At 33.3% G+C, this 131554-nt stretch overlaps 1 protein-coding gene and 1 pseudogene across 17 annotated transcripts; one reads left to right on the plus strand and one right to left on the minus strand.

The window, feature by feature from the left end:
* Positions 1-25363: 25363 nt before the first annotated feature.
* On the plus strand, positions 25364-114435 carry Pka-C3 (Protein kinase, cAMP-dependent, catalytic subunit 3). 17 transcript variants are annotated; one of them, XM_073979794.1, is made up of 9 exons: positions 25364-25836; positions 29100-29331; positions 39734-40242; positions 81856-82024; positions 85442-85551; positions 85676-85921; positions 86000-86181; positions 100303-100380; positions 114111-114435. In XM_073979794.1, exons 3-9 carry the CDS (start codon positions 39795-39797, stop codon positions 114234-114236), a joined length of 1359 nt encoding a protein of 452 aa, XP_073835895.1. In that variant the 5' UTR covers positions 25364-25836; positions 29100-29331; positions 39734-39794; the 3' UTR covers positions 114237-114435. The 17 variants fall into 17 exon arrangements, with proteins under 17 accessions (XP_073835895.1, XP_073835896.1, XP_073835886.1 ...); XM_073979795.1 differs by having other exon boundaries at positions 25602-25930; positions 29192-29331; XM_073979785.1 differs by having other exon boundaries at positions 25605-25941; positions 29109-29331.
* Positions 114436-117970: 3535 nt separating this feature from the next.
* LOC141403165 (larval serum protein 1 beta chain-like) lies at positions 117971-120329 on the minus strand (annotated as a pseudogene).
* Between the last annotated feature and the right edge of the window lie 11225 nt (positions 120330-131554).

Consider the following 131554-nt stretch of genomic DNA (forward strand, 5'->3'; position numbering starts at 1 on the left):
TACTTGTATATATACTAAATTTATTGCAAATTTGTAGTTGTGAAGTATTTTTGAAGCTTTTTTACGATTCTTCAATACACACATATATACAATCGAAGGCAGGGATGTGAAGTTGGTGGTTTTCCCGCTACTTGTGGTGATTTATGAAATACAAAAACCACTGTTTAAGCAGGAATGTCAACTGTTTCAAGGTAAAAATCGCTACAAACCTATGGTGCGTATGTGGCTGTAGCGATTTTTACCTCAGAATAGTTGGCATCCCTGATCGAAGGTGGTTTTCCTTCATGAATTGTAATGCCTTCCAGTTCGGAAGTGTTGATAGATTGGCAGGGGCTTAAAACGCTAAGACGTCTAGCTGTTTGCTTTGTAATAGATTCCTCTCTCATCCTGGTATTTAAATCGATGTTTAAAATAGTTTTTGCCCAAAATATGAAATATGATTATTCGTACACATTTGTTGATGAAGGTGTGAAGTTTTTAGGCTAAAGATTTTGAGATGAGCCATGTTTCAATACCATGAATGTCTTCACGCATGAGTTTAACATTTTTATTTTGGAATTCTGCGATATTTGTGTTGCTCTCCAGATTTTGTTTAAGCGGCCAAAACTGACCTGACCTTCACCGTTGTCAATCGATATCATGCTGTCCAAAAGCTTTTGACAAATTCGATAGGATGATTTGAAATCGCAATTGAACGAACTGTTTATTCGTATTGCAAAAGTTTTGTCAATATTAACATCTAGCCCTGCATGTTTTGACATTACAGCTAAGTCGTTCAATGATTCTTGCATGTCAGAGAATTTAATCCTCTTTTCCTATGGGATAGCTTCAACATAATTTTTTCTAGAAACACTGCGAACGGTAGTGGCGAAAATTGGCAACCCTGCTTTACCCCAGCATTGGTGTAAAATGGTTCACTTATAGTCCCGTTACGAAGTATATGAACGACGGCGTTGCCGTATATTGCTTTGATTATGCGAATTATTTTCATCGGGGTTCCTTTGTTTTTCAAAACTCCCATATAGCGCCTCTTTTTATGTAATCATATTTTTATGTAAAAAAAAACGCCAACAGTAATCAAAAAATGTTTTAAATTCAATTTAATTCAAAATTTCACCTATACAGAATTCGCGAACTGTTAACATATTCAATAAAGTATGACTGAAGTGTTTTAGAAGGGATCCCATAATGCCAAACCTTATAATTAATATTCGTGGACGCTGTGTTAGCATCAATGTAGAAAAATGGGTTGAAGCCAACACGTTTTTTTATGTTCCCTTCCGATTTCTGGCATAACCTTACATTTCATATACCTATGCCCAAAGAAAGAATCACGGAATACTCCATAGGCAACATGATACTTGTGTATGATTTTTAGATTTTTCGATATATCCATATTTGAAATAGGTGTATTTTGACGTATTTTTGACAGGTGCTATTGAAACCGGATGCGCATCAAAATCGTATGAACATTGCGCGACTTTTAATTATTTTATGGGTTTTTAGCGAAATATTTGGAGAACTCCCAAATATTTTTTTCTAATTTTTCTTATCGAACCAAAAAATATATTTTGAATAATATTTTAACAATATGTTTTTTCTCTTTTGCTGTTGCTATAAGATGTGATTTATAAAACCAATGTTTAATTTTAATATGGTTTATACGGGCTCTGAGGTAGTATAAATCAGATTTGCTCTCTTTTTTTTTAATTTTCCGCGAAAATAAAAACATTTTTTAGTAATTAGGGTGCATCTACGGATGGATATCAAATGCTGTTACTGATATATGTATGCATACATTTTCTCAGTACAACAAATAATAAATTTTAAAATATTTTTTCTTTATAAGAGAATAAAAACCTCTATAACTTTTGAGCGCATCAGCCAATTTTGTGAACGCCACAAACCAGAATTTTTTCCTTAATCTCTATACCAAAAATCGAAGATGTGATCGCAAAAAAATTTTATTTTTTACAGTGTTTTATTTAACTTGCTTTGGTGTGTGTTTAGTTCAAATCTGGTAACTAATTTTTAACACAGTTGCGGTTTACCAATCGAACTAAAACTTTGCACACTATTCAGATTTGAATGACAATACATGAATATGAAATCAAAACCAATATTGGTCTATTTTTACACTGTTTTACAGTTTTTTATCTAATTTGCTTTTCAAATCTGGTAACTCATTGTTCACATAGTTGCGGTTGACCAATCGAACTTAAAATTTGCACACTTTTTAGATTTGGATGACAATACATGAATATGAAACCAAAACCAATATGGGTCCATTGTTTCCTATAGCCCCCATAAACGGTACCACCCGATTTCCGGTATTTTGCTTTTCAAATCTGGTAACTCATTTTTCACGCAGTTGCAGTTGACCAATCGTACATAAACTTTGCACACTTTTCAGATTTGGATGACAATACATGAATATGAAATCAAAACTAATATTGGTCCATTCTTACAGTGTTTCTATGGTGTCTAACTTGACCCCCTTTTAAAATTTGGTAACTGATTTTTAGCACGGTTGCAGTTGACCAATCGAACTAAAACTTTGCACATTTTTCAGATTTAGATGACAATACATGAATAAGGAACCAAAAATAATATGGATCCATTTTTTCCTAAAGCCCCCATATAACGGTACCACCCGACTTCTGGTATTTTGAGAATTTTGTCTTCATTTTCAGCCCGAATTTGCTGCAACTTGGCATTTGGAGTTCTCAATAGTCCAGGAACTTCCCCACTAAAAATTGTGGACGTAGGTCAAGGTTTAATATAGCCTCCATATAACGATACCACCCAATTTCAAGCATTTTAATCTGAACTTTCTGCTCAAATGGACTGTAGTTCGGCATTTGGGGTACTCAGAGGTCAAAAAAATGTATTTACTAAAAAGTTAAAAATAAAAAATAATTTAAAAAAATTAAGTTTCAGTGTTTTATTTGAAATGCACTTAAAACTAAAAAATAATTTGTCGCTTAGCCTCAATAAATATATTCTTTCTCATGATAGAATCTCTCAAATAAAACGCTTGCCGTTTAATTTTGCCACCATTCATAATTTAAATGCAAGCGTTTTATTTGAGAGATTCTATCATGAGAAAGAATATATTTATTGAGGCTAAGCGACAAATTATTTTTTAGTTTTAAGTGCATTTCAAATAAAACACTGAAACTTAATTTTTTTAAATTATTTTTTATTTTCAAATGGAATTGTAAAGGAAATTTGGTTTTTACCATATATATTCAATGGTTTGTTTGTTGTCTGGTCCAAACAGCTTCTATGTGGCCTGAAGCTTACTAGTTCTTTTTGTACTGACTGTTCGATACAATGCAACGTACACGCAGAGAAAATATATTTTTCGCGTTTGGAACAATAATATGAATTTTTCTACAATTTGTTTGTTTATTGTAATTGCAAATCCAAAAATACCATCTATGCTCCAAATTTAAAATACAAAACAACTTGCCAAATTCCGAAATATTGTAAAAATCGTTAAAAATACTGATGGCGCTTTTATTTCGCTTTTTAAGAAAGAAAATATTATAAAAACGCTAATTACTTTAATGATCACAATTGTTACAAAAAAGTTCTCTCGAAGTGACTTCAGCGAGTAGATTGCATAATACCTGCAAAATGTTACACAGAATTCGCGGAATGTACATAAAATTGATAAATTATTGAATATAAGTCTATTTTTTTTCAAAATTAAGACCCATTTAGTGGTCATATAATTACATAAAAAATTGTTGTGGATCCAAACTTCACGGCGAATCAAATGAGACTGCAATCATACAGATTGGTGTTATAGTTTGGATGTTACAGCCAAAATAAGCACATATTTTGGTCAAAAAAGAATTTTTTGTTTGAAAAAATATTTTTTTCGCATGCGTTATGTAGTAGAAAATATTGTAAAAAATTATAGGAATACTTCCTTCATTTTGCTTAAATCTTCCAACAAAATAGACGGATTTTACTTTATTGACATTCATATTAAAGCTTTCCCATTAGGGAAGCTAATTGGGTTGATGAGGAAATATGTCAAAGCTTCTGAAATGGAAATAAAAGTCATATAACCCATTTTTATTTATATGCATTTTAAAATACGTGTAAATCGCGAAATTATCAAAATCATTTTGTCCGCATGTGATTTTCATGTACAGCAAGACCATATCTGTTAACTTGTATATATTTTTCGAAATTTAATTTGGTGGCTAAGATGTAGCATCACCTGCATCTTAGCATTAAAATACCTATAAAATATCGCTAATTTGCGAAAAGTGCATACAATTTTTGTCCGCATCCGATTTCAGTGTCCACCATGAAAATCCACATCGATATATATCTATTTCAAGGCGATCAATTAGGAACCGTGGATGTAGCATCACACTCTATTTTGTGGGATAAAATGAATGTAGCTCCCTTATCAGTGAAGTTCAAATCTCTGTTTCCGCTAAAACGAAGATGCTGTATTAGTTGTTTCATTGCAGTGGAAACGAACTGCAGAAAACGCGATGAAATACGCGATATTTCCAAAAACAATTTTAGGTGATTTTTCTACTTTGGACTTTCTTGTAACTCGCGTTTTAGTGGATGGATTTTCACGGGGAATGATTTATTAGATCCGGAACGTAAAAAACTAAAATGTGCAATCAAGTACGAGGAAATCGAATGACAATTGTAAAAATTAGGCCCGAAAAATATGTTTTTTACAAAAATGTTAGCACAAAATTTCCGCATTTGGATGTAGATTTCTATGAAGCTGTGCAGACTACATTCAGGACACATATATCAAATAACTCAGAATCGCGAGTTCTACAATCCTATATATGATTTTTTGAAAAACCTGTTTGCGGAATGAAATTAGAAGAAAATTGCAAAAAAACATTGTAAATCTGGCTTCAAAATGTCAGCATCATTTTGAAAAGTAATACATTAGTGAGATGATCCTTATTTAGTTTACTTCTACTTTTACTTTGACAGGAAACTCGAGAGAAGTGTGGTTTACTCACAAATCGAGAGAAAACAAAAATAGACATGGTGGCTTCAACCCATTTTTACCCATTTTTTAACATAAATATAGCCACAGCTTCCACACAAATTATCTTTTAAGGCCAATATTTTTTGCCACGTCCAACAACATTTCATTTTATCCAAAAATATTTAATTGGTATAATATAGAACCACAAGTCGCGTATTCTAAAAGGGTAAACCTTGGCTTCAGCTATGTTAAATTTTCAAAAATATTGGTGATATATATATATTTTTTTTGAAAAATATTTGAATCATATTTGTTTTCAATCAAACAAACATTTTCTACAATAACAGGATTTTAGTAATAATTCGAACTAATTTGAATTCGAATCGTCTTAGAGAAACAGTAGTGGGATTCTCTAACTCATTTTTTGAGTTACCAACAAAAATCGGTAAAATTAAAACACAAAATTATGGAAAAGTTAAAATAAAAGTTGGCACCACTCATGCTATCGGTAGAACTTTACGACAACATTTTATTCGTCGCTAACTTTCCTAAAAACATCGTTAATTACCGAAATAATAAACATTTTAATTCTACCCATATTTGTCGGTAACTCGAAAAATCAGTTACAGAAGTCCACTACAGGCCATAAATATTGTCAGCTCAGAAAACATGTTACTAAAAATGTTGGTTTGATTGTATATAAAGCACAAATGGTCTGTCGGAAATTATGACGTATCTGACATACATTTCTGACGTATATTACATACGTCAGAAACGTCATAAACCTAGCCAAGGTTTTGACAGAAGAAACAATCTAATTTTATAACCTAGAAATCGATGTTTTTCATAATAATAAAAGTCATTTTATTATTTCTTTTGAGATCCTATTAAAAAAAAACAAGTATAAAAGATTTCACTCTAAAATATACATTTTATATATATTTTTTATATTATATGGGTACATATGTTTGTTTACTCTTTCACGCTCAAATTCTTTGAATCATACTTAAAGTAGTGCTAGTATTCGGAATATATTGTAGATGTCGTGCTAAGTGCGTAATCCAATTTATTCCTCAATTATTTCAGCTTTTAAAAATTAAAATATTAATAAAAATATGCTTTTAGGCTTTTCAACAACAAAGGCAGGCTAGCAGAATTAATATTAAGTGAAAAAATATGATGGTAACATACATTTTTTGAGGTTTATGACGTTTACTACTCTTTTTTACGTTTTCTACGTGTATATGACGTTTTCGAAGTTTACACCTTTCTGACTGTCGAAAACCTAAAAAATCATCATACAGACCATCTCTGATATAAAGGCGCCGCCTTTATATGGGGGCTACATCAAAGTGAGGACCTATCAAATTGCAGACAGTTTGGTCAACACATGTAGCTAAATTCGGGACAATTGACAATTTTGGTGTAGAAGTTTTACAGGTATTTCGGTCAAAAAGTAGTTAAAATGGACCTATATTGACAAATTTCGGCAATTTTGCTTAAAAATTGTAGCTAAAATCCTCAAAATAACGAAAATCAGGAGGTACCCTTATATCATAACATGGAGCTATGTTGACAATTTGTAGTGGATAAGTTTTGTGACCATTAGGAACCTAAAATGGCAAATTACAGCTAGTTTGGTTAAAAATTCTTGCTAGGAAATAACGAAAATCCGGAGAAACCGTCATATGGGGGCTTTACCAAAACATGGCATGAACGCGGTGCCCACTGTAGCTCGAAAACGAATGATCCGATATTCAACGATCACATTTTTCCATAAAGGATAAATTATTGTACATTTTTCGTCAAAGGAAATGACTTTATCATTTTTTTGTCAAGGAATAGGACAAATCGTTATTCTAGTTGCCAGTTAAGATTGACTAACTTGGTTTCTGCACAAAAAATAAAACGGGTTTGTTTTCATTTCATTAGTTTTGTCTTTATTTTCGAATTTTCTATACGAAATTAGAGTATTTTCTAATTCTTATTCTCCTTAATAATACACTAGATATATTTTTAATGAAATATAAAGTACGTGCACTGAAAGAGTTCAATGCCCTTTCCTTGAAAAATAAATGCATTTTATGAAAAGAAAATAACAGAGAATTTCATTTTTTATTGTTGCTATTGCAATATTGTATACCGGAAACTTGTGTGTTACCACGAGTTTTGCTAAAAACGCAGAATGGTCATTTAGTAAGAAGTGCAGAATGCCAATACATTAAACGATAATTTTGGGGTATCGTAACTCTTAAAATCGCTTTCAATTGTTTTTTTTTTATAATAGTATTGAAGGTACATACATTTCCGCAAAGCCGACTGATATACACACACACAAGGATGTATTTTATGGCAAATGTATTTTATTTTTTTAATATTCCAAAGTTGTGTGTTCTATTCAAATTATTTTTTTTTTCTATAAAGAGCCCTTCAGATTATGACACGAAATATACACCACATAAATGTACATCGATTACTTCAAATGTATGTCCTAGAGAAGACTCGACGATTAATGTTATTAATCTAAAGATGAAAGTCCTCTGAAAACTATGACTAAAAAATGACGATTACAATGAAAGTCCAAAAATAAAATACTGGTATAACTTGACGCCTTTTGCAATATGTTTTACATTTTACCACTGTCGACATTGGTACCGATTCTAAGCTTTGCTGATCTTTTTGATTAGCATATTACATGTTTCGCATACACCAAATAGAAACAGACATATTTGTCATTAAAATAATTTTTTTTTTAATTGTGATAATTTACCGCTTTTTGCAATAACACTGATCCAGGCGGCTCTTCTAAACAACTCACAAATGAGTAATATGCTGATTAATTTGTGACTCCTTTTTGAGTCATGTTTATAATAGTTTATGGGCCATTATTACATGTGTTCTTTTACTATCTGATGGATTTGAAAACGCAAAATAAACCAATATGGAGGTAATAAAAATATAATGTTTACATTGAAAGATAATGCCAAGAAACTCCTCCGTGAAATGCAATCATCACTTTTAACTTTATGTTAACCAGAACGCCATAAATCTGTTCGGTAAATCCAAAATATAACAAAATAACACTTATAATAATGGGGGTTTGAGTCTTTGGTGAGTCATTTATGAGTCTTTTTCTCAGACGAAAAAATTAAAAGAATTTTCTTTTTTATTCTCCTTTGTGTTTTGTCTTTCCTTTCCTTCGTTTCTTTCTGGTTTGTTGTGACTTTTAATTGTCCCTTTAGTATACTATTTCTTCATTCACTTTCTTCATTTCATGTAGTTTATTTAAATCAAATTTACAACAGCAATTACTGTATAGAATTCCAATCACAACTTGTCTATGTTTGTTTTGCTATTGTTCTTGTTGTACGCTTTCAGTTCTCTATTTCTCCCTTTCAGGTTTGCAACAGCAACTGTATGGAGTTTACTACAATTTTGAATTTATATGTAGCTTATTCTTAATTTGTTTACATAGCTATTGTTGTTGTACTCTTTCTTTCTATTTAGTTTGGCTATTCGATTATGCTTCTGCATTATGACATTGTAACCCATTCTCCTCTACCTTATTTACTACTACAGTCCCATTAGTTGTTAAAACGCCTGTTAGACTATGAACTTATACTATGATTTAAACTGTCAATCCCATACAATATACGTCAAATAAAATCCAGTGGATTTAGAACTACGATTTATTTGACGTGTATACTATGGAATTGACATTTGAAATCGAGTGGATTTATAAGTCTAAACGTACTATAACACGCACCGGTTTGTTTGTATGTACGTACATGTGTGTATTTGTCATTCGGTTAGTATTTGGCCTGAACATTGTAGAACCGGATAAAGGGGACTAGAACAGTCTTAATACGGGAAAGGAGCGGCTGGGAGTTAGTTGTGAATTATAACGCAATCTTAAACCGTAAGTGTAAGTAAAGAAGTAAACTAACTGAAATCTGAAATCTTGTGTGAATAACTGAAGTAAATTCAATAAAGCGTTGTAGAATCATAATCTAAAACGAATCCTTGTTTTATTTGGTACAAATCGTATCGGGGAATAAAACAACGTCTACACGAGATTAAGTTCAACCCTAATTCCGTAACAGTAGCATAACTCCTTGTTGGGCTCCTTTTTTATGTACTTATAGCGTTTTGAAAGAAGAAAAAATTAAATGTAAATTGAATTAAATTAAATGTGTGTAATTCATTTTACTCTACATAGTGAAAAATAAAACAAAAGAGACAGGTTGTGCACTGTATACTAGACTGGTTTTAACTCAAAGGGAAAGAAAACGATGTCGGATATTTTATGCGACACCCTCCTAAAATGTTTAGTTTTGTTAAAAATTGAGATTGCCAAAGTTTGAGCTTAATCGGAATATGTTATGGGGCCTCAATGTTTCCATGGGCCCTTTATATAGCTAATATTAAAATCTGACCCGATTTTCAAAATTTTTTGTAGGATTACTTGTTTAGCCACTACAAAGAACTGGTAAACTGTTTTCATCAATTGGACAATAAATGTGGTCTGTAGATTGAGTGTTTGGCGGGGTGCATCGGTTGACGTAGACGAAGACAATGAAGTTAGTAGTAGTTGTGTATTTACTCCTGCAATGAGAGCAGGCCAAGGAAAACGTCGTATTTTAAGAGGCAAACTTTGTGGATTTGTTTATCCATTAATATACGAGGCGGGTTTTAGTTATGGAAGCGATTGTGTTTCTTCGAACGGTTAGGGGAGGAAGACGTTGTAGGTTCCTATTGGTGAAGCATTGACTGGTGTTTTCTACCACAGTGACGACTGTAGCAGGTTTCGGTAGTGTCGGTATGCGCGAGGCAATTTAGGCATAACTTATGCTTCTCTACGGTTCGACCTACGAAATTGGACCCAAGCATTACAAAAAACGTACAATATTTCAGCTGGTGGCTGCAATGATATAGATGACATTGGACCCTGGTGATCTGTAAATAAAGAAGAAAATAGATATGTACGAATGTTTAGGTGGTATTTTTGAATTGAGTGGTTCAGTGCGTTGTGGAATTGTTGATTTGAATTGTTTTGCATTGGTAGAAGGCATTGTTTGACGATTGGTCGGGTGATTGTACCGTTTTGAGTTAGTAGTTCGACTACGCAGACAATGTCATTGCCATGGTAGACTTCGTAGACGTCGTCTTTTGCGATGACATAGTCATTTAATTTGATATTGTTTTACATTTTATTCGACGTTGTAATTCCGTGACTTACTCGTTTTCCATCGTTGGGTGAAGAGGTGAAGGAGAGCTTTCAACCGCTCCCATCGGTTAAGAAGGGAAATCCGGTCATCTGGAACATTTGGTGAAATGTATGCAATAATGAGGGCTCCTCGCAGGCTCCTTGGGAGATCGCAGAAAGCGCCTTGAATTGCATCGATTCTTCTAATCGGAGTCGTTTTGTTTAGACCCATTATTCTCCCTCGCAGTGGGTTTCCTAAAACCCAAAAATGTCTTAAATTTTTCTATAACTTTTGACAAAAACAGTGAATAATTTTTCCACGTAGACAAATCTATGCGGTTGCTTAGTCTTCCCATGCTCGCAGAATATCATCGAAAATTTGAGGAAACCAAGTGGATTATAATTGGATTCCAATGTTCCACCGGATTTGGCTGTCGCTCACCAAACATTAAACTTGTCTAATTGATTTGGGGACTCGTTCTGCACGGACCTAGTGCTAAAAACTGTTTTTAATTTTTTGGTTTACTAGTATCCTTCGGTTTTCGAACCGGTTCTTAAATGCTCCCTAAGCTAAATGAAAGTTTGAGTGTGCTAACTCAAATTTGTTTACGATGCAAGACGCCTATAGTTTCCATTGCTACACGTAGACAACTTTTTTGATTATAGGAGTTGCTATGTTGCAATAATAATTGATTTAATTATACCCGCTTCACTAATTTCCTGATTTAGTTACTGTCTTTTTTATTGTTTAACTCTGGCCATTTTTCACTTTTCCTCGTTCGATCAACAATTTCCTGCTCTTTGGCAACAGAAGAAAAATAATAGACCACTGCAGTGTGTTTATATCAGCAATCTGAGGCCTTTTACTCGCTAGCAAGCAAAGGGAGTTTCTCTATACACTCACACAATTTAACTCATTTAAAAACCATGCACTCCCACTATGACAACAGTGTTTGCTCGAACGCCGAACCCTGGTTTATATGTACATACCCTGCAAACATGTACTGTCCGTTTTGTACCCAATTGATAGCTTGGATACGATTGCACCAACGAATACGATAGTCGCATTCCTATCCAAAAAGTTGTGTAGTTCCGGAACGAACTAGTTCCAAGGAACTATTGGAACTATATCCGGCTCTTGCATTTATATAGTTCTTTAGTTCATATAGTTCCAGTCGTGCATATGTATAATTCCTTTCATTTGTGTAGTTCATTTTCTTCCTTTAATTCCACACTCACTTCGATCTTTCTCGATCGGTTCGTTCATCACTCAGATACGGTCACACTGTAAAATAAGCGTAAATCACATCCTCGTTACATCGCTGCAATTTATTTGTTTGTATGTCAATTCATTCACCATAAGATGAAAAAGAAAGTGAAAAATGTGTTAAACTACTTCACTCTCTAAACTATTTGGAACGAAGGAAGTAAAAAGAACGACGGAAGAGAAAGATTCACTGAACTATATCGCTCTCGGAACTATTTGGAACTAAATTAGGAAAAGGAACTAGAAAGATCGATCCGCTCCAGGAACTAGATTGCATAACTCTACAAAACGTTCAAGCTCTCGGGAAGAACTGTTCCACTCATAAGATACTTATTGTGAGTGTCTCATTGGACACTGCAGAAAGTTATTAAAACTATAATGTGGGTAAGCATGTTCGTTTCGCAATTTGAATGCCCGGGTTCGATTCCCAGGCCAGTCGACATCTTTTTTCAAATGACAAAATTGATGTAGGCTAAAAGACATATGTACATTGATAAAATAATAATTATAATAATAAAAAATGGTAAATAAGAATAAACAAATAAATAAAGAATAAATTAAAAGAATAAATAAAATTATTACACGGTGATACAAAAGTGGACAAAATTTCTTTGCAGGGGTTCTGATGCATAAATTCGGTATTGTCGGAGTCCATGGAAGACAAAAGTACCTTTGGTTTCTTTGGGTCACTTCGTTTTTTGATTTTATAACGGAAAATGTAGTGAAAAACGGGGTTTCTTGGATTTTCAATTTAAAACGGACATAACTTCTTTTTTCCACAACGGACATTTACAGCTTATTTTTTTATAAAACGCATTAAAAACAGGAAAATGCTTTTCCTCGTGCTCTAGGCTGCGTAGAAGACACCAAACTGCGTAATTATTTACTTTTATCAAGTTAGCTTTACAAAATGGGGAAAAATGCGTGAGTTATGCCATCTTTAGTGTTTTAACTTTTTGGTTTTTCCTTTATAAAAGATTGGTACCTTGTGCGTAATTGTTAACTAGACAAATTCAAACTACAATCATACGCACCAAGGTACCAACTTTTATAAGGAAAACCCAAAAAGTTGAAACACAAAAAATGCCATAACTCACGCATTTTTCAACCGATTTTATTGGTATTTCTTGATAAAAGTAAATAATTACGCAGTTTGGTGTCTTCTACGCAGCCTAGAGCACCAGGAAAAGCATTTTCCTGTTTTTTAATGCGTTTTTGTCACACTTAAATCACTATAACTCAACCATTTGTTACCCGATTTTTAAAAATTATGGCTTTTTCGAAAGCCATGATTTTCACCTTTTAAATAAAAGATAAGCTTTAAATGTCCATTGTGAAAAAAGAAGTTATGTCCGTATAAGGTTGAAAATCCAAGAAACCCCGTTTTTCACTACATTTACCGTTATAAAATCAAAAAACGAAGTGACCCAAAGAAACCAATGGTATTTTCGTCTTCCATGGACTCCCACAATACCGAATTTATGCATCAGAACCCCTGCAAATTTTCACTGTAGCACAGTGTTATTATTATTTTCGAAAAGAGCATTGTTGACGTTTTTATTGGGATAGCTGTTGCAATTTTGTTTGTTCAAAATAGTCTGGCTTAATCCCATTGTTGCTGTTTTAATAAAAAAAACTAATTTATTAGTGGTAATAGTTTGGCATTGTTCGCCAAGGGGTAAGGCTGGGAAGACTAGCTTCGATCCTCGCCACAGGAACTCATCAGTTCTATTGTTTCTTGTTTGTGTATATTCTCCACCGAAGTTATTTTTCAATAACGTCTTCAACAAAAAACTTTTTATACCCAAACATCAATCGTCAGATCGAAGTATAACTTCAATGAGAAGTTTTTCTTTGGCAATCTCACACAAACTCGACGAAAGTGTTTGCAAAACAAGACAAACCTTCTCCACTGTTATGGGTCGTTGAATTACAACGAAGGCAACATAGCAACATGTTTGTTGGTGTGTTTATTACAGCCACAACAAACATACAAACCGTGCCAGTGTTTCTCAAATGGCGTTTTTTATTGGGATAGCTGTTGCAATTTTGATTATTCAAAGTAGTATTCACAATAGAATCGATTTTGGCTGTTTAAGGTAGCGATTGTAGCAATTTTTACGCAACATTGCTTGCTGTCATCACTTTTAAAGCAAACGAAAAATAGTATATTGTGTAGCGAGTGAAATAATCATACATTTAGAGGCCAGATAGTGTTCAAAAATACAGAAAAGTATGGGAATTGAGATATTTTATTGCAGAAATGGATAACAAGTGTATGTGCGATTTTTATAACCTACACCACACTGTGGTAAGGGGTATTATATGTTATTTTTATGTAACATGCATAAGGAAAAGAGGTAGACCCATAGTTCCTTCTAGGGATATGCATAGAATCGTCCGTTCGCAACGTAGAGGTCGCATTTGTTGTCCGATTTGGCTGAAAATTGGGCAAGATCATTTTTTTAGCCGTCGCAAGAACGCTATTGCTTTTGGTGAAAAACGGTTCAGATTTGGATATAGTCCCCATATATATTTTCGTCCGATTTGAGGTATTTGATGCACCAAACACGCTATATCTGTCCAATTTTGATGAAATTTGGAATTTATGACGGAATTAGGTCTATAAATAAATGTACCAAATTATATCGAAATCGGTTCAGATTTGGATATAGCTCCCATATATATTTTTGGCCGATTTGGCGAATTTGCTGCACCAAACACTCTATATACGTCAGATTTTGATGAAATTTTGAATGTGTAAATGAATTCGGTCTTCAAATAAATGTGCCAAACTACATCGAAATCGGTTCAGATTTGGAGATAGCTCCCATATATATTTTCGGCCGATTTGACGTATTGGCTGCAAACACGCTATTTACGTCCAATTTTGATGAAATTTGGAATGTGTGACTGAATTTGGTCTAGAAATAAGTGTACCAACTTATATCGAAATCGGTTCAGATTTGGATATAGCTCCTATGTATATTTTCGCCCGATCTGTCCAATTTTGATGAAATTTGGAATTCAATTCAATTTTCTTTATTTTCAAATATCGTTATAAAGATTACAATTTGTTTATTTTTGTATACTACTAAACATAATAAAGAATTATACAGCTTGGTTTGTAATTAAAACCGTCAGCTGGAAAATTGAGTGGTTATAGTATTAATACTTAGGATCAAAGTTTATTAGTAATTAAATTCTTCAATTAAAAATTTTCGGTATCTGAGCCAGCAAAAAACTTCACCACCATTAAGAGTGTCAATGACTTCGTATCGCGATAATACAGTTGTATTGAAATATTTGACCCGCATATTTTTTAATATTGGACACCTACCGATAAAATGAGTTAACGTTTCTTGTTCTTCAAGATTACACAGTGAACACCTTTGGTCCTCTGGCGTTCTATACTTTTTTCCATTTAGCCAAAGTAAATCACCTCTCGCTTTCATTATTAGTGTTATTTGCTGCTGACTGAAGTTATCGTTGCAATAGAGTGGTCCTCTGTAATAATCCAGATGTTTATACAGTCTTTGGTCGCTTTGTTGAGCTTTTTGTGTATGCGCATTAAAGGCCTTTATTTTAATTGCTGTTATTAAATTATTTGATGCTTCCATCCACCTTCTCTTATTTGTCATAATGTTGCCGATGTCAATGTTATTTTCAGTAAGCTGATCTACAACATCCTTGAAGCAATACAGATGCTTGCTTGCCAGTTTTAAAGCTAATATGTGCGGCAAACGATGGCTTTCAAGATCAAATACAATTTTTGATATATACGACAAATGCAGGGAATATGTGTAGATATATCCCGGTTCATAGCCTGTTTCTATCGCAAGAATATAGTTTGGTGTAGATTCTGGGAGCTTTAATATTTTCTTTATGAAGTATCGATATAGTTTTTCTACCTCAGTAAAATATTCATTTCCCCATAATTGGGCGCCATAACTATGAATGGAACGACAAACGGCTGTAAACATTTTCCATTTCGATTTTAACTTCACTGATGGGTTTGAAAAGAAATTCTTCCATGTAGCAAAAATTGACATTTTTGTAGCTTCTTCCTTTTTTTGTAAATGTTTAGTAAATGATAACTTCGGAGTTAACAGTATCCCCAGGTACTTATATTCATTCACTATTCCAATTTCTTCACCATTGAAGGTCCATTTTTCATCAGCTGAAAGTTTTCCTCCTTTTCTGATCTGTTGATGATCTGTTTTCAAAACCTGATCTGTTGATATTATATATTTTTTAAAAATGGAAAATACTGGTAATGGTATGTAAATTAAGATTATTATTAAAAGTGTAAATGTAATATTAGATGTGGTCAATAATTTGTTGTGTCAGTAAGTAATGGTTTTTGATGTAGTCTGTGGTATCGTCCATGTGTTATTTGGAGTAGAACTTTCGGCTTCAGGGAGCTTTCTCGGAAAAATATGTATCTGGTGAAAGGTGACAATGTCGGCTACCAGATTTTGCAAAGAATTTTTGCGTATACTTGCGAATAAAAAAATTATCAACTTCCAAATTTCGTGAAACTTAAAAATTTGGATATTTTTAATTTTTGGTTGGAAAATCAGCGAAAACCTAAACACCTTATAGAATGGATTTCTGCAAAATTTAATCGAGGTGTCAAAGACAACTTCATGACGGAAATTAAAAAGCAAATTTATAATATTTATGCACGCCTTAACCAAAAATGGATAAAAAATTGGAGGTCAAAAAGTCGTGTATTACAATTTGAAAGCTTATGGTTAGCTAGCGACACAGTATTTACGCTAGAACAAGGTAATGATCAAAAGAAGAGAGGGCGCCCTAATGTGGATTATAGTGAAGGAAGAAAACTTGCTTCGGAAGTCTGCTTTGAACACGGCAACAATACCAAACCCTTGATTCATGCCGCCTCTGTTTCGGCCAATTTGTCAAAAGAAAAATATTTAAACTATGTTCTCAAGGAAGGTCGGTATCAACCAACTATATTGAGAAAACAATTAACTTCGACAGAAAAAATTTATGAACGATATATCCAAATCTGAACCGATTTCAATATGATGTCTCAATAATGTTTTCTAGACAAAATTCCGCCACACACTTTAAATTTCATCACAATTGGACATATATAGCGTGATTGCTGCACGAAATACCTAAAATCGGGTGAAAACATATATGGAAGCTATATCCAAATCTGAACCGATTTCGATATAATTTGGCATACTTTTTTTCTAGACGTAATTTCGTCACACATTTTAAATTTCATCGAAATTGGACAGAATTTGCGTGTTTGTTGCACCAAATACCTAAAATCGGGTGAAAATATAAATGGTAGCTATATCCAAATCTGAACCGATTTCAATATAATTTAGCAAACATATTTCTAGACCAAATCCTGTCACACGTTTCAAATTTCTTCGAAATTGGACAGAAATTGCGTGTTTGTTGCACGAAATACCTCAAATCGGGAGAAAATATATAAGGGAGCTATATCCAAATCTGAACCGATTTCAAAATAACTTGGCAAACTTATTTCCAGTCCGAATTCCGCCACATATTCCAAATATCATCATAATTGGACAGAATTTTCGTGTTTGGTCCATCAATTACTCGAAATCGGGCGAACATATATATGAGAGCTATATCTATATATGAACCGATATCAACCAATTTTGGCAGATTAACTTCTAGGCCGATTATAAACATCTGCACGAAATTTTGAAGGTTTAGCTTACCCCTGTGATTTTTTGCCTCAAAAACATATCATCGGCCCCATCGTGCATTGCACACACCAAAATTTGGTTGGTCTGCTTTACAGCAAACACAACACACGTCGTGCCAGTGTCTTCTATTAGAAACATTGTGGCGTTTTTTATTGTGGCGTTTTTTATTGGCACGACGTGTGTTGTTTTTGCTGTAAAGTAGACCAACCAAATTTTGGTGTGTGCATTCGTTGAAATTCGACGACACATACTAGTGGAAGAGGTTTGAATTGTTTCGCAGACACTTTCGTCGGAGTTGTGTGAGGTTGCCAAGGAAAAACTTCTCATTGAACTTTTTTCTTTGCTTACCTTTATACTTCGAGCTGACGATTGATGTTTGGGTATAAAAAGTTTCTTGTTGAAGAAGTTATGGAAAAATAATTTCGGTGGAGAGTATCCACAAACAAGAAACAAGGGAACTGATGAGATCCAGTGGCGTGGATCGAAACTATAGTATTCCCTGCCTTACCCCTTGGCGAACAATGCCAAATCTTTTCCACTAATAAACTAGTTGTTTTAAAATATTAAAACAACAACAATGGGATTAAGCCAGACTATTTTGAAAAAACAATATATTATATTTATATATTACATTAAATTAATCTAATGGAAAATAATATATAGGAAAATATATAAGAAGTTAAGGTGTAGACTTTTTAAGCGGGGAAAAATGATTATTGTATTTTCTGAAATTTTAGTAAGAATATAACTGCAAAGAAAAAAACTAAACAATGTTTGATTTTGTTCAGTGTCGACACATTTACTTGTCGGCTACTCAACGACGATTTTAATTCCCTTTGTGAGTACGCGTAGCAGGGATGGAAAATTCTGTACAATAGTACTTTTTTCAGTACCATTTCACTATAAAAATTACCGAAGTAACGCGACAAAATCGATTAGTTGTCAATGAGAGTCGTACCTAAAATTTTCTGAGCGACAATTTTGCAGAACATTTCGAAGCTGAAAAACGTCATCTTGTGGTACTTTTATAGCGGCTCTTAAAATAAAGGACGAAAAGGACATTGAAGGAAGCGAGTTAGAGGGTCGAAGTGCTTTACGAAAATAATCCTCATTCGATTTGACTGAAGACATGTCATCTCATAAATAAGTTAAAATAACAGTTAACAATGATATAACGCTAATTTTAGATGCCTTACCGGGCCTTCAAAATAATTTGTTGAGAATTCAATATAAACAAAGCTTTACGATCAAAACGATAGTCGGACTGTCGCGACAGTGGATCCACCCATTGGCCAAAAATAAAAAAATGAATGTCAAAATTTTGGTACAACATCTGGCAACTCTGACAGCTATGACATGGACCTATTTAAAAATATATTAGTTTTTGTCTCATTCGACCGCGATCTTCTTAAGAATAGCTTCAAAAGTCGGAACATTTGACTAATATTTTTTGTTGTGAGTACAACCTATATTTTAAGTGCAAGTAAATATATTCAAAATATCGCGAAACTAATACATATAGCAAAATATTATAGTGGATTTTGAAGGAGGAGGTAATAGTTTAATTTTGATTAAAAAATTGTGTTTTAGCGTGTTGTGGAATACTAGTTAGCTGATTATTTTCTTACTGTATTTTGTAATGCCAATTCGATCATATACTTAAATTTGACCTAAGGTTTTAGTCATGATGCCCACTAGTGCCCACCTCGGGAATAATTATCCAAAGTAGTTCATGGGTTTAAGATTATTCAGTATTAAAATCAGCTGCCATCTAGTGCCAGACTATAAATGGTGGGCTGCTGACTAAAGCTGCCCTAGAATAGGGTTTCTATGGATATATTAGCGTATAACTCCGTTATCTGACCACGTACATTAACATAATTGGTATCAGTGGCAAGATGAAGAAATCTTCTTCCAATGTCTTACGTTGGCGGTACGTGCTTTCCAGGAAGAACTCTATAAGATATATATTAAAAATTTTACCAATTTTCAGACAAAAATTTTGATTTTTTTTAAATCCGCTAAATTGGTTGGATTTTATGTTGTTTTGGAGATTGGTTTGTTTCCCCAAACCTATTTTTGCATCATATGATAATCGGGACCGTTGTTCATGTTATTTTGTATTAACAGCATAAAACAATTTTTACCGTATACCCCCTCCAGAGGGGAAAGGGGGGAGAATGTTACGCTCGTGGTTTCTTAAAACACTCTTCGCAGCAGCACAAACCGATAACCGGCGCATTGGCTTGATTTATACACTCTAAATATTTTTAGCCACTTTCTCCATACAAGTGGATCCACTGTGTGTCGATAGTTTGTCAGTTTTATGCTATGGGAATATTTTATACCATATCGAATACAAAATACCTAATTTCAGTAATTTCGATAGGATAATCATGCCAAAACCTCAGGAATTAGCGTTATATCTTTGTTCACTATTGCTTTAGCTTACTTTGAGATGACATGTCTTCAGTCAAATCGAATGAGGATTATTTTCATAGAACACTTCGGCCTTCTAACTCGCTTCCTTCAATGTCCTTTTCGTGCTTAAATTTAAGAGCCGCTATAAAAGTATATAGATGTTCTGCAAAAATGTCGCTCAGAAAATTTTAGGTAGTGCTCTCATTGACAACTAAACGATTTTGTCACGTTTTCGTGGTCGTTTTGTGCATTTACCCTGTTTTTGTTCAGAAAAAGACTACACCTTTTTCAGATGTAATTCGAAACATTTTAGTTGTAATTCGTAACATTTCATTTGTAATTCGAATTGTTCCATTTGTAATTCGAATTATTCTATTTGTAATTCGAATTATTCTATTTCTAATTCGAATTATTCTATTTGAAATTCGAATCATTCCATTTGTAATTCGTATTATTCCATTTGAAATTCGAATTATTCCATTTGTAATTCGAATTATTCCATTTGTAATTCGAATCATTTCATTTGTAATTCGAATTATTCCATTTGTAATTCGAATTATTTTATTTGAAATTACAAAGGAAATCATTCGAATTACAAATGGAATAATTCGAATTACAAATGGAATAATTCGAATTTCAAATGGAATAATTCGAATTACAAATGGAATAATTCGAATTACAAATGGAATAATTCGAATTACATATGGAATAACTCAAATTTCAAATGGAATAATTCGAATTAGAAATGGAATATTTCGAATTACAAATGGAATAATTCGAATTACAAATAGAATAATTCGAATTACAAATGGAATTCTCGAATTACAACTGAAATGTTACGAATTACAAATAGAATCCTCGAATTACAATTAAAATAATTCGAAATACATCTGAAAAGGGTGTATATTTTGTTTTTTGTATATTCGTTACAGAACATACAAAAACACAAAACATAGTTTTTTCTGAGGAAACAGGGGTAAATGTAAAAAATGACTATGAAAACGCGACAAAATCGATTAGTTGTCAATGAAATTGTACCTAAAATTTTCTGAGCGACATTTTTGCAGAACATTTCGAAGCTGAAAAACGTCATCTTGTGGTACTTTTATGGCGGCTCTTAAAATAAACGACGAAAAGGACATTGAAGGAAGCGAGTTAGAAGGTCGAAGTGCTTTACGAAAATAATTGTCATTCGATTTGACTGAAGACATGTCATCTCATAAATAAGCTAAACCAACAGGTAACTATGATATAACGCTAATTATAGATGCTTTACCGGGCCTTCAGCAGAAACTTCATCACGCCATAACTCGGAAGTTCGACTCACGGCGGATCTGTCCTTCGGATTCTTAATATACTCACAAAGGGCTTTTATCCCCAAAAGGAATTATCTCTGCCCCAACATTTGTGTTCACAGTGTTATCTGTCGCGAATAATTAAAAAAATAATTTGTTGAGAATTCAATATAAACAAAGCTTTACGACAACGATCAAAACGATAGTCGGACTGTCAATAGTTTGTCAGTTTTAGGCTATAGGAATGTTTTATATCATATCGAATACAAAATAACTAATTTCAGTAATTTCGATAGGATAATCAGGCCAAAACCTCAGGAATTAGCGTTATATCTTTGTTCACTGTTGCTTTAGCTTTGAGATGAGATGTCTTCAGTAAAATCGAATGAGGATTATTTTCATAGAGCACTTCGACCTTCTAACTCGCTTCCTTCAATGTCCTTTTCGTGCTTTATTTTAAGAGCCGCTATACAAATATATACGATTTTGCAACATTCGTCAGATTACAAAGATATAAGGCTTTATTGTTGTTTTTTTACTGAATATAAAATTTTTTCTTAAAAAATAATAAAAAAGTTCCTTTTCAATAAATAAATCTACCATTTTAGTACTTTTTGAAATTTTTAATTTTCCATCCCTGACGCGTATTAGAGAGAGAGCCTGTATTAGAGAGATTCAGAGACAGAGGAATTAAATATAACAGTAAGTTTCTCAGAGAGTAATAATTAATGAGATTTGATAATTGAGATATTAAATAAGTTATTTAGTTTAAGAGTCTTGAGTTAAGTAGAGTGGGGCAGGGATGGAAAATTCAGTACAATAGTACTGTTTTCAGTACCATTTCAATATAAAAAGTACCGAAGTACCCCGCGGCCGATTCAGTACCATTTCACATACATTTTGATTCAAGATTAAAATTTTATTTATTTATTATTATATTAACTTATAGTAAATACATTGTTAATAAGACATAGCATTGGCTACAATGGCCATCAGCTAATTAAAATTTTTATATATGCAAATGCTTAAATTTTTTTAGAATCTGGATGTATGTACCTTCATGTTGGGTATATACAAAAATATTAACCTATATTGATCATTTTCATCGTGGAGCTCTTCCACCCATAGGGAATCCGAAATACAGTCACTACAGGAGATTAATCATTTGAAAGACTTCACATCGATCACACTATCTTAAATATTGCAACATTCTTCAGCTTCCATAAATATAATCCTTTGTTGTTGTTTTTTACTGAATAAAAAATATTTTTTTCTTAGAAAAATAATAAAAAAGTACCTTTTCAATGAGAAAATTACCATTTTAGTACTGTTTGAAATGTTGAATTTTCCATCCCTGGGGTGGGGTATAAGACGGTGGTGCTCAAAATATTTTGTGCATTAGTCTCTCTGAGCGAGTCTTACCTTTGCTAGAACACGACAGATGAGAATAAACAGAACATATTTTGTTGTTGCAGTCATATTAACGTATATGGGTGATCTTGGCTGGTATCGGCACACAACAACATTTTGAGCAAACACTGTTGTCGGTGCATAGTTTTTCAATTAGTGAGTGGAGAGAGAAGCTGTCTTTGCTAGCTCGCGAGTAAAGGGCTGCGGAATGCTGCTCTATGTTGACAATTTTTTGTGAAGAAGTAGCTAAAACCCTCAAGCAGGGTTGCTAAAACGTTCAATATACCGAAAATCGGAAGGTACCGTTATATGGGCCTACACCCATTACCCTCTGTGCTTATAATATGGGTAACACGTCATGCGGGGACTGGAGGTAACTGCAAAAATGGCAGGGAATAAGCAACAGTAAAATAAGATAAAGCAAGGCCACTAAATGTGTAACATCAAGAGTTAAGAATTTGGGCAAAAACTCCCCACACATCCCAATGAAACACAGAGGAGATAAGGAAAACCACTAAAATCCTCTGGGGAGACCCGGACAAGGATAAGACTAAGATCCTATTATTACGAGCTAAGGCATAGTTGAATAAACTAAAAGGTATTCTTATAGATCATATGGGTTCAGCTGCACAAAATTAAATGAGCAGATAATAGCATATGCAGGGCATGCGGAGTTTAGACCGCGTAACGGGCCAACTCAGACGTCAAAAATCATTACCCTAGTGTATCCACTCGGGCATGTGGCGATTCTCGTCCTTCTTTTCAACCTAACCCACGTATATAAGAGTTATGGGCCATTTAGTATGATAAATATAAAACGATCATTGTACCATTCTTTCCTGCCCTAATCAAAAGTCTTCTCAGGCGCCTTTTCTGTCCGGACGCCGAACTCTGTGCAATCACGAGCCATTAAATTTACCATCACAGCAAAAAAAAAAAAAAAAAAATCCTCCCAAAGTAATGGGTTTTGTAAGGGATTTTTTTCCCTGACGGATATCTCTGCTTCTGGTGGAAATATTCCTAGGGGAGAATAAAAGTAGTTCATCTGTTCTTTAAACTAATACTAAATGTGTTTTTAATGAAGGCCAAATATCAGAGTTATGGCTATAGGCGGTAAACTTTTCCAATTTTTATACCCTCCACCATAGTATGGAGGGTATATTACATTTGTTTTTCCGTTTATAACACATTGAAATAATCATTTGTTCTTAATCAGGGCAAAATTCGGAGTCGGTCAATTCACGTCCGTCCGTCTGTAGTAATCACTCTAGCATCCACCAAATTTTGAGAATATGCGTCTTTTGTTTGCATGCAGGTCAAGCTCGATGATGGGCTATATCGGTCCATGTTTTGGTATAGCCCCCATATAACTGTACCCCCCGATTTCCGGTATTTTGATGTTCTTAGCTACAGGCCGAATAAGCTATAATTAGACATTTAGGGCTTCGAAAGGTCAAAAAACTTATATACATACAAAAGTTGTGAAGATAGGCCCATGATCTGGAATAGCCCCCATATAACGGTACCGCCTGATTTCAGGTACATATTTTGACGGTTTTAATCACATTTTTAGACCGAATTGACAATAACTTGACATTTAGGGTTCCTAGTGACCACAAAACTTATATTCCAAAAATTATGGACGTTAATCCATGTTTTGGTATAGCCCCATATAACAGTACATACTGATTTTCGATATTTTGAGGATTATACGTACAATTTTTAACCGAACTAGCTGTAATTTGACGTTTTAAATTTTCAGTGGTTACGAAAATTCTCCACCAAAAATTGTCAACATAAGTCCATGTTTTGGTATAGACCCCATATAACGGTACCTCCCGATTTTCGGAATTTTAAGGATTTTAGTTATAATTTGCGGAGCCAACGATAGTTCGAAAAAGAATGGGACCATTTTCATTTATTTTGTGGGCATTTAAGAACCTAATAATCTTGTCTTTAGCCGAAACACAATTTTGAAAAATCTATTTAAAACAAATTGTGAACTGCCAAAATAAAAAAATTTCCATTTCCATTCCATTTTTAATATAAAAATCTGGCAAATCTTTTTAAAATCGGTCTCGCTTAAAGACACGCTTTATGTACTTAATAAGCTCACCAATATATATGAAGATCGGTCCAATCGATTTCTAAATATATTTGGCACCGACTTTAAAAATGGCACTCCGAGAAAAACGCGTTTTAAATGAGCCTCTACACAAAAAAACGGGCTCTTTGATTGAAAAGGTCATATCTCTTTTAATTTGTCTGTACATACTTCGAAATAAGCTAAAAATGTTTTTTTTTTTCGATTTTTTGAATGTGATATGTAGGGGTTACTCCTTAATGGAGGTTCCAATATACCCAGTGTTTGTGTGAATATTTGAAAATTGTGAAATTTTTTGAATTGTATTTTTATTGAGATACCACCAAGTATCAACAATATTAGGTATAATATCCTCTCCAAAAGAACTACCATGTCGACCAATCGAGTTCCCGCCGTATTAGATGTAAACAATCCGATATAGGTCTCAAACCGGCAATATCTGGAAACTATGACATTTTATGAGTTCTTTAGTTAACACAAATGGACTGCCATTAATTACAATAATTACCAGGTCATATTAACAATAAACAAGGCCACCAAAGGCACACACATTTTATATACATTATGTTAAGTATGTCTTAGTCGGAAAATTCGGCATATGGAACATTTGGTATCGATTCAAATAAATTAGGAAAATATTACAGTCAATATTCCTATAATAAGCCGTTTTTGGAAGATAAATGTATTAAAATCTAATTTTATATGTTTTTTCAAAATATATGTATATTTTTTTAAACCGAAGCTATTGAATCGAAGTACTGTGTAAAAATTTCTTTGCAGTTAATGCTGAATGTTGCTGTTATATTTTGTCTTCTTTTTCAAATGTATCATCGAACGACGGACACATCTTTTCCTCATAGTCTATGGCAGTTTGACGTTTCTCACACGACTCTCAACTTGATTTTTCATATTTGTTATAGACAAAGTGGGAGACTGACGAACAACAAGAGCCACCAACCACAGCAACAAGAAACACGAAAGACAACGGCTGCACGGCTGCCACTTAGCCAAGAGCTATAATCAACAACGGCCAATGTAGCAGCAGCTATAGCAACAACAATAATTCAGACAGCGCTATAATAGCGGGCGACGACATTAGCTGCAGGCGGGCAACATATTCGATTGTGTGGATACAACAAACTAACTGACAGACGGACACTTCAGCATCCAAACACATTTGGCCAACAACTAATCGGCAGTTGCGGCGACGGCAGCATTCGTTGTGGTCGCACTTTTTCATATTTTTGCGTTTCAGTTTCATTTAGAACGTGGAATCGCACGGTTCGCACAGAACGGAAAAATCATCATTCAGACAAATCAGACACAAATAAAAATTAAGAAAAATATAATTTGAAAAATTTTCCAATTTTTCACATCTTCCCGTTAATCAGAAATCAAAAAACCGAAGAAAAAAACAAAAAGTTAAAAAGTGAGTGGGCTAAAAAGAAAATCTGTGCATTTCGACACAAAAGCAAAAAATATTCAAATAAAATATACGATACAATCTCGTGAACTTTGTACAAGTGAGTTGAAGGTGAAGAAAGTGCTAAAGTGCGACTGTAAAGCAGTGAACTTTGTTTGCTTTGGAGCATGACAGAATTGCATAAAACCATTAAAATGTTGCAACCGACAATAAATGTTTAAGATACGTACCGAGCAAGAGGCAAAATACTGCACGAGAACAATACTAGCCAACTGGAATAGCTAACGGACAAAAAACAGACAGACTGAAAGCCGCATATAAACACACGTAATAATAGAACAATCCTACATTGAAACCAAGCTTTTTTCATTTATGTATGTCTGGTTTGTTCTCCTCTTCTTTTTGTTTTGAGTCTTATTCTTTTTTAAGTTCTTGTAAAGTAGTTGGTTTTGCAACAAACCGGAAATTCGAGATCAGTTGTTCGATACCGTTGTTAACAGACCACAAGTACCACTAACCAAGTACAGAGTAAACTCCTAAAATACGTAATTCAAATATTTATTGGTAATAAAATGGGAATAAGAATAAAGTAAATACATTAGGTTTTTGTCATAAAAATTTGGATATTTAAACTATATGACACTAACTTTATGTACGTAAATTGTCGACTGATATATAGAATAAGAACAACAAGTAAGACTGTTTATTCCCTCCGCCACGAGTTGTATTGAAGTAAAATGGAACTATTAGTTTTCATTCGGTTATGAAAGTACCAAGGTCTTCCCTCTCGCTAACGGAAGAATATCGCTTTCTTTTAAAAAAGGTTTAATACCAAAGATACTTTGAAATTTTCTACACATTCAGAATGCGAAATACCGTGTAACAGTCATTCCATTTGAGAGAATCCGAACTACCAAGTTACAGTAACTACAGTAGAGTAATCCTAAAAAAGAGGTCTTTATTAAAACGTGCATCTCTACCCACAATTATCTGTAGGCATGTCTTATACCCATATCAAATACTAAATTCCAAATTTCAGTCATTTCTGTAAGATAATGTGGCTAAAACCTTCAAAATACCGAAAATCTTGAGGTACCTTTCTATATTGGCTATATCAAAACGTGGAACTATACCGACAATTCTTTACAGAAATGTTGTACATTCCCAACGAAGAATTTATACCGAATTTTACCCATTTCTGTAGGAAAATGTGGGTATAACTTAGAAAATACTGAACATCAGGAGGTACCGTTCTATGGGGCAATATCAAAATTACAGTTATCTCAATCCACCTTTCTAGGAAGGGATTCTACTTCCGAAAAGCCATTACTGATCCCTGTTTATGTTTCCTTCTCTTGTGGGGATTTTATTTGACGTCGACGCAAAACGAGCTTTGTTGATCAATCAAGGATTGGGTTCGTTCATCCTTTTACTTAAGTTCTGGAAAGATCATGCATGCGTTTGTCGCATATAAATCAGATTACCCTCAAACTTTTTTATCCTGTAGCAAACTGCCTTCAATCTAGTTTTCCAACACTTTTGCGGATAGCAAACTATTTTAAACTTATTTGTCTTATATAAAGCTAACTTCAAACTAGTTTTCCTAATTTGGAAGGTACCAAACTCTTCTTTAGCATCACTCCAAATTTTTTATCGTTTAACACACTACCTTCAAACTAGTTTTCCTAGTATCAAACATCTTTTCAACAACATTTTAGTATCAATAAACTGCCTTCAAACATCTACTCCTAGTATCTAGTATGCTTCCAACAACTTTGCCGGGCATCAAACTTCCTTATCGTGCAACAGACTGCCTTCAAACTAGTTTTCTTGGTATCAAACATTCTCCCAACTTAATTGGCAGACACCAAACTATTTATTAGTATTTTAATTCCCTCAAACTTCTTTATTTTGCATTAAACTGCCTTCAAACTAGTTTTCCTGACATCAAACTACCTTCAAACTAGTTTTTTAGAATATCCTCATTTGTTTCTATCTTGTATCAAACTGCTTTCAAACTTTCCTAGGATCAAACGTTCTTCCAATTACTTTGGCGGGTATCGAACAATTTTTTTAGTATCAGATCAATCAATCTTCTTTATCGTAGTTTTCCTGGCATTAAACATTCTTCCAATTGCATTGGAGGACATCAAATTATTTTATAGTATTATAATACCCTCCAACTTCTTTATCTTTCTTTCTTTATGAATTTCAAACTAGTTTTCCTAGTATTAAAAATGTTTCCAACAACTGTTTCGGATATCAAACACTTCGTTAGTATCAGACTGTCATTATACTTCTGTATCATGTATCAAGATGCTTTGAAACTAGTTGTCCTAGCATTAGAAAATCGGTTTAAAATCTTTGGTGGATATCAAACTCTTGTATAGTATCAGAATACACTTAAACATCCCTATTTTGTATTGAACTGCCTTCAAGCAAGTTTTCCTGGCACCAAACATCCCTCCAACGACTTTGGCGGATATCAAACTTTCTTTATCTTTTGTCAAACTGTTCCTGGCATTAAACAACCTTCCAACTACTTTGGCATGTATCAAACTATTATTTACTACCCTCAAAATTCTATATCGCGTTTCAAACTGTCTTTAATCTAGATTTCGTAATATCGAAGATCATTCCAAATACTTTGATGGTTACCAAACAATTCTAGACTACCCTCAAACTACTTTATCTTGCATCAAACTGTTTTCAAACTAGACTCTGCACAGAATTTCATGAAGAAACGCTTTTTACATCCATTTCAATGTTTGCCACTATGTTCTTACCACATATTAGTAGACGTTTAACTGTATAAACACCTTAACATGCATGACCATTGTCTCAAGCAAACGTTAATACGGATTGTTGTTTTTCTTTTTTAGTTAAATCTACTGCACTCACTTAATATTTCCCATTCATTTGCCATATTCCATTGTTCTTGAATACATATACTACCAAAATTTTGTTTAGTGGTAGTTGGCCGGTTTTCGTCTAGATTTTTGTTTGTTTTCAATTACAGCCAACATCATAGCAAATTTATTTATTGTTATTTTGGCCAAATATTATTGAATTAGTTCGGATGCTTATTCAAATAAAAGTTTATATAGCGCTTTACGTCGATCACCAAACAACTTAGATTCGATATCAGTTTACTCTTCGAGTGTTTGTATGCAGTCTAATTGTATTACAACAATTTGTACCAGTATTAATTGGTTTCTCGTCTGTTATTGATCTCTTTTTCGGTATATGACTAAACATTTATTTATTAGTTGCCTCAGATCTGAATAGAAAAAAGTGCAGAATAAATGTACATACATATTTAAACGTTTTTTAACAAACAACAAAAATTTTAAAATATTAGCAAATCCTCAAAAATAAATCATTTGTAATCGTGTGTATACACCAAACATTCTATGTACATATAAAACTTTCAAGTGGTGATTCCCCGAGGTTTATAGACACTAAACATAAATCAAAGCTACTTCTTCAACATCATTTTGGGTAAGTTTGTTTTGATTGAAAGTAAAAAATGAATTGTTGAGAAATGTTTGAAATTAAAAATATAAATAAATAAAACCAATGAGAAGAATAATCTAATTAACAGTAATAAATTAAATGTTTTTTAAGTGTGGCAACCTGTCTTTAATAAAAATCAGTTGGGAATATTACTTTCATATCACTTTCATCTATAATTCCAATAATGCATGTCACATTTCGAAAAATTTTAATTATATTAGACTAGAATTTATTAGATCACTTTTCTTGCGGCAATCCTCAGTTTATTGGAGAGAGGGGTAAAGGGTTCGTTCGCTCCTTCTCCAACAAATTGAGAATTTCCGCAAATTAAATTGACTGAAGTGAACTAGGACGTAATTTTGAATATGAATGTTTGCCATTGTACTTTGAATTATTTAATTTTATACATATTGTGTACCATAGAATGATTGTATTTGCTTAAAAGCTTTCCGCATAAAATTTCAATTATTACAACTGATATTCGAATCATTTCGTTTTTAACTGGTACAGAATTTTTGTTTTCCAATCCCTGATATGCGTTTATTTAGCCGGATGGAACAATTGCAAAAGAGACCATTAAAAATATTCAATTTAAAAATTTACCTGTTGAAACAAAAAATTGTTAATGAGAAAAAGCACATACATATATTTAATTTTTGATCAAACAACCGAAACGTTATAAACGTCAGACAATAAATTATAACACAATTTATGTTAATCACCTTTTTTTACAATTTAATTGAAAAAACTCACTGCGCTTTCATTCTGCATAAATGGACAATTAAATGGGTGGACAATGCAGCGAACGATGTCATTAAACTCGTGCGACACACACAAATCATGGATATTTTGGACATTTCAATGACGAGTGTCGTTCTTTAAGAAAAATGTGGTCAGTTAATCCAAAAACAAATTATTATTTGAAAATATAATTTATTTGCGGCATTTTGGGTATAGAATGCTTTTATTTTGCATTCAAACACCCAACGTTTCATAAATTTCAGCATATTGTTGTAAAATACATAAATTTATTCTATTTACGCACAAATCGTAATTATTCAGACTCAGGACAACAAAGAATCTATTGTCCAAGATCAAACGATAAATTTTTGGTGGAATGAAAATAGAGATTTCAAAACACTTGAAGAATGGCATAGACGTAATGCAAATCAATACCGGTGAAAACAGAGCAAAATTCGCGGGCCTCTAGAATTCTATCTATACATTCAGAATTGTTAACATATTTTTGATTGTCCTTTTATGTTATGAAGAGGGTGTTTTCCACCTCCCGCGTTGTAGTTCACATGCAACGAAAAAATTAAACAATATTTTAATTTACGAGTTTATACATTTTGGCTTTTATTTGTTATTTTATGAGCCGTTTAAAACGATTTCAGTTTTGTTAAAGTTTTAATGATACTGTCCAGTTTATATTGTTACAAAAACACGACAAATAACAGTGGGTAAAGCATGACAATATTTGCATGTTCAGATATAAAAAGGTCGTAGACCTAGACGTATGTCAGTAAAGACTTCAATCCTAAGGAATGGTTTTCGCCTACTATCGATAATAGAGGAATTTAAATGAAAAATGTATAGGCTATATTATAGAGTTGTGTAGTTCCGGAACGAACTAGTTTCAAGGAACTATTCCGCGTAAGAAACTATATCTATCTCTTGCTTTCACATAGTTCCAGTCGTGCATATATTTCCTTTCATTCGTATAGTTCATGTCCTTGGTTTAATTCCACACACACACTTCTATCTTTCATAAATAAAAATATCTTTATAAATTAAAATCAAATGTCATTCGTTGGTAATTGCATCAATTGACAACGGCTGGACCTATTTGGATGATTTTTTAAATTTTTGTCATGACCCAACATAGCTTTTTATGGAAAGAAAAATTTACCACGCCCACTTTTACGACGACCTTTTTAATATTTTATATCTACAAAACTACTGGACATCTTTTCCATGAAATTTTCAGGGAATGTATAGCGATGGCCTCCAGTGAAAATAGCCTACATATTTTGTTGAAATTCGGAATGAGCTAATGCTATATTTTTTTAAATAAAATGCTATATATTTGTAAATAAAAGTCAAATATCGTTGGTTGTTAATTGCACCAGTTCGTCATGGCCAAAATTAGGTTTTTATGGAAAGAAAAATTGACAACGCCCACTTTTTTAAATATGTTATACCTGCAAACCTAATGAACCGATCTTCTTGAAATTTTCAGAGAATTTACGGGGATGTCTCCCGATGAAAATAGGCTTTGAAGAGGCGCGGTACCTCCCTCCCCTTTAGAATCTATGTACATACTTCTTTGGGGCCTAAAGACTAGACCACACCTTTTTTAAATATGTTATATCTCCAAAACTACTTAACCTATTTCCCTCTGGCTACGCCGGTGACACGGCATAAACAAAATGACATAACCTTTTGTGTGCCACTGATTTTATGATCTCCTTTTTTAATACTTGAATAGAATAAAAGTTATTACAGTCAACAATATGCAACAGGTCATCCATTCGTATAACAGTTAATTTTGTAATTTTTTTATTTCATAGTATTTAAGAAATAAAGTGGTTTGTGCGTGACCTTTTTAATACTTGAAAAGAGTAAATGTTGTTTTAATCATTAATAGGTAAAAGTTCATTCATTCTTGCTACAGGAAATCATTTTTGAGAAAAAAGTTCAAAAAGTCATAACCTTAATGTAAGAACTTATATACCCCAAAATTAATGCCTCGGCGAATCGATCTGGCTATGTGTGTCCGTCCGGTAGTTCGTTCATCTGTCTGTCCGTCTAAACCTTGTAATCACGCTACAGACAATTTTGATTAGATAGTCACCAAATTTGGGGGTTGATGGAGATCATAGAGAGGAAGAAGTATTAGATTTTAGTGATGGTCGTATACTATTGAGGTGTCGGAATAGGCAAAACTTTATGTGGAGAAAAAGTCAACTTTATAATCTTATGTGAATATCTCAGCATCTATTACGGTATGTTAATGATGGTCAAATATCACAGTTTTTGCTACAGGTAGTAAACTATCAAAATTTTAATGTTTGCAACTTTTATTTAAAAGATATACGGGTATGTCTCTGACTCTAATTGATGTATTATACATATATGTATGTACATAAACATGCATTCTAATCAAGAGCTTTAAATCAGTACCAAGTAGATTGTTGCCAGTTGTCAAACATGTAGCAAAGGGCGACAAACTATCCCAATATTTATTGTTTGCATTTTTATTTTAATCGACTTGTTATTGAAAATTGTAAATATTAGACGTTGCACATAGTCGGTCCCTTTTCTCACTTGTTTATATAATCCCGCTATTTTTTCTTTTCGGAGATTTTGGCATTCTCCATATAGTGGTCTAGGGTATATAAAGGGTATGTATGAACTCTTGAATCTCATAAATAAATCATTTAAATGTTATACAATTAAATGTTCTGTTGGACTTCGTATATTAAAGTTCTGTTCAGAATGTGATGAATCAATTTCACGGAAAAAAAACTGTTTACAAAGTACACAACAGTTCAAGTTTTATTTTTTTGTTTCAAAACAAAAAGCGTTTCTTGTTGGTATGTTTACTAACTGTTAACTATAATTAAAAATACAGCTTTTATAAAATACTCTGTAAGTTGTTTCTATATAATTTTGCAGGGAAAATTTTCCTAAATCATAACAAGTTTATTTTTGTATTTATTGTTGATTTTTATTTTCATGTTTTATTTGCTCCTAATTATTGCCATATTTTTTCTTCTTTCATCTTGGTCTGGCCATTCGTTATATTGTGATTTTATATTCCTGAATCATCGTACAGAAAATAAACGCAACATTTTTCGAAATTTATTGAAACTGACTATTCGTATTTTGTAATTTTGTTGTTATAAATGTCCGGGCTGCTGCCGTATGGAGAACAAAATACTACGACTGACACCTTCATCCCACATTCACACATATGTAGGTATCCATCCACAGATATTCTGACGTTATAATCTATTAATATATCAAATCTTACATTTGTTAGATAGACAACTGAATGGCCATCATTTTCCATTTTTATTGTGTTTTGTCTGTATTTCGTTTTTTTTTGTTCATCTAAGATTTGTTTTTAACAGGATCGGGTGTTTTATACTGAATGACAAATTAGCAAGTAAGCAAAGGTTGGATAGGACCGACTATGTAATACCCTACACCAAAGATAAAGGAATGTTTACATGTTTGCAATAATTCTGATATTTGACTATCAACACCAATACATTTCATATTGATTTATAGCTCAGGCAGTCTACTGTCATTATCATTTTTTCTTTTTAATACATCAAAGAGAAGCATAGATATTTGCTATTAAAATAACAAATTCCACAATTTGGTATAGCTGAGTGTCTTTTTATCTCTAGTATTTTAGCACTTTTTGAAACACAATTAGGACCAATTTAAATCTCAGGCCTTTTATGTGTCTTTTTCTGATGAATGATGATTTAATTTAAGTCGATCTATAGCTAAAGAATTAACAAATTTAGATCGCAGTATCCTTCAATTAGATATGTTGATGCAAAATCTCTTATTTCTTAATATCAACATATCGACATACGCATTCAATCAAAATAATTTATTTTCTAATAAGACGCTGTTCTGCTTTATTTACAAATTCTTCCACTGTGATTGTGACTTTTAATTGAATTAAATTTTGTGTTAGCAGTGCAGACACGCTAATGTATGGCCCACTCACTATGGTGTTTAAATGTGCATGCATGTGCATAGTCTTACGCAATTTAATTGTTTGGAATAATTTAACAAAAGTCTTTGGTTTAACCTTTACCTAGAGCGGAAAATGAATGCACTCAGGTGTAGTTAAACACGATCAAGTTCACACAATTTATTTCATGGCCTTTGTTTCGTAGTGTACAATGCAGTGTATGAATGTAGGAACAAACTCTTATGTACAAACATACATATGCATTTATTATTGTTTTTTTTTTAATAACAAATACATACATATATGTTTAAAAATTATTCTATAAAATACATTGATACTTAAGTTAATATTGTTTGTACAAACATTCCACTGTTGAGTGCTTAATTAGCTCCTATTGGATTTACTTAGCTGTTCATTCATTAAATCTCATTGATCTGGGCTATACTGAATGCTCATTAAAGTTCTATGCTTGTGTGAGCTCTATTTGAGTGGGAATTTCAATTAACGATATGACGAATGTCTAAATGAAAAGAAATGATAAACTTTCAACACTCATACACACAAATGAAACACTTAACCTATAGCATTCAAAGACATCTGGATGCTCATAAACATATGCCCGCCCTAGTGGTCTATCACATGTAAAACACTACCCATAAGTACCATTATCATGCTATGGAATTAAATGAGTATTATGAACAAATAATTCCACTTTGCATTGCAGCTGAGTGTTCATTTTGTATTGAATATTCCAGAATGCACAGTAGTTGCATAAATACAAAATACTATGAATAAATACCATAAATACATTTCAGGGCGAAAGGTGTATGGAAAAAAAGAAAACAAAATTATAATGTTGTCATGATTACAGCGAATATTCGCTGTTAAAAATTACGGCGAGGTCCATTTTGGAACTGAATTTTAAGAGTAATTTCTTTCAATATATGTAGTGTCAGCCTGACAACTTAGTGAAAAGCCGCACAATGGTTCTGAAATCGGTATTCCTGACCAATCCAAAATTTTTGTCATTTCTATATAGGATTCGATAGTACACATATTGAAACTTACGAAACCGTGGCGTTCTCCTATAAACGACAATTTCCCCCGTTTATGAATTTTTGCGAATTTCTGGAGAAAGTAATAAGTCTTTCTCGGAAACTTGTTTTTTTTTGTTTTTTGTTAATTAGGGAGGATTGTGGCCATTAAAAAATATTTTAATAAAGTACCATAGCGTTTACACAAAATGAGCTATTTTATTTTTTCTCATGTACTAAATTTCCGCGCATTTCCAACATTAATGGAATAAAACTTTTAAGGAGCAATTGGTAACAATGTTCGTATTCGCAGTGAGATGCCTGAAAGCGTTCTCTTTCAGTCCATATATACTTTTGCATCTGTCCAGTTCCGCCTGTTTAATACTTTTTTAAATTTATTGAAAATACCCGGGTAAAAATGTATATTTTTTCTTATCGTTTCCGACATTAATTGTTGCTCTTTTACAGAAATGATTTTTCTTTTTAATATATGAGATTTTACATAAAAGTGATCTATACATGAAAAACCAAGGAGTATTTTAAAATTTTATTGATCACTAATTCTTTTTAAAATTTTTTATTTTTGTAGTTTATTTATTGGGTTTTGACCTTTTTTAATAAATATATAAAAAACACATAACAACCATAATTTGAAAATATTATCAAGTAAAAAAGAAATAAATTCTTAGCTAATTTGTAATAATTACTTAGTTTTCTTGGTCGGTATAATATCCATACAGATAGATCGACTCAGAATTTTACCCTGATCAAGAATATATATATATATATATATATATATATATATATATATATATATATATATATATATATATATATATATATATACTTTATAGTGTCGGAAATGATAATTTCAATGCGTTACAAGCGGAAAAAACAAACATAATATAACCTCCATATTATGGTGAAGTGTTAGAGAGAAATATTACGATGTGCAAATGTTGGACAAATGACAGTCACTCCTTATCGCACCACCAGTCATGTTTTTTTTTTTTTGGTCACGGTATGATTTTTATAAGCTTTTGGATCATTAGGTCAAGATGTTAAGACTTGCCTACGAAAGAGAGTATATCATTGTTAACGACGCCTACAAGGAGTACCTTCGGTAAACATTTCAGAACTATCTTCAAACAGCCCTTAAAATATATTTAAGCGAGAATTTTTGAACTGTTGTTGTCCGATATAGTCCTTGTTAGAACTTGATGTACATACGTTTGGGTGACATTTTCCCGTTTTCACCATAATTTCTAAAATTTGTTTTTATTTGAGAGTTCTCCAACTATTTTTGGATACAGCAAAACAATATCTTTCAATATTTATGCATATATCGATGTTTCACTCAGCAGCCAAAGTGCGCCGCCAGTTGCATCACACAATGCAAAAAACCTTAATGTGGGTAAAATTCGCGTAATGTGCATACGATTTTGATTCAGAAGCTAGCACCCATCAAAAATACGTAAAAATACACCTATTTCAAATAGATTCTTCAACAACCGCGGATATGCCTCCACATTCTATTTTGTGTAAGATACCCATATTACTCGCGTATCTCTGTAATTTATGACACGCGTTTTCGCAAACATTATAACCGTATATGTATGGAGCACACTCATGAGATATACATTAAGCGATGTAAAATCACGAGTTCTATAATCGTATATTGAGTTTTGAATATTATATTGTTGCGCGTCCGGATTATTAAAAAAAAATCAAAAAACCCCGAAATTCTGGCTCAAAATGTCAGCATCAAATTTAGGTGGATGAAGTGGTTATATCGAAAAATCATACACTAGTATTATGTTCTCCGTGGAGTTTTCTGTGATTCTCTCTTTGGGCATAGATCTATAAAATGTAAGGTTAAGCCAGAAATCGGAATTGAACATAAAAAAACTTGCTGGCTTCAACCCATTTTTCTACATTGATGCGAACACAGCTTCCACGTAAATTATTTTTAATGGTCGACATTATGGGATCCCTCCTAAAACACTTCATTTTAAAGAATTTCACTTATACTATGTAGAATATGTTAACAGTTCGCGAATTCTGAATGGGTGAAACTCGGATTCATCGATTGTAAAATATTTTTGCTTTTTACCATATATATATAATAATTCGACGATAAAATTGGTGAGAAACAAAAGCTTATGTTATTTTGGTTATGTCGTGTGGCTTTAAAGATTGTTTTGAGTTATATGTGTGCTTAAAGAGACTCCAAAAATGTTCATAAAAACTTTAAAAGCTTTTTGTCATAACCCGATTCAACAACTGACGGAACGTAGACGCGTATAATATTGCTAAAGTGTATTCTCAGTCATCGGAATTTTTGATACCAAAAGGATAGAAAACTTCATTGCAAAAAAATATTGATATGGGTCCACATAGCGGCGGCGTTTGATTCATGGCGGTTTGATGTGAGATACATTTTCCACCCGAATTGTTTTTAAATTTACAATCTGTCTTGACATAACTAATATCATTGGAGATAATTTTTTGGCGTATGGGAGCCACCTTCATATAATAGTACCTCCGATTTAAGATATTCTTGTATATATGAGGGAGGGTATTTGAAGTTTGTCTCTAATAAGACTCTCGTACATCAAGGCTATGCAACTTTTTGTGTGTTTTAACTTGTTGTTTATTTTTGTATTTCTAAACATTGGAACCTCAGTGCGTATGATTGTTATGGCAACCTTTCTAATTAATAAGAGTCATACGTACTAAGATTCCAATGTTAAAAATTAAAATATTACAAACATCTAAAAAAAGTAAAAACATATAAAAATTGCATATATTTTGTAAATGTTTTATAGTTTTTCCCATTTTCGAAACCTTACTTAATTTTTTTCGTAATAGTAATGTGTGTATTTTTTCAAACTGACCATCATCTCATTATAATTAGGCATTCTAACCATTAGGTAGGCTTACACTTAAAAATGCCCCATGCTTAACTCACGCAAGAGTGGTCCCAACTCTAGCTCGAAAAGTAATGAACCAATGGTTATATATTTTTGTGGGTTTATTTAGAATATAAAGATCTAGTCCTTCATCGATCAATTTTTTTAAATAGTAAGTTTTACGGTGGACAGACAAAGTTAACATTTAAAATTTTGGAGTCGGTAGACTCCTAATTTTTCAATGTATCTGTTAGGTCTAAACAGCTCAACTCGAAAGAGAATTAATTAAATAAATATCACTATAAATGACCTTCGCATAAAAAGGCAAAAATAAAAAAAAAATTCAGCATGAGCCAGGCTGGTATTCGAACATTAGTAGACAATAATTGATGATCAAACAAAATCTTCTGGTATAGAAGAGCAAGTACTAATGACGTAGGAATAAAACTTACCATTGTATTTGTGAACATTGAAAAATGGGATTACCAAGCAGGACTATAGGAAAAGTTTGGAGTTTCAATTAACTGACATAATTTCGCATATACATTTATCTAGTGAATTGCGTATATATACTAGTTACCAAGCTTGTCCTTCGTCTGCCACAAAAACAACATCATAATATGCTCGAAGATCGGCATAACTCCCGTGAAACGTAGGATGCATGGGACCTCGGTACACTCATAATTTTTCAATGTATCTCTTAGGTCTAAACAGCTCAACTTGAAAGAGAATTTATTAAATAAATATCACTATAAATGACCTTCGGCTTAACAAGGCAAAAATTAAAAAAAACTGACGTCTTTAGGTCATAAAACGGAAAAAAATTAAATAAAATCGATCGATGAAGTACTAGATTTTGATGTTCATGATAACCTCACAAAAATATATGATAATCGGTTCATCAGTTTTCGAGCTAGAGTTGGCACCGATTTAAAAAAAAAAGAAAAGCGCGTTTTTAATTTCCATGCTGCATACAAAATACAATTATTTGTTGCCGTCCAACGCTCATATCATTGTTCCGATCGACTTGAAAATTTTATTACATATTCTAGATACTTATACCTTAAAATAAGCCGATAAAAAATGTTTCCAATTCCTGAAAGTGGGGGTCATGCCTGAAGCACATTTTTCAAATTAATTGGCAACAAATTGGCATTTCCTTTGTAGGTACCACTGTATCCCATTAAGGATATTTGTGGGAAACATTTACTTCATGGTAAATACATATGTATATTTCAACATATCTTTTCACTATCTCTTCTTATTCAAAAAGATATTGTATCACTGTGCAAATTTAGCGTTATCAGTAGTTCCTATGGCGAACAAGCTAACCCACAAAATTAATACTTGAGTGCATAATATGCATCATCCAAGCTATTCGAGTACAACAAGAAAAGAGACTAAGTTAACGAAACAAACCCAATCACTCTACCACCACTACAAGTCAAGTCTCTTGATTGAATGGACACTTCAAATGTCCAATGGAATAATTAAATGTTAATGCCCAAGCGCTTGGGTGTGTAAATGCATAAAATGCTTATGTATGAATGAAAAGGATGTGTGAGACGTGTCCTCAGCGATAAAACTAGAAACTAGAACAAGTACATGAATACTTACTTGACTAATGGCCAAGTAAATAATGAAAATAATTGTAGGGAATAAAAAGACTTATTTACGTTTTTTTAAATCAATTTTACGATTTCCATCCATTTCTTGTCTAGTTGCAGAAAAAACCTAGAGACGACTCTGATTGCCTAGCAATAAAGAACGTCAAACAAATAAATGTCAGCAGCCACTTGTTCCCGCGTATCGACTAAAATGGGTCCCAGCAAAACTAAAACCAACACAGGCACCGAGTCTTCAGCGACAATAAAACTGGGTCGGTTTTGTGGTGGTGTTACCAATGGTTATACAAATGGTCGCAACACAAATGCTGGCAGTGAATCCTCAGATCCCTTGGAATCAGATTATAGTGAGGAGGCCGATGAAGAAGAAGATACTAAACATAGTCATGGTCGTGGTGAAAACAATTATGAAGACATTGACAATAACGATGACGAAGACGATGAAGAAGATGAAGACGACGAGGAAGAAGAAGAAGATGAGGATGATGATGGTAATGAAACGGATGACGAAGAAGATGATAGTACAGAGGATAATAGCAGTGTTGAAACAGCCAAAGGTGTTAGAAAATATAGTCTGGATGACTATCAAATAATAAAAACTGTTGGTAAGTTAATGTTTATTTATATATGTAATCGTATACTTAAGACAGTAATACATCATATAAACATTCAACGTCTTAAAGGAAGTACTGGTTACAATCAGTTTTAAATGACTGTCACCGCAACAATAGAAGGAGATATGGCGGGATGTATCAGTTACAATATCCGTTTCTTAGTGGTCAATTTTCGTATCTGGTTAAATATATTTTAATTTATATATCAACACTATGCGTTTCAAAAATTCCCACAATAACGTCATTATGTAATATTTATTTCTTGGGAATTATAAACACAGTCGGTGGTCTCAGTTTATGATATTTTAATTGAGCTATCAACAATCATAAAATCGTTATTCTCTAAATATTTATCTCCCCACAAACAGTTTATTGACCATATTTTGGTATTTCCATTCGGGGAGTTTTCTTCTACATAAACAGCATTTTATTTAAACTTTTATGCATAAACGCAATTCTACAATTGCAAAATGATTGAATGATCTTCAAAATTTGTGTATATAGACCTTGAAATTTTGTTATTATTTTAGTTATTCTTATTTTGAACTAAGAAGAAATATCTTTGTCCAATATTCCATGAAATCGTGTGGAAAATCTTAAAAACAAACAGGAAAAAACATAAACATGTTTTGATATTTTAACGATTGTTTTTGTAAATTTTCATTGTGAGATCCCCAAGTTAGCGATGAGTCAGTCAGTCGACCAGTGTCCATGTGTGTGTGTTTTCCAATGAATTGCATGATCATCTCCAGACTTTTGGTCGTGTGGTGTGTGAAGAGATATGCCGTGTGCCAAAGATGTAAACATTTCCATGTAAAAACAAACGACCGAACAACACCTCTTCTAGAGGGGATTTTTAATTGTTGCACATCATTGTTTGCGCAATAACGTATTTGGGACAAGGTAATAGAGAATTTTATATAGTGAAGAAGTATTGCATGAAGATAAATTTAGTTAAATAATAATTGATATGGCGAGAATCAGAAACAAATAGGCGTATGGACATGCCAATGTTGTCTGTTTATAGATTTTGACAGTCATCCATGGAATTAGGAAAAAACCTACATACATACGTCATAATTTATACTCCTACTCTTGATTTTAATGAGCTAGGACTTTTGTTGAATATGAGTGAATAATCGCATGCAAAATTTTTTGTTTGACATTTTGCTAAATGATGTTTATTTTAGATGTCATAATATATTTTCTACTGATGATTAAACATTTCTTCCACATTTGTTTGTTGGAGAGGAAAAATCATTTTCTTAGCAAAAATATTCTGTGGCTACATATATATATCGTGTTTTTGTTATTTTTACATGTAAGTTTCGTTTGCTTCAAACAATTTTTGGCCAATTTGCGCATGCAAACTTTTCATATTCAGTCTAAAATAAATTAAAAAAAAAATACCAGCAAAAGTTATTATTTACCACAAATCTATTGCAATTTTTCCAACAGAGTTATTAACTGTGCGAATTTTTCTTGTTTGTGTTGTGATTTTGTTTATGTGTCAGACAAAATGTATTTCTTGTTTGGTTTCTGTATGGACACCCCATGTTTATTGTGTCAGTGATGATAGTTTTATATTCAATTAAGGAAAATACAATTTGTGGCTTTTGTTTCTTTGGTTACCATTGGATGCAGCAGACGTGCAGATGCTTCTATATTCAAGCAAACATACATATGCGTAAACCACAAAATTTTATGTTAGAGTGGGTCGTTGCAGATATTGTTCCAATTATTCGGATTTCAGTCGATGTACAGTGTAAACTAATGGGAATTCTTACAAGTTCATACAATATTAATAATTTTTTCTACTTTAGCACACTGAGAAAAATGCCCCTAAAAGTTATAGTTTTTCATATATTTTTTCGTACGAAGAACTTGTAGTGTTGCCTACAGTTAGCCAATATATAAAGATATTGTTTTTTAGTATTAGAAAAGTATTAACGATATTTTCCATTAAAATGTATAATCTGAAATATTTTTGGATTCAGTGAATAACAATGAAAATAAAACCTTAGGCTATGAAGGTAAAAAAGCAAGAAAACCTTTATGTTTGCAATGGCCGAAATTTGTATACTCTCCCCTATGAAATTTTCTGAACTAAAATGGAATAATTAGTTTTCTATCTGTTACGAAGCCTAATTACCAACTACAATAAGGTAAACCCAATTACACTGTGCAACACTGAAAAATGCAAACAATTTCTCATAATACATATTGATTTTCTGAAAGTACATATTGGGACAACGAGTTGGGATTTTATGGCCTAATCTAAACCAGGCTAAAATAATCCATTTCTGGACTGACATTTTGTAGCAGTCTTCAGTAATATTGTTTGAGATTTCTCTATATTGTTGATATATTTATCATATTGTCGTAGAAAATATTCTAGAATCAACGTTATAGTGACATTATACAATGTTCTGATGAATCGTGTATTGCATTTCGGGTACGAAATATATACAAATTATGGAATCTTAGATATATTCTACATTTTGATGCAAATAATTTCTTCAGGCTTTCATCTACAAGTTTGCTGCAAAAGTTAAACAAGAAGTTTTTTGACCACTTTGTACCGTCAATACCAAATTGTATGCAATTTGAGACGTATTTTCGTTAAATTTTTCAATTTTTGGTGGAGAAATTTTTTTATATATATAAAATTCAAAAATAACTGAAATCGAGTGGTGCCATACCACTTAAATTTTATTACATTTTATGGTGATAGGTTAACGTGGGATTTTTCTCAGGCATCTATTGTAAATTCCTTAAATCGTCCTAAGAGAATTCTGTGTTGTACTCCAGGTACAAACAACCATACAAAAGGACGGATTTTATACAGCTATTGAAAATGTTGAGCTTTGTTTTGTTGATATGTTGTTTGTTTTGCTCTCCAAATTTTGTCCAGACAATTTTTATTTTTGTAAAGGCTTTTACTATTCTTAGAGCTCAATTTCTGTCTTAATTGAATGTCAAAAAACAAACATATTATGAGATAATTATACAATAACGAAGTTGTTATACTTAATTTACCCCTCTCCCCACATTTGTAATCAAATACTTATTAATTTCGTTTAACTGAAAACAGTTTTATGGACACCGTAGTTCCAAACAAACAACTTGTTTTTTTTTTTTGTTGGTCCTTCTATTGGACATTCACAGTGTTTGGTGCTTCAAACGGAAATCGACCGATAATATATATAAATGCGACCTGTACTTTGATTACAAGAATACACGGACAGACTGATAGTACCCACCAAAATGTTCGATGCCAAAGATCCTATTCAGTTGCTGGTGGAAGAGATCTGGCACGACATATTTTTAGATGAATAATCTATGAATTTTATATGAGGGTGACCCAACAGATGCTGTTCATTTTCGGATCCTAAGCATTTCATTTTTACCAACCATTTGTCTTAACATTTTTACCCATCCTTTAACAAAGTTTTCGTAAACGTTTAACTGTATTAAAGGATTGGAAAAAGCAACCCTCCGACAACTTAATAACAATTATAAATAACAAAGCATATATTGCTTTATGTATATTTATGGATATAAATACAAATAGATCTATGTATGTAAATAAAAACACAAAATATCGGATTTTTCACGACTTCCTTTTGAACTAATGCAAAAGATCCTGAATCGGATGGGATCGCATGGAACCACTTGAACTGAAAGCTAAAAACAAAGTTCATCTTTTTTTATAGAAATTGGTGTTCTTCACAAACAGGTCCTACATTTTTTACAAAAGTATTGTCACATGGAAAAATTATTTGTTGAATTTTTTCTCATTTTATTTTCTCAAATAATTTAAGAAGTATTTACAAACAGAACATAATGGTCATTTTCCCAACTACATCAGGTTTATGCGCTGCTATAACTACAAAGAAAACAAAGTAAAGAAAAAACAGATACACAGTACTCTTAAATGAGCAAGAGAAATTGCAACGTACGTTTAACACCTTTTTAAATTTTTTGAAATTACATGCGTAAAAATTTGTGTTTTTCCATACCGTTTCCCATATAAAATATCCCTTTTCACACAAATGGCCTTTTTTAATATATGAGTTTTTATAAGTGTTATAGGAGTTTTATGAAAACCCAAGGAGTATTTTTTTCAATTTTGGAAAAAAAATTATTTACAATTTTCTGAAAAAAAAAATTGAAAAATGTTTTTCCAATTTTTTTTTAATTTTTTGTATTCTTAAGGTTTGTTTATTGGGGTTTGACGTTTTTTAATTGTTCAGAACATATGAGAAATTCAAAAACACTCATATTTTGATACAAAATATGAAAAAAAAAAACACACATTTCTAAATTTGACCTTGAATTCCTCTGCAACCGCTAACCCGCATTTAGAGGCATTTAATGTGTCGGAACTCGGACAGAGTTATCTGTCGAACACAAAAAGAATTATGAAAATGTCTCTATCCGTTCAAAAGATACAGATTTTTGACCAGGCAAAACGATTCTGAACCACTGTGCGGCGTTTAAAATTAAATTTAAATTTTTTATTGTCAAAATGATCAAACATATTTTTAAAAGCACAAATTAAATGTTTGGCTCAAAACTTTAAATTGCCAGGCTGACCACAAAAAATATGTTTTTTCTTACCCTAAATTTTTTCCATTTGAGCCAAAAACCTTTTATATGGATTTGTATGGCGATCGGTAAATGTTAACCTGTGCCAAGCTAGCGATCTGTGTTTTCACAGTAATTTGAATGGGGCCAATAACGCATTTTTACCTAACTTCTCTAAATGACAAAATTATGGTCAGATCGATTAAAAAACTTTTCTAGTCCATTATTGTGGCGAAAAACGATTTTTTAAAAAAACATTTTGAAAATCGGATTGGATTTTGATATAGCTATATAGGGCCAAAATACCCAAAATCAAACAAATATGTATGCATATTGGAGAAATATCAAAATCCGACCAGAAGTTTTTTTTCAAAAAAATTGTTTTTTGGGTCACTCTAATACACTTTCATATTAAGGACGTATAATATTGTCCAATATGACAGAACTATTGCTATATTTAATGCTGAATATCTTTACAATACATACAAATCTTGCTTTCCAAATTTTGTCAGATCAAGCATTTTTTCTCGATAAAAAAATAAGAAGAAGTCAATAAGAGTTCAATTAATAAAATTAATTGAAAATATGACAAGTAATGACCTAGACCGTTCTAATATCGCAATAAATATAAATTAGTATTACTTGCTTCACGTTTAATTTTATATAACATATAAAGTTTATTTTCAACTTATTTTGTTTTTCCGTTTAGTTTTCCTTTGTCGCTCTGTTTTTTTTATTTCATTGCAATTATGGCATCATAAACACTGAAGTTAATCTCTCGCTCCGATTTCTATTAAAAAGGAAAACAAGTTAAGTGCAAAAGATATGCTTTTCTTTCGCTGTAATTAATTGTGTGTCACATCAATTGGTCACCACAATTAAACGTCATTTTTCTGTTGATGTCTCTCTGTCTGGCGGTATAGCAATCGTTTAGTCTTCGAAAATATGTTTCTGGTCGTATTTAATTGTATTTGCTGATGCTTCAATTTCCTTTGCAGGGAATTGTATGTCGACTGTGATATTAAATATTTGATGTTGGAAGAGAAAGCATTAAAAGTGCTACATAAGTTGGTTAATGATGAGCAAGTCGATATGAATGTCTTTTAAATGATTTGCAAGAAAATAATCTATCTGTAAATCGACAGAGACAAATGGTATTAGCGTTTATGGACATGATTTAATCTTGAAAAAGTGCCAATCTAATTACAAAAGATGTAAATAAAATCGAACACATAATGATAACTGTACATATCGCTCACTTACCCAAAGGTGTCTTAACTAGAGATTGCCACCGCTTTATGTAAAGTGATTCACTAAGTCTAGAAAGGTAATTTGTGAACTTGACGATAATTCCAGAAAATGTTCTAGAAATCGACTTTTTAAGATGAAACATAACATTTTGACACAATATGAAGTGGGTGTGGAGAAAAAAATAGAGTCTGCAAACATAAAAATGTATATTTAATGTTGTCTTATTAGAACGAAGGTCATTATTTATGAACGTTTTTAATTAATTGAATTAATCCAGCTAACGTGACCTAAGGAGTTTGTATTGAAAAAGTGAATTCTTCCGAAGTCCCACACACCCAACCAATATGCTACGATCGTTTCGCTGGTGGTTTAAATCAGCGCATCAGGCATATCGGATGTGAACGGCTAAAAAAAAGGCTGAGTTTGATAACTTCTATTTGTACAACCATTTGCAGATATGAAGTATTTTTGAAGTCTTTTTCTTATCAAGTCAACCTAGTGTATAGTCTAGAATTCTTTCTCAATACATACACACGTGCAATCGAAGGGGGTTTTCCTTCATGAATTGTAATGCCTTCCATTACGGAAGATTAATAGATTGCAGTGGCTTAGAACGCTAACACCTCGACAACATTGTCTGTTTGTTGGAAAGGACCCAGGTTCGAACCTCAGCCGGAGCAGCCGGGCTCTGTTGCGAATTTTTATTTAATGTTGTCTTATTAGGATGTAGGTCATTATTTCTGTAAGTTTTTAATTAATTGAATTAATCGAGCTAACATGACCTAAAGAGTTTGCATTGAAAAAGTGAATTCTAGCGAAGTCCCACTACGATCGTTTCGCTGGCGGTTTAATTCAGCTCATCGGGCATATCGGATATGAATGGCTAGAAGACAAAGACTGACTTTGATTACCGGCCATGTTAGCTCGATTAATTCAATTAATTAAAATTTATATTTTTGCAGTTGGGACATACTTATATATACCAGCAATAGCTATGGGAACTTAAAAATTCACATTGGAAAATTAGAGTTAGAGTTGTGCCAAGTGAACTATTTTGAACGACCTAGTTCACTATATAGTTCAATGGACACCGGTCGTTTGTATGAACTAACTTCGTACACGCATTATCACACGTTCGTGTGTATGGCGTTACTCACACGATTTTGAACTAGGTCTTTCAATTGCACAACTCTACAAAATGTAAATGATTTTTTGATAATATTGTACAGGGAGGTTGCCCTTCCACAGACGAACCCAAATGTTATATTAGTATATCGAATCTGAAGGTACGGTTACTAAAACGTGAATCAATACTGTCAATTTCAGTACTTTGTGGGACTTAATCAGTTAACGGGAATTTTCAATTTTTCAAAAACAGTTACTCATATTAGGTTAAAAATGGGATTCAGACGTAAAACGAATAGATCTTACTCGATTTTTTACGGTTTTTTTGTTTGATTACTTGTTTCGATTGGACAATAAATGTGGCTATTTCGAGAAATTCTCCTTTAGCCCCATACAAATTACTATGGAACTTTGAGGCCCCAGTGGCACGTGTTAACATATTCCGATTGTGCCCAAACTTTGGCAATCCTAAAATCTAACAAAACTAAACGCTTTAAATAAAAAACTACGACATCGATTTTATAAAGCCACGCTAATGTTTACATATATGTAGATTATATATGAATTTGTACTTTGCAAAACAATGTATACATGCGTATACATGCGTCAATGAAAATGAAAATAATAATAAAAAAATCATTAGATCAATGCACAACCATAAGTGAATTTAATTCCCTAATTATGAATATTAAACGCTAATATAATCAAACCTCAAAAACATGTACATACGATAAACTAACAGATTCCATTATAGCACTGAAATATAATTGAGAAACAAAACCTTAGGCAAAAATATTGAAGGTCGATGTTCAATGTTTAAATGTTTTTCAATTGAATCCACACCAGAAACAGCCAAGACTTAATGTATTATCATCTATAGAATCATCTTATGTTGATATGTACATATGCATGTATATCCAGGTCAAGTACTCCTCACAAAAATATCCATTGAGACATCCATCGTTCCTACGTTTGTGTTGGCCACAAAACGTGAATACAAATACGAAATGTAATTTTTACTGTGAAAAGAGTTCATACCATATAATAGATTATGGCAGATGGCATAAACGCTGGAAGGAGCCGTTTATTGTAAAATGTCTTTACAATGTTTTTGTTTTTTTTTGTTTAAAGAAACATTTGTAATTTTCCACAGTTTGCTTACTTAGTGAGTATATGTGTGTGTATTTTTCAACCAATGTTGAGTGAAATGCATGGAAAATATCAAAACATACACACTTACAAATACATAGAAAAATATAAAAGGTAGTAACGTGTTTGTATGGAATCTAAAGTGAAAATAGAAGTGTAAACACAGTTTATATAAATGATGATATCATTTTGATGACTTTTATGCTCTTTAAATGGTTTGTGGAGAAACTTGGAAAACTTTTTGACATTTAGTCATCCCTGAATGTATACTTCCAGCAAACAGGGCGATTTATGAGAACTGTTGTTCAAACAAAAGTTAAACCAGTAAGAAAAAGATACAAGTCGGACAGGGCCGACTATATGATACCCTGCACCACCATGATTGCAATATAATTTGGCGAAATTCTTGCTTGACCCAACTCTGTCTCATTTTTTTTTCTAAATTTTCCAAATTTGAACCGTTTTTAAAAAAAGTTGACAAACTAATTTCTAGGCAAAATTCCGTCACATGTCCTAAATTTCATTAAAAGCAGGCAGACAGAAGTAGTGTGTTCAGTGCGTCAAATGCCTCAAATATCTGATAGAAGACTACAAGGTCTATCAAAGAAATACAGTGGGTTCACAGTGGTTACATAGTAAAGTAATCCTCTAACATATTTTTTTTAAATGTTTTCGACTCAGATTCCGACTCTAACAAAATTGCTCGACTCCGACTCCGAAGCCCTGGTGTCGATGCTGAACATTTCAGTATATATATTTCAGTGGCCGTGGATGCAATATTCGATATTTAATATTTAAAATCAATTTTTATCAACGATTGTAGTCTTCGATTTGCTTAAAATTTGTTTGTATTAAACTACGATTAATTACAAAATATAAAATTTGCCAATGAAGTTTTTCTTCTATACCAGTGTGATACATTTGTTATTTTACCAAAAAATACAAATCTACATTTTTTAACATTTGCTTTGTTATTTTATTTAGGAATTTATCTTAAACATCTATCATCATAGCATTAGTGTACCAGCCCGACAATAAGTAACTGAATTAAAAACACTGTGCAGCAGCATTTTTGGGGGGTGGAAAATTTCTTTTGGAGATGAAAGCCCTTGATGAGTATACTAAGAAGCCAAAAGGAAATTTTCGCCATAGGTCAAGTTTCTGAGATATCGCGCGATGAAATTTTTGATTTTTTCCCTATAATACTTGGAAAAATAGCTCCATATCTCTGTTTGGCGTTGTTGTAGCTTCGTTTTGAGGTGACATGTCTTCAGTGAAATCGATTGGCGAATCTGTTTGTAGCACATTACATTCTTCTAACTGAATGCCATTCATGTCCTTTTCGTCCTTTATTTCTTGAACCGTAGTGAAAGTACCACAAGATGAGATTTTTCAGCATCCCAATATTCTACAAAAATGTTGCTCAGAAGATTTTAGGTACGGTTCCCTTTGACAACTAATCGATTTTGTCCCGTTTTCATTGTCCTTTTTGACATTTAATCGGGTTTGGTTCAGAAATAAACTATGTTTTGTTTTTCTGTATATTCGTCATTGGGTATTTATTGGTATGTACACATAACTATTGGTTATTGCTTATGTAGACATCTGGGGGGCTTCTGAAATTTTTACCACAAATAGCTCTTGAAATGACGAACACGTTAATAACAAATTTTTTTGGAGGATAGAGCCGGTTATCTCAATTTTGGAACCGGATATTCCGACATTAAAACCGATTTTTGAACCGGTTTTAAGTAACCGATTAAACTAATATGTATACCGTTAAAAAGGTTATAGAGTTGTCAATCAAATTAAATTAATTCGCTTCTGAAAACTTTGTTAGTTGCAATTCTAGAACAAAAAAACCGTTTTCTTAAACCGCTTTTAAGGAAAAATATCAATACGCGCAAATATGGAGATCAAAGGCTGGGGGGCGAACAATTCTTTTTGGCGATGAAAGTCGATGAAGGAAATATTACGAACCCGGAAGGGCAGTTATGCCGTAGGTCAAACTTCTGAGTTATGAAAATAAAGCGTGTTTGGTGCACCAAATAAATAAATTAATATAAATGACAGTTATATTCAAACATCCGAATCGATTTCTATATAATTTGGCAAATTATTATACCCTCAGCGTTTATGCTAACGAGGGCATATACACTTTCATATGGACAAAATGTGCCTCATCGAAATAATGGTTTTAGACGCTAGTATGTTTGGATGAAATCCGTTTCAGACAGTTTGGAGTCGATTTAGCCATATCCGTCCGTCTGTCTGGATGGTGCGCACGATAACTCTCGAACGAAGCAATTGATCGGGTCCATTTGTAATGTTTTACCCAAACTTAGTTTAAGTTCGAAGATGGGCCATATCGCTCCACTCCCTCGGGTATCTCCCCCCACAAAAGTTCAAAATTTTCCGCAAAAATAATGACCACGATATCTCTCGAAGAGACTAACTGATTTGGTCCATATTGATACTTTTTTATTTGTTATTTCGTCTGTCGCATATTTCAAATTTCATCAAAATTGGACGTACTGAAAATATATGGGAGCGCATCCAAATCTGAAGCGTTTTCCACAAAAAAATTATTTTCCTTAATTTTTAGCCGAATTAAATAAGTGCGACCTGTACGCTGCTGAAATACACTGATATAAAATTGCAGTTGTAGCATTTTTTCCTCAAGCATGTAATTAAGACCCAATCTTCATGAAGACCCCGTCATCTTAGACAGCATATTCATAGTGTGATTCTTTGTCTAAATATAAATCGGATTAACTTCTATATGTATGACATATGTGCTGTAATCTGACAGCTAAACCTCTGTTCACATTATTTCTCATTCACTGATTATACATTTATCTTCTTTGAAAATTCTTAGTAACTAAAAGGTTAATATGTTTTTCTACGCAATGTTATTTCTGTGTCTATCCACGTTTTTATTTATTAGGTCTAAGGTGGCAAATTTATAACATACAAAAATCAACAGTTTCACATTGTTATTTTTAACAAAATATTGCCTTGTTGTTCTTTTTGTTTTGGCCATAAATAAAAATGACAAGTGTTGCCGTTGATCAATCCACCACGCAAGATGCATTTGAAATGGGGTCAACATCTTTCTTAATAAACATTTCAAAATTCTGCATAAATATTCTTCAGTGGTATATACAAATAAAGCAACAACAAAAATAACAACAAGCCATTCGCAATGTGTGGTGGACATATAACGTTTTGTACGTGGAAAATGTATTTTTCTTGAATGTTTTCCCATACAACAATGTGCTGCAACACAGTTCCTCCGGTATTACTATTCGAATATGTGATATTTTTTGTTTGTTCTACAACATGCCACTAAACTATTGTTTATTCTTCAAGATGGTGAATGGTTGTTACCTTTACTTGTGTTATGTTTGACATTCCTTTTGTTGATTCATTCATACAGGCGCTTTCATTGAGAAGTCAATCAACCTAATAAACAGTTTTCAAACTTGTAGGATTCCCCCATATGTGCAACCGCCAATGTTTATTCATTCATTTCCAATTTCAATTGTTGCCTAACCAATGTGTTAATATATTTGGTATAGTTTAGAAGGCCATATAAATGGGACATCAAGTAAAGCACATATACGCATTCAACATAGTATGTCGATTCAAAACAATGAAAAGCTTTTGTTGTACTATTTTCACTAGAGACCTTTCTTTACAAATAAATGCCTTTACTTAGGCATTGGACAGGAGTGTCAGCATTGGCCTTGTGTTGTTGCCAATAACCATTTCAATTGTGATTTAAACTGAAAGATGCCTGTCAATCAATAGGAAAATATGAAACAAAAGTCATCCGCCGGAAGGGAGCTTGTTAACCACAGGGAAATATTTTGTTTGACTTACGCTTTTCGGGAAACAAAGGAAGGGGAATTGCATGTTCAGAGTATATTGTTTTGTGAACATTGTTATTCTGTTATTTTTTTCTCCCAAAACGCAATATACTAAGTGACTGAACCTGTTATTCCCTACACATTGTGAGAAACATAATATTTTGAAAGTGTGTCAATTTGTGTGGTATTGTTGTATAGGGGCCAGAGATTTTAATGCCAAAATATATTTAATTTGATTAGAAAATGTTGTCTGGACATGTAATTTAAAGAGATGCATATTTGAATTTGTTTAACTATTCGTGCCACTTCTTTTGATATTTCTCAAAGGACCGAAATTCAATGAATTTTAATTAAAAACGTGTTGATGAATTTAACTAAAGTTGGATTACCATTTTGCCCCCTATGACACTTCCCCTTAATATAATTTGTATACTTTCCAGCATGATATGGAGGGTATTGTTAGGAATGTAACTGGTGGATTTAAGTTAATTTAGATGAACTTTCGTTAATTTAAAGATTTTAATTAAGCTGTTACTTAATTGAATCAGTTTTACAACAACAACTACAGTGTGAAATTTTCTGTAATCATAAAATTATCACTTAGTCAAAATGTTCCCGGTTTATTTTGCTATTGTTTTTGTAGTACTCTCTCCATATTTGTTTTGATCATTAAGTTTAAGTTTCATTACTCTTCTACATTGTGACGTCATTCATTATTACCCCTTCTACTCATTTTTGGGCGGTTGGGTATCTTTGGAGCAGAGTCGGAGAAAAAAGTATACAAACTGATTATTTTCTAAAGATTTTTGCTATTTTTACCATTAAGAACCGTTCATAGACATTTCACATGTTCCAGAAAGTTGTTTATTGATACCTTTGCTACATTATTGTAGTTGGTTGTTTTCTTGAATATTGAACGGTTTAGTATCTGTGGACCAGAACCAGAGAAAACAGTATACATTTGCTTTGCTACTTTGACTTTTAAGAACCGTCTATACAGAGTTCGTATATTTTAGAAAGACGTGTATTGAGATCTGAGGTACATTTTTGTAGTTCCTTGTTTGCTTCAAATTGAGGTACATTTTTGTAGTTGCTTGTTTGCTTCAAATTTGATCGGTTTGATAGCTGTAGACCAAAACCAAAGAAAAAATTTTAAAAGAAATTTGACCTTGGCCATTTTGACCTTGCAGATGAAGTTTGATGGATTATATGTGTTCACAATTTTTGTTCTTTAAGACAAGAGCTACAACTTTGCCTCTGAGATAAATTCAAATTTCCTAACGGTTTGGAACGGTTACGACTATATGTAACTATATGACCCCTTTTTACATCAAAGCCTCAAACTTTTGGAGGCCTATAACCGCGAAAGTTGATGAGATAGGGGAAAACGGCGAAACATGTGTCTTCTCGTTTTTGGTGTTCTATCACACTGTGGAGTCAGAATATGGTTAATAAAACATGACTCACCAAATTACACACAGTGTAACTCATCGAAATATTCGTCGGAGACCCTATAAAGTATATATGTATATTCCTTATCAGCATAAAATTCTAAATAGATATACCACAGTACCTCCCGATTTCAGTAATTTGGAGGCTTTATCCACATTATCTGAATTTGAAATTTGAGGTTCAAAGTAGTCAACAAATTTCTACACCAACAATTTTAGATGCACGTTTTATTATACCCTACCACCCGATTTCAGGTATTTGGAATCTTGGTCTGAATCGGCTGTACTTAGTCCTTTAGAGTTCCCAATGGCCAACAACGATTTCAAGTTTTATATTTCTCATATGGTCAGTGGCTAAAAACTTCTCCATCAAAAATACACATATTGTGTATTTCTGAATTTATATGCAACATGCAAAAGGAAATGAGACAGACGCCTCATCGAAACAATGCATTTAGGCCCCAAGTATGTTTGGCCGAAATCTGTTTCAGACAATTTGTAGTTGTAGTTGGGCAATACCGGTCCACAACTTATGGTACTTCCCCCCAATATTTAAAATTTTACTAAAATTGTATGTATGATATCTCTTGAACGGGGCAACCAATTTGGTCAAATCTTTGCATCTCCTAATATTTAGTCAAAAATAAGTTTAACTTCTAAAATAACCCGTACCGGTCCTTTCCTTGGAGTAGCTCCCCCACAAAAGTTCAACATTTGTGTCTAAGTTCAGTTTGGGGTAAGTTCGAAGATCCTTTGGAAATGTATACCGATGCTGTTCGTTGTGGTCTGGTCCAAATTTATAGGATGACCCACTGACATAACTAGTGGGCGCGGTATCTATCGACAAGATATGACTGCCAAAATAAGATCCACTTCCATAATGGACTATGACTGTCCATTTCTTCAAGTATCTTCTCCGCAACACTTTTGAACTTTAATCATAATATATATTTTTGTCGGCAAGTTCAAATTTCGAATAAGGGCCACAAAATTCTTAAAAGACCTTAAATACATTTGTAGATAAAAGTTTCAATTCACATAGGCTGAGGGTATATTTCTGTTCGCATTTTTTATCCGATTCGGCTAAAAATTGGGGAAGTTAATTTTTAGCCAAAGGAAGAAAGCTATAGCTTTTAGCGAAAATAGGTTAAGATTTGGATATAGATCTCATATATACATATTTTCGACTGATTTGAGTTATTTGATGCAAAGATCTCAATGAAATTTGGAATGTGTGAAATATATATCGTCAAATTTTATGCACCAAACACGTTATATATGTCCGATTTCAATGAAATTTGGCATGTGTGTTGGAATTTGGTCTAGAAATATATGTGCAAAGTTATATCGAAATCGTTTCAGATTTGGATATAACTTAACTTTTTTTTAATTATTATTATTTAAAGTTTTTTCCAAATCCATTTACTGGGACATTTTGGTATAACCCCTTTTATAATCATCACCCTTCCAAATTAAATAATATAATGTATTTACATTTTTCAATTTATTTTCATAACAATTACAGGGACATTTTCGAGCTTTGACCCATGTCATCACAATCAACCAAATTGACAAGTTTTGTAAATATTTGCATAAATTATAGTTGTTTTCAATAGTTTATTTTTTTGTTTATTTAATAATCACAATGAAAACACGCATTAATAGTTTGTTTACATCAGAGATTTCGTCTTTGTAATATTTTCATAAAAGCCACAAAGCATGTTTGTTTATACATTTTAGTAAATTTCTTATACCGATACTGAAAATATATTTCACTTAAATGTACATATTGTGAAAATAAACTTCTGAAAGTATATATTACACATTTGTATATATGTATGTATATGTATGTAGATGTGTACCTTGTAAAATTATTACATTTACAGCAATTGAATCAACCGTTATATGGTCAATCAAAGTGATGTTTTGTTTCGCCGAAAATGTCAAAATTCAGTTGTCAAATTTTTGTTTAGTTTTCTTTATTTATGTAAATAAGATTTATTATTAATTTTGATGTTTCTAAATGCGTTTTTAGGTCATTTTTATTTTAATAAATAAATTTCCATGTACATATGTATAAGTACCACGTTCTGTGAGTTTACATCCGTTAGACGGTATATTTTTGAGACCAAACAAGATTTCACAGCCAGCCAACACAATGGGCAATATGCCAATGCTTCAGACGTTAGTTAATATTTCGGCTGGCTTGTTGCTTTTGTATGTTTTTCGTTTTTTTCGTTTTGTCTCTGATGGTGATTTTAATTTAATATTTTTTAATATTTGGCATATGAGTTCTGAGAAAAATTAACATCCAGCGTATTTGTGTGTGTGTGTCTGTTCACGAGTATATTTTATGTGGCTTTGTTCCTACATTTATAGAATATATCTTGTATCTGTTGCAAATATTGATCAGTGAAAATCGTCGTCATACGCAAACAGAAAAGAGACAAATGGCACAGAAAAAAAATAATAAAAATAAAATTTAATTGTGAAACTGACAAAAATAAACCATCATCCACCAAATCAGCTAGGCCATATGGCCTCTGTTCATAACGCGACACAAAGCGGGAGAATGCACGACACACTACACAAGCGCCAAAATATTCTGATACAACGAACAACTAGCTACTATCAACCATCTGGGAGACATATCAATCTAGACAATCTGACGACATATAAAATGTTTGATACGACAATCAACAAAGAGAATAAACGAAATATTTATTATTACTCCAAAAGAATTTAAACGGATTTCACATTGTTAATTGCCAAATAATCGCTGTGTGAAAAATATAATTCATATTGAGTTGAGTATAAATACATTCATGTGAACGATGACAGATAGGTATTGCAAAAATTTGTGTTGTTGCGGTTCATCTTTATTTGGGTTAAGTTTTATGGAAATTAGGTCAAACGACTTGCTCTTGACATGATATTTTCACGTGTAAATGAATCGAAATTAAATGTAAATGTATGTTGGTTATAATTTTTATTATAGCAATATTATAAATATATAAAATGAGAGTACATTCAGATGTGCTCAAAACAGAACAACAAATTATTGATAGGTCTTTGTTCATGGATAAATCAGGGTGTCTGAATATTTTCAATTACATTAAGTTTGTCAGTCCGTTTGTAATTCCTCGAAGTAATCATTTGAAGACCAAATTCGAGGCCTATGTATTTGTATGAAAAACACCCTAACTTAAGAACGGATTTAAGCAGGTATATAATGTCGTTGAAATGTATTAATGTCTGCATGTATAAATGGACAATACCGGTCTCTGTTTTGCTATGACCCCATATAACAAATCGTTGTAATTAATAACAAGTAAAAGAACCGTTAAGTTCGAGCGAGTAAACTTTTATGCAAAAAGAAACAAAACATTGCCGTATATTAACAATTTACCGAATAATATTTTGTATAAATATTTCTGTCCGAAAATGTGACAAATAAGCCACGAAACACAAAAAAACCTACAATTCTCTGTATGGATGTTTTATACCCCTAGCGACGAATAGATACCGGTGTGATAATGTGGCCAAAACCTTGAAAATCGGGAGGTGCCATTCTATGGGGGCTTTATCAACATGTGAACCTATAGCAGCCAAGATCACCCATATACGTTAACGTGACTACAACAACAACATATGTTCTCTTTATTATCATCTGTCGTGGTTCAGGAAAGACTCGCTCAGAGAGACTAATGCACAAAATATTTTGAGCACCACCGCTATAGCTACAAATTTCTAGGGGAAAGTTTTATGCTCCCAACGAAGGCCGAATAAGAAATTTCAACAATTGTGGTGTGATAAAGAGGCTATACCTTTGAAATACTGAAAATCGAGAAGTACCGTTCTATGGGCGCTGTATCACAAAATTTAATGTTTTGTGAGTAAAATATACAATACATGTTTAAAAAATGTCCACTTCAGTGGCCCGCGGACCACCACCAGGCTACGTCGGTGGTCCTAACTATTGTTCTTTTCGGGGCAATAATAACCATATGCTCGTACTTTTGGGAGTCATTCCTTTCGTTTGGGAGTAATTCCAGTTTAGTTGGACACTGTAGGATTTTTGAGTTATGACCGCATTTGATGTAGGTCTTGGGACTTATGTCCGATGTTATGTGGCGGGAGTTATGTACTTTTTGTCAATTTAAAAAATTGTGTGTTTCAATTAAAAGTTGAGGAAGTCAGCGGGTCTTCTGCCGGTATTTAAGACTTCATAACTTGGACAGATACAAAACAAGGCTACGCGAACAAAATCTTCTTGTAGTCTATATGAACATTATATGATGAAGTGGACGTGGTAGGAAATGTATAACGGTAGGACCAATGTCAGTCAAATCTTTCGATTATGGCGACCACCAGCCATAGGTCACCGTAGGAGTTGTTAGAGCTTTACTATTGGTAAAAATTTCCAAGCTATCTTCAAACAACCCTTAACCTGCACTTCAGCTAATATTTTGAACTTTTGTGATTGAGTTACCCAAAGGCGTTGTCCGGTATGGACTTTCTTTGATCTTGATATACGTTTGGAAGAAATGTTACGATGTGCAAAGTTTCGACCAAATGGGATACTCAATTCGTAAGTAATCGTGCTCATTAGTCATTTTAGTTGATGCCTGCCAGAATTTTTAGAGCTTTTGCGCCATTATCTCAGGGAGTATTGACTTGCCCCCGAAAAAATTACACCGTCGTAATAGAAGCCGCAAACACAACCTGATGCAAAAAATCAAAAAGATCCGAGATGTTGTTCTTACGCTGCACTCTTCCGAAAAATTTTCTAATTTGGTGTCAGAGGTACCCGTAGGAGTAAACTGATATAGTCCATATTCTAACCTGATATACATACATATGTCTGGAAGATATACTACGAAGAACAACGTTTGTACCAAATCTACTACTCGCTTCGATATTTAAGTTTTGACCTGATCTATGTTATTACAAAATATTATAAAGATCAAAATTTGGACCAAATCGGTTGATCCCTTCGAGAGCTATCGTGCTCTCCAGCCAGCCTGACAGACGGACGGACAGAGCTAAATCGACTCCAAATTGTCTGAAACGGATTTCATACAAACACGTTTGGGGTCCAAAAATTATATTTCCATGAGGTGTATTGTTATCATATCAAAAGGGTGGGCCAAAAAATGACTAAATTGTTTTTTTGAAAGTTTTCTCATCTTGAAATCTGACCTTTGCTCCCGTTCCTATGGAAACAAAAATCCCTCTGATAGCACGGGTTAACGTTAAAATTTCATATATAAAGTTTTTGGATCAAATGGAAAAAATTAGGGGTAGGGAAATAAAAAAAACAATTTTGTAATTTTTTGGACGCTCTAATATGCATACCCTCGTTAGCCTAAAGGCTGAGGGTATAACAAGATGTGACACTAAAGACTGCTACGTTTTTTGTTGAGTAATGGCTTGAACTATTTTTTATACTAACTGATTATTTTCTACCAGTAAATATTATTATTTTCGTAGACCAAACATCACAAAAGGAAAATTATTTTTTTTATGCTTTTTTTTTACGCATGAAGCAGTGTCAACAAACAAAATAAATTAAACTAAACATCTCTCTAAACAAAATAAAAACTAATATAAACGTGTTTCTAATAGAAACAGTAGGGGATTTTCGCGGTGAATTATGTAGGTATGTATGTATATGTGAAATGGAAAATAAATGCTTTCGTCAACACTTGTCTGTTTCACAAAAAAAAAGAAAACAAAACAGATTAACAACGTATTTTTTATTAGCCACCCTCTCCCAAACAGACCTCGTGCAAACAATAATCACACAATACCACAAATACACAACAACAAAGTTGTGGGTTTTCTTGTTTGAAATATTGTCAAACAAATTGTATTGTCAAAATGATACGAAAACCCATACAGTATATACGACAATGGACAACAAATAATACCAAAAATAATAATCTGAAAATCCAAATAATATGAATTTATACATATGTATATTAGGGTTACAATTTTTTTTTAAATTTTGCAAATATCAAAAATAAAACTACACATTTGTGTAGGCCATGGTAAAATTTTTGAGAAATGTGTGCTTACTTTTTTAATTTTGTTCCCGCACCGAATGCATTCAAGATTTAAGTATTTACATATTTTTTCTTTATTTTTTTTCTCATTAAAATCTTCAATATTAAACCTTCTTCAATATTAAAAGCCCTATATTTATTTCGGCGCGGAAATTTTTTCGCCTAATCGTCCAGAGAAAGGAGTTTTTATGTATGCCATATAAGCAGTACTGGTATTTTTCGGTTATAACCCTAATGTACATACATACGCATTTCTGTATATTTAAAAAAAGCTTTTAAATAAAAATAAAATTTTTTCGAAATTTAAGGTGTTAACTGTCATTTATTGCAAATCCGATTTGAGGTACATCAAATACCGCTGCGTTCTAAAATGATTAGAAATCATAAAACCTCTTTAAAATAAATAAACTGAATCGATAAACAAATTCTAATTTAAACTGATTGATTTGTTTATCTTAAATATAACATACGTAACATATCGAAAATGTTATATACAAAAAAAGATCATAAAATATATGATTTATATGGAAAAATATTTTTGGGGATTTTTAATATTTCGATGGCGTGATATTTATCTAAAGTTGTATATATGTGTATAACTCATTCACTTTTTTATAGTTTAACAATTTATGGAATCAATTAGAAATGTTGACTTATAACATCTTCAGTTATTATGTGAAAAAATAAGATTTTATAGCAACCGAGGCAGTAAATCGTCACACACAAACTTTTGAAGCAAACAATAAAAAAACGAACAGTAATGTTCATAAGTGCGATCAAAAAATGCATCATTCTGACAAACATACATATCTTACATATAAGGATTGTTTTTTTGGTGAATTCGAAATATCATAATGATGTTTGGGGCGATGATATTTTGATAATAAAGTCCCAGATCATTATCTGATGTACATTACGTCTTTTGAGCGTGTCATGATCAGGGTTTATTGAACAACCTTTTCGTTCTTCACAATATCTAAAAATTAGTACTTTAACCAAAGACATATCTTTTGACGTCGTAACTTTTAACATTAAATACACATTTTTTAATAAACAAGTGACTATAATTACTAAATATTAATTCATTCCTCGAAACTGCCAATAATTATTGATTGCAAAAGCGTTTAACAGCTTAACATCACAGACTATAGTAATCTCGAACACTCTTTAAACAAATAATTACACTAGCATTACTTTAAACATTACTTTTGAGAAAGTTATGCAAAAATATACAAAGATGAAGAAAAAACAAACGAAACACAGCAATTATTTACTCCCGTAATGTCGATTGTCGTCGCTGAAGCATTAAACCATTGAACCGGCCAACAAGTTTTCCAGTCACTTGTTGCGCATGCGTGAAAGAAAAAAAACGTTGGTTGACAGTGACAGGCCTGTTGTTGGATAAACGTCTTGTTACTGGTTTCCACACGTCATGTTTGTTCCTTTTTGTTTTGCTTTGCAACAGACAAGCCATGCAGAAACCAGTTAAATGGAAAACTTAATAAAAGAAAATTCATGACCGGCGAGACAAATCACCATGACACAAACTTAAATTGCCTTTTTACAAAGTATTGCTAAATAGCAGCAATGAATATTATTAATAAAATGAAAAGGAAAGAAAAAACTGGCCTATGTGAATAAACTCTTTTTGTCGGGATGCATTGGCTGTGGGAAACATTTTTCGTCACTTTCTTTATTTCGGAGAAAGGAACTCAATATTTATGTGATAAATGGCTTAACAAATGCTGATTTTATTGTTCTTGAAGAAAAAGAAAATACATATTGATGTATCTCTCAACAGGGTTTCAAATAAATAAATGAGAAATTTGTATTAGCTTGTTCAAATTGTTGATGCGATGACACCGCATCCAATATACTAAATAATTTAGGTTGGAAATTCATTCACCCATAAATGTGGATTAAATGTGTTTGCAATAGAAATATGTATTCTTTAGTATTATCGTAGTTTTCTTCAAAATTAAGATTTTTTTTTTATTTTTTGGGAATTTTTAAATATTTATAAAAGGTATTTGAAATATTCATTAGAAAATCAGTGTAATTACATAAATAGAAAATATAATGGCAGTATGTAGCCAGAGATGGCTCGACTCCGACTACGGAATCGATTTTTTACAACTCCGGAGGATTCGGTAAACATTTCGAAACGATCATACAACGGCCATTAAAGTGCAAATGTGCGAAAAAATAAGTTTCTGAGGGAGTTAACCGAAGGATTGTACCGATATTGTCCACTTTCAATCCGGATTTTACTATAGCATTTCCAAATTAAATGAAACCTTTTCCAAATTGAATGAAACTTTTTCCAAATTGAATGAAACCTTTTCCAAATTAAATGAAACCTTTTCCAAATTAAATGAACCCTTTTCCAAATCAAATGAAACCTTTTCCACATCAAATGAAACCTTTTCCAAATCAAATGAAACCTTTTCCAAATTGAATGAAACCTTTATTTTTATTAAAAGAAAAAAGCCAGAATATGTTGAAAAGAGAAAGAAATAAAAAATGATATGGGTTTTCAACGATTTTTTACTTAAATTCTAATCTTAAGTAATGACATAAAAGTGTACCTTACTGCATGCTTTGCTTCCTTGAACTTAAACATTTCATAAGTGTTGGGCATCACTTAAGGTTATAGCGAAATAATGCTAAAGAGAGAATTAAGGGTTAAAAAGTTGCTAATAATAACAGGGGCTAATTGTATTACATTATGAAGTGGTTCACGATTTTCTGCTTGTGAAATTTTCAATGGACATACATACTCATTACATAATTGGAGCAGTCCTGTTTATTGACCTGTTGGTTACTATGCTCAATCACGTCAACGATATTACGATCTATTGTCTGATCGCGTATTTTTGAAAATACATTTACTTTTGGGTTCAACATTGCTGAATATGGCACTCAAAATTTCAAATTACACCGGTTTAATTCTATCATTATGTGTATTCGTTTACTTATTAAGCTATTGCATACAAATTATCCTAAAAAAACTTTCAAGAATAAAATTGTGTGCCAAAGTGGTACTACGCGATCGGACAATAGATCGTAATACCGTTGACGTGATTGGGCACAGTATCGAACAGCTCAATCAACACGACTGCTCCAATTATGTAAGGACCATGTCCATTGAGAATTCCCCAAGCAGCAAATCGTGAACCACTTCATTAGGTACTACAATTAGCCCCTGTTATTACAATGTGAACCGAAATCTTGGGGCAGAGATAATTCTTATTGGGGATGAAAGCCCTTGGTGAGTATATTAAGAATCCTAAAGGACAGATCCGCCGTGAGTCAAACTTCCGAGTTATGGCGTGATTAATTTTTTGGTGAAAACCCTAAAACAACAATTAACAAAGATATAACGTTAATTTCAGATGCCTTCTTCAGCAGAAACTTAATCAGGCCATAACTCGGAACTTCGACTCACGGCTGATCTGTCCTTCGGGATTCTTAATATACTCAAAAAGGCCATTCATTCCCAAAAGGAATTATCTCTGCCCCAGATTTTCGCCTTTATTTTGTTCACAGTGTTATTAGGAATTTTTTAAAACTAAATTTTCTCTTTAGGATTATTTCGCTATAACTTTAAAAATTATGAAATGTTTAAGTTCAAGGAAGCAAAACATGCAGGGAGGTACACTTTTATGTCATTACTTAAGATTAGAATTTAAGTAAAAAATCGGTGAAAACCCATATAATTTTTTATTTCTTTCTCTTTTCAAAATATTCTGGCTTTTTTTCTTTTAATAAAAATAAAGGTTTCATTCAATTTGGAAAAGGTTTCATTTGATTTGGAAAAGGTTTCATTTGATTTGGAAAAGGTTTCATTTGATTTGGAAAAGGTTTCATTTAATTTGGAAAAGGTTTCATTTAATTTGGAAAAGGTTTCATTCAATTTGGAAAAAGTTTCATTCAATTTGGAAAAGGTTTCATTTAATTTGGAAATGCTATATATTCAAAATTTGGAACAAGTCGGTTTTTTCCTTTGAGAGTAATCGTGTTCTATTGTGATTCATATGTGGTTCCTTAAACACGTAAAATACATCCGCAAAACATTCGTAGTTTATGATGTTTTTATGAAAAAAAAAAAAACATATTCATAATACGTTTTCTAACTTCCCTAAAACTAAATTCTTTTTCTGGTATTTTTAATATCATTACCCTTAATTCATATTGAGTTTAACTAATGTTGTGAGTATTTGTGAGTCTCGATATCGTCACCATAAATGCTTAAAGTCGTAACTAACAAAATAATAATTTTACTGCAGAAGCAAAAAACGCTATAAAATGAAAAACTGTTTTATGGAATATTAATCTTATGAAGGCGCGTATATGGTAGGGTGTCCAAAAAACCGGGTTTTCCAAACAAAACGGTTTTCGGTTTACCGAAATTTTCAATTTTTTTCAAAACCCGGTTTTCAGTTTTCAAAAATTTTCAATACCGGTTAACCGGTCTAAACCGGTAATGCAAAATAGGTTCAAAATTGCTCATAATTGATAAATATTTTATTAAAAATGTATGGCAAGGCGTAAATTAAGAATAATGACTTCCTTATTGAAAAACGTATGAGTAACGTCATGCAAATTACCGTTAGATATTACGTATACGCAGTTTTTCATACATCAATTGAACTAGATTGGGAGAACTATACATTTTACACAAAATATTTTTCAAATTGAAAGGAATCTGACACATACAACTTTACCCGAACCTTGTGTTAGTTAAGTTTACTTTACTTTCAAGAATAAAATTTTAATTAAATTTAAAAAATATTACTATATTTTCAAAACCGCTTAACCGATACCAATAACCGGTTTTTTCGGTTAACCGAAAATTACGTTTTTGGCGAAAGCCGGTTTCGGTTTCGTAACTCAAAACCGGTTAATCGGTTTTTGACACCCTGGTATATGGGACATTATCAATCATATACGAAGTCATTACAACAAAATCTGAAATATTATCCCATTTTCTGAAATGCGACTTCGGGCATTTATAGTGACGATATACATATTTTTTAAATACAGTTTATGAAGAAAAAAAATCCAACTGCACCCATCCGCTACCCGGTAAGTTATTCCCCTTATACCACGCCTGTAAAATCGACAAAATTCCGAAAATCGGGATATGGGGGCCATACCAAAACTTGGGCCTATGTTGAACATTTGTTACGAGGAGGTAATTTGTTCTGTCTGAACTCAAAATGCACTCTTATTACAACTAAATCGGTTGGGAAATTTGACTAAAATCGTCAAAATACCAAGAATCGGGCGGTACCTTTATATGGGGGCTATGCCTAAATGTGGACCTACATCCACTTAATTTCTTTGATCTATCTTTATACATCAATATAAACCTGTATTAAAATTTTCGAGGCGATAGTGCAATTTTGGTCCTCCTTTCCATACAAGTGGGACCACTGTGCATTGCCTGAAACGATATACACAGGTGAGAATCGGTTCAGATTTGGAAATTTCTGCCATATACATCTTTGTGTTTATTTCAGCTTTAGTCCATATTTTGTTGTATTCAAGTATTTGAATAACAACAAAATGTTTTACAGTGGATATGAAATTGATTAGTTGTTTTACCCCCGCTTATTGAAGCAACACACTATGTTCGTATTCTTTGCAATGCAAAGACGACATAAAAACAGTGGTGGATATAAAATTCTTTAGTTCGACTCAAATTGTAGGGTAATCAGTTTTAGGGCCATATAGCAAATTTCTCATTTTGTTTAATTTGCTGGATGGGCTTATTGACCTGTTTATCGATACAGAGTCGGCGGAAAAGGGAACTGATGAAGTTGTTTGGTGACAACTGAAACTATAGTATTCCCGACCCTCCGCCCGCAACTAATCAATTTCATATCCACTGTAAAACATTTTGTTGTTATTCAAATACTTGAATACAACAAAATATGGACTAAAGCTGAAATAAACACAAAGATGTAAAATTCTGCAGTCCAACAATAAAAAACGCCAACAACAATTTCTGCCATATATATATTTTCGCCCGATTTCATGTATTTGGTGCACCAATTGCAATGCAATTTGGAATGTGTAACGGAATTTGGTATAGAAATAAATTTGGTAAATTATATTGAAACCGAATATGATTTCCATATAGCTCTCAAATATATTTTCGCCCGATTTGAGGTATGTGGTGCACTAAACCACCTAATTTGTCAAATTTTTATGAAATTGGGAATGTGTGACGGAATTCGGACTAGAAATAAGTTTGATAAATTATATTAAAATCGGTTCAGTTATGGATGTACCTCCCATATACATTTCCGACGATTTAAGGTATTTCGTGCACCAACCACGCTATGTATGTCAAATTTAGATGAAATCTGAAATGTGTAACGGAATTTGGTCTAGAAAAATTTTTGTTAAATTATATTTAAATCGGGTCAGATTGGATACAGCTCCGATATAGATTTATGCCCGATTTTAGGTATGTGTGTTCGATATGTATGTCCAATTTCGATGAAATTTAAAATGTGTGACGGAATTTGGTCGGGAAATAAGTTTGCAAATTATGTATGTATATTGAATTCAGATTTTGTATTTAGGGTGCTACCGGAAACTTTAGTGGCGTTCGAAACTTATTGTAACATATAAGTACGGCTGCTCATACAACTACAAACATATTTTGTTATTGTGTTGGTTTTGAAACACAAACATTTTGATAGTTTTCCAACATACCGTTCAGTCTGATTTTATAAAATTTACGAAAAATAATTAGTATAAATACATTCTTTAATTACACGGATAAGCTAATAATTACCATAAACATTCATTATTTTCAAGAGAATCAAGTTTCGTTTATTCTCCAGTGGCTACACATGAATTTATAATTCAAATATGATGTTTTTTTCGAGTAATGTTGGTTTGTTGGGTTGTCTTGTGTAATGGAAAAAAAAATTGTGTATTGAAAATTTTCATTTCAAAAACAAAAGCTCTCTTTTTTAATTGTGTGAGTGAGTAAATTGACACACACCGACAGCAGAAGGGCGCCCTTTGAGCAGCTTTGATATAAGTGACCCTAATCGATGTTTTCTACCATCATTCATTAATTTTGTTTATTGTTATTGAAGGGCATGCATAGTGGATCCACTTGAGTGGAGAAAGTTGCCAAAATTATTTCCAGTGTCATATTTGTAAAAAGAATTCTTGGCCTTTCCACAGATGCCAATTATGATAACATACATGGTAGAATAACAAATTGTACCCTAACATATCTATAGAAACCATATTCTACGGCAGCTTTAGACTGTAACATTAGATGGCAGCTCATATTAATACTGGATAATATGAAACCCAAGACATACATTGGAAAATCAATCCCGAGGTGGGCATCATGACTAAAACCTTAAATCAAATTTAAGTATATGATCTAATTGTCACTAAAAACACACTAAGAAAACATACTGCTAACTGGAATTCCACAAACCATTAAAACACTATTAAAAAAAAAAAAAAAACAAGTAAGAAAAGTCTATAGTCGGACGGAGCCGACCATGGGATACCCTATACCACTTTCCCTGGACAATCGTTCTCCACGGAACTTCTTTTCAATGATTGTGGAAATTTAATTATCAAATATCAGAGATGTAATGTATAATACCTATGACCAAAACCAAAAAGTTATCTAGGATGACAAAGACATTTTTGTAGCAGGAAAGGAAAATTTGGTTCACACAAACTAAAATGTAATGAAACCCACTTATGTAGTACTACTACTTCCGATGTTTAACCGCTACGTTATTGAAATTTTTACCAATTTCACACAAAAGTTTCAGTCCATTAAACCCGCTAAGTATTATCTGATCTTCACGTTGGTTTGTACGCTTCATCTTCATTATAAACTCAAACTTTGTTTAAAATTTTGGGGGTTATTATTTTGACCTACAGAGCCGCTACAAAATTGGTTAACATTTTGTTTTTGGTCCATTTCATCTCCTGAACATTTCACGATCATCACCAAAAACTAATCATTTCTATTCTGGCCCGAACCCATCCTCCTTAAAAAATTCGTTACAATCGGTCCATAATTGCGGCCTTAAGCTTGTTTACAATTTTTAATGGACGGACACACATCGCTAAATCGCTTTATCTCGTCGAGATATGAATTTTGGCATACCAAATAAGGGGTCTAGGACGAATATTTCGTGGTGTTACATAAACTTTTGGAGAGACAATATGTAGCATGGGATAAAAATGTGGTTCTCTACACAGAACCCAATATATATTAGGCAGTAGGCCCGTTATCTAGCAACCCTTTGTTGCAATTTACATCAGAGGAAAGGTCAGTAGTTTTTTTCCATATGTAGGCTACTTTGCGAAATATATATGTCCTCAAGGAATTCAAATATCGACCAAAAATAAAATTTTTATATTTTTCATACAAAAGTAATGGTCCATTTCACCCGCTAAAGAATATCAGATCATCATTCAAAATTGTAGGCATCTTTTTGGACTATACTCTTACCCGGTGCAAAATTTCGTGACTATTGATGTATAATTGCGACTTCTAGCGAGTTTATTATTACACTACAAACAAATAACGGAATATATTGGTCTGTAACTCTGTTATCTGATCATGCACACCAACATAATTGGCATCAATTGAAAGGTCAAGCGTTCCACTTTCAAGTATATCTCACTTGTCCGGAATGCCACTTCCAGGAATGAAGATATAAGCTGTATATTAAACATTTTCACACAAAAGTTTTGGTCCACTTAACCCTCTAAATATTATGCGATCGCCATCTCAAATTGCAAGCTTCTCCTTTGTGATATACTCTTACCTTATTTAAAATTACGCGTTGATCGGACTATTATTGAGACCTACAGAGCCGCTAGAAAATTGCATAAATATTATGTTTTTGGTCCATTTCACCCGCTAAATATTTCACGATCAATATTCTATTCTGATCTGAACCCGACCTCCATACAACATTTCGTGACGATCGGTCCATAATTGCGGCCTGGAGCGTGTTTACAATTTATAATGGACAGACGGACGGACGGACGGACACACATCTCAAAATCGCTTCATCTCGTCGAGATATGAAGATTGGTATGCCACATTGGGGGTCTCCGACGAATATTTCGCGGTGTTACATGAATTTTTACCAAAACAAACTTATAATACCCTTTTCCACATTGTGGTATAGGGTATAATAAGCTATTACCTCATCATTCAAATTCCCTTGTAATATTTTGCAATACGTATTAGTTTCGCGATATTTTGAATATATTTATTTGCACGTAAATTGTAAGTGTAAAATTAGTCAAATGTTCCAACTTTTGGAGCTATTCTTAAGAAGAACGCATTCGAATGACACAAAATATATTTTTAAAAATTCTGTCATAGCTGTCAGAGTTGCCAAATGTTATACCAACAATTTGACATTCAGTTTTTTAGTTTTGGCCAATGGCTCAAAACCACTGTGCCATGTGGTCATACCTTGTCGCGCTATATGGCGGTAATATTACGTTATAATTTTCAAGCACATCCTCCAGTGCTTACAAATCACCTTATCTTAAAAATCTCGTTAATCCAAGATTGAAAGCTCTACTTAGGGTGCTATCACAGGTTATCATGTGTCTACTTGCTATTAAGAGGAACTTAAACAAATCCTGAACTTTGGCATTTATCAACCCCAACTTCCAACCCTGAAGAACTATGGGTTCACATGAACCTCGTCAAGCCATGATTCATTTTATTCGAATTTTTTTTTCGTAAATATGAATTACATTTTTCAAAGCTGATTGCTTTCTGACCACCATGGTAATTGGTTAGGAAAATTTCTCTTTCATTTCATGCAAATTTTCTTTTCAATTTCCCTTGAAATTATGTACAAAACAAAGAAAACACTGTATGTATTCAATCACGTTTAATCATTATTATCTTCGTATAACAAAAGTAATGTTTTTTCAATAAAATGTTCAATAATTCCTCTTTGTCATGACTGAAGTGGAAATTAAATGATTTTTTAACAACAAATACAAAAACAACATTGAGCTGAATTGTATTGTATTTCGTTTAACCAAATTTTCTCAGCCTTGAATTGCCATCAATTGAGTGAGCTAATGCCTTTTCGATGATGTTGTTCATGTGTGAAGTTTATGGTCTCCGATGGATGAACATGAATTCGAAACTGTATTCGAAATATTATTAGAAGCACTTCATTATGAACAAAATAGTAAAGATGCAATTAGGCAATTATTTTCCACAATAAATTTACCAAAAGTTTGGTTCGATTTGTAGGAAATCTGTTTAATGTGTGCAGTTCAAACATATTTACGATTTGTATTTTGACATTAATTGCAATTATTATTTAATAGAAATAGAAACATGTTTTTTGCAGTTTTGTTCTCTCGCGTAATTGGCTTGCCATAAAATATTAAATAACATTTTTCTACAATGTTGTAATAAATTATCGATTATTCGTTCGTTCACTTGCTATTTCTCACGGAACACAGACCCAAAGTCGTCTGGAGCAATGTACTTTCATAACAATTGGATCATTTGCGTAAATAAGTAATAATTCGGAATTATCGGAAATATTTTATAAGCGATATAATTTTCATTTTTCATTTGTGGCTGTTGAATGTTTTACAGGCAGAGAAATAAAGAATATTAAGAACCAATAAATATACATGCATGTATAGAGTAGAATAGCGATAGTTCGTACCCCGATAAATTGTTGCTTAGTATTTTACCCCCATAAATTACCGACCCCTTGTATTACGAATCATCAGAATTCTATATATAGAAATATATACAATGTTTTTAAGCAAATTCCTTTAAAATAGCAAAACAAATATTCTACATATGCCCGTCAACTATGATGGCCTTTTTAAATGTGATAAATTAACAAAGAAAATATGATTAATTGGCTTCAGTTTTGTAAAGTTCTTTAGCTACAAAAAAGAAAAAAAAAACGCAAAAAGATCACTGAACCATTTCCTTAATTACAATTTTTCTACTACATTGTACATTCATAGCTATTTATAATACTTCTATAAGCCACATGGTTCCAAGTCCAAAAACAAATGTTTATTATTTGTGCTCATTTCTGTTGGGTTTCATTAAGCACCAAAGCAACTGGTCAAACATCAAACAAACTATACGACCCAAATTATGTAGCCGGTCTATCAATAAACGAATGAAGTCAGTTACTTATAGGAACACGTACGTGTTCATTAGGGTTATGACTTTTTTACAACCACGTATCCCTTTATTACTTTATGGAGGAGTATTCAAGCATTTGAGAGCTTTTGGGCTGTCATTCACAACTATAGATAATTCATCAATCCCGCAGCAGCGTGTTCTTTCGTACCGAATTGACCCGAAACCATAGTGTTTCGGCCAGCAGCTGCCAACCCAGCATCAAACCTTTACTTATACGTAGGTTCCTATGCTGCTACAACAACAACATATAGTTCTTCTAAATCTTTGGCGAGGAATTGGTAGTCAATTGTCGATGATCAGCCCATGAGTAAGAAATGAATGAACAGATTTAAACGGGGTACACACGATCAGTTTTGACTGTCGATTTTTCGGAATTATCGATAACTGTCCAACCGTCCAGCCACCACAAAATATATTGCGGTTGCCTGATGACTGACAAAAATGAACGACCACACTGGCAAGCAACCGATTAGTTGAGCAAAACTGACAGTCAAAACTGATCGTGTGTACCCCGCTTTACGCAACCTGTTTCGGGTTGCAGACATCAGAATAAACGTGATAAAAGTTAGAATGGTACATTAGAGATGTTTGGAATCTGTTTTAAGTTTACAAAAGTGATCCAGCCGCCAGTCGTCTTAATCAGTTTATTATTGCTGAGCCATACTTTCAATTGATCATAGACAAATCTTGCACAAAGAAGTATTCGATGTTTGGTGATTTAGCCGACACAGGGAGCTCATCGTCCATGAAAAATCGAAGGACGCAATCTTGGGTGCGAGGTAAGCTTTCTCTTCGAGCATTTGCTGCAGTCAAACTACAACGCCTATCTTTTTTCTAGTATTCACGCTTGTTGTAGCGGCAACAACCGTCACCTGGGGATCTACCCCAAGGGTTGAACTCATCTAAGACATTTCGGAGAGATTCTGCTATTGTTTGAGCATTACCATCTTTCAATTTGAACGCAGATAACTAAATTCCTTTAGATATATCAACGTTTTGCTTTTTCTGCACCGCTCGTACTCTTCCCGAAGTTTTGTTAGATTTGCCTGAATTGTTTGTTTTATGTGGGACATATGCAGGAAGTTGATTTAATAAATACAGTAAAAATCTCATTGCATTTAGATATACCTTTGGAGGATTTAAATGACAGTCAGCTGATTTTTGTTCATAGCACAATTACCAAGGTATATGCATCAGCCCATCGTCGCAAAAAAACATACGGCAAATTACAAATTTATTGTTTAATATTGAATATATTAGCACATTATGCTACTAATGCTAACTAATGAGCAAAAAATGAATTATTTTATTTTTGTTATAACAATTCACCGATTCATCTACCTTGTTACATGTGCCAGTTTGCAACTTTTTGTATTTTCTAGCAACATGTTGCATAAAACAGAGTTGTATACAAGGATTTATGCCGGATTTAAAACAAATCCACTCAATACGTGGATTTATTTTTGTATGGGAAATCTGGTAGATTTTGGACGGATTTAGCAAATAAAACCTGATAATGGGATAAATCGGGCTAATGATGTCATATCTAAATGACCTATTATGCTCTATATCAATTAGAGCGGTCCTTTCTGCCGCTCTTCGGCAGTGGACTGAAGAAATTTTAAACGTCCAATGACGTGTATCTTCTGGATGATGCGACTCCATTCACTCGGTGGTGCTTCAACAATTGCCACGTTGTCTCTTCTTGATAGCGTTTGAAACTGGACTATTCTTTGTCCAGGTTAATCTAGCTCCATCTCCTGGTCTTGGAATGTAGCTGTTTCGATTTATTATTACCACAAAGCTTTTAGAGTTAGTTGAGTAGGTTTTGTAGGACAATGTGCAGTTTGTAGTGCGAGCCTGTACCACATGCTGAGCAGATGTTTTGCACGGTGTCATCAATCCTTGCCCTATAGGAATTTAAACGACCCATTGATTTTCTTCAATTCCTATAAATGTGGAATGCACTCTGAGGACCGCATTCACACGATAATTGTTTATGTAATATGCGAATTCGTCTGTGTGAATGCTATTTAAAACTGCTTGATAGGTTTGCTGATTTAGGCTCTATAGGATCTCTTATAGCGTTAGACATCTCTCTCCCTCTCTTTAGACCATGGAAATCCCTACAGACATGCGTGGGTGAGGGCGTCCATCATATGGTGATTAAGATGACTCTCACGGTAACACCCGAGAAAGTACTGTAACCAGAGCATGTCATCGTGTTTTGTTATTGGAAGAATTTCGTCTCCTCATGAAGATGGGCCACTAATGATATGAGAAGGCACCCTGTTGTAGTTCTAAAGGCGTCATTCTGATAAGTTTGAATATTGTTCCATCGCGTTGGTGCCGCATAGCTTGAGCTTGAACTTGTTCCTACATCTTAGCTTGCCGCATATAGCTGTGACATGCGCTGATCACATGAACATACTGTCATATGTAGACAGCGGAATTTTATGCAACCCCTATTTTTGGTCCGATTCATGTCAAATTTTTGGACTGGGTATATTTTTGGCTTCTAATTACATTGCAATCGAAACATATGACATATGCAAAATTATGCAAAATGCATAAATTTTTGCATATGCAAAATTTATGCATTTTACATATTTTCTTATGCAACAAATATTCCAATAATAGGTACAAAAATGTTTGTGTGTACAATTTTTCTGTTTAAAATTCTCTTCAGACAAGTCAATAAAATAGAGAAATGTATAACCACAGCCACAACCGGGGAAAATCGGGAGGTATCATTCTATGGGGGCTATAGGAAGACGTGGACCTATGCCGACAAATTTCAGGTGGAATGTTGTTGTGGAAGACTAAATACCAATTTTCAGAAATTTCTGTGAGATATTGAGGCTACAACTTTCAAAATACCGAATATCGGTAGGTACCGTTCTATGGTTGCTATATGAAGACGTGGACCTATTCGGACAGATATCAGTTGTAAAGTTGCAAACCCTTAACGAAGACTTAATACCAAATTTCAGCCATTTCGGTGGGATATTTAGACCACAAATCCTTGAATATATTTTTGCATATGGTAATGCAGATATGTACAGATATGTCAAAATATGCACGATATGCAAAATATTCAAAAATTTCTGGGCCTAATGCGTTTTATTTTGTAATAAAACGAGTTTCTGTCTAATCAGATTTTCTCTACGACCATCCTAAGCATATATGCATTTGCATAGGATTCCGCTGTCTAGTCATATGTTACCCCAAGAATCTTGGGGTACTTTATGCTCATCTTAGCATATGTTCATTAGGGTTATGACTTTTTTACAACCTCATATCCCTGCAACATAGTGTAATGAGTTTCTACATAAGATTACATAAAATCTTTATTATAAGGTGATTCGGTGAGAAACGCTTACGCACAAAATGATTTCAAAATTTTAATTTATGGGCAATTTTTGAAGTCCCTGTAAGCAGATATATAATTGAAGAAAAAATTTAGAGCCACATGAGATAACCAAACTGACATAACATTTGTTTCTCACTAATTTTCTTTAATTCTGAGAATCATAAAAATGTCGTAAAAGCTTTTTTAAAGAATAATTTTTTAACAAAGAAATCAATTTTTTTTTTAATTAGTTGCGTATGACCTTTTTCAATATTTGAATGGAATAAACGTTATTTTAGTAATTAGTAGGCTTAAGTTTATTCATTCGAGAAAGGTGGAGGTTAAACACTTCTGGAGAAATCAAACCACCTTGGTGAACTCCTATTTCACTCTACGGGGTTTCGACTTCTTTCGGAGTACGCCTGCATTCCACATTATCATACGTTCCTTATTGATTATCATACGTTCCTTGACAGTATCATTAGGGATATGTTGCTTATAAAACCCATGCTCATGTAAAAACCTTTGTGAAAATCAGCTCCGATAGGATTGCTCAAAAAGGTAAAAAAGCAACAGTCTGTTTAGCCAACTCTAAATTTGAAAAGAAGTCATTCCTCAGAATCTAACATTTGGCAGATTTCGGGGGATTTTGTCAATTAATTTGGAATTTTAATAAGGTAAATAAGGTTTTCTCAAGGATACGACTAGCACCTATGAACCTTCCGACAAAAATCAATCGGGCATGTTCTGACATTCACCTCTGCACCTCACGTGTATCGAACACACCTAAAGCTGTTCTGCAACACACTTTACACCTAGTTGAGGTGTATTCCTCACACCGAAAATTTTGATGGCGAGAGCTGAGTGAATCCTTATTTTTTAAAGAAACTAATTGAAAATTTCTACAAAAAACTGCATAGGACTAACATTTAATTTGTTTTGTATGAGCGTTTAAAAAAATATTTAATTTTCTTAACAAAACATGATGTAAAAATGTATTTTTTCTTGAAGTACTAAATTCAACATGTATGTAAATGTCCCTTGGAATATGCTAATGTTTTTCTTCCGATTTCGGTACGAATTCGGATCGATATGTCGGAAACAAATTTACCTTCGCACAGCAACCACCTTTTGTACATATCAACAAGCAACATTTTGGTTTGTTGTCGAAAAACAAAATGGTTGGTTATAAAATTCGCATATACAATTTTGAAATATTTTAAATATAAATGCAACATATAATAATCCAAGGTAGTGCTAATATACTCAACATATTCGTACACAAGGTTTACATTGTTCTACCATAACTACAAAATGATAACAGTGAAAACCATTAGATACATTTGAAATTACAATCTTCCAATAAAAAAAGAAAAATTTATGAATAAACAAGTAAAAAAGTATCAGTCGGCTTTGCCGACAGAGATATACCCTCAGCCTGTATATACTGAAACAGTTTTTTTCCCAAAAAACGTATGTATTTAGGGGTTTTGAAAAATATTGGGAATTTGAACCGACAAAAATGTTCATTAGGATTAGGAAGGAATGAATCTACATTGACCATTATGGAAGTGGATCTCCAGCCGCTACATGTGGTGCTTTAGGGGGCTTTTACACCCTTCGGGATGTTTGCTCAAGAAGTATGGACTTGTCCCTGAAAAAACGTTTACCATCGTAATTGAGGCAGCGCATGCAAGTTGCTTCAACAAAAATCAAAGTGATTCGATAGCAGGTCTTAAGTGAACTTATCCGAAATTTTGTGTGGGAGGTACCGGATGGAGTGGACAAATATAGTTCATATTTGAACATGATCTATATCTAGTAGATATATTAGGATGTGTAAAGTATGGACCAATTCCGCAACTCCCTTCAAGAGTTACCGTATGAACAAATTTTCCGAACATTTTTAAACTTTTGTGGGGGAGGTACCTGAAGAAGTGGACCGATATGGCTTATCCTCAAACGTAAACTATGTTTGGACAAAATATTACTAAGGCCAAATTTTGGACCGAATCGCAGATCCGTTCTAGAGTCACACGGTGTCATAGGGGTTTTTTTTTGCAACTTTCAGGCTATTTTCTCAGGAACTATGGACTTGCCCCTAATGAAACTTGTACCGTCGTATGGACGGCAGTGAATACAAGTTGCTAAAACAAAAATCAGAGCGATTCGAGAGATGGCCCTAAACTGAACTTTTCCGAAATTTTGTGTGGGAGGTACCCGAAGGAGTGGTCCGATTGAGTCTATATTGAAACAGTATCTAAGTCTGGTACACATTTTACGATGGGCAAGTATGGACCAAATCGGTTACTCCTTTCCAGAGTTATCGTGCGCACAAATTTTCCGAACATTTTCGAACCTTTGAGGGGGAGGTACCGGAAGGAGTGGACCGATATAGCCCATCTTCGAACTTAAACTAAGTTTGGGCAAAATATTACGAAAGCCAAAATTTGAACCGAATCGGTCCATCCGTTCGAGAGTTATCGTGCGCTCCAGCCAACCAGACAGACAGACGGACATTGCTCAATCGACTCCAAATTGTCTGAAACACATTTCGTCCAAACATATTTGGGGTCTAAAACCATTATTTCGATGAGGCACATTTTGCCCGTATGAAAGTGTATATACCCTCGTTAGCATAAATGCTGAGGGTATAAAAAGAGGCGTCAGAGAAAAATGTTTTCCTTCGATATTCATACGACATTATTCCAAAATCGTTCAAAAATCTGTACGAATATTCGGAGGAAAAAATTCGAATTCCGAATTTCCCAAGGATTTTCTTCCGATTTCGTTCCGAATTCTGACCGAAATCGATCCGATTTCCCTCCGACATTTCGTTCCGAAATTATGTCCACCACTTCATACAACTTTCGTTAAGATATCGTTACGATTTCGGATCCGAAATCGGACAAATCGTCCCAAACTTGCTTCCGATATCGTTACGATGTCGGAACGATTGGAATACACGCATGTGTATTCGTTGATGCGCCAACACAGACTGATATTTTTCATTGTTAATGATAAAGTATGAAAGCTCTAATAAAGCTTTCCGAAGTTCTTTCGTGAGATATGAAAGCTCTTTTCACGTGAAATACAGAACAGCAATTGCTTTCACAGGTGAAGTGCATGTGTGATGTGAAATGGATACACGGTGAATTCCAGAACATGCCCGAATAAAATGCAAGTTTTATTTATTGGCAGTAGGTATCTTTCAGTTCCCTGTAAATAAATTGCTAAAATCCGAATTTTTTAACCGACATTGTCCATTGTCAAACTTGCTTTAAGTTTCTTAGAAGTATTACGACGTGCAAAGTTGAAACGTAATTGGTTATTCCCTTTCGAAATTTATTGTGGGCAAGTATAAAAATCAGAAGTCATAATGTTAAAGAAAAAATAATGTTATCTGTATGGTCAGTCCTATCTTCTGAGATTACAATATTTAGAAAGTCCCATATTTTCAGTTATTTTATTTTTCTGTTATGGTTTATGCAAATATCAGAGGCACACTCAAATCCGCCATCTTCGTCTCTAATAATTCGACATTATTACCCGTCACGAATCCAATTTTTTGTATTTCAACATTTAGATTATTTAAAATATAAAGAAAATTTTTTAAAATTAGGTCTTCACATAAAAAAAAACTTTTGCAAACAATAAAATAAGTTTGAAGGTCTTAAAAAATAAGAACAATAATAATGTTTAATGTATTTGTCTATGTTTAAGATTTTAGGAGAAAAATATAAAATTAAGAAAAAGTATATATATATATTATATATTTATATATTCTGTTGACGTGGATAGCTTAAGTTCGCAAAGACCTGTCATTCATTCATCCATCAAAAGTGTGCTAAATTAGTGACATATGAGACAATTGTTTTTACTTCAAACAAAGGAAATTAATTTATTTTTCTACGTATGTGCACAAATAAGTTTGTACATACATACATATGCATATATCGTCTGCTCCGTCGGAAAAGGTCGTAAGTCCACTTTTTTTGGAAATCGCGTTTTTGTTACAGGATGATAGTACAGGTCAAAACACGTCGTATGATACAAAGAAAATGGTAGAATGTCGCGTTTTTCTATATGTTTTGCCCTTGTCGGAAAAGGTCGTAAGTCCACAAAACGTACAAATTTGAGTACGAAAAGGTCGTAAGTCCACAGGAAAATGTATACTTTAAAAGAATACTACAGCTAATGTAGTTCAGATACAATGTTTTACGTCATCTATGGTTGGGGTACAATATAAAGAACTAGCCTACACCTTTGGGTGATAATCGGATGATATTTGGCGGAGCCTATGGAGCAAACTTTTGAACAAAAATGTGATAACTTCTATATTGCAACGAAAACTTACATTTTGAAATCTATTTTCCCCTATAAGTGAACTGATTATGAAAGATGGACTTCTGGCCTTTTCATTGATAGAAATTGGGATGCTGTATGTGTTCAAAAATTTGTAAAAATTTTTGAAAAATTGTAAAAAAAATTAAAATTTTTTACTGTTTTTTCTGTCGTATATCTTACTTAACTTTATCAACTGGTAATTTGTGTTTTCTTTTGGGACATTTCTTCACATAACGAGATTAGTTTGTATTCTGAATTCAATAAAGTAATCCCTTCTAACGGACGGGTAAATGCAATGTTTATATTATTAAATAATTCTGAAATAATAATTGATTGAAATGTTATTAAACTAAGAAGACATCATGGTTTTTGCGAACAAAGAGCAGTATTATTTTGGAATGGAATTAGACGATGGTGTAATGGGTCTAGTTCCCTATGGTTTTCACGGTGATTCTGAAAGCTCTGATGATAAACTTCCTAAACGCAGGAAGACAATTCATGCTGAAGATTATACATGGTTTGCAGACAAAAACAAAAGATGCAGTGAGTTGGGGCAGAAATACTTGGGAAGACAAAAAAGGACACTATTTGGGATTACAATGTAGCTAAGAAACCACGTACATTAACGGAATTAATCATGAAATTTAATTGAAAGAAAAGGTAGTAAGGCAAAATATAAAAGGTCGTAAGTACAACATGTCATCTTTTATATTAAATATTAGCCTAACCGGTCCACGTTGCTGGCCCTTGAAACAGTTTTGCATCGCAAATTAGTTGGGATATGCAAGTGAATATCAATAACAACTTGTTATACCCTCCACCATGAGTTGTATTGAATTTTACTTCAATTGGTTTCATTTCGTTTATGAAGTAGACTAAATACTAAATTTCAGCAAATTCGGTAAAACAATGTGGCTAACCTTCAAAATACCGAAATTCGGGAGGCACCGTTCTATGGGGCTATATGAAGGCGTGGACCTATATAGACAAATTTATGGACCTATAAAGACAAATTTATACCCGAAACGAAGAATAAATATCAAATTTCAGCCATTTCGGAGGAATATTGAGGCCACACCTTCAAAATACCGGAAATCGGGAGGTACCGTTCTATGGGGGCTATATAAAGGCGTCAATACCAAACATCCTAGAAGTAATAGAAACTTCTATACCGAATCACGAAGATCTATCTTAAAAATTGCGAGCTGTATCTTATTTTTAAAAAGACGGACAGACGTCATGGTTATACCGACTTAGAATTTTAATCTGGTCGGGTCTTATTGCTAAAATATGTACCCAGGATTGGGGACACGGAATCGTTCGTAAGATTTATATATAGCGCATTTTAAAAATAGGGCACAGGTGTAATCCGCTTCTCCGAAATTTAACAAAATATATAGCCTACTTTCACCAAGGGACATCCCTGTGCATAATCTGAAAATTACATGGAATAAGTACTTAGGGTCGGAGATTCAACAACCGTTTCCTCGAAAATTAATTTTCTGACCGATACTTTCATAACTTTTGCAAAAAAGCGTTTTTAAAAAAATAGGGCCTGCCCCCGCCCCTCCTAAATTCAAAAAAATATAAGGCCTACTTTCACCTCGGTTGTTCCTTGTATATTCTCTGAAATTTTCAAAAAAATCGGTTCAGCCGTTTTTGAGTCAATGCGGAACATAGAAACATACACACATTGTCTTTTATATATAAGACTTCACCCAAAAGTTTTGGTCCATTAAACCCGCTAATAATTATCTGATCACCATGTTAAATTGGAAGCTTATGCTTTGTCTCAAACTCAAATCATTCTTAAAATTTCGCTCCGATCGGAATATTACTGCGATCTACAGGATAGCTACAAAGTCGGGTAAAAATTGTGGGTTTGGTCCATTTCACGTCTTTCGATCATAACTAACATCTAATGGGGTCACTTCTGGTCGGAACCCGACCTCTCCATAAAATTTCGTTATATTCGTCCAAAATTGAGGCCTGGAGTTTTATTACAATTGTTAATGGATGGACGGACACACATAGCTAGATCGCTTTATCTCGTCAAGATATGGAAAAATGGCACGGGGAGGGGGTCTACGACGAATACTTCGCGATGTTACACGAATATTGAACAAAACAAACTTATAATACCCTTCCCACATTATTTCGTAAAGTATAAATATTTTATTTTAAAAACGTCCGTAAATTGTAGGAAAAGGTCGTAAGTCCCTACAAAAACACAAAACTGTACAAGGAAAAGGTCGTAAGTCCAAAGACATCCAATTATCTCCCAAACGCGACAGAATTTTATCAAACAAAGTACAGGTATTGAAGCGGAATAAATAAACGAAAAATACTGCCTTTACCACCATAATAAAATCTTTAATACAGAAAGCGCTGGAATGTTTTTTCTCCCTCCTGAAAAATTTATTGAGAGGGACTTACGACCTTTTCCGACGGAGCAGACGATATGACATTAATACAATATATAGACTTTCTTGAAATTTTTGGAAAAATGCATATCATGGTTATATGTATATACATCCACATATGTATGTATGGGAGCCACATGACCCGCAAACATGCTAGCTTCTGCATTACCAATAGTTAAAAAATAATTGTTTATTTTGTAAAAGTGGGGTGTGGAAGAAAAATACAAATTTGTGGAGTGTGGTGAAATTGAAAGTAAATTCAAATCAAATATTCTAAAAATATATATTTCATGTGAATGTCCTTGTTAAAATAATGGGTTTGAACGTTGCTTTGTAAGTTGTAAGGACTACCAAAAATTATTATTTTTTAACAGTTCATGTATAGCGGTGTGGAATACAATTCCACGTGATTATATATGAAATAAATAAAACATTTACCAATGTTGAATAACTACACTCAATACATTTTCGCGATTTATCACTTCGTCATACTTGACCGATTTCTTTTTCCCACAAATCACAATCACACGTCGTACATATATTTTATTGTTGTTGTGGTCATTTTAATTGTTAATACATTTTTCTTTCTTTCATTGCGTTGATGTACATAAAGTGAATGGCAATTTGTATGTTTTGATCATTTATTTCACCACATTTCAATTAACGGTAGCATTAATTTCGTTTTTTTCTCTTCTACTCATTGGAAATTAATTCTAATGGTCGCTTTTTGTGTCTTTATCTATTTTTAGGTACCGGAACATTTGGTCGAGTATGTTTGTGTCGTGATCGAATATCTGGAAAGTACTGTGCCATGAAATTGTTGGCCATGGCCGATGTTATACGCTTGAAACAAATTGAACATGTGAAAAATGAACGGAATATATTGCGAGAAATTAGACATCCTTTTGTTATAAGTTTGTAAGTACATACATACATTTTAGAAAATGAGGTATATATTGAGAAGTCATAATGATTAATTATAGTTTTTATTAATATCAGGGTGGTAAATATCAGGAAAATCCCTTCTATGATATATTCTTCAGAAACGAAGTGTTTTCCATTTGATAAAATTTTTTCTTCTGTCGGCACTAATTGGACAAAGACGTAGGGTTGACACAATGAATAAAGCCTATCAAAAACGGGTTAAAAACTGTTGCTTTAATTGTTCGCCATATATCTCCACAATTGTCTGAGTTATGCGGTAATGATACATTATTCTTTTAAACGAATAAATCAGTTTTTATTAGCTTGGAGGGTGCTCTTCAAAATGGTGAAAAATGAAGACACGTAAATACCGAAAATCAAGAGGTACGCATCTATGGGGGATATAGAAACCCGCGGACCTATACTGATTCTCTTCTAGAATATTTTATAACCCCATGGCAGACTAAATAACAAATTTCAGTCTTTCGGTGGGATATTAACGTCTCAACTTTCAGGATTACGAAAATCAGGAGGTACCGTTATATGGGGGCTATACCGACGAATTGCAGTCAGAAAGGCTTTTACCTCCAACAAAGACTAAATACCAAATTTCAACCATTTCGGTGGATTGCTGTGGCCACAACCTTAAAAATACAGAAAATTGGGAGGTACCGTTCTATGGGGGATAAATGAAGGCGTGGACATATACCGACAAATTTCTGGGGGTAAGTTTTATACCACAACAAAGACTAAGTATCCAATTTTAACCATTTCGGTGGTATAATGAGGCTAAAACCTTCAAAATGCCGAAAATCGGGTTGTACTTCTATGGGGGCTATATCAAAACGTGGACCGATGTAGCCCATTTGCAATAGAAACTTCTATACCAAATTACAAAGCTCTATCTTAAAAATTTCGAGCTGTATCTTGTTTTCAACAGACGGACGGACAGACAGATATGGTTATATCGACAATTTTAATTATAGCCTCCTTATTATGGTGGAGGGTATAAAAATGGATAGACCACCTGAAGCAATGTAAAATTGTTACAATATTAAGTAAATTGTGGGCAACGGTTAAAACACTCTCAAATCCGGGAAAGAATAATAATACAACGGATGTCACTTTCAATGGTATGATCTTGACAAATCTGAGGAGGTGTGCGAGTTATTTTAATCAGCAGTTTATAGAGCACCCCTCTCGGATTGAATAGGAGTTTGCTACGGCGTAAGAGAGCACTCTCAGCGAGGAGGTGCCATCTCAATATACGATAAGTCAATGCTGTGCCCACACGGAATCTCAATAGTAATGTTGTACCAGAAGTCTGGTCCCGCTTCTGAATCCAGAAAAGGATGCCAGCAGAGGCGAATCGTGCCTGCCGATTGTAGAGGCACTACTCCTCCGTATGATGAAAAGCCGTTTCCCAGTTGCCCAACACCAACATGGATTTTGGAAAATACACAGTACCCCAACAACATACACACCATGTTCACACCTATCAGTCGAGGACTGAAACAGAGCAGGCCGTCCGATTGAACAGTCTGGACCTACGTCAACCATACCAAGCTATTCGAGGAAATAGAGGAGACTTCCCTTCAACCTTGCTTGAACACTTTATTGTGCCAGAAGCCACAGAAGAATATTGGCAGATTATTCTCGTAACTAAAGGGATGCCAGCAATGGTAAATCGTATATGCAGATTTACCCTCTGTCGCCAGTTGTGAAGATTCTAAATGCGATATTCCTCCTCACGATGAGAAGCTGTGTACAAGTTGATATGGTTTCCGGAAAATGTATAGTACCACAACAGCGTTACATGCCATATCCCCACATATCAGTCGAGGTCTGAACAGGAACAGGCCATGCGACTGAACTGTCTTGACTGCATACCGTCAACAATGGCAAATTGTTCGAGGAGATAGAGAAGACTTCCCTCCAGCCGTTTTTTTAAACTTTGGAAATCAACTATATGCGTGGACGCCAGTCGTTCGTGGAATGCAGAAATAAGTACCTCCATGCATCGCTATATCTCCGGAAATTTTTGACTTTCACATTTCGGAAATTCAACGCCTTTTAGACGGCATAGATATTGTAACGTATGCGGATGATTGTTCGATGTTGTTGTTCGTCGATGGTATATTAACGAAATATATCGACATAGCTGACTAAGTACAGTTCTTCCATCTGAAGAATATAAAAATATCCGCAGTTACATCTATTGCCACACTGTTTACCACTTGGACGACTGAAATGAGGCCCAAACTAGACCAAAATATTGGGTGTGACGTTCGATAGCATGTTTAAGCGGTTGCGGCAAGATCAAGGTCCTCAACACACAGACTGACAGTTGACCTTCTATAAAGCAATAGGACGTTCTGTGGTAAGTTAAGCGGCGCCAGAGTGGTGTTCTAATGTTAGGGATACGCAGTGGATGAATATTCGAAACTTTCAAAATGTCGCTCTGAGGTCCAAAAGTACAAACGTACATACTTCCCCGTAGAGACAAGGGAGACTTCTCTCATATCAATGAGTGCACTCCGATTCATATTTGCTCAATAATATGGGATTTACTTTTTATAACCGAGTCTGAACATTTAGAGAATTTATACATTGTGAAGAGTATTTTGTCACCGTTGAACATTTGTAAAATCGAACCCGGAATGCAGTCTGAAAGAGTGTTTACCATTTCATAATGATGGCACCAAACAAACCCACAAATAGAAACCTCTTATCAACGAGCCTATCAGGCAGGTTTTCACACTGATGCAGTTGCACATACACCACCATCAATGTACAGGCCGCATCCTATCCTAGTGAAAATTGAGGATGTTCATTTTTTCCAAATGACCAGAAGCAATAGAGTTGGCTTCTGGTGAGAATCTGTTCAGGCTTGGATATAACTCCCATATACATTTTCCACCGATTTCATATATTTAATTCATCAAACACGCTATGTGTGTCCAAATTCAACGAAATTTGGTCTAGATATAAATTTTCCAAGTTATATCAAAATCGGTTCAGATTTGGATATAGCTCCCATATATATGTATGTATTTTCGACCGATTTCATCCACCAAACACGCTACATCTGTCAATTTTTGATGAAATTTGGAAACTGTGACGGAATTTGGTCTAGAAATATGTTAAACAAATTATGTAGAAACCAATTAAGATTTGGATATTGCTCCTACATATATGTAGTTTCGGCGAATTGGGGTATTTGATGCACCAAACACAAAATTGGACATGAAATTTGGAATATGTGAATATTTTTTTTTAAATATTTTTTTTTTAAATAGAAATTGGTTAATTTACTTTCTTCATAATAAAGTCATTGACTTCTGATGCTCAAATATGTTTATTTGTGAAAAATGTTAAATAATTTTATTTCTACCTCTTTTATTTTTTCAGAGAATGGTCCACCAAAGATGATTGTTGTTTGTATATGATTTTTGAATATGTCTGCGGTGGTGAATTATTCTCATATTTAAGAAATGCCGGTAAATTTAATAGACCCACATGTAAGTTATCAATTATCACTTGAATGAGAGAACACTTTTATTTACGTCCGATTGTTCGGCAATTAATTATATCCTAATAAAATGTGATTTTCTCTTTTTCTCGTTTCTTTCTCGGAACTTTTAGCAACCTTTTATGCAGCTGAAATTGTGTTGGCCTTAGAATATTTACATTCATTGCAAATTGTGTATAGAGATTTAAAACCAGAAAATTTACTCATAAATCGTGATGGTCATTTGAAAATCACAGATTTTGGTTTTGCCAAAAAGTTACGAGATCGAACCTGGACATTGTGCGGTACACCAGAATATTTGGCACCTGAAATAATACAATCCAAAGGACACAACAAAGCTGTCGATTGGTGGGCTTTGGGTAGGTGTTTAAAAATCCCTATCATCCATTAACAATTGTAGAATATTTTATTTATTTGAATTTTTTTGTTCATCTTAGGTATTTTAATATATGAAATGTTAGTTGGCTATCCGCCATTCTATGATGAAAATCCATTTGGTATCTATGAGAAGATTTTGGGAGGCAAAATCGAATGGCCACGTCACATAGATCCCTCAGCGAAAGACTTAGTTAAGAAATTGTTAACAAATGATCGAACAAAGCGTTTGGGCAACATGAAGGTCAGTATAAAAAACAATGGTTTTAATTTGTGTGCACATTTTAAAACTGACATACATATTATGGTGTATATACATTGGTTATTATTAATGGACTTCATATTTATGACTTGTTATTATAAATACATATGCGCTATGTTTTTATGTACAAAAGTAAACTGTAACATAACATAATTTATATACATAAATCTGGCGCCTTTCAAACAATTCTTAACAGCTTAAATCACGTTAATACCATAATTGTGCCATAAAATCTTTAAAATATTTCCATTATTTCATTATGAATCTAATCCACGTCAACAAATAAATTTTATAGTATAGTATATTATATTATAACTAAAACAAAATTTCAAACCTGCTTCCATATGTCGGCCTACTCATAAAGATGTTAAATACTTCGATGCATCAATTTAACAAATCATTTCTATAATTAATTATTGTGTTTATTGCAATGGACCAAAAATAGATATTCTCATTTATCTCAGTTTTATTTTTTGCTAACGCTGCCGCCGCCATCAAAAACCATGAAGCACCCAATTTCATCGTTTGTTACATGGCAGGATAACGTGTGCAACATCTAATGTATACAAAATATTTTTATTTTACAAGAATTTGCCATGATTTATAAAATTTGAAATTAATTGTACAGTGTCCGGTCAAAATGTTAAAGACACATTCGTAGTAAATAATCGTAATGAGAATATTCACTAATAACACACATTTCGTTTATATCAACATTTGTTCAATTGTATAATAAAAAAGTCTGACCTCTCCCAGTGCTGCCAATTAAGTCAATTTTCTGTCATTATTATTTTATTAGTTTTGAAGCTTCTCACTAATAATTAGTCTAAATTATTTCGTTGTTATATTCCAATTAAAACACAAAAATAATAATGTTGAATTATACTCATAACAAAGTCAAGTAAAATACCTACAAGGTGTTATTGAAATGTTTAGTCGACCGAAAAATACGTTTCCAATATATTCTACAGACAATAGTGTGAGCATAGTTGTAAGCACATGGCGATATTAATAAAGAAACATGAAATATTAACAATGAGATATTCAATGTTTGCGGGAAAATAACTCATTTGTAGAGAACCTAAAAGGTCACATTAGCGAAGATGTAATAATTTTATTCACAGAAAAAGTACGAAAAGAAATGACAAAATGTGTGCTTATAAGGCTAAAGCTATCAGTCGTGGCCCGATATAACTCAACTTTGCATGTGTTTCCAAAATTTCTAAGTTCAATTTCATATCGAGGAATTTTACGCAGATCTGAAATATTTAGACATATTGGCGTCCAAGGCAAATATTTCAATACCCTCCAAAAAATAACGACTATTTCTGGCAACATGCCCTTGTTAAAGTAATGGATTAGTAAGGATATTTGTAATGAGTTTATTTGTTTGGAAGTGCAGTTTGATACGTTATGTCATTTCAGAGTCTTTGCTACAATAAAGTACACAGTGTGTAATTTTTTGAGTCATGGAAAATTGTCCATGTTCTGATACGAGGGCTGCACGATAACTATCTGGCCTAACAATGAAAATGCGAATATTTATCATCAACAATAGTTTTATTGTTTTCTCAAGTACTCTTCAGCAAGATTTATACACTTCTTCGTGCGCCCAAACCAATTGTTGAAGCATTTTTGCCATTCCGATTGAGTCACCTCCAAAATACGGTTTTTGAACACTCTAATAGCATATTCTGGCGACGACGACGACTTTTTTTCTTGATGTTCCGTGTCAGGGCTGGACGGCGGATAACCCATCAATTCCACGTTTTGTCCACTCAAACAGGCGCTGGTTTGAATCGATAAGTGAGAGCTCGAATTGTCATGATGCAGAACGATTTGTCTTCTATTGTTCGTTTTTATTTCTCAGGTGACTTTAGGCAAACAAATTGTAGTGTACTACTCAGAATTAACCATCCTACATTTCTCAAGCCGTATAGTCGCCACACAATCAGTTTTGCCGAAGAAACAGGCGACCGTTTGCTTCGAAGTGCTTCTTCCAGGAACAACTTTTGTTGGATTTGGATCGCTTTAGATGATCTAATGATGTTGTGTTCATGCAATATCAAATGTTAGTTGGTGGAAGTAATGCCCAAGGATGGATATCTCATGGTATATAGCATGGCGATCTTGCATTATCCGTTCACGCACGACCGTCGCTTTTTAGCGAGTGTCGTCAACATTTGAATTCATTAAACCTGTTTTTCATAGAGCTAGTGGATTGTCCTTTATCTACATACAAATATTTAATTTGTTCGATGCACTCTTGCCGTGATTATCCACGTCGACACCAATGTTCACAAGTAAATTCCATTTTTTTTTTTCGCAAAGTGATTTTTTCAAATCACTGCAAACAACACAACACAAAGTCTTATGACAAACTGTTCCGAGTACGAGAAGGCTAAAAGCTGTCAAACTTTCAAAAAAAAAAATAAAATGGCGTCTGGCATCACGCGGTGTGCAGCCCTCGTAGAAGAACAAAAATAAGAAGACACGTGTCCCCACGTTTTTCCCTTTAACTTGCACCATAACCACATCATCTTCAAGGTCAAAATCTTGAAGATCAAATTGGTCTATAGATATCAAACCGTACAAAATTTAGGTAAACCATCAACTACAAAAATATACCCTAGATCTGAATAAGCTACTTTCTGCAACATACGAACTCTGAAAAAACGGTTTTCAAAGACCAAAATTGCAATATAAATGCGGTTTTTATCCGATCAAAATTCATGAAAACAACCATCTCCAATAACGCAGCAAGGATTTCGGTGATCAACTTTCTGGAACTTATAAACTGCATTTGAACGGTTCTTGGAGGTGCAAATAGCAAAAAACGTTACAAAATGTTAGTTTTTTTATACTGGTGCATAGGTACCAAACCATTCAAAATTCAAAAATACAAACAACTCCTAAGTTCTCAGGTCGGAAATTGAAATCTTTCCAAAGGTGAGTAATAACCCAACGCCTTAAATCAAGACTTTCACCATTATCATGAGTGGACGTGATATCAGATGTTTAGGGGACGTAAAAGACTCGTTTCATCGATCCTGATATCATAGGCACTCGGATAATAACTCCGAGATTCTCCCCGCAGACCCACTAAATGTCCGCCGCTTTCCCGAAGGCAAGGCTTAATCCCTCTATTTACAGAGACTCAAATTCACTATTCTCACCAACAGTTATTTTAGTCAACACAAACAATTGTTTTTGTCAAATCTAACAATAGTTTTCGTCAAGTGGACAACATTATTCTCTCTTCCTCGACAATTTTATTCTCACCTCCAGGTATTCGATGCCATGTGAAAAAAACAATGTTGGTGAATTTAGTTTAAAGGACAGGACGATTTTATCTTTGTCATTTATGTATGTATGTATGTATGTTCACCAACAATGAGACTCGCGTTTCCATTTATTTCTTCTTCTTATGGTTTTGATTGGATGATATTATGCATCGTTGCTGCTTTCTTCTTTCGTTTGCTGTCATAGAATTTATACCTGCACAATTTGGGTGCTTGGGTAATGGAGTAGTTACTATTTCTCCATTACCTTCGCTGTCAGTTAAATCAGCAAAACTCAGCCATGTGTTGTGTATATCAATACTCGTAATATTATGTGTGACATTTATACCAAATTAATGTGGAAAGTGTATATAAGAATTATATACAACCAAAATTTCAGTAACAGGTTTTCTGTACTGACAATACTTTTTGCAATAATTTTAAACCATGTATGCGAATACAATTTGTTTTGTAAAGATAGTTGTTTTTGTTTTTTATGGTTAGGAGAAAGTTGGTATTTATACCCTACACCACAGGTCGCAATTTTGATCGGATCGTCACGAAATTTTGGATGTTGATGGGGGCCCCGGAGGGGCAGAAGCCTATTGATTTTGGTGATAGTCGGATAATATTTAGGGGTCGGAATGGGCAAAAAACTTATGTGGATAAAAAAACAACGTTTTTTTTTTCAAAGCGAATATCTCAGCTTCTCTACGGGGTATTCCAAAAGCAAAACCGATAAAAGTAGAAAATATCGCCTTTCTAATGATGTAAAGTAGGTTCTCGTAGGTGATCAAACAACGAATATATCGCAATGACCGCTAATAGAACCCAACTTTTTATTTTTGCGATTTTACTAATAATGACGAATATCACAGCTTCGGTTGGGGATCTTCCAAAAACAAAGTCCGACTATGAAAGTAGAAAATCCCATCTTTAGAGTGATGCAAAGTAGGTTGGCGTAGGTGGCCAAATAACGGAGATATCGCAATAGTCGGTAATACATCCCATTTTTCCACTTTTTTGGAAATCACGCTACAGGTCGCAATTTTAATTGGATCGTCACGAAATTTTGGGTGTTATTGGGTCCCACAGAGGAAAAAACCTTTTGATTTTTGATAATGGTCGGATATTATTCAGGGGTCGGAATGTGAAAAAAATATTTGGAAAAAAGACCAACGTTTTATTTCAAAGTTAATATCTCCCTTCTGTAGGAGGTATATCGAAAGCAAAACCTGGCAAGGAAAGTAGAAAATATCACCTTTACAACGATGTGAAGTAGGTTGTCATAGGTGGTCAAACAACAGAGATATCGCAATAGTCAGTCGGTAATGCATCCCTTTTTCCATTTTTGCGCAACTACGAAATTTTGATCGGATCCTCATGAAACAGAGAAAGAAGCCTATTGATGGTTGGCATACATCCCACTTTTCCATTTTTTATTTGGGTTGTACTGTCAATGCACTTAAATGCGTTTCAAAAAAATTTACCTGTGTTAATGAAGACATTCAAAAGCTTATGAACAGGGGTAGTGGTGTAGGGTATCACATAGTCGGCTTCGACCCGACTATAGCCTTGGCTCACTTGTTTTAAATTCGCAATTGTAATGCTTGAACAAATACAAGTTGTGACAAAAACAGATATTGATGCTCTAACAAAAGAGAAAAATATTTCAGACACTTTTCTGTTTAAATTACATATAACATATGTATTGTAGAGTATAATTCAGGAGATATATGAGTCATCTACCAATTTTTAATCAGCGGCAATTCAGTTGAAAGTTTCGTTCATTATTACCACTCATTTGAAATATGAACATTTAACTGTATTAGAAAAATAATTGATGTTACATTTATTCTTAGAAAAAGGATAAATCTGTGACGACAGGTGTTACTGGATTGACCAGGCACAAAGTGAGTAGACTTTGTTATAGCCACGTTATTATTTTGATAATGTAAATAATACCGCATGAAGACATGTACTCTGATGATTATTACAACAGAGAGAATATGTTATGTATAAAATACGTTCAAAACTGGCATTGAATTGTACAAATGTTTAAATACACACAGAGGAAAATTGTTTTTATATAGTTTCGAGAAAAATATTTGTTAAAATAAGAACGTTTCGGGAGGTCATAACACGTTTCGTAGTTGGTCATATAAAGCATAAAAGTGTATCTAGTGTCTGAAAATCTGCGGTAAAAGTTTGATGCGCAAAAAACCGTTCAAAGCATAAAAATTAACTGCCCACTTTAAAAAACTTGTTGTTTTTAAAATTTGAAAGCAGCAAATCTGTGATTAAGCTGGGTCTTACTTTAAAAATAAAATATAAAAATATGTATTTTTGCTATCAAAATTATTCATTTTTAATTGTCAAATAAATTATTACAAAGAGTGAAGAAATTTCAGTGCTTTAGTATGATAAATATATAATTGCAAACTTTGATTTCCTTGCGTTTTAATATTGTAAATGCTCCTACACGTACACGCAAAAAAAACGGCCTCTCTAACATATGTCCCAACCATATTTTGCAACAAACATATATATGTTTGCAACAGTCCCAAACATAATATATGTTTGGGTCTGCAAACAAATATATGTTTGGGTGGAAACAAATATATGTTTGGGTGCAAACATATATATGTTTGGGTGCAAAGATATTTATGTTTGGGTGCAAAGATATATATTTTTCGGTGGAAACAATTTTATGTTTGGGTGCAAACATTTTATATGTTTGGGTGCAAAAAAATACAAACCCAAAAGGCACATAAAAAACAAACACATGCACCAGTGGGCGCTTTCTGAGAGCAAGGGAGCGTAAAATTCAATGTAAAACACTTTGAATTGTGTGCTCACTTGCTCTCAGTAAGAACTCACTGGCTACCCAGTGGGAAAATGGAAGCAATGGTAAACGAGGAGGTAATGCATAAACACTATGATTTATTGATTCCAGAATACATTATTGTTAACACGGTGCATGTCCTAGGAAAATAATGCATTCCTTTTGTTTGCCTCAGTGATTCATAATATAATGCATTCAATATAATACATTTTTGGACACTATTTCAAGAATACATTATATAATTGATTATTTATTTAATTTATTCCCCCATAATATATTAAAAATATGTATTATTTAAAAATATAAATTTTAATTAAATTTTTTATTATTTTATATTTTATTATTTTTTTATTAGTAATAAACATAGTTTTATAAATATATGCACGTATTCCCAGAATACAAAAACAAAATCGAGTGTATTTCAACTGTCAATTCCTTTGCGTATACGTCAAATGAAAACTCATCCGAAATCCATTGGCTTTCATTTGACGTTTGAGCAATGGAATTGACAATTGAAATCGAGCAGATTTCTTAAATGTAAACCTACTATTAAACTGTCTTAATTTAGTCAGATGGAATGCCTTTTTAATATCTTTTTGTATTCTTTCTCGTCATATCGTTCGCACGTTGACACTTCTGTAATAAATAATTTATATTAATATTTATTTATAAAAGTATTTAATTTGCAAATGTTGAACAATTTTACTTACTTGTTTTCATTTGATGTATGCACTTGCAAAACGTTTCTGTTTTATTTGATATTAAACGCCTCCAATGTCGATTTGAATACATTTAAAAAACGTACATCTTCACCGTCAGACGAATGAAACAAAACTAAACAAATTTACAAACTTAAACAATGACGCGACATGAAGTCGTCCGAAAATAACGGGACACAGAATCAGGAAAAAACAAACTATGAAACTACACATTCCATCATATACAGATTTTGGAATATAGACGGTAATCAATTTGTAAATTTCGCCAAAAGAAATTACCATTTCGCTTCAATTGGGATGAATAATATAATGCATCCTATAACAACAGTGTTATAATTAATTTTTGCTCAAATTGCATTCTTTTCTCGATTATTTTTGACAAATTCTATAATGTAAATCATATAATGCTATAAGTTATTTATTCTCAATGTAATATATTCTCCATTTTCCCACTGGGTATCTATACAAACAAATGTTGAGGTTCCCAGTGGGAAAATGGAGAATATATTACATTGAGAATAAATAACTTATAGCATTATATGATTTACATTATAGAATTTGTCAAAAATAATCGAGAAAAGAATGCAATTTGAGCAAAAATTAATTATAACACTGTTGTTATAGGATGCATTATATTATTCATCCCAATTGAAGCGAAATGGTAATTTCTTTTGGCGAAATTTACAAATTGATTACCGTCTATATTCCAAAATCTGTATATGATGGAATGTGTAGTTTCATAGTTTGTTTTTTCCTGATTCTGTGTCCCGTTATTTTCGGACGACTTCATGTCGCGTCATTGTTTAAGTTTGTAAATTTGTTTAGTTTTGTTTCATTCGTCTGACGGTGAAGATGTACGTTTTTTAAATGTATTCAAATCGACATTGGAGGCGTTTAATATCAAATAAAACAGAAACGTTTTGCAAGTGCATACATCAAATGAAAACAAGTAAGTAAAATTGTTCAACATTTGCAAATTAAATACTTTTATAAATAAATATTAATATAAATTATTTATTACAGAAGTGTCAACGTGCGAACGATATGACGAGAAAGAATACAAAAAGATATTAAAAAGGCATTCCATCTGACTAAATTAAGACAGTTTAATAGTAGGTTTACATTTAAGAAATCTGCTCGATTTCAATTGTCAATTCCATTGCTCAAACGTCAAATGAAAGCCAATGGATTTCGGATGAGTTTTCATTTGACGTATACGCAAAGGAATTGACAGTTGAAATACACTCGATTTTGTTTTTGTATTCTGGGAATACGTGCATATATTTATAAAACTATGTTTATTACTAATAAAAAAATAATAAAATATAAAATAATAAAAAATTTAATTAAAATTTATATTTTTAAATAATACATATTTTTAATATATTATGGGGGAATAAATTAAATAAATAATCAATTATATAATGTATTCTTGAAATAGTGTCCAAAAATGTATTATATTGAATGCATTATATTATGAATCACTGAGGCAAACAAAAGGAATGCATTATTTTCCTAGGACATGCACCGTGTTAACAGTAATGTATTCTGGAATCAATAAATCATAGTGTTTATGCATTACCTCCTCGTTTACCATTGCTTCCATTTTCCCACTGGGTTGTTTATTGAAAGCATTGATGTCCAAAATAAATGAGAGAGAATTGTTGGGAGAGTAATGTCCCTTTGTTATTCTCTGTTGTTACGACAACGTGCAGGCGTGTACATCAACGATTGAAAGGCAAAAGAACAACAAACACATAGGTACATACAAAATTCCAAAGAAATACATAACACACTTTAATAAAAGAAAAACTGATTGAAATAATTTGTAAATAGTCACACTTTTAAAATGGAAAAATACATAGAAACGTTGTTGAACGCTTCTCCTTAGTTGTGAAATAAAACAAATTGCCCTCATAGTTGAAATCATCAGCGGGGAATCGGCATCTAGAATCAAATGATTATGTAATGTAAGAAATAAATATGGATATACCATATTTCAAATATACATATGTATGTAATTACTAATATTAAATGCGATTTCTTCTTTGTCCAATAAAATAATTCCATTCAACTTTTCGATTCAATTATAAAATGTATTGGGCATTTAATTTACTAAAAACACAATTTCTTTAAGAAAACACAAAACACTGATTTATTCACTCACTTTACCGTCTTGACGCTACGCTGGCAACTAAAACACTGAAGAAAGAAAAAAATATAATTCATATCATTTCTTCTTTTCTTCTTCTCCTGCTAAGTTGGTTAACAACAACAAAACAAGAAACACACGAGTTTGACGCATACATGCCACCAAAGCCCCTTCTTCGCTTCTACGTCTTCTGTTATACAATACACACAACTCTTCATTATAAAACAGCATACTCTCGTTGACAAACATCCCCTCTCCACCCATGAAAAAAATGTTCTAACATAAAAAATACGTTTTACCCAAACATATCAAATTGAGATATGTTACAAAAAGTTGCAAACATATATTTGTTTGCAACCGGTCCCAAACATATTTCTAACATAAATTTTTCTGTTTGTAGAAACAAGAACGGAAGCCACACGAATTGAACAAAATATAAAGCATAGAAAAAATTTGACCGACGCATAATTGCATTATTTTCAATAAAAAATCATATTCTAGATAACCACCATGCTATGTTTGCAATGTAATAAAGCTTTTTTAAACAACCACATTGTATGGTTAGATTAACAAACCTATTGTGTTAAAGTATTATGTTCATTGTTATGGTTGAACCCGTGATTATAAAAATCATAGTTTTTCTCTGGGTGTAATGATTTCTGAGACTTCATTAATTCCAAATTTGTTGGTAAACATACAAATACTCGTGTGCAGAGTTCTCGTCTTATTGTATGTATGTATTTCATAATTCGTCTTTAAAGCTTAATTTTTGCATGAGTTTGTAATCAACACCAATCGGCAATGAAAATACATGCAATATCAAATTGGGTTTGCTGTTACAGATTTCATTCAGATATTATGAGCTAATATATGCATGTTCGTCCGTCCGTTCGCAACGTACAGCTGACAATTGGGGAATATCTTTTCTTTGGGCATAGGAAGAACGCTATTGCTTTTGGTAAAAATCAGACGATTTCACGTATTAGCTGAACCAAACACTATATAAGTCCGTTTTCGATGAAATTTGGAACGTGTGACGGAATATAAATGTGTCAAATTATATCGAAATCGGTTCAGATTTAGACCAAACTCCCATATAAATTTTCGGCCAATAACACGTATTTGGTGCGCCAAACACGCTACATACGTCCGATTTCGATGAAATTTGGAACGTGTGACGGAATATAAATGTATCAAATTATATCGAAATCGGTTCAGATTTAGACAAAACTCCCATATATATTTTCGGCCAATAACACGTATTTGGTGCACCAAACACGCTACATACGTCCGATTTCGATGAAATTTGGAACGTGTGACGGAATATAAATGTGTCAAATTATATCGAAATCGGTTCAGATTTAGATAAAACTCCCATATATATTTTCGGCCAATAACACGTATTTGGTGCACCAAGCACGCTCTATATATGTATGTCCGATTTAGATTAAACTTGTATGAATACATTTGATCTAGAATTAAATGTGCTAAATTATATCCAAATCGGTTCACAATGCCAAAATCCATGCCTTTTTTAGAAGTAAATGTGACATTGAATATTCAAGGGGCGCCAAAGTCTTGCATCATCTACTCCAAGAGACTCTGGAATTTGCGACAAGACTCTTATCTTACAAATGTTTAGATGAAACATTAGGAATCAAACGAAATCTTGACAAAATGGGGTTGTAATCTTTACATTATTACAAAGTAATATTTACAAAAGCTTGCTTGGAAATAAATCCTCCGCACTAGAAAACTTTTTGGCCTAGGCAACACGCCGTGTTGCCGGGCCTCGTTTGACATTTTTTGAAAAGTTTGACAGTTTAAGCCTAAGCTTACTCAAAACAGTTTTACATACGACCATGTGTTGGGTTGTTTACAGTGGCTTGATTGAGACACCTCAAAAACATGGGCTGTACGGCGCCTGACCCATCAATTCCACGTTTTGACCGGTCAAACAGGCGCTGGTTTGAATCGATATGTGAGAACTCGCATTGTCATGATGCAGAACGATTCGTCTTCTCTTGTTCGTTTTTCGATTTTCTCAGGAGACTTCAGACAAACAAATTGTAGTGTAACACTCAGAATTAACCTCCTACATTTCCCAAGCCGTATAGTCGCCACACGGTCAGTTTTGCCGAAGAAACAGGCGGCCTTTTTATACCCTACACCACACAGTGGTAAGGGGTATTATGTGTTTGTGCATTTGTATGTAACATACAAAAGGAAACGAAATAGACCCACAGTTCCTTTTGGGGATATACATATAATCACTTTCTGAGTCGATTTATGCGTGTCCGTCCGTCTGTCCGTCTGTCCATGTATTTTTGTTCGCAACATACAGGTCGCATTTGTTGTCCGATTCAGCTGAAAATTGGGGACTACAACTTTTTTAGCCATAGGAAGAACGCTATTGCTTTTGGTGAAAATCGGTTCAGAATTGGATATAGCTCCCATATATATTTTCGCCCGATTTCACGTATTTGCTGCACCAAACACGCTATATACGTCCAATTTTGATGAAACTTTGAATGTGTGACTGAATTTTGTCTACAAATAAGTGTGCAAAATTATATTGAAATCGGTCCGGATTTGGATATAGCTCCCATATATATTTTCGGCCGATTTCATGTATTTCCTGTACCACACACGCTATATATGTCCGATTTCGATGAAATTTGGAATGTGTGACTGAATTCAGTCTACAAATAAATGTGCCAAATTATATCGAAATCGGTTCAGATTTGGATATATCACCCATATATATTTTCGGCCGATTTCGTGTATTTTCTGCTCCAAATACGAGATATAAGTCCGATTTCAATGATATTTGGAATGTGTGACTGAATTCGGTCTGGAAATAAATGTGCCAAATTATATCAAAATCGGTTAAGATCTGGATATAGCTCCGATTTATATTTTACATATTCACAGTGGTGTAGGGTATCATATAGTCGGCCTCGCCCGACTTTGATCCTTTCCTTACTGGTTATTTATTGTTGTCTTATTAGGATGAAGGTCATTATTTATGTAAGTTTTTAATTAATTGAATTAATCGAGCTAACATTACCTAAGGAGTTTCTGCATTGAAAAAGTAAATTCTAGCGTAGTCCTACGATGCTACGATCGTTTCGCTGGTGGTTTAATTCAGTTCATCAGGCATATCGGATGTGAATGGTTAGAAGACAAAAGCTGGGTTTAATAACTTCTATTTGTGCAAACATTTTTGCAAATTTACAGATATGAAGTATTTTTGAAGCCTTTTTCCTACCAAGTCAACAAATCGAAGTGGGCTTTCCTTCATAATTTGTAATGCCATTACTTATGAAAGTGTTAAATTAACTGAATCAATCGAGCTAACATGACCTAAGGAGTTTCTGTATTCGAAGGTCTTCTTCCATGAACAACTTTCGTTGCATTTGGCTTGCTTTCGAAGACCCAAACGGTCGATTGTTGTTTTATTTCGGGTTCATACGCATAGATACAATATACGTCGTCTGTTAGTCGCTGGAAAAAAATCCCAAGGATGCCTCAATCTTACGGTATATAAAATGGCGATCTTGCATTGTTTTGGCACAACGTCCGTTTTTCGACGACCCTCACGACCTTCGTTTTTTGTCGAATATCGGCCACGATTAAATTCATTAAACCAGTTTTTGATAGAGCCCTTTATCGACATACAAAGATTTAATTTGATCGCTGCACTCTTGCCGTGATTATCCACGTCGAAAGTTATGTAAAATGAATGGACGAAAATGTTCACAAGTAAATTCCATTTTTTGGCAAAGTGATTTTCTTACGTCACTGTAAGCAACACAACACATAGTCGTATGACAAACTGTCTTGAGGACTGTCAAACTTACAAAAAAAAATCAAATTCAATTTCAAAATTTCAGATATTTTTCATGCAGCCGTCGTATAAAAGCCAGGGTGGGTTAAAACTTTAGTATCTCCCTAAAAGAAATGCTTACCAGTGAAAATCTTATGCACAGGGGTATTGGTGTAGGGTATCACCTAGTCGGCCCCGCCCCGACTATAACCTTTGCTCACTTGTTTTCAATAGCGTTTTTTGTAGGGCTAGTTTCTAAGTGAGTTTTTCATAAGTGAATGTGGCATTGGATGTTGAAATGGCACCAAAGATTCGCATCAACAACCCAGGGCTCCAAGAGACTCTGGAATTTACGATAAGACTCTGCTCTTAAAAGTGTTTAGATGAAACATTAAAAATCAAACGGAATCTTAAAAAATGGGGTTTGTGGTTTTTACATTATTTTAAACTAATATTTACAAATGCTTTCCTAAAAATGACTCCTCATTCCCCATAGTTATCAGGAGAAAATATTTGTGGACCCTGAGTTTATATTAATAAGAAAAGTTTTAAAATTAGGTACCCTGTTATATTAGCCTTTACTATTGTACAAATTCCTTAACATACTCGTACATAGAACTACATATGAGGGTTGATGATGTCTAAGTGTTTATCCGTACTGTGTTTCCTAAATATTACTCACAACTAAACAAAATTCGGCATATAAAAACACTTTTATTTTCTCAAATTTATTATAGGTATGTTTGTTTTCTTTTCGGTTGTTGAACCGATAAAACTCTATCCGATAACAAACTATCCGCAACTTGTATATTTTGATCGCACTATTAATTAGTCATTAATCTTGTTTTTGTTAGGTCATTTAGCTCGATGACGAGATGTTTGCGTTATCTTCTGGATACTCATAAACTAAAACTACGTTCACAATGTCGTTGTCACGATAGTGGCTCTATCTTCATCTATTTGACAATAAGAAGTATAATACGATGCAATTTCAATGTCTCAATATTTTTCCCCAAGTCCGTATTTTGTTTTTATTACATGAAAATTTTAATAATATTGCCACAGACGCATGTCTGTATATGAGGAGAGAGTACTTTACACTTCTCATTCATATATTATGTATAAATACTTAAACATGTCGATTTGATAATTAATGATGATTGCGGCTACTAAATTATGTTTTCATTTTCATTTGCGTTCAATGTTTTTTATTTATTTTTTTTTATTGATTTAAATATAACCATTTGAGTGTTCTTCTGTGTTTTGTATCTTTTCAGAATGGGGCTGATGACGTTAAAAGGCATCGATGGTTTAAAGAATTGAATTGGGATGACGTCTACAACAAAAAGCTTAAGGTATGATATTTGAATACTATGTGAAGAACAAGAACAATGTTTTGCTTTTCGTTTTTTACTTGAGTTTGAAAAAGTTTTTTTTTTCATTTGCCAAACAAGAACAAATTTAGTACACACCCACTTATGGAAAAACATTTGATTTATAAAAAAAAACATTAGATTGTTTATTAAAAAAGACATACGCACGTGCAAGTATATTGAATTATATTATAGGAAGCAATTAATAGATTTCAAGTGGCTACTTTCATAATGTTATATAAACAGACGATGGAAAATAATGGTGTTTGACAAAAATTTTCATTATGATAAAAAAAAATGAATCAGTAAGACGGCAGTGACACAAAAATAACAAATGTACCATAACGTAAATTGTTTTTTGAAGACGACTTCTGTGCAATATTATAATTTTTGCATGTGCGGCTAAAAGTATTTAGTGTTTTTTTTTTCTAAAAAATATAATTTGTCAAAGGCATTGGATGCTGAAGTAGAACATAGATAAAGACACTTGAAACAATTACTGATTTCTGCGTCTTATATTGTCATTAACCAATATTAGGGTTATTTATTTATTTTTTTTTTTTAATTTCAAAAAAGAGCCACCTCATAGTTGTGTAGAGCATGGCAAAATATAAAACTGCATTTCCAATTTTCCCCTACTGGTAAAAAAGTTTTCCACCAATTTTTTTATGTTTTACCCTTACAACAGAAAATCGTTCCTTAATATATTCTTATTTAAATTGAAAATATTCTTCAATATCTGACCATTCTCCATAAATCTAAAACATAATTTTAGCTAAATCGGCAACAGTTATCAAATGCTCGTTTTGACATTTTCCCCACAGGTGGTACTTGTGACCCTAATTAAATCCACATAATGTCTGCATCAGAAACTCCATGTGGTATTGATTATAACGATTTTCTGAGAGGCCTTTACTTCCTGACTTAAGGACACGACAGATCTCAAATGGGTTTTTGATTGTAACAAATTAAGAAATATGGAGTAAATGCAGTATATATTAGGGTGATGACTTTTTTAAGAGGTTATGGCCACTTACAAATTTAAAAATCTGAATTTTTATTGGATCATTTTGAAGTACAGATGGAATAAAATATATATATTACAAAAATTTTCAAGTCCATCGCACAAAAAATGGTTGAGATATAAGCGTTAGAAAGGAACAACTCATTGTGATAACTTTTTTATTTATTTATTATTAATTTATGTAAATGTTTATTATAATAAAAAATTATAATAAAATTATAATTGCAAAGCACTAGCAACAAAGGCTATCGGCTATCAGTTATGACTTTTTTAAGTGGTTATGGCATCTTATTGGCTCATTTTGAAGTACAGATGAAATAGAAGGCTTAAGATGAGTTTAAGAATTAAGCTAGGATCGGGACCAAATTTTTTCCACAGGTACGTCTCGTTACCCTGATCACAAATATATATAACATTTATTGCGGAAGTCCATACTTTCCGAGATATGGGCCTCCGAAGTTTCGAAAATTCCCCTATTAAATGTCGGCTACTTAGAGAATTTTTTTCAATTTAAGAGCGTTAGAAAGGAAAAACTCATTGTGATCTCTATGTAACATCGCGAAATGGCATTTTTGAAAGCGACGCACACTGTAGCTCAAAAACAGATGATCCGATCTTCATATATTTTTATGGGCTTATTATAACATAAACAGCTTGTCCTTTAGCGAAAGACTTCAAAAATTTTGACAGGTTTATAGCGAACAAACTGTCCATTTTCTCAGAAAAAGTTAGATTTTGAATTTGACAGTTCACATTTTTTTAAATGGATATTTTTTCATTCTGTTCCGCTTAAGGACACGATTATTATTTCTTTATGATCTGACAAATATATATGCTGATCAGTTTATTCCTTTTTGAGTTATTTGTCAGAAAAATGTGCAATAAAACAAGTAAAAAAGTATCAGTCGGCTTTGCGACAGGGGTATACCCTCAGCCTATGTGAACTTAAACTTTCATCTACAGACAGATCGAATGTATTTAGGGTCTCTTCAAAGTTGCAAAAAAATGTGGATTAGTGCGGAGGAGATACTGAATGGAAGTGGATCTTATTTTGGGAGTTATATCTTTTCGATAGATATATGGACCAGTATACCAGGAAGCATGGACTTGCCCACGGAAAACATTATATCGCTTTAAACAGGACCATAACGAACAGCATCGGTATACATTTCCAAAGGATCTTCGAACAGACCCTAAACTGCACTTAAACACAAATGTTGTATTTTTGTGGGGGAAGTACCCTATGGAGAGGACCGATATGGGCCATTTAAAAGTTAAACTAAATTTGGGCAAGATATTAGGAGTTCCAAAGTTCCAACGCACCAAATTGGTTGCCCCGTTCAAGAGATATCGTGCTTAAAATTTTGTGTGTGAGTTACCCAAAAGAGTAGACAAATATATTCCATATCCGAACCTGATCTATATCTGTTTAGATATATTAGGATGTGTAAAGTATGCACCAAATCTTTCACTCCCATCAAGAGTTATCGTGCGCACAATTTTTCCGAACATTTTTGAACTTTTGTGGGGGAGTTACCTGAAGGAGTGGACCGATATTGCTTATACTCGAACTGAAACTTAGTTTGGACAAAATATTACGAAGGCAATATTTTGGACCGAATCGGCACATCCGTTCGAGAATTATGCGTGCGAGTATGCGAGTTTGCGCTCCATCCACTACACACGATGTTTAGTTTTGTTGCACTTTCAGCCTATTTTCTCAGGAGGTATGGACTTGCCCCTGATAAAACTTATACCGTCGTATAGGGGACAGTGAATACAAGTTTCTAAAACAAAAGTCTAAGTGATTCGAGAACAGCTCCTAAACTGAACTTTTTCGATATTGTGTGTGGGAGGTATCCGAAGGAGTGGACCGATATAACCAATCTTCGAACTTAAACTAAGTTTTGACAAAATATTACGAAAGCCAACTTTTGGATCGAATCGGTTCATCTGTCCGAGAGTTATCGTGCGCTTCAGCCAGACAGACAGACGGATTGTCTGAAACGGATTATGTCCAAACATACCATTATTTCGTATGATAGTGTATATACCCCGTTAACATAAATGCTGAGGGTATAAAAATCCGGAAGCAGTTCAAGGTGTGAGCTTTCATATGAAAAAAAGAAATTTCTAAAAAAGTTTGGTACATTTCTTGTGAATGATTCATGAAAAATTGCTTTTTTTCGTGCTCAATATGTGGGTATAAGCCTCCTGTATCATACTTTGATGAGTTTTTTTTTCATAAGATTACATAAAATTTTAGATATATAGTGGGTTATTCAAAAAATTGTATGTGAGGTTTAAACATATTATGTATTTATTTTGAGCAATTTTTTGATATCGTCGTAACAACTGAACAAAAGTTAAATATTCACGTTGTCACTGGAGAGGATGACTTTTAGCGAGAGGTAGTCTTTCTTGTGGCAGGAGTTATATAAGTCTTCCGGATAATGCTGATTGGAGATTCATCTTTTTTTCCAGTGGGGTTTCAAACATTTGAGAGTTTTTGGTAGTCATTCACAGCTGCAGATAGTTCATGAAAAGCTTCAGCGCGTAACAATTAGCTATTGAACCAATGATCTGAACAAATTTTACGCAACCTGTTCCGGGTTTCAGGCATCCGAATAAACGAAAGAATAGCTAGAATGGCACGAGGGTTCCAGCGTACAGTTCAGATGGGATCTACAAAAACTTTTCATTCCTCTCAATGAAGTGACGGAAGAGAAACTTCATGTTGATTCTGCAGCCACCTGTTTTCTTTATCTCCGATTTACCACTGGTGAAGTCTGCTTCAGCATAATTGCTCATCAAATCCAAATAATTACTCGATATTTGGTAATTTAGTAGGCACACGGTACTCATCCATCCAGCAAATGATGGTATTCAAGTTTGTTAGCTGGTATTCAAGTTTGTTGTAACGCAAACCATCGTCACAATTGATCTCCCCAATTAACGGCAGCGGATTCTTTGTACCCTAAACCAAAAGCGTTTCGGCCATAGGTGGCCAACACAGCGTCAAATCGATGGTGCTAAAACAACAACAATTGATCCCCACAGCTTGAACGCATCTAACACATTCGGTAGTCCTTCTGCGATTGTTTAAGCTTTTCCCATCTTTCAATTTGATCATAGCCAACTTAATTTCTATAGATTCATTCTTTAGGACCACGGTCTGATATTCAAAGCACTCAAGGCGTTTGTTGGCAAAGTGCTTGTTTCACTTCTGTAAACGCCTGGTAAGGCATATTTATTGTGTTTGGTTTTGTTTTTTTGTCAGATGCTGAGAGTATATCTCCGTCAGCACAGCTGTTCAATGTCTCAGTTTGTTTACGTGTGATGTGGTTTTTCGCGAAAGTTATAAAACTTGACACTGTCATGCATTCCGACTACACGAAAAGAATTTTGAGAAAAAATTCGAAAAGTCATCGTCCATACTTCCAAATATTAACCTGACAAACAACTTTTTTACTAAATGTAGATTATTTTTATATAGAATATCCCAACTTTGTGATTCCTACTCCATATAATTTATAATTCGTGAAGAATTCATTCTTCCTGAGATAGTGGTTGAAAATGGTCAACAACTAAAATGGCTAGTGCGCACCATAACAGATATGGTTCGAATTCAACATAAGTAACATTTTTCCATATGACCATGTTTAAGTTGAGACATGTTATCCATACTACATCGGGCATTTTCCCTTTAAAATTACAATTACAACTGTAAAGTTACATTGCGGCAGTCCATGTTTTCAAATATTACTCCAAAAATTTTCCAGTTACGTGTTTTTAGTAAATTTAGGATGGAACTGACGCTATTGTAATAACAAGCGCCACTCCAGTTTAAAACTTGGTCTTGAATCGTTTTAGTACTTTTAGTTATTTACAATGTGTAACTATTTTGTGGAGAAGAAGAAGCTCATATTCCTGTAGACAAATGGAGATTGTACCGAACCCTTTCCCTTTTACTGCTGAATTTTTTTTATCACATTTATTTGTTGTGTTCCTGAAATAAGTTCCTGATGGCTGGTATTTCTGGTCCGCTGAGTATACACATTTTTATTTCAAATTGAGTAAAAAATATTTTCTATGGGTTTCCACTTAAAAATCGATAAAAATTTGTAATGTAGCGTACTTGGATTTTGTTTGTAGATATTTTATTTCGTTTTTTTTTTTTTGCTTTTGAAACGTGTTTTTCTCATTATATATATTTGTTTTTTGTTTTTCATACACAAAATGAGAATTCATCATCCCACGTATTTGGTTCCGCAATTGCCCAGCCATTTTTCCACACACACACACACTGTAATCACACTGATCGATATGCCGCCGTGTTGTTGTGTTGTGAAGTGGCGTGAGACAATTAAGAAGGGAGAGTCTTCACACGTACAGTGATGAATGATGCGATATATTGCAGATACTTATTTTTAATTTTTTTTCTATACTTTCAAAGTATTGAATATTGAATAGAGATTGATATGCATACCATAAACAAAGTTTTAAATACAAGAAAATACTGAAAGTGAAATATTGTTGATAACCTTTGTTCGAAAATTTCCCCACTCTTCTTGTTTTCCCGCATTCTATGCCTTTCCGTCATAATTCGCCTTCTTGGTCTAATGCGTTTCTAACCATTCGTTATATTACACTGTGCAACAAACTGGAGCTCAAAGTCTGGGGGGTGGAAAATTCCTATTGGAGATGAAAGCCCTTGGTGAGTATATACAGAACCCCGAAGGACAGATTCGCCGTGAGTCGAACTTTCGCGATATGGCGTGATGAAGTTTTTGCTAGAGACCCTGTAAGCCATCAGGAATTAGCGTTATATCTTTGTTCACTGTTGTTTTAGCTTATTTCTGAGATGACATGTCTTCAGTCAAATCGAATGAGGATTATTTTCGTAGAGCACTTCGACTTTATAACTCGCTTCCTTCAATGTCCTTTTCGTCCTTTATTTTAAGAGCCGCTATAAAAGTACCACAAGATGACGTTTTTCAGCTTCGAAATGTTCTGCAAAAATGTCGGCCAGAAAATTTTAGGTACGGCTCTCATTGACAACAAATCAATTTTGTAGCGTTTTCGTGGTCGTTTTGTGCATTTACTCTTGCTTGCTCAGAAAAAAACTGTGTTTTGTGTTTTTGTATGTTCTGTGACGAATATACAAAAAACAAAATATAGTCTTTTTCTGAACAAAAACAGTGTAAATGCACAAATCGACCACGAAAACTCGACAAAATCGATTTGTTGTCAATGAGAGCCGTACCTAAAATTTTCTGGCCGACATTTTTGCAGAACATTTCGAAGCTGAAAAACATCATCTTGTGGTACTTTTATAGCGGCTCTTAAAATAAAGGACGAAAAGGACATTGAAGGAAGCGAGTTAGAAAGTCGAAGTGCTCTACGAAAATAATCCTCATTCGATTTGACTGAAGACATGTCATCTCAGAAATAAGCTAAAACAACAGTGAACAAAGATATAACGCTAATTCCTGATGGCTTACAGGGTCTCTAGCAAAAACTTCATCACGCCATATCGCGAAAGTTCGACTCACGGCGAATCTGTCCTTCGGGGTTCTGTATATACTCACCAAGGGCTTTCATCTCCAATAGGAATTTTCCACCCCCCAAAATTTCGGTTCACAGTGTTATTAATCATGCCGACCATTACATTGTTCATTTGGCCATATCAATGTTTCTTAATTGTAAATATTTCAAATTATAATTTTACGATCCAACAATATGCAAATGTTTACATGTGTCAAAGAATCAGGGGGAAAGGGTATTTTAGATTTGTTTACATTTAATTATTTGTGTATTTTTATTACACTAAATGATTTTTATTTTATTACATGTAATTATTTTAACAAACATCAGCAATATCGTAGGCATCTGCATTATTGACGTCCACGTGATTCATAAATTTATTATGGTAGTTTGGAACAAAAGGTGGGGCAAATGGTTTTAATAGTCTGAGATTGAATTGTTATATAAGTTCAATAGACTATAAAAGTATACACTGTGTGTATATTGGAATATTATTTTTTTCAATCGCTCAAAAATAGGCTCGTGTCTATTGGCGCAAAGAATTATTTAAAACTACGATCGAGGTGCTTTAAAAGGATTAATGCGTATGGGTCAGAAACAAAAAAGCAGTCGTCAGCGTGAGCCTTCGGAGACGAAATGAAATGCAAGTTGTTCGTAGAAAAGGCATTTCGAATCAAATCGTCGGCTGTTTCTTGGCAAAACTTACCATCTGGCGACTATACGTCAATTCTGAGTGGTACAACACAATTTGTGTGCCTGAAGTCCTTGAGAGAATTTCGAAAGAAAAGCAAGAGAAAACGAGTTATTGTGCACCATGACTATGCGGGTTCTCACACATCGTCCCAAAACAGAGCCTTTTGACCGGTCAAAACGTGGAATTAACGAGTCATCCCGTCTTCTAATACCCTCAACCTTTACGCTAACGAGGTTATATACACTTTCATACGATCAAAGTGTGCTGCAACGAAATAATTGTATGTTTGGACGAAACCCGTTTTAGACAATTTAGTGCCCGGCTGGACCGACGAGTGTTAGAACGGATCAACCGATTCGGTTCAAACTTAGTTTAAGTTCGAAGATGTGTCATATCGGTCCACTCAAAACTTTACTCAAAAAATGTGCGAACGATAACTCTTGAATTCAGTAACCGATTTGGTCCATACATTGCAGGTAATAATATTTCTACGAGGTTCGCATATGGGCTATATCGATCAACTTCTTCGGGCACCTCCAACACATAATTTCAACTCTATACTTTCTGAGAAAATGGCCCGTAGACTGTAAAAAACATTACGCCACCATGTGTAGTGGCTGGAAAGTATGACAGTTAGCCGATAGCCTTAGATGCTAATGCTATTTTTATATAATTTTATTGTAATTTTTTATTATAATAAATATTTGAAATAAATAAATAAGTATGACAACTTTCGAACCGGATATTGCGTTAGTCCAAACTATTCGTATCGTAATATTTCTGTAAATCTTAGAATCTTTCAAGATGGTACTTATCGGTCCACTCCGTCCGGTATATCTCCCATATGCCCTGAACAGAGTAACCGATGTGGTCCACAGTTTGGATCTCGGTGTCGGTGCATTCCTTCAAGGACCTCCTTCGTATCACTTTTGATCTGTAATCCAAATCCATCTGTTTGTCGGCAAGTTCATAAGTCCAAAATTCAGAAAATTCCCTGAATACTTCATTTTTTGGAAATTTTTTGTCCGTAGATTAAAGTTTCAACAGGCTGGAGATATATCTCTGGCGGCAAAGCCGTCTGATACTTTTTTACTTGTTTAACCACTAAAAACCTTAAATTGCAAATTAGAGCTATTTTGGTCGGAAAATATAGCTAAAGTCCTCAAAGAAGCTAAAATTGAGAAATACCGTGACATGGTAATACGAAAATGTGGATATATGGCGCCAATTTTCTGAAATATGTATGAAAAATAAGCAAAAATTCTCAAAATAGCAAAACCCTCCAAATATCAGAAATCTGTGTAGCAAACGTTAGCCATTTCTGCAGAATATTGCGGCTAAAACCCGGAAAATACCGAAAATCATGAGGTACTGACAAATTTCTTAGGGTAAGTTTAGTAGCCCCAAAAAATTAAATACAAAATTGCAGCCATTTATGAAGGATATGAAAATATCAAAAATCGGACGGGGCCGTTCAAATTTCCGTGGAACAGTTTCGTATCCCCAAGGAAGACTAAATACATATATTCAGCCATTTCGGTGTGATAATGACAAATTGGGTGACGTAGGGGATGGAAGATACCAAGGAACGGTCCTGACCGGTTTTTAACATGGCAAAGCCCAGGATTTATCTTGGTCCCTCTTTCATCCCAAGTGGACACTGACCTCCCCGTGGTGTCACCTGGGGAACTGCCTTTAACACCCGTTAAAGGTAGTGAGCTAACATGTGCCGCGCGTTCACCCATAAGAACGTTAAAAACTTGGGTTTGGGCGTCGGGTTAGTAACCCTCCCCTAGAAAAAACAGCCTACTATGAAAAAACGAAAGAAAAGAAAAACAAACCCCTCTAAAGTTGACGAACCCCGCAAACGTTTTAAGGACCATGATCTGCGAATCTGCACCTGGAATGTTCGCACTCTTTATAGAGAAGGTGCAGTCTTCGCATTGGCAGACGTACTTGAAAAGTACAAGACCGATATTACTGCCATACAGGAAATACGATGGATTGGGAAAGGCGTCACAACAACACCTAAAGGTGACGCACTGTATTATAGCTGCCATGACGTAAAGCATGAGTTTGGTTGTGGATTCGTAGTTAGTCGGAGACTAAAACATCTTGTATCCAGCTTCACTCCAGTGAATGAAAGACTTGCTGCAATTCGAATAAAAGCTAAATTCTTCAACATCAGCTTTATTTGCGCTCATGCTCCCACTGAAGAAAAGGACGAACAGACCAAAGATATATTTTACGAGTGCTTAGAAGAAACATATGACCGTTGCCCTGCCCATGACATTAAAATCATTCTAGGCGATTTTAATGCCAAAATTGGAAAGGAGAATATCTTTGGCCCAACAGTCGGGAAATTCAGTCTCCACAGTGAAACATCTGACAATGGTATGAGACTGATAGACTTTGCAGCTGCAAAAAACATGGTAGTTAGCAGTACCAGATTTAATCATCTCGATATTCATAAGGGCACCTGGCTGTCTCCAGATCAGAAAACAAGAAACCAAATTGATCATGTTGTGATAGATGGAAGACATTCATCGAGCGTGTTGGATGTACGATCGTTCCGAGGCGCAAACATTGATTCGGACCACTACCTTGTTGCAGCAAAGGTACGCACCCGCTTAAACGTAGCAAACAAAGTACGAACAGACACAACACGAAAGTTAGACATCGGTAAGCTGCAATCACAACAGATAGCCACAGCATATTCCACTCAACTAGCCCAATTGCTTAATCAAAGCCCTCCTCATCCCGATAACATATCAGCGCAATGGCAAAGCATTGCCCACTCCATGCAAACAGCCGCAAAATCCATACTTGGATACCAGAGACCTCCACCAAGGAATCCATGGTATGATGAGGAGTGTCGTGCTGCCACCGAAGAGAAAAATGCGGCATATAAGGCTACTTTACAATCCGTAGCAACGCGTAGCGCACGAGAGAGATACAGGGAGAAAAGGAGAGAGGAGAAACGTCTTTTCCGCAGGAAAAAGAGAGAGATGGAAAAGCGGGAGTGTGAAAAAATCGAGATGTACAGGAGCCAGAATGAAGTCCGAAAATTCTACCAAAGAGTCAAGCATCAAACTGATGGCTTTGGTACAGGCACATCCTCCTGTAGAGACCAGCAAGGTAATTTGGTAACTGATACAGATAGTGTACTCAGGATATGGAAAGAACATTTTTCAAATCTGTTGGTATCCAATAGCAGCGAAGACGACGAAGATACCACAGTCCCAATCCCAGAAGATGGAATTGAATGTATACCGCCCAGCCAAGATGAGGTAAAGACAGCAATAAATCGGCTGAAGAATAATAAGGCAGCAGGGGCCGATGGCTTACCAGCCGAGCTGTTCAAAACCGGAGGCGACACGCTGATAAGGTGTATTCATCAGCTAGTTAGCACCATCTGGCAGGAAGAACGAGTACCCGACGATTGGAACCTGAGTATCCTGTGCCCCGTCCACAAGAAGGGAGATAAGACTGTATGCTCTAACTATAGGGGCATAAGTCTACTCCCTATTGCCTACAAGATCGTGTCAGGGATATTGTGCGAACGACTAAAGCCAATGGTCAACGAGATTATTGGACCATACCAATGCGGCTTTAGACCTGGCAAGTCCACCATTGACCAGATATTTACCCTGCGGCAAATCATGGAGAAGACCCAAGAGATGCAGATCGACACCTACCACCTTTTTGTCGATTATAAAGCAGCCTTCGACAGTCCGCTGCGCTCAAAGGTATTCCAAGCCATGTCTGAATTTGGTATTCCCGCAAAGCTCATCCGGCTTTGTAAAATGACTTTAACTGACACGAGGTCCTCAGTTAAAATAGGAAAGAACCTCTCCGAAGAGTTTGGTACCAAAAGAGGTTTCAGACAAGGAGACAGCCTTTCGTGTGACCTCTTCAACATCCTGCTAGAAAAGGTTATACGAGAGGCAAACGTCAAAAGAAGTGGCACAATCTACACCAATAGTCACATGTTACTTGCTTATGCTGATGATATAGACATCATGGGTCGATCAGTAAAAGAAGTAACTGATACCTTTATAAAGGTCGAAGGAGAATCTGCTAAAGTGGGTCTGGCGGTAAACGGTGAGAAGACCAAGTTGATGGTGTCGACGCGCAATGCGTCCATTGAGCTCGGACCGACTGTGGAAGTTGGTTCCTATAATATTGAGGTAGTAAAAGACTTCGTCTACCTCGGCACCTCCGTCAACACAACAAATGACATCAGTTGTGAAATAAAAAGAAGAATTGTATTGGCCAACAGATGCTACTTTGGATTAAGTAAGCAGTTTAAAAACAAAGCCACATCTCGTCAAACAAAAATAACGCTCTACAAAACACTGATACTACCCGTGCTGATGTATGGCTCCGAAGCCTGGGTACTTGCGCAAGCAGACATGGCAGTGCTTGGTGTGTTTGAGAGAAAAATTCTTCGAAAGATCTACGGACCAATCTGCGTTGACGGTGAATATCGACGTCGCATGAACCACGAGCTGTATCTGCTATACAACGACATCAATATTGTTAAACGTATCGAGATGCAGCGATTGCGTTGGCTAGGCCATATCATAAGAATGAGCGATGATGAACCCGCTAAAAAGGCGTATGAATACATGCCACATGGCGGTGCACGCAGAATTGGCAGGCCAAGGAATAGATGGCGCAAACAAGTGGATGTTGAGATGAAAAGGCGCGGTATTCCAGAGAGCAAAGCAACAAATAGAGAGGAATGGAGATCTCTTCTTAGTTCGGCCTATAGAACAAATGTTCTGTAATGGGCCAGCTAAGTAAGTAAGTAAGTAATGACAAATTTCTGTACTGACAAATTTCTGGAGGAAAGTTTTGTAGCACCAAAGAAAAGTAAATAGAAAGTTTTAGCTATTTCGGTGTGATAATGAGGCTATAACTTTAAAAATACCGAAAATCGTGAGGTACCATTATATGGCGGATGTATCAGAAGGTGGATCTATAGATGTAGCCTATTTTAAAAACCAAATATCCTAGTAATAATAGAAACTTCTGTACCAAACTTCTGTACCATTAAAAAGCCCTATTTTATATATCGCGAGCTGTATCTTGATTGGGGGGCATAGTTATATCGACATAGAATTTTATGCTGGCCAATAATATATAGGTCTAGAGGGCCTCCGATGAATATTTCGATATGTTACAAACCATATGACAATGGTTAATATACCCTCCATATTATGGTGGAGAATGTAAATACCCAGCCGCTTTGGGTACTTTCAATTCGTTCTGGAATGATGTTCGGCTTAGAATTATGTTGTTATAAAGTATTTCGATGTTTCTTGTCAACTTTTTGAAAGTTTGATATTCGATTTACTGTTCCAATCATTGGAATTATTTGTAATCTTTATTAAAATTCGTATTTACCAATAATTATTGTTGCTATAGTAATATATGGTTGCAAATCGACTGTAGTCCAATAAGGAATGTCCGTAGAATATTTGTATAATTTTTTATGCCTAGATATTTTTTTTTTTTTATAAATATACAAAAATAAATATTCTGCCACATTTTGTTTTCTAAAATTCTATAAAATCTTTTAAAAAACGGCATGCGTCTACAATATTTTCTATATTTATTGTTATCAGTATTTGAACAAATTGCATCTGTCTCACTTGTCTAAGAGAACCTGCTGATTTCAATCACAAACATAGCATTTCAAATTGTCATACATGTGTACATACATACATAGTTTCAATTAATTGCCATTAAACATTCACAAAAATTATTCATACTGAAAAAAACACTATTCACGACAACATTTTCAAATACATATTTTAATAGACTTATATCTCTTTCTAAGACATCACTGTAAACTATTAAAATACAATTGGTATAATGTGATCTTTGACAGATAATGAGATTCAATTAATATTATCATTCTATTGCGGGAAATGTTTTTTTTATAATATTACACTAGACAACAAATGAAATAATAGAAACACAACTCAATAAGAACAAATTTAATGAACAAACAAAATGAGTAATACAGTGGGTGTAGTTTTTAGAAGAAATTGTTTTTGTGTCAACATTGTTCATAGATTGTCAAATTTTTGAGAAGCAGAGTACACAGTGTTGTATAATTGCATTTTTGGGCATAAGCGTTTTGTAAAAAATGATAATACATAAATATGTGAATATGTTTTTATAGTACATAATAGCAAAGGTTGCAAACAATCAGCTCATAATTTTTATTTCAATTTGTTTATAATTTGCCAATTGCACAATATTTTTATTCCCAATGTTTTTGGTTGTTCTCTTTTTATGTGTTCGTTGTTATATTATTGTTTGCGTATTTATCGAAATATTATTACCATTTAGTTAGTACATATTTGTGTATTTTTAGCATTGCTAATAATAAAGTATTTATTTCTGTTGTTTTTTTCTTTTAATTCTACACAGCCCCCAATCATACCAGAAGTGCAATCCGATGGAGATACAAGCAATTTTGATGATTATCCTGAAGGTGATTGGAAACCCGCCCAGGCAGTAGACCAAAGTGATTACCAGTTATTTAAAGATTTTTAATTTTTAAATAATTAGTTAAAATAGAGATCGCATTAATTAAATAATTTATTACTATTATTTTAATAATTATCATTACTATTATGAATATTATTTATTAATTTAGCCATATAAGATTGTATGTATGACAAAAAATATGCCCATAACAAAGAATTGTAACAATATCCAAATGTTAAAATTGAGAAAAAACAACAAAAACAAATTCGTTTATTTTATTTTGGGAGAAAATTGTACACATTAACATAGAGTTCGTCATTATGGTAAACGATATATTTTCATACATTTTGCATCAAATAAATAAAGATAAACAATGGGAAAATGCGTAAATTCCTTTACAATATAACTGTGGGTTAATTTCGTTGACTTAAAATACAATTTTAAAACGATCAGTAAACAACATTGTGGAAGAAAATCGAACTCAAAGTCAGGGTGGGGAAATTTCAGTTTGACAATAAAAACCTTTAGCCAACAAATATTTGAAGGCTACAATAGCCAAATAACACATGCTATGTTCCAGAACCTGCGAGAAACCAACAATTTTACTACGATAATAACTTTGTGTTTATTTTTTAGAAAAAAATAGTAAACTTAGTAGATTCTGGAGCAGCGCAATTATTTGTTTATCGATTTTTACAGCCTGTTTTGTAAAAATAGTTTCTATTCGTTCGTAAATTTAACAAATGAATGTGTTTTTCGTGGTTTTTGCAGCAAATGGTGTTTTTGTGACAACCAAGCGAATCTATTAATTTTCTTATATTTGTTGGTTACAAAAGAAGCAAAAAATACGAACGAAAACGCTTGAAAAAGGGCTAGGATGGGTCGGACAGTATGAAATATTCTGAAATATAATAAAATAATTAATTTTCTTTTTAGTCAGAGCCTTACCATTATATTTAAAACCAATTATTGATGCACTTTTTCCACTCCGAATTAGACACCTTCAAAACATGGCTTCAACATCATCTTCTGGCAAAAAAAAATTGTTGATCACGCCCTTTTTCTTTATGGGTGGGAATAAAAGGAAGTCAGTGGATGCCATGTCAGGGGCCTAATTATGTGATTCGATATCGAGTTGTTTCGAACCGAGTACTCAAATTTGGGATGAGCATAAATTTGCGAGAAATTACTTGTAGCTAAATTATCCATCGTAAACTAATTCTCGATCGAACGGCGGATGATCCATCAGTTCCACGATTTGCCCGAAAAAAAGGCGCTGGTTTGAATCGATGTGGAGAGCTCACAATGTCAAGGTGCACACTGATTCACCTGCTCTTATTCGTTTTGAATTTGTCCGAAGAATTCTGGCAAACATTCTGTGGTGTACCACTCAGAATAAACAGTCCTACTTTTCTCAAGCAGTATAGTCAGTTTAGCCGAAGAAACAGTCGACCATTTGCTTCGAAGTGTTTTTTTTTCCATGAACAACATTGATGGGATTTGCTCGTCTTCGAAGACCCTCATGGTCGATAGCTGTTTTGTTTCGGGTTCATACGAATAGATCCATGATTCGTCCCAAGTGACGATCTTTTAAACGTATTTTGAAGCACTGTGGTAAAGGTATTTTTAAGGCGTGTTATGTGTTTTCATATTTTTTCAAAATTTCTGTTGTATATCATGTCAAAACTTTTCATTTTCTTATTTTTGAAGCAATTTAGTATAAATAATTGCAAAAATATACCAAATTTTAAGTTCAAAAAACATTTTAAATACATTCTTTAACGCGCATTTTTGTTTCAAATGTATTGGCCACTACTGTACGTCCGATTTGATGAAATTTGGAAGGTGTGACTGAATTTCGTCTAGAAATGAATGTGCCAAATTATATCAAAACCGGTTCAGATTTGGATATAGCTCCCGCATATATGTATATATTTTCGGCCGATTTCATGTATTTGCAGCAATAAATATGCTATATTTGTCCGATTTCGATGAAATTTGAAATGTGTGACTGAATTCGGTCTAGAAATAAATGTGCCAAATTTTGTCGAAATCGGTTCAGATTTGGATATAGCTCCCATATATAGTTTCGTCCGATTTCATATATTTGCTTTACCAAACACGCTATATATGTCCGATTTCGATGAAATGTGGAATGTGTGAATAAATGTGCCAAATTATATCGAAATCGGTTTAGATTTGGATATAGCGCCCATACATATTTTCGGCCGATTTCGCGTATTTGCTGCACCAAACAGGCTATAAAAGTCCGATTTCAATGATATTTGGAATGTGTGACTGAATTCGGTCTGGAAATAAATGTGCCAAAATCGGTTAAGATTTGGATATAGCTCCATATATATTTTACATATTCACAGTGGTGTAGGGTATCATATAGTTGGCCCCGTCCGACTTTGATCTTTTCCTTACTGGTTATTTATATTTCGTTCTAAATTAGCTGTAATATGGCAATAATGGTTCCCAGTAGTTAAAAACTTCTCCATCAAAAATTGTGCACATAGTATCATATAACAGCTGCTACCAATTTTAAGTATTCTGATTTTTCTGATTTTTGCTACATTCTTGACCAAATTTTATGCAATTGATAATAAAGTTTCGCAGTGGTCGACAATCTTTCCCCATTTTAATCCGGAATATATTATGTTGAAAGGTATTAAATGCCTGTTTACAGTATAATTTATTTTTTCAATAACACTGTGCAACATTTTTGAGCCAATCGCGTGCAAACAACTTCTGTCCAGAATTTTATGAAAGTAGAGGACCAATAGGCAAACACCATATTCGGGTTTTGTTTTCTTAGATCGGGTTTGGTTTTTATGGCCTCATCTAAACATGGTTAAAGATCGAATTTTTAAAACAAATCGGGGCTGTATCTTTGAAACCAATAAGAATCTTGTTTTGACATCTGTAGCAAACTTGTAAATAAGAGCAAGAAGAATATATTTGGAGGAATATGGAACTCGAAAAACTGCATTTATTGCCTCAAATATTATAATATATCTAAAAATTCTATAATTTGTGTATATTTCGCAGCGTATCTCCCAAAATGTTAAATTCTTCTTAACGTTACTATTTGGGAAAATATTCTCTGGAAAGTAATACACAACTCTTTAGAACATTATATTGTTGTAAAATGCCTCTATCGCCTTGTTTATTACAATTTTTTCAACAACAATTTGGTAAATATTTCAATAATTCATTGAAAGCCCCAACATGAGAATAAACAGCCAGTGTGAACATTGTCTGAAATAAGTTTTGTAAAAGGTATGTTATGAAATACCCCTTAAACAACGTGAAATAACCATTTTAGAGTTTCAGAATTTTCTGAAGATTTGATGGTCACATTATTTGGAAAAATTTTAGAATGGTTACTTGTTTCAACTCCCAACAGTTTAGTTGCTACTGACCAGAATCTCAGAAATTATGTAAACTTTTTTATATTTTAACTAGTTTGATGCGCTAGATGCAGCTTTTTCTAGTTCATCTGTTTGACACATAAGTTCTACTACTTTAGGGCTACAATATTGCTGAAGACTGCAAAGAAAAATTCTTATTAGTTTCGGAGATAAAGGTCCGATCACTGGAAAAAATGCTCATTTTAGGTCGGTTTAGATGAGGCCATAAAATCTAAACCCGATCTATGAACACAAAACCCAATTAAGGTTTTAGTAGTCTTATTATGTACATTCAGAAAATGCCCATTAGAAGTTGTTTGCATTTCCAGTGTTGCACAGTGTAATAAAAACATAATTAAGCAATTATTAATATTAATTATTTTTTTAATTCACCATTCCTTTTGTATAGTAATTATCAAAATATTTATAATCAAATTTACCATAATTTGTATAGTTATGTTGACGATACATTTTTAAGATATCCTCGTGATAGATTTTAACATCCTTAAAATACATATTGGGTACATAGAAGTCGTATTCATCAATTTCCCTGTCAAAGGGATACGCAAACGGATTATAGTCCAGCCAACGACGTCCAGATCCCAAACCACAAGAGAATGTATAATCAAACTGCTCGTGATCATCGTCATCCAGGGTAACCATAAAGAATAATTGCATTGGCATACCATCTTCCCAACCTCGTGGCAACATAAGGCGATTCGGAAATGAGCAATGGGGATGGCTCATATTCAGGGCGAATTCATATTTACCTTCATAGGCCAATTTTACATATTGATACATTTCTGTATAGGTGAGAGCATCCGGTGCAGTAAATGGATAATCTGCTGGGTCCCGCTTTATTACATTCATGCCAGCCTTTAACTCATATGAGAATTTATCGAGCGAAAAGAAGTTCATGCGATTTTCATTGAGCGAAATAATCTGCCCGAATTCATTGTATTTCGGTGCAAGATAGACACGGACATATACCTTTTGTGATTTATCTGATTCGACAGTGATTTCGAAATTGAATGGTTTGTGGTTCAAACGCATTTGACGTGCCAGCAATGTCTTGTCCCAAACAAAGTCACCATCCATAAAACGCATCTTATCATTTAGCAAATTGGTCACATCGAAATCGAAAATGTCAAAGTATGTAACCATTTCACTAACCTTAACGTCTTTAATATGAACACCGGGGAATAAGAGTTCCTCCTTCTTATATGGACCCAAAGAAGTTTTAAAGCGATAGAATACATCAATTATCTTTTTATGAATGCTATAGGACATGGGATCTCGCATCATGGTTTCAAGATTAAGGAACACGTGGGGAACTACTTCAACATCATTAAAGTCAACACCTGCCATATACATGTGGGCATATAAATACCAATAATTGAAGAAGTATTTGTCCATGACATCAATGTTGCCTTGCAAAATGTTTCCTATCAGCTCTGCTGCATTTGGATTGCGCAAATCTACAACAGTACCATTTTTCATTGTATAATAGCCCTTATCAACGACTCTCTCTATTCGAGTGAAAAATTCTCTTACTCTCATTGTCATATCGATGTTGTCTGAATCAAAAATATGATAGTGGTCTTTGCGATTACTGTATCCAACACCACTATATGCCACTAGTTGAGAATTATAACCATGTTTAACAGTTTTCCTATGTGAAAAGTGAGGGATTTCGCCTAGACCATTCGCATACAGCATAAATCCAAACTTCTCCACGGCGATCATTTTCCAAATTAAATGTCTTGCCGTCCAACTTGAAAGTATAGTCCATATTAAAGTAGTACCAAAAGGCGTTCCAGCCGACATCTTCAGTGAAATAAGACAGAGTTGACTCTTCATTTGCAAAGTCTATGTCACGAGTATAATCTACTGGCATCCATATCATTTTGATGTCTTCCATCATTGATAGCCATTGTGAATCTTGATTGTATTCGTAAATATTTTCACGGAGCATATAGTTGTCCTCGCTGTACCATTGCTTATCCAAACCCATAAGCTTCCACCATTGCCACATTTTCCAATCCTTCATGTAGACATAATTAGCCATGTTGCCGTTGTTCTTGTTGTTGGCATAGTACACATCAAAGTACTGTTTCTCATACATGGTGTATTTACTCCAGATGTTGTAATCAAATTTCTCAGCAGCATAAATGAAACGACTGTCGAAGAAATGTTGTGGGAATATTTCATAGATATAGGGAAGCATAAGACCCACAAAGTCATCGCGGTGAATAATAGCCAATGTAAGAGCATGTACGAACATACCCTCGTTAACATGCATACGAGCCCAGCACACATTTCGTTGAAATACATTCCACTCCTTAGCGTAGTAGAAGAATTGGAAAAGACCCCATGATTGCATATAGTGAGACTTTACAAGATTTCCAAAGAAAGCACCTTTCGGCAGTAGAGCATTTTTTCTGTATGATTCCCAAAATTTTTCCATGTGTATATCATAGTCCTCAAAATAGAAATACATTAAACTTATATTTCCCTTTAGACATTCTTACTGCTTACTTACGGTGTACATAGTTTTATCAACAATCAATTCTTTGCCCATTTGAATCCACTCCTCGAACATCAGGGGCTCCTCAACACGGTAGACAATCTCGAAAAGGAATTTTTGTTTTTCCAAAAATGCCTTATCAGCCACCGTAACATTTCGAGAGGAAACCAGTGTCGCAAAGCCCACACAGGCCAATAGCACTATGGTGAACTTCATGATGAGAACCTTTGTCTGCTTGCCCAATAATCAAAAGACTATTCGGCACTAGAGCTTATGATCTAGAATTTATATACTTGTGTTATCAATTTTAACGAAAAAAGAATTTATTTAAAGTTATCATCGCCTTAGGGGTGATACGTCGGCCGCATAATAATGTAGATATGTGCTGTTGGAACTAGCATCATAATTAGGATGCACATAAATATAATAAACACAAACAAAATATATATTAAGATGATAACACTTAATACTACAGTGTAACAAATATAAGACGAATGAATTCTTAAACAAGTATCAGTCGGTTTTGCAGACAGAGATATACTCTCAGCCTATGTGAATTGCAGGTGCGCAACGCATCATCGAACTTAAACTAAGTTTGGACAAAATATTACAAAGACAAATTTTGGACCGAATCGGCCGATCCATTCGAGAGTTATCGTGCGCTCCAGTCTATGGGATTTTTATAACTTTCGTGCTATTTTCTCAGGAAACTTTTGACGTCGTAATGGGGGCTGCGAATACAAATTGCTACAACAGAGCGATTCGAGAACAGGTCTTAAACAGCGTTTTTCCGAGATTTTGTGTGGGACGTACCCAAAAGAGTATAGTCCATATTCAAACCTGATCTATGTCTTGTTGGAATATTACGATGTACAATGTATGGACCAAATCGGTTACTACCTTCGAGAGTTATCGTGCGCACCATTTCTTTTAGTGAAAAGTTTAGAACTATTCTGGAGGAGGTACCTAATGGAGTGGACCGATATAGCTCATCTTCGAACTTAAAATAAGTTCGGACCAGGGTTTCGGAGCCGAGGTATTTTTGGCTCGACTCCAGACCGGTTTTTTTCACGACTCCGAATCCGGGGGTAAATTCCTATACCACTAAATTTGCACAAATGTTTAACTTTTTCCTATATTTGACCCATATATGCTAATTTTTTGGCTTTCCTAACGAATTCCACGGTGCTCTTGAATCAAATTTAAATCGAAGGTGGTTACACCTGGGAAGTTTTTGAGAAAAATCAAAAAACAAAAAATCGCCGGAGCGCTTTTTAAATAAATCGCGATTCAAGTTGCCATTTTTAGGGGTTGTTTAGGTTTTCACGATTTTGCTTAGAAACCGCAAGTCCTATCAAAATGAGACTGAAGAATATGTTGTAGCTATAAAAATTTTCTACAAGATTGACCATTACGGTATTTTCGTAGGTTTTACCATTTTTGAGATATTGAAGTTCAAATTGGGACAATGCACTGGCTGTATCGCCCCCTTATAAAACAATGTCATGAAGGGTGCGCCTTAACTAACTTTTAGTGAAAACCGCTTACACAGGGGAAGTTTTTAAGAATTCTAAAACAGCAATATTCATAGATGAGAAAAATCCAAAAACAAGAAAAAATCGCTGTAGGGATTTTTAATTTTTTTTGGAAACCGCAAGTCCAATCGTAAAAGAAAGAAAATGTTGTAGCTATGAAAATTCTCTACAGGATTGACCGTTATGATTTGTTCTCAGGCTGTACCATTTTTGAGATAAAGAAGCTCAGTTTAAATTTTTAGTTATTTTTTTGTTAGGGTTTCGCGATTTTGTTTGAATACGGCAAGTCTTATCGGCATGGGACCTGAGAAAATCTTATAGCTGTGAAAATTTTCTACAAGACTGGCTTATGTAATTTTTCCTAGGGTGTATCATTTTTTTAGATTTATAAGTTTAAGTTGGGAAATTGCAGTCATGAGATTGTTTTATAAGGAGGCGATACAGAATTGAATTGAATTTGAATTGTCCCAATTTCAACATCTATATCTCAAAAGTTTTAAAACCTACGAAAATATCATTACGGTCAATTTTGTACAGAATTTTGATAGCTACAACATTTTCTTTATTTTTATTTTTATAGGACTTGCGGTTTCCAAGCAAAATCGCAAAAATCTAAACAACCCCAAAAAATTTCAACTTGAATCGCGATTTATTTAAAAAGCGTTCCGGCGATTTTTTTTTGTTTTTTGATTTTTCTCATCTATGAACATTGTAGTTTCAGAATCCGCAAAAACTTCCCAGGTGTAAGCACCTTCCATTTAAATTTGATTCAAGAGCACCGTGATTCTTTAGAAAGGGTATTAGTACACAACTACGGAACATAAATATGAAGTAAGATTCATATCTATATTACTTCTACTGAATCCTACATTGAAAAAGGGCAACAAAATACTTTAGAAAGTTTTTTTCCGTTTTGGCGTTTTTTCTTCGCACAAGTAAATTTTGGAAGGAACTCTTCCCCTTGAGAAAATCTTTAAGCTTTCAAAATATGTGAAAAGGAAGGGGCAATACAAATCATACAAAAAATTATAAGCAATTCATGAAAAGGTTTTAAAATGGATGTAAGCCAACATTTTAGAATGCTTTGAGAGCCTTAAAAAACATTTTTCATGAATTTTATCCAAGAAAACTACGAAACTTTTGTTTAGATTTTTTTCATTTGAAAGAACATAACAAAATTTGCTTTCTGAATTTTAATTTGAAAAATACCACGAAGTTTTGTGGCAAATCGCCGTATAAGAAAACCCTCTTTTTATAAAAGCGTTTTGCGGTGCCAACTCGAAAGCTAAACCGATTAACATATATTTTTGTGGACTTATCAAAAACATCAAAATCTAGTCCTTTATCGATCGCTTTTGTAAAAATATTAGATTTTACGAAAATGGTGGACAGAAAAAGTCAAAATATTCATGTTTGGCTTAAAAACACTGACGTTTTTGTCATAAATCGGGCCAACAAAATATGACAAACAAAATCGATCTATGAATTTCTAGATTCTGATTTTCTTTCTAGATTTTTATAGAATCATCTAATAATTAAGATTTTATCTAATTTTATGTAAAAGCTCTTCAAAATAGACCTTTGTGAAAAGAGCAGTAGGTCTGAAAGAAGACTTGTAGAATTTGTACAGAAGACGTTAATTGCCCAATTAAAAAAATAGGACCATAAAATATTCTCAATATGCATTTTGTAATTAAATAGAGATGAAAAGATTTGAACTCAAAGAATAGTAGATACCCTGTGAATCGCCTTCGAATTTAGTATAATATACCGTTTGCTTTATCGTTTTCTTGAGAAAATGTTGGTGTACCGAATTTAAGGTTACATTTCTATAAATTTGCCCGGAGTCGGAGTCGAGTTGTTTTTTTTTTTTTTTTTTTTGACTCAGACTCCGACCCTGATTCGCAGAAAATATCACGATTACCAAATTTTGGACCGCTTCAGCTGATGCTTTGGAGAGTTATACACATGCTGCCATACGGGTGTTTTACACCTTTCGAGCTATTTTCTCAGGAAGTATTGGCTTGATGAAACTAGTACAGACGTAATGCCGGCAGTGAATACAAGCTGTTACAACATAAATCAAAGCGATTCGAGGGCAGTAGAGCGATTCTCTAACTCATTATTTGAGTTACCGACAAAAATCGGTAAAATTAAAATGTTTATAATTACGGAAATTAACCATGTTTGTCGGTAATTTAGCGACGAATAAAAAGTGGTCGAAAAATTCTACCGATGACAATTTTTATTTGAATGTTTCATTCATAATTTTGCGTTTTAATTTTAACGATTTTTGTCGGTAACTCAAAATTTATTCTGATTGTTTCCAAACATACCATTGTTTGTAATTTTAAGAAATAACAAACAAATAAGTTTTTAAACATATTTTACTTCTACACGGATAAGCCTGCAATCAGCGTGCAAATTATATATTTTTTTTATAGGACCGTTTATATTATTTTCCAGTATTAAACACACGCAGGGAAAAAAATATGATTGATCCAACAATATTCGAAGAGCAAAATATGTACTGTAAGGGTATTGTGAGATTCCGTAAGTAGTATTGTGAGTCCAACAATCGTTTTTGTCTATTGCAAAAAATATTTTTGTCATATCCAACACTAGTTTTTCTCAATTGGACAATATGATTCTCTTTTCTTCGACAAAATTATGAAAAAACAATTTAAGTGAGTTTTGATTGTATGATAGAATGATTATATCTATGGTCTATGCTGGTGCTGTGAAAGTGTCACAGCATAGCCCATGGCCATAGCATCAAATACAAATGCTGCGCTGTTATCAAATAACAAAACGGAAAACTTTTGCTGTGCTGCCAACATTAAAGCAGCATAGCACATGGTCTTTGCTATGCTTGTTAAATTTTAACATCACAAAGCTAAGCACTGCTGCGAACATTTTACCAGCGCAGCACATGATGCGGTGAAATCTGCGCAGCACATAGCACAGCATAGTCATAAAAATCAAAAACGAATGGTATTGCGCTGTGAACATTTCGACATAGCATAGCATCATTAATATGAACTCAGCAAACCCACTGAGAGTTGTTCAGTGTTTCCGTACAATGATGATCAGTGTTGCCGTTTTGGGCATTTCGGCCCAAATTTGGGCCGAATAAAAAATAATTCTTAATTTTGGGCCGATGGGCTGCCCAAATCCCTTTTGGGCCGTTTTCATGCTAATAATTTGAAGCAATGTTTTATAAAATATCAAATATTAGTCTTTGGGCTATTGTTACATGCTAACTTTTACAATTGGATGGGTTTGAAAACGTAAAATAAAGCAATTTGGTGGCATTAAAAATATAATTTTCACATTTAAACATAATGCCAAGGTCTTCCTAGTAGTTTAGTTGTCACCTTTAACTTTTAGTTACCCGGGTTTTGAAATATATTTTTCGTGATACTTAAGTATTTGGTAAAGATTCATGCATTGTCTTCATAAATAAAAAAAGTTCACAATAAATTGGTGGCAACGGAATCCTACCAAGCTAGAGGTTTTTTTTTCTATTTTTGGCATATATTTTACCTATAATTGATAACCTTAAGAATGAATTTCAAGCAGATAGTTCAGGTTTATCCTATTTATATCCGAATGTCAACTCAAATTGTCTTTTTTTTATAAAAAAAATAAATAAAAAAGAGCATCAATATATTGACATTGACTACAAAAATAAATCGTACCTGATCGAAACTTCATAAATATTTGTAGGCACAAAAGCAGACAATTGCATTTATGCACTCTTACTTAACAGAAAATGAAAAGTTTGAAATAAAATTTGCTGTTTTGGAGTTTTATATAAATTACTAGATCAAAATAATAAGAGAATAGACTATAAAAGTGATCCAAATACCCCCCTTTATTACAACTCTTCTTTTGTTATAGTTTGGATTTTGCGTACAGATTTATAGCGTTTCGGCTAACTTAAAGTTGAAAGTAATGACTATAATTGAAGGAGGACCTTCTTTGTATTAACGTTTAGTGTGAAAATTACACTATTAATGCATGCATGGAATTTTTGTTGTTGAAAAATAGGGCATATTGTTGAGGTAAATGGCTATCTGCGAAACCATCTTTTTATAAAAGCGTTTTGCGGTGCCAACGATAGCTCGAAAACGGATGTGCCGATCATAATATATTTTTGCAAGGGTTTTAGGAACCTAATAAAAAAAATTTAAAAAAATATTTATAAAAAAAATTGAGCTGTCAAAGTCAAAATTTCGACTTTACCGAAAAAAATTTCACTGTTTTTGTCAAAAAAAATGGGCAAAATAATTTTTTAATCTGACTCGCTTAAAGGCAACCTTTTTATGTATTTAGTAAGCTCACATAAATAATATAATAAGGTCATATGAAGACCGGTCAATTCGCTTTAGAGCTATCGTTGGCTCCGAGTTCAAAAACGCCGTTTCGAGAAACACGCACTTAAAGTTTATATGCTACATTCAAATCACAATAAATTGTTGCCTACCATCCATCCGTAAAAATAGACAATATTTTTTCCTCATTTTTCTAAAAGTAATAAAAGGTATCTATGAGAAATATATATTTTTGTTTTAATTTTTAATGTTGGGCCGTTTTAGGTCGTTTTGGGCCGTTTTAGGAAAATTTTGGGCCGAAAAAAATTTTTCGAGCGGCAACACTGATGATGATATGAGAAGGAAATTTGATGCATATAAGGTATATTAAGAAAGGTACACGTGGCAGTCACCTGCATTTATTCATTTTTGTGAATTTAATTTATGGAAGCGAATTTTAAATTTCTAAATTTTATATGTATTATAAGTATTAGTTTCAACGTATAACTTAAGAGTTAATAGGGTCTATTTATAAGATTTCGAAGTTGGCTTCAATAAATGACTTCGTTTGAAGAACCTCTTGTTATAATAATAATAATAATAATAATAATAATAATAATAATAATAATAATAATAATAATAATAATAATAATAATAATAATAATAATAATAATAATAATAATAATAATAATAATAATAATAATAATAATAATAATAATAATAATAATAATAATAATAATAATAATAATAATAATAATAATAATAATAATAATAATAATAATAATAATAATAATAATAATAATAATAATAATAATAATAATAATAATAATAATAATAATAATAATAATAATAATAATAATAATAATAATAATAATAATAATAATAATAATAATAATAATAATAATAATAATAATAATAATAATAATAATAATAATAATAATAATAATAATAATAATAATAATAATAATAATAATAATAATAATAATAATAATAATAATAATAATAATAATAATAATAATAATAATAATAATAATAATAATAATAATAATAATAATAATAATAATAATAATAATAATAATAATAATAATAATAATAATAATAATAATAATAATAATAATAATAATAATAATAATAATAATAATAATAATAATAATAATAATAATAATAATAATAATAATAATAATAATAATAATAATAATAATAATAATAATAATAATAATAATAATAATAATAATAATAATAATAATAATAATAATAATAATAATAATAATAATAATAATAATAATAATAATAATAATAATAATAATAATAATAATAATAATAATAATAATAATAATAATAATAATAATAATAATAATAATAATAATAATAATAATAATAATAATAATAATAATAATAATAATAATAATAATAATAATAATAATAACTATATTTATTATAATATATATTATTATTATTATTATTATTATTATTATTATTATTATTATTATTATTATTATTATTATTATTATTATTATTATTATTATTATTATTATTATTATTATTATTATTATTATTATTATTATTATTATTATTATTATTATTATTATTATTATTATTATTATTATTATTATTATTATTATTATTATTATTATTATTATTATTATTATTATTATTATTATTATTATTATTATTATTATTATTATTATTATTATTATTATTATTATAACAAGAGGTTCTTCAAACGAAGTCATTTATTGAAGCCAACTTCGAAATCTTATAAATAGACCCTATTAACTCTTAAGTTATACGTTGAAACTAATACTTATAATACATATAAAATTTAGAAATTTAAAATTCGCTTCCATAAATTAAATTCACAAAAATGAATAAATGCAGGTGACTGCCACGTGTACCTTTCTTAATATACCTTATATGCATCAAATTTCCTTCTCATATCATCATTGTACGGAAACACTGAACAACTCTCAGTGGGTTTGCTGAGTTCATATTAATGATGCTATGCTATGTCGAAATGTTCACAGCGCAATACCATTCGTTTTTGATTTTTATGACTATGCTGTGCTATGTGCTGCGCAGATTTCACCGCATCATGTGCTGCGCTGGTAAAATGTTCGCAGCAGTGCTTAGCTTTGTGATGTTAAAATTTAACAAGCATAGCAAAGACCATGTGCTATGCTGCTTTAATGTTGGCAGCACAGCAAAAGTTTTCCGTTTTGTTATTTGATAACAGCGCAGCATTTGTATTTGATGCTATGGCCATGGGCTATGCTGTGACACTTTCACAGCACCAGCATAGACCATAGATATAATCATTCTATCATACAATCAAAACTCACTTAAATTGTTTTTTCATAATTTTGTCGAAGAAAAGAGAATCATATTGTCCAATTGAGAAAAACTAGTGTTGGATATGACAAAAATATTTTTTGCAATAGACAAAAACGATTGTTGGACTCACAATACTACTTACGGAATCTCACAATACCCTTACAGTACATATTTTGCTCTTCGAATATTGTTGGATCAATCATATTTTTTTCCCTGCGTGTGTTTAATACTGGAAAATAATATAAACGGTCCTATAAAAAAATATATAATTTGCACGCTGATTGCAGGCTTATCCGTGTAGAAGTAAAATATGTTTAAAAACTTATTTGTTTGTTATTTCTTAAAATTACAAACAATGGTATGTTTGGAAACAATCAGAATAAATTTTGAGTTACCGACAAAAATCGTTAAAATTAAAACGCAAAATTATGAATGAAACATTCAAATAAAAATTGTCATCGGTAGAATTTTTCGACCACTTTTTATTCGTCGCTAAATTACCGACAAACATGGTTAATTTCCGTAATTATAAACATTTTAATTTTACCGATTTTTGTCGGTAACTCAAATAATGAGTTAGAGAATCGCTCTACTGCCCTCGAATCGCTTTGATTTATGTTGTAACAGCTTGTATTCACTGCCGGCATTACGTCTGTACTAGTTTCATCAAGCCAATACTTCCTGAGAAAATAGCTCGAAAGGTGTAAAACACCCGTATGGCAGCATGTGTATAACTCTCCAAAGCATCAGCTGAAGCGGTCCAAAATTTGGTAATCGTGATATTTTCTGCGAATCAGGGTCGGAGTCTGAGTCAAAAAAAAAAAAAAAAAAACAACTCGACTCCGACTCTGGGCAAATTTATAGAAATGTAACCTTAAATTCGGTACACCAACATTTTCTCAAGACAACAATAAAGCAAACGGTATATTATACTAAATTAGAAGGCGATTCACAGGGTATCTACTATTCTTTGAGTTCAAATCTTTTCATCTCTATTTAATTACAAAATGCATATTGAGAATATTTTATGGTCCTATTTTTTTAATTGGGCAATTAACGTCTTCTGTACAAATTCTACAAGTCTTCTTTCAGACCTACTGCTCTTTTCACAAAGGTCTATTTTGAAGAGCTTTTACATAAAATTAGATAAAATCTTAATTATTAGATGATTCTATAAAAATCTAGAAAGAAAATCAGAATCTAGAAATTCATAGATCGATTTTGTTTGTCATATTTTGTTGGCCCGTTTTATGACAAAAACGTCAGTGTTTTTAAGCCAAACATGAATATTTTGACTTTTTCTGTCCACCATTTTCGTAAAATCTAATATTTTTACAAAAGCGATCGATAAAGGACTAGATTTTGATGTTTTTGATAAGTCCACAAAAATATATGTTAATCGGTTTAGCTTTCGAGTTGGCACCGCAAAACGCTTTTATAAAAAGAGGGTTTTCTTATACGGCGATTTGCCACAAAACTTCGTGGTATTTTTCAAATTAAAATTCAGAAAGCAAATTTTGTTATGTTCTTTCAAATGAAAAAAATCTAAAAAAAAGTTTCGTAGTTTTCTTGGATAAAATTCATGAAAAATGTTTTTTAAGGCTCTCAAACCATTCTAAAATGTTGGCTTACATCCATTTTAAAACCTTTTCATGAATTGCTTATAATTTTTTGTATGATTTGTATTGCCCCTTCCTTTTCACATATTTTGAAAGCTTAAAGATTTTCTCAAGGGGAAGAGTTCCTTCCAAAATTTACTTGTGCGAAGAAAAAACGCCAAAACGGAAAAAAACTTTCTAAAGTATTTTGTTGCCCTTTTTCAATGTAGGATTCAGTAGAAGTAATATAGATATGAATCTTACTTCATATTTATGTTCCGTAGTTGTGTACTAATACCCTTTCTAAAGAATCACGGTGCTCTTGAATCAAATTTAAATGGAAGGTGCTTACACCTGGGAAGTTTTTGCGGATTCTGAAACTACAATGTTCATAGATGAGAAAAATCAAAAAACAAAAAAAAATCGCCGGAACGCTTTTTAAATAAATCGCGATTCAAGTTGAAATTTTTTGGGGTTGTTTAGATTTTTGCGATTTTGCTTGGAAACCGCAAGTCCTATAAAAATAAAAATAAAGAAAATGTTGTAGCTATCAAAATTCTGTACAAAATTGACCGTAATGATATTTTCGTAGGTTTTAAAACTTTTGAGATATAGATGTTGAAATTGGGACAATTCAAATTCAATTCAATTCTGTATCGCCTCCTTATAAAACAATCTCATGACTGCAATTTCCCAACTTAAACTTATAAATCTAAAAAAATGATACACCCTAGGAAAAATTACATAAGCCAGTCTTGTAGAAAATTTTCACAGCTATAAGATTTTCTCAGGTCCCATGCCGATAAGACTTGCCGTATTCAAACAAAATCGCGAAACCCTAACAAAAAAATAACTAAAAATTTAAACTGAGCTTCTTTATCTCAAAAATGGTACAGCCTGAGAACAAATCATAACGGTCAATCCTGTAGAGAATTTTCATAGCTACAACATTTTCTTTCTTTTACGATTGGACTTGCGGTTTCCAAAAAAAATTAAAAATCCCTACAGCGATTTTTTCTTGTTTTTGGATTTTTCTCATCTATGAATATTGCTGTTTTAGAATTCTTAAAAACTTCCCCTGTGTAAGCGGTTTTCACTAAAAGTTAGTTAAGGCGCACCCTTCATGACATTGTTTTATAAGGGGGCGATACAGCCAGTGCATTGTCCCAATTTGAACTTCAATATCTCAAAAATGGTAAAACCTACGAAAATACCGTAATGGTCAATCTTGTAGAAAATTTTTATAGCTACAACATATTCTTCAGTCTCATTTTGATAGGACTTGCGGTTTCTAAGCAAAATCGTGAAAACCTAAACAACCCCTAAAAATGGCAACTTGAATCGCGATTTATTTAAAAAGCGCTCCGGCGATTTTTTGTTTTTTGATTTTTCTCAAAAACTTCCCAGGTGTAACCACCTTCGATTTAAATTTGATTCAAGAGCACCGTGGAATTCGTTAGGAAAGCCAAAAAATTAGCATATATGGGTCAAATATAGGAAAAAGTTAAACATTTGTGCAAATTTAGTGGTATAGGAATTTACCCCCGGATTCGGAGTCGTGAAAAAAACCGGTCTGGAGTCGAGCCAAAAATACCTCGGCTCCGAAACCCTGGTCCGAACTTATTTTAAGTTCGAAGATGAGCTATATCGGTCCACTCCAT

The sequence above is a fragment of the Musca autumnalis genome, unplaced genomic scaffold, assembly GCF_047663935.1.
Source record: "Musca autumnalis isolate F117 unplaced genomic scaffold, ASM4766393v1 scaffold_4, whole genome shotgun sequence".
NCBI lineage: Eukaryota > Metazoa > Arthropoda > Insecta > Diptera > Muscidae > Musca > Musca autumnalis.

What these genes read in the sequence shown, in the direction of transcription:
- Pka-C3 (XM_073979794.1), top strand. Translation starts at nt 39,795, where the DNA reads ATGTCAGCAGCCACTTGTTCCCGCGTATCGACTAAAATGGGTCCCAGC. An exon ending in TCAAATAATAAAAACTGTTG is followed by an intron (nt 40,243 to 81,855) that starts GTAAGTTAATGT and finishes ATCTATTTTTAG; the next exon opens with GTACCGGAACATTTGGTCGA. An exon ending in TGTCGATTGGTGGGCTTTGG is followed by an intron (nt 85,922 to 85,999) that starts GTAGGTGTTTAA and finishes TGTTCATCTTAG; the next exon opens with GTATTTTAATATATGAAATG.